The sequence below is a fragment of the Simochromis diagramma genome, unplaced genomic scaffold, assembly GCF_900408965.1.
Source record: "Simochromis diagramma unplaced genomic scaffold, fSimDia1.1 OVJJ01000596.1, whole genome shotgun sequence".
In the NCBI taxonomy this organism is placed as follows: Eukaryota; Metazoa; Chordata; class Actinopteri; order Cichliformes; family Cichlidae; genus Simochromis; species Simochromis diagramma.
Genome location: NW_024387245.1, coordinates 4057765 through 4201943, shown reverse-complemented (window position 1 = coordinate 4201943; position 144179 = coordinate 4057765). Strand labels below are relative to the sequence as shown.

The 144179-nt window shown below is 40.8% G+C and overlaps 1 protein-coding gene across 1 annotated transcript; it reads right to left on the bottom strand.

The window, feature by feature from the left end:
* Positions 1–42060: 42060 nt before the first annotated feature.
* On the bottom strand, positions 42061–118686 carry col5a1 (procollagen, type V, alpha 1). The gene is made up of 66 exons (XM_040000100.1): positions 118243–118686; positions 102884–103051; positions 96991–97204; positions 96486–96648; positions 84814–84945; positions 82637–82744; positions 82144–82524; positions 79112–79666; positions 78954–79010; positions 77191–77232; positions 76606–76668; positions 76430–76504; positions 73761–73853; positions 73244–73300; positions 73060–73113; positions 72812–72865; positions 72600–72653; positions 72417–72470; positions 72278–72331; positions 71750–71794; positions 70940–70993; positions 70427–70471; positions 69633–69686; positions 69496–69540; positions 68524–68577; positions 67488–67532; positions 67191–67244; positions 66513–66557; positions 66338–66391; positions 64532–64639; positions 63103–63156; positions 62075–62128; positions 61239–61283; positions 60997–61050; positions 60866–60910; positions 60716–60769; positions 60563–60616; positions 60411–60464; positions 59675–59782; positions 59471–59560; positions 58904–58957; positions 58506–58613; positions 58300–58407; positions 57177–57230; positions 56996–57049; positions 56788–56895; positions 56653–56706; positions 56427–56534; positions 54661–54714; positions 54357–54464; positions 54170–54223; positions 54012–54065; positions 53858–53911; positions 53717–53770; positions 53504–53611; positions 53273–53326; positions 53144–53197; positions 52877–52984; positions 52580–52633; positions 52458–52493; positions 52309–52362; positions 51925–52192; positions 50584–50696; positions 48992–49060; positions 44774–45007; positions 42061–44532 (listed from the first exon to the last, which is right to left on the bottom strand). Exons 1-66 carry the CDS (start codon positions 118340–118342, stop codon positions 44386–44388), a joined length of 6018 nt encoding a protein of 2005 aa, XP_039856034.1. The 5' UTR covers positions 118343–118686; the 3' UTR covers positions 42061–44385.
* Between the last annotated feature and the right edge of the window lie 25493 nt (positions 118687–144179).

The following is a 144179-nucleotide window of genomic DNA, read 5'->3' as shown; positions in this document are numbered from 1 at the left end:
GTTTCTCTGCCTATGAATAGGCTGCAGTGCTGTTCATGTGTGTTTTTGCTAGAGGGGGCTTATGTCAGTGAATGACTGCTGCAGCTACGATTTATGCTTTCTTTGTGTGTTTGTGTCCAAGTGTGTGCCTGACATAGCACTGTTCACATCCCCAGGGGGACCTTGCTGCCACAAGAATTCGTGCATCATAATACTTCAACAGTATACAAAATTGATGACCACAGGTTATGTGGGTCAGGCCAGAATGACGCAGCAGACATGCACAAGGGGGATGTTGACAGACAATGGCAGAGAGGGTTAGGCTGAACACACTGGAAGCTGTTGCAAACAGAGAAACATATTTAAAAAAAAAAAAAAGTCATATAAATGCTCCAATGTGATGAGTAAAACAAGACAGGAGAGAATAAAGGAGAAGGGGAGTACAGCGAGAGCTCTTGATGTTAGTATTTTTGTCATACAGTACCATCCTTTGTTTGCTCATCACACACTGCATCCGTGTGTGCTCCTTGTATTCATGTCAGAGCTAATTACAGGACGATGCTGCCAGTTGCCAGATCAGTAGTTAGAGGACAGAGCAGCATCTCAGCAATGTGCTTTCCACCCTACTGAGTTGCCAGATTTCTGAATGTCTTAATTACGCTGTATAGGCTTGCAGCAATGCCTCACCTTCTACATGTCCTCAAAAAACAATGTCACTATAGATTTCCAGAGTTGGCGTTCAACTTGGTGTGTTTAAACATTCATTTAAATGCTCGTAAATGTAGCTATGAAGAATACAGCCATTAAACACTGAAGTTTTGCCCAACATTTTTATTATTATTTCAATTACATTTTACAGATTTTCCGCTGTATTTTTCAATAACTTTTACCAAATTCTGCATTCAGGGAGCAAAACAAAGATGTGATCAAAAGTAGTAGGAAAAGTTATGGGTCTGAGAAGCGAAGGGCCTGAATTTAGAATGACTTAAGCATCGTGTTATGTATTATCTTATGCTGTGCTGGAGGACTGGTTGGTTAATAAACGGAGTGGTTAATATTTATTCACAAAGCTTTTGATTCTAGGACTCAGCGAGTGCATCAATATAGTCGTAGCTAAGAAGAAGTATTTCACAAAGAAGTTCATGCTGTATTGAATACATATTACAGCAAGTATTGATTACATAATTTACACAGTTCCCTTTAACACCCTCATTACTTCTTGTATGGTGATTAAAGCCCCTATAATCAATATTTAGTAGACCATTAAAGGATGTGAAGATTACCTATTTGTAAATCATTTTGCTTGAAGTGACAAATCCAGAGACAATAACTGCTTAACACTGCATACAAAAGATGGATGTGGTGTGCGGGTCTGAAAATGAAGTCAATATGGATGTGCCTTAAATCTGCATTCTTTCTAAAAGCCAACAGTTGGCAACTCTTATTGTAAAAGTAAAGCCCATTTGTATATAAGTCTATGTATGCTAGCTGTGCCCTCAGTAAATAATTTCACATTGCTCCCAAATGCTGGTTTGAGTGTAGTTTTGTCAGATTTCCCTACTCCTACTGAATACGACTTGATTTATAAGTTACAGTAGTTGGAAAAGATATAAAATCATGAAACTTTGAGCTGAGCCTTTTAGCCAAAACGTCTTGATTTTTTTCCAACCAGCTGAAGAGAGCGGTGGCTTGCTGCACTCTATGTGAAAGATGGATATTTCCACAGTGGTTTCTAAACTCTACATTTTGAAGCCTCATTGCTGGCCGAAAAGAACATATTTGGATAACAGCATGAGCCAAACATCAAGTTGCATTAGCTGATAGCATTAGCTAAGTTATCAGCTAATTAGTCATAAGTACCAGGCTAATAAAATACAAGAATTTCACTCACCAAAATTGCAGCGCAAAAGAGATCCAGGTAAATTTAAGCAGGGAACTACTGGCTAAATCAAAGTGGTCCTGTCACTAACTTGCCTCACCAAAGGCCAAACAGGTGAGCTATGAAGAAAAGAGCTCACAGTTCGTGTCAGGCTTTGATCATGTTAACTTTAACTAGATCTAACTGAGAAACCAAGACACACTGCAACCTCAAATCGTCAATCACAAGATAGGCCCACCTTAAAGCACACCACACTTTATTCTCCTTTTTATAGATTAGTTTGGTTATATATCAGCATTGAAACCGGCTGAACAGCAAAATGAGTGGAGAAGAAAAGCGATTTGGTGTTCAAGGTTGCTACGAGGAAACATTGTCAAGCCGGTTGCGGTGATTTATGAGTTTGAATATGTGTGATTTGTTCTTGAGACCAAAAACTGTGATATGAATGCGGCTCATGGTTTGTTCGTGAATGTTATATGCCAGCCCTATAGAGTTCAGTTAAACATTGTTTCAAAGCCCATTAAAGGAAGAATTTGGATTATAGTGATATATTCGCTACTCTGAGACATCACAGTGCGAGTGTTACAACTTCAAAGTGGTGACTGCAAGTTCCACTGGCTTGAACACTGGGGTGCCATAGAAACCAAAGCAAAAAGAAAAAAAATCCTTCTGTGTAAAAAAATAAAACCAGCCCATAAATCAGAGAGCACTGAACATCCTCAGTGAGTGTGTTGTCTGAGGATAATCTTTCTAACATCCAAAGAGCTCTGGCTTTTATCTGCATGCCCTTGTTCTTGGTTGTTGGCTTGTTTTTGACAAATGCCAGTTGCACCTGCAGGGGGTAGTTACAATCTTATGAAGACCTTTACAATGTTAATGCACCCCTGAGAAGCTTCTAATGTGCACTATTTTGTTGAGTCTGTGTCTGCGGTTTGTTGACAGCTCTGTTATAATTTGTTGAGGCAGTTCATGGTCTTATAATGGATTGCAGGGGGTTAAAAAGGGGCACCCAATATTTTGTCCACCTATCGTAATAGTCTTTAATCACACTTAAAGGCTATGCAGAAACTCTGCCATTTGCCTCATTTTTTTGTCTATGTGTACCTCTTTCTCTCTCTTTCTCTTCCTCTGTGTGTGTGTGTAATATAGTTTTCATCTTTTTGTGCTGTGTCTGGAGGGTGCCCAAGCAGGGAATTCATCATCCTAATACACCGTATATAAGCACTTGTTAAAACCCCAACACTGCATTTTTTCAATATTTGTTATAGTTGTAATATCACTGCTCCGGGTGCCTGAGGCATTTCTTCAGCCGGTCAAAGAGCATCATTGAAAAGCATGAAATCATGCAGAAGGCTATCTGGTGGAATTCCCAGATAGAGAGGTTGGGAGTTCAGGAATACCGTTTTGCCTTGAGGAGAATACCAGCGCGTGTGTATCAATGGATGAGTAACTGAATGGATTTTTATGCCAGTTTTGCAAGCACAAAACAGTGCATGCAAATCTTCATCAGTGTAACTGAGTCCATTATTACTGAGCTGAAAGCACTGTGCATAAATTCAGTGTATGTACCTTCATTCATTGTTAGGAAGTACACATTCATTACACAACTTCCAGATCACCTTGTAAGCCCATCTGGATAATGATCTCACACAAAGCTACAAAGCCAATAGCACGACTGTCTAAATGTTATTTCCTTTGATTTGTTTTTTGCCCTGTCTTGCCACACACACACACACACACAGAGAAAGACCCTCCACACATTACCAATGTAATGAGACTGCTCAGCTCTGTATGGTAATGATGTTGTTCACTTTGTCGATGCCTCCACAGACATTGTAGTTGTTTGTTTGGTTTTATGGATAATAACCATTAAAGGTCAGAAAAAATGTCATCCAAAACACTGACAAGCCTTTCATCTGGGAAACTAGGGTTCAACTCCCATGTGGTTTGCCAGGATGATGCGATCAAGTGCCTGAAAAAGAGATATAGGCATATAAAAAATGGCTAAGGTACATGGAATATAAAATTATATTTGGTATGCAGCAAACAAACAATCCAGAATAACTTGTGTTTCAATTGAAGCAACACTCGAAATATGGTTTCTTTGTATGTATATTTTTTTAGGGGAGGGAATGTGTACAGCGAGACATACCATATCAATAAACAGTCAAAATCTGACAAAACATGTCTATTTTCTTGTTAGTGTTCCATACTTTCAACTGGAAAAAATGAAAATTTATATATTACTCAGGATTTAAGAAAAAGAATTATTTGATTGGCTGATTTTGCTCCCTGACAACCATAGATTGGCTTTATATGTATACAGCACACCTGTTCAAAAGATCAGTTTCTTCCATTCCTACCTCTCCACCACCATGGGCAAGACAAAACAGCTGTCAGGGTCAAGATCTTAGACATGCACAAGGCAATGACTGTAGAAAAAATGGCCAACCTGGCTGGAATTCCTCCTGTTCCTCCAAAATCAATCCAAGATTTTCCATTTGTGGGAGTTGTCATGTTGCCCTTTTAGAGCCAAAGTCTGTGCACTAATGACTGTAAGTGCTGAACATGAACACGAACACGCCCCTCTGCACTTTTTCTGTAGCTTAGCTGCTCCAGTTTTGACAGTATCTGCCCATGGGCTTACTGTGACTGACAATTGGTTAAATTAAAAGGTAAGTATAACCATTTCTATATTATCAAAAAGACACACAACTTAACATCTTATAGTTCTACAACATCGAACATCGCTCTGTAGCTTCTGTTGTTAATTCTTTTTTTTCTCTTTTGCCTGTCCCGTTTGGTTCTTTAGCCGTCAGAATTGTTGTCTGAAAACCAACAAGGATACCCAATGGATTTACTTTGCCAAATGGATCATCGCGGCCTTGCCGTATTGGTCCATTTGATCGACCTTTGTTGTTATTATTTATTTTATTTTATTTTCAGTTGTTACAGATAGGACAGACATGACTGCGTTATAGGAAAGGGAGAAAGAAAGATGAAGGAAAAGAAAAACAGAAGGGAAGAGGGACAGTGAGAAAGGGCACTTAAAAAAATCTCCTGGATCACCTGTTGAGAGAAAAAGAAGAGAAAACAAGCAAAAAAAAAAAACAAAGCAACATACTAAACACAACACCATCACGTTAATCTAGCTAAGTGTAAACAGCAGTAAATACTAAATATTGAATGTTGTTGTGTAGCAAGCAGGACCGACAGTGCACAATGTGCTTTGAAGTAGCAGCCAATAAAGGTGTAGTTTATGTCTATGAACAGTGAACACCCGTGTGCACACCTGTGTGGATCAGCGCGCTTGTATTCAAAAGGTTTTCCCATGTAACGGTGTGCTAGAGGGTGTAGAGAGCCATAGCCCTGTCCCCCAGGGCATGAAGCAGGCATGGAGGAGATCCAGGCTCAAGACATCCAGAGGCCCCAGAGTGCGAGAGCCCAAGGAAGACCACCGGAGGGGCATCCGTGCCACCCTCCTGGGAAGAGCTGAGGAGAGCCCCAGACGCAGTAGCCACAGAGCAGAAGCCAGAGGGGGCTGCACTGGCGTGCCCACCGGCTCTGCCGGCAGCCAGCTGTGCCAGAGTGAACCGAGCCGCAGGCCCAGAGGCCCGAAGAGGCCCGAAGAGGCCTAACTGAGCAACAGGCGCCAGGCCCCGCCAAGTAGCCACCGGGAGTGAGCTGGTACATACCTGAGCGCCCAGCCCTGGACACCAAGAACCACCAACGCACCGACCTCTGAAGGCATCAGTCACCGGCAGGGAGTGTGGTGAGGGGAGATAGGCCTCCATACTTTGGAAGGCCTGGGAGTTCCCAGAGAGGTGGAGTCTAAGACCCGACCTGACATATAGACACAGGCAAACAAGCACACAAAGGCACAAACATGCATTCCCACCCTCATGCACACATACACAAATACTCAGCACTCACCCAACGTAAGTGGACATGTACACACAATCACACTCCCCAAACATACTCTATACCCCGGGTCCAGGTACCCTCGCCCCTAGAGGGGGAAACGGCACCTAGACCCAGGAGATGTTACCCTTTCCCCCGGGGTGGAGGCAAGCAGACCGCCCCAGGCTCCACAGCAGCAGGGAGGCCCCGCATCCCAGATCCCAATCAGACGGCCAACACCTCCTCCCAGCCCCCCTGCCCTGCTGGCCAGCAGAGAACGGGGGTGTGAAGACCCCATACCTCACTTCTCTTGCTCATATTTGGTGTTGCTGCGTGCTGTTCTAAAGTGCATTTAAAAATTAATGTTAATTCTTTAGTTAGATTAGCCATTAGCATAGGTACTGTGTTAGAGGCTTGTTGCTAGCTAGATAGCAAGGCTACACACCTGTTACTCTTGTAATCTATATGTTTGAATGATTTGCACGCCTTAGTTTGCACACTCCTCGGAAGCCTAGAGTTACTGTTAATATCAGAAATGTCTAGAAATGCAATGTTGTCCTTTGAGATTTTAACTTAAGACTGAGGATGAAATGAAACTGAAGATTTAAACAGTTTTACAGCCATTACGTTACCAGCTTTCTTAGGTCAAGAGGTTTAGAAAAACTAGAACCCTTCTTTTCATCACAGCTGTCCTGTGCCAGATGTTCTGTTGACCCACTGAGAGAAGTGTAATTTCAGAAACATCAGGAAGACTGAAGCTCATTGCAGTGCTCAAGCAAGACTCACAGTTTTCATCAGCAGTTCCCTCAAAGGGATCCCAAAGATGGACAAACCCAGCACTTCATCAACAGTGTGATAGTCACCTTTTCTTTCTGTAATGCTCAAAGCCCTCACATTATCTTCATATAATGCATCCTCTCTGGTTACTCTGTTACAAAAAGCTCTGAATGACTTTATGGCAAATAATACACTACTGGCAAAACACAGTGTGAACGAATTCCAGATAAAAGTTTTTAGTTCAACATACATGTGAAGACCTTTGATTTTAAATCAGGTTGTATTTAATACTGTCAGAGAAAACCATGTCCTCTTCATGTAGTTGACTACATTCAGTGTTAAAAGCAGAAGCTGTGCAGGTCTGAGATCAGCAGCTGTCTGAAACACCAAACTGAGTTGTTGTTTATGGTCTTATATAGTGACACTAGTTGCATGAATGATTAATCCCTTTGACTTTTTGTCTTTAACTTTATCAGTAAACCAGCTCTAGCTTTCACTGACAGTACATCATGTGGAACTTTAGCCTTTGTACTTTTTATATTAGTTCATTTTGGAGTTACTACAAATAGTGAACACATAAAATGATTTGTCTGTTGTCACTGGGTGGTGCGGAGGTCTGAAACTGAGGGCATCTCCTGTGATCACAAAGAGAAAAGAATCATGACGAATAGTTTTCCCCTTACATTTGAAATAAAGCTGATTGTATAGTTTCTTTGTAAACTTGGTACTGTGAGTGAGAACCTGAGTGGCTCTCTCCACTCCGTTACATATTCCATATTCCCTGTGAGGTGATGGTGCAGCCCACACCCAATCACAACAGTGTTGTCAAATGAACTATTTAAAAATATACATACATACATACATGCTGGCCGGGTCAGGGCCCTGTCACAACAAAGCAAGCTGCTATGGTCAAACTGCAAGATGCTAGGCCTTGGAGATAAAAGCTACTGCTGAGCACAAGCACCCGCTCCCCGAAAGAGGGGCTGGCTGCCACATTCAAGCAGCAAAACCTAGTGAAGATCAATCCAAATGACCATGTTGCTGCCACGCAAATGTCCCAGAGGGAGGCCCGCTTCTTAAGACCCATGAGGTGGCCACCCCCAGGTTGAGTGGGCCCACATTTCAGATGTGAGGGGAACCCCCAAAGAGACATACACCTGCGAAATGACCTGCACAAGCCAGTGGGACAGCCAGTACTTAGACAGGGTTCTGCCCAGGATCCCAGAGTGGAAGCTCACCAACAGCTGGTCTGTTCGGTTGGGTATGCCATAGGGCAGCCTGGTGCCAAGCCGCCTCCTATTCCAAGCCCTCAGTGGAAGCTGTTTGTAGCTCAGTCGACTGGGACAGTTGGAATTCGGACAGGACGAACAGAAGGAACCCTGGGTTGGGCCGGAGTACCACTCCTTTCCTGTCTTGCAACCACCTGCAGCAATCCATGTGGATTAACAGAGCATGGAGTTCACTGTGTCCTCCAGCGGTTCAAAAAGAGGATGCTGAAGGGTGCCAAGGACCAGGTTCAGCTCCCATGGGGAAACCAAGGGGCCAGTCTGTGAATTGAACGACCAACGCAAATGGCCTTGATTGCTGGCACTATGACATACATGGGATTGAAAGCAGGATTGATAACAAGCATGGACAAGCATGGATTTTTAAATCTCTTTGGGGCCAAAGAGGGGCCTCCAGGATCAGCCTCAGCATCTCAGTCTGGACCAGGCAGATGATCGACTGGAGGAGGAAGAAAGCAGAGAAGGCGTAGAGGAGAGGCTGGTCAATTGGCCGTTGACCCGTAGATCGCACCCCAATCTACTGGGGAGGCGTCTCTAAAGACTAACTGATGGCAAGTCTGGCCCTGCTCTAGGTTGGATGAGTCCCTCCACTGGTAGGACCTCTGCGGGCACAGACCCAGGCTCAGTAGGTGTCCTTGGACTGGTCTCATGTGTAGCAGCCATGAGGTCCATGAGATTAAGGCACAGCCCCCAGCTGATCTGCAAGTAAAGCCCAAATTGATCTAGGCACGCCTTAAAGGCTTGATGTGAGGGAACACGAAGGCCATGGACATGCCCAGAAACATTGTGACCTGGAGGGCTGAGACTTGTTTCCACAGTATCTGGGCATGCTGGGAGTCGCTCACTGAGGTAAAAGTCGGTATGTTCGTGATGGGGGATCAGCAGAGGACCTGTAGGCAGTAGCCCTGGGTAACAGTAAATACCACCCAAGGATCCGCCCCCAGAGCTGACCAAGCCATCCTGCGCTGGGCAGAAAGGTAAGGGGGCTGGCCTGACCCAAGGAAAAGTCAACAGGGAGGGGGACAGCTGTAGGACAGCCGAACCTTGACTGCACATCCTCTCCGTTTCTTCTGCGTGTTGGTGCTATGTCGGTGAAAGGCCTCTAGCTGAGGCCTGAGGTCCCCAGGGCCCCCATTCAGCAGATGATCCAATTATTATTTCCTCCACTGTATTGAAAATAAAAAGTAGGGTAGCTTAATGGTACTTCCATACTTTTCTAAGGGTTGCATCTGCTATGGGAGAAAACCCCTTTGGAAGAAAACTGTTCAGCCCCTGATGGCCACCCTATCAGCCATTATCATATATTAATGCTGGAAGCATGTGTTCAAAGATTCACGATCAGTTTGAGAGTAAAATCAATAGTAGCTCCGTCTCTTAGCTATTCCTGCTTAAATATTGGTAAGAGCAGGGGAAGAGAGATCAATGACCACCCAAGAGGCAGGTACATACTCTACTTACACCTGTGCAGCAGAACATATCCATCTTATTCGTTGACACAGGAGCATTAACTGCCAAATAAAACCCCCACAAACAACGTGGCAAAGAGAGATCCCAGTGTTCCAGTAGAGCTGAGACACCATCAGTCTTCGACCCTCCCCCACTCCCCTAGGCTACCACAGACAGCCCGCTCTGCTCTAAAAACACATTAAAAATACTAAGTGTTAAATGCCTGTATAACAATTTTCTATGTTAACTTGAGAGTCCATCTATTAATTTGCAGCACATCCAAACTACAGAATCTATTAGCATCAGTGAAACTATAAGTAATTTATTTTTGCCCTTTAGATAATCCTTGTGAAGTTTGACAAAATGATAATATATTAGTTAGCAAATAGGCAATGTAGATTTACACCAGTATATATTTTTTAAAGAGTGGACAGTAAAAAGTATGGCTGCATACATTTAAGCTAACCTGTACTTAAGCATTCTACTTTATGCTTCTTCATCCTCTCTGAAGTATTTGTACACTTTTCACTTAAAATGACTGGTATCAAATCTTTAGCCTGCATTAGTTGATTTTGCTAAATTAAATCAGTTTGTCAGTCCAGAGACTAGCATGGATTTTTAAATCTTTAAACAGGGATCTTAAGTCAGCATTAATATGGCATGCCATCAGATATCCTCTCATCTGGCTTGAGGCATCCAACAGTTAGTATTACTCTATAAAGCTACTGTCTCTTTATTATTTCAGGAGGCTGCACAGTGAGAAGAGTAAATCAACATAACCCCGCAGAGCTGCCTCCTGACAACACATATTTTTCTCATTTTACAGGAGGAAGTTGCGGGTCTCTTATTGACATCTTCATATATCAGCGCCGTCCTGTGAAGAGTGCTCGCCTGAGTTAGAGTTGTGTTGACAGATCCTCATCGCGCAAGCATGCACGAATATGCAGCTTGCAGGGAGAAGATTAATATTGGTAGTAAGCATGGTTCCAACTGGACACTGAGAAAATAATTTCTTCTTTATCTTGCCAAAAGCATCCGTTGTATTTTTTATAATTGTATATTTGATGCGTTCGAGAACAAGGCTGTGCAGAATTGTTTTTTTATTGCTCTCATTTTTATGTGCACTCACAAGCCTAACTTGATACCCAAAGCATGCAATATTAAACCACACCAGTACTTCTGAATGAATATGACACCATACGCTCAGCATCTTTAGCTCCATCCAATTGGTAGGGGTGGTAAATTGTCAGTGCGATGATGAGCAGGCCGGGCCCTGTGGACTCTTTATTTTGAAATAGAATTTCAAATGTAATTTGAACAAACATCCACAGGCTTTGATCAGATCCCTTTCTCTGTTTGATTTTGTTGCAATGGTGTAAGAGAAGATATTGTGTTTGCAAATGAATTTGAGCTTTATTGCAAAAACAGAGAATCCATCCAAACATCATTACGTCTGAGTCCCCCCCTCCCTTCGATCTATTCCAGGCGAAGCCAGGCAGCGGCTATGAATGAGTAATTTGCATCACACTGGTCATCATTAGCAGCCTTTACGGATCTTTAGACTGTGAGAGTGTTGCTCCTTTTTCCTGATGAGACAAAAACTCTTCCCTCTCAAACTCCGCAGGCTACAGAAGAAATAACAACTTCTATAACTATAAGGATGACGTATCTTTTCTTCCCATATCAATCTGTGAATAATTCATTAGTTCACAACAAGAGTCACTTCATGTGACTGACTCTTTCCTAAGACCCACTACTGTTTGCTAGTGTTGCTGCTCCTGGTAAGCTTTATAATCTTACATGGAGTGTATTTCAGTTTTAGCCTAGATAGTCAAGAAAAACCTCCATTACTAGCTGGTGATGATGCAGCTGGTTTGAACTGCAAACAGCTTTTGTGGTTCCTGTGATAGATTCTTTTTGTCACTGGTCTCGTCCCCCTTCTTTAGTGTCTTTTGGTCCCCTGTTTATCTCTCTCCATGTTTATTCAATTAAGTTAAATTCAGTTTTATTTATTTAGTACCAATCACAACACCTCAAGTCTTTTTATATTGTAAAGCAAATAACCCGCTATGCAATAATACATAGAAAACTACGTCAATCAGATGGCACAGTATGAGCAAGAAGTTGGCAATAGTGGGAAAGAAAACCTCACTTTTAGCAGGAGAACGAATAGAGTAGAATCCCTTTATTGTCACTATACAGATGTACAATAAGATACAAAATATACAATCTGATAAAAAAAAAAGGAAACAAATATGTAAATAAATAGTGTTATGTATATACAGTTTGGATTATTGCACAGGTGGTTTATAGAGGGAAATCCTTGGAATGGGGGGTGGAACTGTGTTTATCAGAGCATGTCTGAGTTCAGGGTGGTCATGGCTTTTGGGAGAAACTGTTCTTGAGTCTGTGGGTCTTTGTGCTGATGCACCTGTAGCGCTTCTCTGAGGAAAGCAGGCTGAACAAGTTAAAACCACGGTTGGAACTGTCCTCTCAATGGATGAGCAGTAGAAGGTCAGCAGCAGGTTGGAGTTCAACATGACAAACAAGAGCAGCTGTCTGTGGTTACTGGTAACTGCGGACAGAACAGGATGATAGACAGGACATAAGAACCCAAATTGGGAGCTGGATCCACAGAAGGGTACTGAAAGATGAAGGCTCTGTTTGCCATTCTACTTTTGGACGCGCCTGCGCGTCAAAATCCCATGACCAATTTAAGATGACACAGCTACAAGATGCAGCGAGTCAGAGTCTCCATTTCAACTCGGATCGAAAGTGCAGACTTCAAACTACATACCAGTTTTTGAATTGTGTCGATGGGCCACATAAAACCAGAGTTATGATAAAAAAAAATTCACGCGATGTTTTTTTCTGAACAAAACAGTGGTTTTTACAGCGGGAAGAACGGCAAAAACTGCGTTTTCTACGGACAATGCTAGCAAACACTCCGCTCACGAGTGAAATAAGTAACAAAAAAACACCACTTCCCTATTGGTGTTAGAGTTTACCATGTCAGCCAATCAAAAAAATGATATGGCAACATGTGGTACTTGCTTGTTTAGGGAGAAGGGGAAGTTTTTAGGAGTGACACCCGCAACGGAAAGCGGGCGAGCGAAAGAAAGAGAGAGAGCGCGCAAGTTTTCATATGTAAAACATTAGCGTGTTTTGGAGGCTGTAGTTAGTGTGTTGTGTAGTTATTGTTTTGTATTGTGTGTCAGTTAGACTGCTGAATTTCACATTTGCTCCAAAAAGGCCGTCAAAGGCAGATTCCAGTGTAAACGCTGTTCCCACATGGAAAACTGGACTGATGCACCTCCTGCTGTCAGACCTGCAGGGTTTAGGCCTGTGGTGTTCTCCTCTGTCTTATACTGAACACAAACTACATTTTTGGACTGGCACAAATAATTTGTGTGCCTTCTTATTTGATGCAGCACACCTGATTGTTCTGTAAATAGATTTAAATGGTTATATAAAAAACGCCTGAGGCCTTGGGTGCATATAACTTTATTGTTTGCAAAGCATGTGCAGAATTTTTAGAAATGTACAATTTCTATTTGCATTTCAAGTTATGAAAATGATTCATTAGACATGTTTGTGGGTTTTACAGTAAAAAATATAATTTTTTTTCTACTCAGATTTTGAATTTTCTGTCCGAATTTAGATCAATTGTGCTAATATAGTATGCCAAAATGAAATAATAACTCAAATTTCAGATATTTGAGGTTGTGCTGAAAAAAATGATACCAAACAAGGCAAGATAAACAGTTTTTAAAGGTGAAATATAGAGGTAAAATCAAAAGTAGTCAAAAACGGCCAATTATACCCTGGACCCCAGAGGGTTACACACCCCAAGGACAATACGTAAGCCTGCAGAGAGCAAAGGGCTCTACTGGGGTGATATGTTGCCACAGGGGTGATATGAAGAAAAAAAAAAAACTTCTTTTGAATCTGTCTGGTTTTGAGTCCAAACCCTTTGTTTATAACTCAGCTAGCTGTTCATGCAGCTCATTAACATTTTCGTTTGACTCATGGATGGTTCACTTCGTGAGTCAAATGATAATTCAGTGTCCAGCTGACCCACTTTCAGACAAGTACCCCATAGGATCTAACATAACCGTGTTCAGGGCTAAAAGACTGAGCTGCAAGCTGCAAATACAAAGCCAGCAAGCAGAGATGATTATCAATATTGAAACAGGTTTTAATCAGGTGGGTACAGTTGTTGTTGGTTTATTTCTTAGTTGCACTGCAGCAAAGTAGCCATTCATTTCACCTCTGTCCTTGAATCACTCCCTTCCTATATATATATCTATATATCTATATCTCTCTCTCTCTCTCTCTCTATATATATATCTATATATATATATATATTATATATCTTATATCTATATTATATGAATATATATGAAATATATATATATATATATATATATATATATGAAATTCTATTTCATGCAGCACGGTGGCACGGTGGTTAGCACTGTTGCCGCACAGCAAGAAGGTCCTGAGTTCAATTCCACCATCAGGCTGGGGTCTTTCTGTGTGGAGTTTGCATGTTCTCCCCGTGTTTGCGTGGGTTCCCTCCGGGTACTCCGGCTTCCTCCACCGTCCAAAGACATGCAGCTTGTGGGGATAGGTTAATTGGATAATCCAAATTGTCACTAGGTATGAATGTGAGTGCGAATGGTTGTTTGTCCCTGTGGTTAGCCTTGCGACAGACTGGCGACCTGTCCAGGGTGTACCCCGCCTCTCGCCCTATGACAGCTGGGATAGGCTCCAGCGCCCCCCGCGACCCTGAAAGATAAGATATATGATATATATATAGATTCTATATATTAGGGTCAACGATATTCGTAATCGATATTGAAACCGTCGATACAGTGCTTTCGGTTCGGTACGCATATGTATCGAACAATACAACATTTGTAATTTATTTTATCAACTTTCCTTCTGACGAATGCTGTCTGTGTTGAGCGCTCAGTGAATCTGCGTTCGACTACTCCGCCTAGGCCTGCACTGTCGAGCGCAGATCCACTGAGCGCCCAACACAGACAGCATAGTCAGAAGGAAGAGCGCAGGGCAAGCTAGCAAGACAGAAAGTTAAGATCTCCTTGCAACATGGACCTCCCCCACTCTCATTCAGATCTGGCGTTTGGAATTATTTTGGTTTTTCATGTGGTATGACACTGAAGGTAAGCGCGTCATGGACTAAAGTAAAACAGTATGTTGGATGTGCCACGCAATGCTCATTACATGGGTGGGAACTAGTGTGTTAGCGCAGTTAGCTCGCTAACGTGTTGGCCGTCTAGCCCCATGCACGGGGCGATCGGCGGTAGCTCGTTAACGGAGATTTGCCGTGTTGTGGCGTTAAGGTCATTTCAACGAGATTAACCTGAAAGCACTAGTGGGAACACAACGAATAATGACTGCACATTTACGCCGACATCATCCTAGTGCAAAGACAAAAACAACAAGCATGCTACTAACTTTAGCCGAGTCATTTAGACACATGATTCTCGTTTAGCACATGATTTTCCTTATGCTGCTGAGAATATAGCCCAGAAGAAGCGGATAGTATAGCTTTTATTTTGGAAAGAGCCATTTCTCTGTAATAAACTCTCTTTTCCAAAGATGAGAGATCATCACTCACAGATCAGTGCTGTCGCTCTCTATACACAGTTCGCACGATTGCAAAGTGGAAAGCAAAAAAACAAGCGCAAATTCAAACGCGATTTCAATATGTCACATATTGACAGTGGCTCACCGATGCCAATGACATAATTACCCAGCTACATTTCTGAAAGAATGCAAAAGCATTGACATGACATTGACAAATGACCTTAACGCCACAACACGGCAAATCTCCGTTAACGAGCTACCGCCGATCGCCCCGTGCATAGGGCTAGACGGCCAACACGTTAACGAGCTAACTGCGCTAACACACTAGTTCCCACCCATGTAATTGAGCATTGCATGGCACATCCAACATACTGTTTTACTTTAGTCCATGACTCGCTTACCTTCAGGGTCATACCACATGAAAACCAAAATAATTCCAAACGCCAGATCTGAATGAGAGTGGGGGAGGTCCATGTTGCAAGGAGAGCTTAACTTCTGTCTAGCTAGCTTGCCCTGCGCTCTTCCTTCTGACGATGCTGTCTGTGTTGAGCGCTCAGTGGATCTGCGCTCGACAGTGCAGCCTAGGCGGAGTAGTCGAACGCAGATTCACTGAGCGCTCAACACAGACAGCATCGTCAGAAGGAAAGTTGATAAAATAAATTACAAATGTTGTATTGTTCGATACATATGCGTACCGAACCGAAAGCACTGTATCGAACGGTTCAATATCGATACGAATATCGTTGCACCCCTAATATATATATACTAGTTGTTGCTGACAGAGGTGGCCAAACTCCAGACAGTCGGTACTTAAGTAGTAGTAAAGATGCTTGTGTTAAGAGACACTACAGTAAAAGTTATTATATTAGTACATGAGAAAATGCTGTGCAACAAAATGTACACAAACAGTTTGTGTGCGTGCTGATGTTTGTTGAGATGACAGAAATGTTGTAGGATGTTGTTGTATAATGTCCAGCTCACTTTGACCCCCGAGTATAAACACTTTAAAAGATATCGTTAAACCTAAAGTAATGAGTCTGCTTTGAAAATGTAAGGAGAAGAAAGAAGCGATATTTGTGTTAAAACATAGGGAGTAAAAGTAAAATATTGACAGAAATAAAATAGTCAAAAATAATACTCATTAAAATTTAAAAAGGTAGGGAAGCCCATATAGACAAGTGTGAAAGAAGAAGATCTTGTGATATGGGCCAGTGGGCAGGTTTAGAGTATGGTCCAATATACAGTCCCCAGCCACTTCATTAGGTATACCTTTATAGTAATGTGTTGTGCCCCTTTTGCCTTCTGAACTGTTTTAATTCCTTGGGGAACAGATTTAACAAGGTGCTGGGAACGTTCTTCAGAGGTTTTGATCCACATGGACATGATAAATCACACAGTTGCTGCTGATTTATTAGCTAAAGATCTATGACGATCTATGCTGCCTATGAAGCAAATTTCCCATTCCATCACATCCCAAAGATATTCTTCTAGACTAGAGTTATGTTTACTGTGGAAGCCATTTGAGTACATTGAACCCGCTTTCATACTCATGAAACCAGTTTGGATGATCTCATGATGGTGCATTATCCTTCTGGAAGCAGCCATTTATAACCACACTGTGGTTATAAACACAAGGCAGTATTTTTTCTAGTCTTCTATTGTTCACTTTTGGTCTGTGAGATCCGTAGCCTCAGTTCCCTGTATTTAGCTGGCAGGAATGGCACCTGGTGTGGTCTTCTGCTGCTGTAGCCCGTCTGCTTCAAGGTTTGATGTGTTGTGTTTTCAGAAATGCTTGCTTATTAGTTACTGGTTATTATCTCCTGGAGGCCTGATTCCTCCCTCCCACCTTCTGCTCTTACAGAATGCTTATCCAAATTTCGAACCACAAATCCTGGTTCAGCTCTAATTTTCTTAAGCTCAGTGAGGATGAAACTGAAATCTTTCTGTTGCTTTCCTATCAGCTCAGTACTCTGACCCTTCTCCTCTTCGCCCACTGGGTACTTTCTCTTATTCAGACCAGTCTGTCTAAATTCTAGAGATGGGCGTGATGAAAAATCACAGTGGATCAACAGTTTCTGGAATACTCAGTTCAGCAACCATGTCACATTCAAAATCACTTTAATCCCCCTTTTTCACCATTTTGATGCTAGATTTGCAGATCTTGAACTTCTCATCTCGACCATGTCTACTTGCCTAAATGCATTGAGTTGCTGCCATATGTTTAGCTGGCGAAAGATTTGCTGTTACAAGCAGCTTGAACAGTTGCATCTAATAATGTGAGCAGTGAGTGTTTGTAATTAGGCACGTGCACAAATGTTCCCCTATTATTACACATCATCCAAACAGAAATATCAGGGCTTTGCTTGACTGTATGGTTCTTGCCAAATACTGAACATGCACAACATTCACACCCCTCCCCCACCCACCCCCTACCCGCCTCCACCTAGCTAAAAAAACAGACACTCCTTAAGCCAGACAATTGGGCATCCAGTGAGAGGGAGAGAGGAGAGAAGATGATGATGATTTGCCTGCAGTGAGAGTGGACTGGCTCTATTCTCTCTCAGGGTAACTTGAGATTTCCCTAGATGTAGATGATGCAGCTTTTAGCCAAGTTGTCTGGGAAGCTATGTGAGGATGCACTGCCTTCATTAGGCTTTATCGACTGCTAATGCTGCTCTTAGCTTGCTAATAGATGAACAGTTCACGCTGCCAGAGAATGATCTAACTTACAGAGACTTTAAATAAAATAATGGAAGCTTGCGCTTTTTCAGTCCAAGGATCCGAGGGGTGTGTGTTGTTGAACTGCTGCACCTGCAGCTGGTAGAGCTGGAGTGCAGTAGAGTATAATAGGCTGACATCATCTCCATCACCGTCTTGGCCTGTCGTGCTCTCTTATCATATCCATCAACATAAAAAAGAAAGAAAGAAGGTAATCAAATTCTGAGATTTATTTGTCCTAAATCCTCTCCATAAGCTCTCAAAGTTACTGAGAGTGCTTTGCTGCAAGACGTGCTGGGCTATTTCAAAGATCGCTCGCTTCACGGCTCTCTAAAACTTTTATAACTCTTGACATTGGGTGTGAGAGGGTTTTGTCCAGAAGTAACTGTGTTTCAATTTTGTCCTGTGGAGAGAGAGTGAGAGAGTTGCTAAGTAACACCTCAAAAAGCCTTCACTAGGCCTTTTACCACCTCGGAGTTTATTCTTCGGGCTCAGCAAAGTATCTTCACAACATCAGCAGCTTGGCCAAGTTAACTTCAGAAACTCACAGAGTAGCTTCTTTTTGAGATGAAGCTGCCATCCCTTCCCAGGTCTCAAAGCCACATTTATTCCTACTCAGCTGTTTTGCTGTTTATTCAAAATGTATACAGTCTGTCCACTTGGTCCATGTGGTACACACTGCATTCCAATTAGTTAAAAACAACTAATGTTTAAATAAAAGAAAAGATCTTAGACAAAATTGCGCTTTCTTTGTTATCCCCTGCAGTGCCTCTTCCTCTTTTTCTTCTTGATCTCTATTCATGAACATCTTAGCTGCATCAGACAGCGAAAAAAAGCTGCTTGAGCTTACTTGCCTATTCAAAAGACAGAATAAAGGGGAACGATAATGTCCAACTGCACACACAGAGGAGAGGCGAGAGGCAGCAGAAAATCATAATGAGCGACTGAATATAAATGGCGAGTGTGAGAAAATTTGCAGTTGGTGTAGGGAAAGGCATATAAAAATTTAGAGGGAAGCAGAGAATATCCAGTGCAAGGGGAGAGAGGAGGATTTAAATTCAGCGGAGCAATAAATGTTCACTGGAAGACAAAATAGAAGAGCCACAGAGAGAGCGGGAGGTGGAGGGGGACGCGGTGACTGCACAAAGATAATGGGTAGAGAGCAATGAGTGACAGTAGTACAGAAGTCACTATGAGCATCGTTTCCCCCCCTTTTTCTCAAAATGTGATAAATACACACACATGCGAGCACACACAACTAAACAAAAACGCCACCTTCATGCAAAAGTCAGTCTGCAGGCAGTGATGAAATCAAGAGGGAAATGGTGGGAGCGAAAGCAAAACAATCCTCTGCCTATTAGCAGATTCATAAAATAACAGTAAAATACAAACAAGTGCCCTACTTACCCTGACATGTGATCCCACCCCTCACCATCTACCTCGCTGTACACTGAGCTTACATTTGCTGGATGCACATTGTTCTGATTTACTGCTGTCAGTTAAATATTCATTTATTCATACATAATTAGTTTATATCAAGGGTGAACAGGCTAGCCAATATTTATTCAGAAAGCATCATCCGGTCTGAGTTGTATTTTGTGGCCATCTCTCTCTCTCACTCCCTTTTTTTTCCTGTGTTTTGATAGTCACTAACACTTTGTTCATCATTTGATCCTGGGACATCTGGTAATATGGCCCAGGATCAAATGACTGTTCTGTTCTCTCTGAACAGAATTCTATTAACTAAACATCTTTTTTTTTCACCAGCCTTTTATTTTATTTTATTTTATTTTATTATTTTAATGTCAAGTATGGCGGCCTCACTGAAAAGTTCTCCATTATGGTGACTTTACTTTTTGGGTGAATCATATCATGTATAGCATTTTCAGAATGGCGGAAATCAAGAATGAGAATTGAAAATATAAAAGTTTGGGTCTTGAGTGTTGAAGTGCACCAAGAACACAAGGAAAATGAGCCAAAGTGTTAGCATACAGTACCTTTTAAACAAGTACAAATATGTTTACTGTGATGAATTACCCATTGCAAGCTGTTTTTAATTTTCTCCATAATTCATTGAACTTTCATGAAGACGTAGCTGGAAGCAACAAGCTGCCAGCAAGAGAAAAAAAATCAATCCAGTTTGACTTGGAAAAACACTTGATGGTAAATTCAAGTGCATGGTGTATAATGACTAATCTAACCACACAAAACCACCAGTATGGCCCATTATAGCTCAACAATCACACAAACCCCGTGGGTGTCTGTCGTTTTTGTTTTTTTTTTAAAACTTCGCTTGTTTTCTTGTTTTTGCTTGGTCCAAGATGGCATCTCTAATTAGAAGAGGGATTAGATGGTGAGGATAATGTGCCATCGCCAACTTCTGTCTGCCCGTGCTTTTATTAGCTCAGCTCATCATTTTGGATCATAGAACGCTGGGGAGACAGACAGATAAGTACTGATGGATTAACATGCCGCCCCCGAGAAACCAGGGGGCTTAAGCAGGGTACGGCTAATACCGCCACACAAACTTGGTCATGATGGGAAAGCCATTATGATCTTTAAAATACAGTAACGAGCTCCAGGATCCTCAGCTTGCACAAACACTTTCAGCACAGGAAGCCCTGACACCTCGGAGGTCTGTGACATTTGGGTAGGGGGAGGTTTCGGAACACGTGGGAGCAAAGTGTGATGGTCGCTGAATTTGAAAAATCTCTTCCCCGTCGTCGTGTCACAGTAACATAAATGGCCTGTGAAGAGGAGATGTGAGTCACTGCCGGTACTGTGACTAGCCCCCAACAGCTGTTTTGGCAATGTTTCATGATCCAATGTCTCATGTTCAGTCACAGGTTTCATAGAGAGACTTTAATCCTTATGAAACATTGAATTCCTTGGCCTCACGCCTAAGGGAGCACTGAGATATGGGTGTGTGTGCATGTGTGTGTGTCTGTGTGTGTGTGTGTGTGTGTGGTGTTCTACCTCTCCCTCTTCCTCTCCGTCTTTGTGTATGTTTGTGCCATCGTGCTGCAATCCTGCCATCTGTCCTAGCTGAGAATCAGGTGCTGAATGCTTTGTGACTTGGCTTCCAGCTAATTCCTTGTTCCCCAGCCTCGTTTGCTCTCTGAGGCCAGTTTATGCCTAAATGAGCCCAATTGTAATGACAAGGATACTGGCACTGAGCTGTACAGGTCCAATTTGCATACTGGAACTAAGAGTGTGTCAGAATGATAATACGCTATCACCACTTAACCATTTCCTGTTCTGTATTTGCTTCCTTTTTCCTTTAGTGAGGTGCATTTTTTTGTTCATTCTTCCCCTCATCCACAAAAGAAACGAATGCAGGACGGCGCTCAAACAGCTGTTCGTCTATGAAATAATTTACACAATAACATCAGTATTAATCTGTGATCATGAAGCCTGGATGCATGAGCAATCTCAGTGCCTTGCTATTTTTTTTTCCCTTTTGTGTCCTAGCCCATCTTGCACTGGACCCTTGCAGTGTTATTGGAGCACAACATAATTAATAATGCATTAACTGAGAGACATATGTGGGCCACAGTGCAAAAGCTATTTTTGTGTCAGAAAAAAACAACAACAAAAAACCCACAGATTTGACTTTTATTTACAGCAAAAATGGCGACCACACAGGCATTACCAGCCTCCAGAATTTTGTTTGCCTGGTGCTGCTGCTGCCTGTTATTACAGGGCTAGACAGACAACACAAACTGCAAACTGCTTTGATAATTCAGATGCAAGCAACAATATGAAGAGTGTCTTGCCTTTTGGAGTTTATCATTTGTGCAGACTTGTAGATATGGACAGGAAATCACGCCCACACACTGTACTGCTCAGTCAGTTTCTGCCACCTACATATTGAACAAGGCCGTGTTTGGGTTTACGGCTCCTGTAGCCAGTTGTCTTGTCGCACAAGCAGCTCAGCGGTGTGCACTGTTCTCTGTAATGAGTGATAACCCACCTCTCTCCACCAATCCGCTGTAATAAATGACATCATACGCCCCGCTCTCGTTCCCTCAAGATCCAATTTCCTTCCTGTGTAACCCCGGGGTATCTGACCACAACTAATTCCTCCAGTCCTGCCGAATCATTTCACTTTCTTCGCCTTCCTATTGACTTTGGCATTAATGTGTGTGCGCCAGCACGCGGCATCAGGCGCCGTGGCCATCATCGAGGAGAAATGGCGAATTAGGAGAGAACGGGAGGAATGAGAAGCGGATGTAAATGAAATGAGTCAACAGCCAACACAGATGGCTGTGAGACATCCAGACATCCTATTTCCACAGTCATGCATGAATTGCAGAACAGTCTTGTTCTGCCAATATTGTTGCCGTGTACTCTTAAGTGCAGAAGTGAATGAATCACCTGTGACCCTCCCTCCTTTATTTCAAGGTTTTTTTCCGAGACAGATTGTGTGCAAGCTGTTTAAATGCGCAGGCGTGCACATGAAAACAATGTAAAACAGATATGCGGCAGTCTGTCAGACTCAGTTCAAAGATGTACACTGATCAGACATTATGACCACCAAGAGGTGAAGTGAATAACACTGATTATCTCTTCATCACGCCACCTGTTAGTGGGTGGGAACTGTTAGTGTATTAGGGAACAAGTATACATTGTGTTCTGCTGGGAAACCTTGGATCCTGCTATCCATTAGTTCTCATGCAGCTCTTGTGGGTTATTCCTATTTTGCAGCGGTCAGTATCTATCAAAAGTGGTCCAAGGAAGTAAGAATGGTGAACAAACAAAGCTGATGGAAGCAGTCTAATACTTTGGGCATTGTTCTGCTGCCAAAACTCAGTTCCTGCTATCCAGGTGGATGCTACTTTGACACATACTACCTACCTACCTACCACCAAAGCATTGTTGTAGACCATATATACGCTTTAATGGAACCAGTACTCCCTGATGGCTGTGACCTCCCTCAGCAGGGTTATGCTCAGTGCCGTAACGCAAAAATAGTTCAGGAATGGTTTGAGTAGCACAACAATGAGTTTGAGTTGTTGTAGCTTCCAAATCAAGCACTAACCACTGTGCTGCCCTGCACAAGAGGTGAAACTCTTTTTTTTTCAATCTGTATATTGATTATATTTTGCACACTCCCACAAACAGACATACACACATACTTACCTGGCCTGTTTTCCTGTGGATGTGCTGTATCATAAATAATTCATTTTGAATTTTCTATCAGAAATTTCACATTATAAGTGTGCCAATCAGTGAAACCTAACATGGCCTTACAAGCAATGTTGCAATATAAGTCTTCAAAGGTGCTGCTACCTGCCTACAAAATGCAATCCACTTTCTAAATAACTGAACTGATTTTTACACCAGATGTTCTGCAGTTTCTCTCCGATTATTCCAACTCTCACACTCCTTTGAAAGTAAATGCTATGCAGGACACTTTGCTGAGGACAGACCTCGTGATAGACCCCTGTGATGTCTGAAAGCAAGCTGTAAAAATTTCTCATGGTCACGGCCTTCACTCTCACGGCTCAAACTAGGTTTAATTCTATCCTGTCAGCAGCTGTGCTGCAAGAGAAGGGCTGTAGCTACCAGCTACTGCAGGAGATGAGGCTCCCATAATGATCCCCCCTGACTGCTGCAGGGTTTTGCTCACATCAAAGCTAATACCCCCCCTCCGAAGATGGGCGCAAGGTACAGAGTAGGCCTGACAGCTGTGCGTAAGCACGATGCCAGGCTTAATATTCCGACTACTATCCATAACAATTCTCAGGCAGATGGAATCCTGTAGATTGGGATCAGCAAAGTGGAGGGTTGCCACTGCTTTCCAGGCATGTAGGTTAACATTTCATCCCCCAATTTTGCTTCCAAATTGGGCCAGAATATAATTAGCATTCAAAGTGCTTAGGTTTTGGAGGTTTTTTTGTCCTCCGAGGCTTCGCACCGCATTTCTCTTGTTCTAGAAACTTCCTTTTCTACTTATTATCAATAAACTTACTTCACCTTGTGCAGCTCGCACACGTCGGTGGTTAATGTGCACACTCTCTGAACACTGCATAATTATTAAAGAGGCTGTAGACTCAGGATTGTGTTTTGAAGAAGTTAGTGAGATGTCACACTGAGTTTTGAGCTGTCAGACACATTTCTGGATGAGGCTCCAGCTGCCAACAGCACACCTGTGCTGGCACTCAGACAGGCACGATTGCACCCTTCTCTGAAAAGCGCTTGAATCGAAGAGTTAGCGACAACAACAAATGGTAAGGAGGGTACAGAGGCATGAAAAAGCATCTGGATTTTGGTGACAACCTGCCACTTCATGACAAACGAACGACTCACTGGATTCCTAATTTATTGTTTAGCACTTTAATTAGTTAGGAAAAAGCATATGGTCATGAGATTCATCCCCTTTTGTTTGCTAAAAATACACTTAAATAATTAAAGCAGTGTAGAGAAATAGAGTTAGGATGTTTTTTCCTCTGTCCATATTTGATTTTTGTTTGTTCTAAAAAAAATGAGGAGAGAAATGTCTGTTCTTGATTTACTGAATGTATTCACCGAGAGTGAGAATTGTGACTTGTGTGTGTGTGCAAGGGAGTCAGAGAGTTGTAGAGAGCAAGGAGGGAAATAGACTTTCTTTAATTAATAAAACAAGATTAGGGAGCTTGTAGATTCAGGTAAATTTATTGTAAGCGCAGCAAAATGAACTAAAAGAGGAATGAAACAGCAAGAAACCCACGTACTGCGAAAAACTGCATTAATACTGAATTTGTCTGTGCAGAGCTGCTTTTAACTTATTACCAGCTGTGATAGTGTAGCTGTGACTGTTTTCACCTTGTAAACCTGACCGTGTGAGTGTGTCATCGCGAGTAAAATGAGGCCCTGGGGACGCCCACATGCGGGAATTAACACAAATGCCATTTTGAGTGCTTTTGACAGGTTTTTGCATGTTTGCAGTTTTTGTAAACACGACAATATTACAACTGTGAAAGTGAAGAAATATACTGTCGTGTGGTTGAGAATGGTTATGTTTATTAATTAGATCTGGTAATAAGAGTGCTGATTGGTCGGTAAAAATCAATACATTGACAGCTAGTGTGTTCCATTCATAAGGGGCTCTTTTGTTTTTTCTTTAAAGTCATCACATTGATGTCCAAAACACCAGTGCTCTGAATTTAGCCCAGCGAATACACGTATCAGGAGAAATTCAACACAATTCAGTTTTATTTATATAGAGCAAAATCACAACAGCAGTCACCTTAAGATGTTTCATATTGTAAGGTAGAGACCCAATAGTACAGAAAAAAATACTAATAACGAAACAACCCCCTTTTAACAAGCACTTTGTGACAGTGGGAAGGAAAAACTCACTTTTAATTGGAGAAAAACTGATATAATCAGGATCAGCCATCTGGCATGACTAGTTAGGGGTGAGGGAGACATTTTGAGAACCAATGAGTGATCTTTTTGTGATGACGCCTGTTAGTGGGTCAGATATATTAGGTGAGTGAACATTTTCTTTCTAAAAATTGATCTTAGAAGCAGGCAAAATGTGCAAGCATAAGGATCTGAGTGAGTTTGACAAGCGTGATGGCTAGATGACTGGTCCTGCCATCCATGTGATACTACTTTGACTTGTTTTCACCTACCTAAGCATTGTTGGAACCATGTACCCTACTTGCATTAAAAAACATTAGTCCCTGATGGCTGTGGCCCCTCTCAGCAGAATGATGCGCCCTGCCACAAAGTAAAAATGGTTCAGGAATAGTTGAATAGCACAACAATGAGTTAGAGTAGTTGACTTAGCCTCCAAAGTCCCCAATCCAATCGAGCATCTGGGGAAAGGATCTTGTGCTATAGCTATATATATATATCTATCCATATACATACACACACACACATTTTATTTATATATATATATATATATATATATATATATATATATATATATATATATATATATATATATATATATATTAGGGGTGCAACGATACACAAAATTCACGGTTCGGTTCGATACTTTGGTGTCACGGTTCGATATTTTTTCGATACAAAAAAATGTTCATGCATTTTTAATTTGTCATTTATTAAAATTATAAATATATATTTTAACTCAAAAGTACAGTTTTTAAATTTAACCCTAACCCTTGTGCGTGTTTTTTATTTTGACAGCGAATGCGCACCTGCAGACCACTTATGTGCAGCCCTGGTTATTTAGCTCATCATATTGCAGCCACAGAAATTATTTTGTCCATGAAACCATAAAGCTGCACTTTCTTTTTGCCTTATAGTCTGATTTGTCATAACTTCTCCGTTTTGTGGTAAGCTTTTCTTTGGCTGTCACTTCTTCACCCTGACCTGTCTTATTTGGCTCAGCAGAACTGAAATGCTTTTACACACGCACTCACATAAGATCAGCGATTCTCTGCACGATCAACCTCTCACATGTTTAAGCTGCGGGAGATTTCACTTGTCATGTTTGCATAGTAAGCTAACGATTAATAAGACGATGTCAGAGGAATTGGTGCACAAATTATCATCACTCACAGATCAGTGCTGTCGCTCTCTATACACAGTTCGCAGGATTGCAAAGTGAAAGCAAAAAAACAAGCGCAAATTCAAACGCGACTTCAATATGTCACATATTGACAGTGGCTCACCGATGCCAATGACATAATTACCCAGCTACATTTCTGACAGAATGCAAAAGCATTGACATATATTTTTCCTACAATAGCCCGACGGGCAGGGAAGAGATAGATTTTGGTAGCCCGACTGAAAAAATCGCTAGCTCCGGGACGTCGGGCTAGCGATATTGCAAGCCCTGTATCTGATTGAGGAATCACTCATCTTTGGAAAAGAGAGTTTATTACAGAGAAATGGCTCTTTCCAAAATAAAAGCTATACTATCCGCTTCTTCTGGGCTATATTCTCAGCAGCATAAGGAGAATCATGTGCTAACAGCTGTCTAAATGACTCGGCTAAAGTCAGTAGCATGCTTGCTTTTTTGTCTGCTTCCACTTGTCTTTGCACTAGGATGATGTCGGCGTAAATGTGCAGTCATATTCGTTGTGTTCCCACTAGTGCTTTCAGGTTAATCTCGTTGAAATGACCTTAACGCCACAACACGGCAAATCTCCGTTAACTGAGCTACCGCCGATCGCTCCGTGCATGGGGCTAGACGGCCAACACGTTAACGAGCTAACTGCGCTAACACACTAGTTCACACCAATGTAATTGAGCATTGCATGGCACATCCAACATACTGTTTTACTTTAGTCCATGACTCGCTTACCTTCAGGGTCATACGTCACATGAAAACCAAAATAATTCCAAACGCCAGATCTGAATGAGAGTGGGGGAGGTCCATGTTAAAAGGAGAGCTTAACTTCTGTCTCGCTAGCTTGCCCTGCGCTCTTCCTTCTGACTATGCTGTCTGTGTTGAGCGCTCAGTGGATCTGCGCTCGACAGTGCAGCCTAGGCGGAGTAGTCGAACGCAGATTCACTGAGCGCCCAACACAGACAGCATCGTCAGAAGGAAAATTGATAAAATAAATTACAAATGTTGTATTGTTCAATACATATGCGTACCGAACCGAAAGCACTGTATCGAACGGTTCAATATCGATACGAATATCGTTGCACCCCTAATATATATATATATATATATATATATATATATATATATATATATTTATTAGTGATGGAGCAGCAGCGTCCAGCTCCATCACCCTGTGAAATGCTAATTTAGTTAGTTTGTTTTTTTTTTCAACTAATAGTTGTCAGTACTGTTATAGTAATTGCATGCCAGTTTAGTGTTGTACCTGAATATATTCTGAACACAGTTGTTTCACCTGGACATTGTTCCTCTCAAAAGGAACCAAGTAAATTTGTTTCATGGAAACCTGGTGCTTCTTCAAAAGCCGGGCAATCGTTGGAAGGCTAATTGATGGGACATTGGCAAAGGTGTCATTGCTGTTCTCAATAACCTGTTTGATTTCAGACAGCCGTATGGCATTCCTTGCCCTGACCATTTCCACCACAGCCAACTCCTGCTGGTCAGTCAAAACACGTGGGCGACCACCACCAGGTTGTCTCCTGTTAATTCTGAGAACAATCATATACTGTCAATATTGAAGTATTACAAATTACATTACTGTAAACTGACAATTACATGTTGTTCATCTATATAATAGAGTACTATATTTTAGAACTGAAGTTGTTATAGCAGACATACCGGTTTTCTTGGCGAAAAGTTCTGATGATAGAGCTGACAGTTGGCCTTTGTAAATTAGGCTGTACCAACTGGCAGCCTCAGCCATGGTAAAGCCTCTATTAACCACATGGTCAACAATGATGGCCCGGACTTCATTAGAGATGATGGTGCGTTGTCTTCTGCCTACATTTCTCTGAAGACCACCTCTCTGTTGAGGAGCACCACCACGTCTTCGATGAAGGTTTCCTCTCCCTACGAGTCTATCCTGCTCCATATTTGAACAGTGCAAAGTCTCAAACACAGTTCTACTTATATGGTAACTAATTGTGATCATCAGGGGGAAACAATTAGCAATTAGTATTTCTAGATTGAAAGCTCTTGCAGCAATGTGTAACTTACAAATGACCAGACAACAATCAGTCAAGTTGAAAATCCATGGACATAATGAATGATTCATTGATTAAACATTAAGATCAGTTGAATTAAACAAAAGACAAATGTATTAAACTGAATAATAAGAGATGCAAATCAAAAAATTTTAGAGTGATAACATTATGAAAGGCAGTAACTGTGAATGAAACATTTATTTAGATGAAACACTTATTTTGTGTAGTGAAAAAGATATTTTGTCATTATGTGTATTGTACTAACACAATTGCAAATATGTTGAAATGTTTGAAAAAGGTGCACTTATGATGATCTGTTGTGATATAAGTACTAAGAGTTTTGAAAATGTACCAATTGCTTGTGAAAACTGCGCCAAACCAATAAAAAAAACCTGTAACCTGAAGCCATTTGAACAAGCACCTTCAAGTCAGGCGGTCTTGTTCATGAAAGTCAGAGAGATCAACAGTTCGACAGGGTGGTGCATCAGCAGTTAAGTAGGTAATGTACTGTACTGCTGTCTGAAAGCAAAATTTCTTTCTACTTTCCAAACCCTCATGTGTGGTCATAAACTTCAAGTGCAGACTAAAGGAATGAGAGTTCAGATACAAATGTCAGAACTGAGTTCTCTTTGTAGGATTTCTAGAAACAGCCTTAAAGATTTTAAAGAGAGAACTTTGAGTATAACTGTTGATCTTTCAGTGCAAGTTCAGTTGAGCTGGCTGAGGAATGTAATACAATCTGAAGAACAAAGAACTGAGAAGAATATCTTGGCTACCATGCTTACTTGGCTCCCTGTCTACCTGCATAAATGTAGCAGATGGATGCTTGATAAACAGTAGACATGAATGCAATAGGTAGCTGAACAAGAAACAGAATAAAAAGCATGACAATGATAATATATGCACACAGCATTGTGTGTGTACTAGTTTCCAAGCTTATTATATTTATATGTTACTATTCCCTCCTCTGAATAAAAGCATCTACACCCCTTGGGTTTGTTGAAAGCTATTCAGCTGCAGAGAAAAATCACAAAACACAGCAGGAGTCGAAGGTGGCTGATAGAGTGGCTGCACGGTGAAAGTCCCCTTACAGAGGGAGTGTCACAGATTGATGATAGCTAACAGTGTAAGAATACTTGAGGGTGGATTATTCCTTAAAAAGTTAATGCTTCCTGATACCTGCCTTGGCGCCATTAAAGATGCATCAAGCACGTGTATTTGATCCAGCTGAGTTATGATGATGAAACATCTTTGTTGTACTTCTAACGTGGTGTGCTCGGCATTTCCTAATCCAGCTGTCATTTCAGGTTTAATGACACCGCGAGCAGACAAAAGTCAGCCCTTAAACAGAATCACTTTGACTGATCAGCGTCATGCCGCACACATGAGTAGAGATATTTCTAGGCTGGGGTTGGAGACCAGTGAGAGGCTCTCTAGGTTTGAGGACCATTTACAGCGTATTTGTGTGTGTTTGCTGCAAAATAGTTCAGGAGGTGATGATCACAGTGAAGGTGAGTGGCAGAAAGAGCAAAAGCTGCTTTAGATGTACAGAAGCTGAGGTGCATCTGCCAGTCTGAACTTTGCTGTGCATACAGTACAGTGTGTGTGTGTGTGTGTGTGTGTGTGTGTGTGTGTGTGTGTGTGTGTGTGTGTGTGTGTGTGTGTGTGTGTGTGTGTGCGGGCAGAGAGGCAGCAGTAGGGTGATGTTGCTGCTGGTACCAAGGGAGATGAGTGATGACAGCAGTGAGCTGTGTCAACTTAATACCATTAGATGAATTATTCTCCCCATCAGTCAGTCTGGCTGTGGACACCAAGAAGCACAAGCTTGACAAGCTGCAGTCCAACTGGTCCTCACCAATCATCTGTGTCTCACTGATGTCATTCTGCTACAGGGAGCACAGCAAACCTCAGAGCTTTGCTTTGTTCCCAATTTCCCCATTTCAAGAAATCCTAAAAAAATTGTGCTTCCTCAGATTTGGTCACTTCTGTGTCTGTTTGACAAATATCAAGCTACAGCTATCAAATGGTTAGCATAGCTAAAACCTGTATAAGCACCTTTAGACTGTTGTTTGAACATGCTTTACCTTAGTGGTTTCATCACAAAATTGCTCACATTTCCTGGATTTTGGTTTTTGCTGTTACCTGCCACGCCAACAAATCAACCAATCAACATCATTCCTATATGCCATGTTTTTTTCAACAGTGACTTGCAAAAATTTTACTCAGAAAAATTGAAACTCACATGTAAACCTCCTTGGTCACTCTTAGTCTGTGTCTTCTTTCAAAGGAATGTCATGTGACATGAACACAGTCTTAATCATGATTCAGACTGTCTAACCCATATGCAATATTAACCATTTGCTGTACTTAATATGAATATTTAATGAGTGTTGTAGACACTAGTTATTAGTCAGCTGATATTAGTTGTTTGCTGATGTATCAGGCTCAGCAGATATGAAAAGTTAAAAAGTAAAGAACGGACGAGAGAAACACCCTTCATTCATGCTACGAGTGTTGATGGTGCATGGTTTGTCCACCAGGGGGCGATCTGAAACCTACCTGTATTCGGGACACTGTGTAGGCTATGTGAGTGGCCGAAACTGTTACCAGCAATCTACTTTTGGGCAGTGCTTTATGCGTTAATTACTTATTTGTTTTGGTTGTGTCCCACCCACTTTGTAATACTTCACATCCAATCCAGTAGCTTTGGCTATTTCCATCTACAAGACTTTATATTGAGGCGATAATTGTTATTCAGTCAAAAGCAGTATCAAAATATGCAAAGGAGGAATCAACAATGCTGAACAGGCAAATCACAATAGTTGTAGGTGGTGGTTGTAGAACCCTCTTTTTTATCAGGTGGAGTCTCTCATTCAAGTAAGGTGTGATTTTTGAGCATTACTTTATTGAATCGCTTCATATTGTAAAATCAGCACTGAGTGAAGGTAAGAATGGCACAAATAAATCATTTATAAAATTTCAGTCTTACTCTTTTTTAAGGCACTCAGGAAGCCAATGTTAAAATGCTACGAGCGGGATAACCTCATTAGGATTAAACGTTTCTCTTAGGACCGGTTAGTGATCTGTCTTGCTTAGCTGACTGCAAAAGAGTCTCCTGCAGGCCAAAGATGCTTCACTGGTTTTGATTTTGCTTGGCACCGCTGTCTCCTGCTGATGTTTAATCAAAGGTTTGGGAGGGTTTTTTTTACCTGCTGGGAAGGTGTTGATGTTGAAATGACAGTGATGAATTACCTTTATGCGCTGTGACCTCAGGTGGTACATTTGCACCCATCCTAATTTAATCTTCTCTTCTTTTTTTCGACCAACTTTGTTTTGGCAGGATGCAGTGAAGCTGGATGATTCTGGGTGACTTTAATCAACAGAGAATGACATTTGGGTAAGTTGGCAGAGGCAGTTCTAAGACTTGAAATAAGAAATTGGAACAAAAAAAGTAACATTAAGATGATTTTAGACACCAAAAGTTGCTCTGTCTGTCACACAAGGACGAACCTTGTATGTAGAAAGAAGATTACAAATCATGGAAATGGCCACTGGTATGACAGAGTGAAAAATCCCAGGCACTCAGTGTTGTCAAGGCTAGTCCAAGGACCCATCCAGTTATTTTAGGTCCATTAGGATCAGTGTGTGTGTGTCTGCTGGAAGATGCAGAGCAAGGTGTGGCGCTTTCTTTTGTATTTCTTACAAAAAATATCTCAAAATATGGCACGTTGATATATCACCGTGTCATTTTTACAACAGCGTACATGCACGTCTCTCCATGCTAACGCTTGCATATACCGTGTGTTTTATTGCAACTGAATTTGCATCCGCAAATCACCTAATCCCGATTCTACTTTGTCATTCGGCAAATGATTTAATAGCACGTAAAAGCAGGGCAGAGAAATGTGAGACGGCGTGGCCGATAGCTTCGGCATCATGAAATATTCAGTTGAGTGCACAGACTCTGAAATGATTTTATCAGCTGATTCATTTGAATCTGTTAGACATATGCTGCTAGAGACCTGAAAGATGTGGCCTCCCATCCGAGAAAACAAAGAGGAACTGATGACTGAATCAGACATGTCCTCCGCTAGATCTTCCCTCACATTGTTTAGAATGGCTAATAAATGGCGTGCAGTCTCCATAAAACAAACCGGGGGATTGTTAAGATCTCGTAATAATGGCTTCATAGTGATGCACATTCCTAATGTGACCCTGCTGCACGCTTGCATGTTAGACAACTGTACAATGATGCCACTGATCCCACCTGTGCTTACCCAGCATGCACCAGCAGAGATGTGGCTTATTTGTGAGAGGAGTAAAGGAAATAGAGTCAAAGAAATATTAGCAGAAGGTGTTTGTTGACAGATACCAGAGCCACAAATAAAAGTCTCCCAAGTGAATCTGAGCGCAAACAAAATTGGTTTCTGTGTCATCGCCTCCCACCCCACGCTTCCGTATATTCGCTATATGATATGCTTTTTTTTCTCCTTTGTGTCTCAAAATGTCAAGCCATAAGGCATCTCCATCTCCCCCCCTGACTCCAGCGGCAAACCTTTCTCTCTGCACACTGGACGGTCAGTCTCAGGAAAAACATATGATGAAAACAAAACAAAAAAAGCTGCCTCAAGTGCATTCATTCATTTCCACTGAATTTATTGTCCTGGCTTCTGGCTGGATGAATAAAAAAATGTGTTTGTTCCTGGTCTGTTTTCCTCATATGAACTATAAACCTTCAAGGTGTGTTTTTGTTGTTGTTGTTGTTGTTGTTTTGTGGGTATTTTACATGAGAGATGCCTGCAATTTTGTGCACCCAAAGGAACGGCATTTGAAGTGAAATTTGATGGGACTGTTTGTGCTTTGTTCCCAGCGCTCAGCTCAGTTTTAAGGCAGACGAGTATACAATACGAAACACAAGAACTCGGTTAAGTGAATTCATTAAGCGATTAATTCACTCTGTCCTTGTTTGTCTTTCTTGAATGACATCAAGGGGAGAAAAAAATCTGCTCGTATTGTGCCTGGGAGAAATAATTAATGCTTTTAATTTGGGCCTGTCCTTGGTTGCTGTTCGGGCCCTGTACCACACACAGGTTTCAATGACCCTGCCTCTCTACAGGGGAGCGCCGTAGTGTGGAGGAGAAGCCTGCAGCTTCAAAGCTGATACTCTAAGAGCCTGAAAATAGAACAGTGCTACTGTATGTGAGTGAAGAGCGGGGGGGAAGTGCAGGACCATATGCTCTTCCTTCTGGCTGTGAAACAAGATGATCTAATTAAATCAAGTGCTAAGTTTTACATGAGTGGGACAAAGCTTCTCCTGCTGAGAGAAGGTTCAAAGTCATATTGCTAACTGTTTCCGTTTGGCACCAAATTCAACAAATCACCTCGATACTTTAAGAATTTCTTCCCGAAAGTCGTCTGCACTGACACGCAATATGCCATTTATGTTTACGTTGCAGGCTTTAATATTTCTTACTTCAAACTTTAAACATTTTTCTTCATTCTTGAGCCATCTCAAGCTTTCTCAGTCCCCTCGAGAAATCTCATTTCTACTAGGAAACTGAATTTAACGACCTCCCAGATGCTGCCTTCCCTCATGACGACAGCTGAGAAGAACAAAGGAGATCCACGGGACAGCAACGCTAATTCATCCCCAGCATGCTAATGATAACCGCTGACAATTATTTGAATATTATTCTAAATCCGATCCAAACTCATGTGTTATTTACCTGCTTTTCTGCAGGGAAAACATCACCGGCTGTGTGCTGTGTATTTACACATCAAACATCTCCCTCGCTTCCCTGTCGCTGCTTTCCCTTTTTTGTCTTCTAGTTTTTTTTTGCAATCCATCTGCTCTTAGCATCGGCTTTGCCTCCTCTCTAATCCTTTTACGTGATGTTTCTCTTTCCCTTTTTTATTTTCTTGAAAACTTTGGCTCACTCCCTCTCTCGCAACACAAAGTACAGCATTGTGATTATTGTCTGGTAATAATCTTAAAATTAGACCATGGTAGAAATAATTAGTTGTGCAACATCTGCTGGAATACATAAAATGAGTTGAAAGCCAAAGTAAAGGAAATAACTGCATGAATGGCACTATGAAGCAATGAACATCCAGCCCTGCTCTGTGACATGCATTAAAATGCTGAGCAGGCTCAGCTTCTTCCATCCTGCAAAGAAGATTAGATCTAAGACAGTTTGAAAGAGGGTTCATTGTTGGGAAATCAATCATTGTTTACAAGTCGAGACAGAAGTACAGACATGCTGTTTGTCATCTTTATTCACTAAAATGATTTGGTTTCAAAAGTATAAAACTGATGTAAATCTTACGCTGTGGCCTTAATGGTCACCAGGTCTCAACCACTGTGGACACGTCCGGTAGATTTTGGACCAATGTGTCAGACAGCACTCTGTCTCACCAAAACACCAAATCTTGGAATATCTGTAGGGAGGATGGTGTTTCATTCATCCATTAGAGTTTCAGAGACCTTTCAGAAGCCAAAGAGTGCTGAAGTTTTTAAGGTGACATTTGATAGACCGCCGCATTGCCAACACACTTGTTTTATCCTTCAATTTGTCACCAGTCTTCAGCAGAATTACAGAACACAGATTTCTTGGCAAACCCAGATGCGATTCACAAACTTTGAATGTTTGCAGAATACTTAACACTAATCAGCAGAGCAGTGAAACAAATATATACGATTCTTCAGACTGCAGTGGCTCCTATTCTGCCTCTGCACGCCCACACAGGTGCTGGAGCGCCATGTGGGAGTGTGCAGACTATGTTTGAGTGACATGTTCCAGACTCCCCTGACATTTTTTTTCAAGATCCTGTTTTGATTGTTTGGGAATAAAATATGTGGTTTTAAATCCTGGCAGATTTGTGTCATATGTGCGCATAATTTTCAAATCCTCTTCTATCCTAGCATTCAATACAATTCTCATGGCCCCAGTCTGCCGGTAGGCAGCATTGAGTGTTTAGTTTGGGGTGTTTATCTGCTGCTCCGCTAAACTGCTGTTGAGGTTCTATTACAGCTACAATTATTGGCAAGGTGGTGGCAGAAGGAACGCTGGGAAGCAGCAATGGTCTTAAGTTGGAGAAACTGTATTTTGCTGCTATTGACAACACTAAGATGGTGTCACTTCCGTACGGTGGTACTAAAGGTGTTGGAGCATTGGTATTACAGCTAGATTAATTTTGCCACACATTTGACTGTTGTGTTGATTGTGGAATGCAAAGCCGCGGGACGTGACAAAACATCGGTACACTACGCCCCGGGAGTGAGAACGGGCTGAAAGTACTGTGCAAAAGCTGTGTGTCACCACTCATTTCTTGATTCTGCTAGAAAAATGGGGGAAAAGATGCAGCACATGCATGAGGCAAAAACAGGGTTTTTATTCTTCTAACAACCTTGAAAGTCAGTATTTGGTATGACCACCTTTATTCTTCAACACAGCCTGAACTCTCTTAGGCAAACTTTCTTCTAGTTTCTTTAGGTAGTCCTCAGAAATAGTTCCCCAGGCTTCTTGAAGGACATTTAAAGCTCCTCTTTGGTTGCTGACTGCCATTTGTTGTGTTCTCTGTCAAGATAATCCCATCATGCTCTGGGCTCTGGGCTTTATTATCATGCGTTTTTTTTCTCCAGGTATGTTTTTACTGTGTTAGAAGTGAGTTTGGGATTATTGACTTGGTGTAAAAGATCCCCAACACCACTGGCCGAAATGCAGAGCATCTACCATGTTTTACAGAATGTAGACACTCACCGGTTGCCACAGATTTTAAATCCAATTCTTGTATAAATTGGCATACCTGAGCCTTTCCTCCCTGCTTCCCTTTCTGAAGAATAGTTTCCTGACAGGAACCATTCCACATGCATGTCTCAGGTCCTGTGTCAGGATTTTGCTGGATTTTTTCCTATTTCTTATTTCAGTTCAATTCAATTCAATTTTTTTTATATAGCGCCAAATCACAAGAGCAGTCACCTCAAGGTGCTATATATTGTACAGTACATCGTACAATAATAGAAACAGAGAAAAACCCAACAATCACATGACCCCCTATGAGCAAGCACTTTGGCGACACTGGGAAGGAAAAACTCCTTTTTAACAGGAAGAAACCTCCGGCAGAACCAGGCTCAGGGAGTTTGGGGCGAGAGAAGAAAAACAGGATAAAGACATTCTGTGGAAGAGAGACAGAGGTTAATAACAGATATGATTCAATGCAGAGAGGTCTGTTAACACATAGTGAGTGAGAAAGGTGACTGGAAAGGGAAAACTCAATGCATCATGGGAATCCCCCGGCAGCCTACATCTATTGCAGCATAACTAAGGGAGGATTCAGGGTCACCTGGTCCAGCCCTAACTATATGCTTTAGCAAAAAGGAAAGTTTTAAGCCTAATCTTAAAAGTAGAGATAGTGTCTGTCTCCCGAATCCAAACTGGAAGCTGGTTCCACAGAAGAGGGGCCTGAAAACTGAAGGCTCTCCCTCCCATTCTACTTTTAAATACTCTAGGAACAACAAGTAGGCCTGCAGAGCGAGAGCGAAGTGCTCTAATAGGGTGATATGGTTCTACAAGGTCATTAAGATAAGATGGGGCCTGATTATTTAAGACCTTGTATGTGAGGAGCAGGATTTTGAATTCAATTCTGGATTTAACAGGAAGCCAATGAAGGGAAGCCAAAACAGGAGAAATATGCTCTCTCTTTCTAGTCCCTGTCAGTACTCTTGCTGCAGCATTTTGGATTAGCTGAAGGCTTTTCAGGGAGTTTTTTGGACATCCTGATAATAATGAATTACAGTAGTCCAGCCTGGAAGTAATAAATGCATGAACTAGTTTTTCAGCGTCACTCTGAGACAGGATATTTCTAACTTTAGAGATGTTGCGCAAATGGAAGAAAGCAGTCTTACATATTTGTTTAATATGTACATTGAAGGACATGTCCTGGTCAAAAATGACTCCAAGGTTCCTCACAGCGTTACTGGAGGCCAAGGTAATGCCATCCAGAGTAAGAATCTGGTTAGATACCATATTTCTAAGATTTTCAGGGCCGAGTACAATAACCTCAGTTTTATCTGAATTAAGAAGCAGAATGTTAGCGGCCATCCAGGTCTTTATATCTTTAAAACATTCCTGCAGTTTAACTAATTGGTGTGTGTTACCTGGCTTCATGGACAGACTTCTTAAGGACATGCTCTTCACTTGTAGAGTTTCTTCAAATTTTTTTAGGAGCACACTGCACACTGTGCTGAGATATGCCAAGTCTTTGGCTTATAGCTCTTTGGGAATAACTGTGTCGGTGCAAAAACATTATTTTATTCTTGTCAACCTGTCTTTAGCATTTTTGTACATTCTATTAAACTAAAGAAATTAGAAGAAATGATGTGTTACATTTTGGGCTTTTTTATGTTTCAGTGAACTATAGGTCTGTGTTTTTAAAAGGTTTAACAAACATTAAAAAAAAAACAATTATTTCTCTGAAGACAATCAGGTAGGAGGGCTGGATTGAAAATGAGTGACAAAGCCAATGTCCAAAGAAAAACAGAAAGACCTTCAGAAAGCCTGAAGAACTATTGTTCAAGACAACTTTGAGAAAATTCAAAGAAAGTCTGGCTCCGTGGAAGCAAAATAAAAAGATATAAGGGTAGTTCAAACTTTTTGCACGGTACTAGTCATAAGTAAAGCTGAGATAAAGTTGAAATCTATCACGTGTAAGGATTTAATTGAAAAGCAGACCCCAAAATGCTGGCAGGTGTAAAACAGAAGATGATTTTAATAGGACTCGTGGAAAAATGTGACAACAAAAGCCACTGCAAGCTGAACAGGATAAAAACCAAACTAGGGTACAGAGAAAAAATCCAATGAGTAAAAAAGGAGATTAATATTAAGGAAAAGTTAAAAATAAAATAAAATAAAAAAATAAAAATAAAAAAACACATAGGGCACACAAAGAGACAGGAGGCTGATAAGTTGATGAACTGCCAAAGACTAAATGAACAGACTAAATACACAGCAGGGAGAAGGATAATAAGGCACAAGTGAGCTCACAGGAAGACAGAAAGGGAAAAAGTATAACAAGCCAGATGAGGATATAATAAAGAAAAATGGAAATAAGAGAAAGAGTAACATACCACATTCACACAGTTACTAAAAATAGGGGAAGAGAGGAAGAACAAAATATTTGTTGTTTTTTTATTTTCAGATACAGAGACAAAATCTCACATTTTTCCCTCAATGTCTTCCTTAAATCTTTAAGAGAATCTTGATCCCTCTTAAACTGCGACAGGGTACAAACACGGCAGCGACAGCCGAGAACTGCAGCTCTGTGTAATGCTTGGGTGGCCGACGCTAATCACATTACAGCACGCACAACCTGAACTGTATGGCCATTCCTCAATCTCAAAGTCTATTAGAGCAGAACAGCCTGTTATTAATATTCCAATATGTCAGTGCCAGTGTTGTAACGCTATCTCATTCTAGCTCCTCTATCTGATTCGTATGTAAGTAGGTCAGCAGTGCAGGGTCGGGCGATGAATGGGCTCTGTTAGCTGAAAATCCACAGGCTCAAAGCAATTACACGTGAACACCGGGGTTTGGTCCCAAATTTCGCGTTTAACACCTGGCTTTTGACCCTTTAGCTCTTCCCCAACTTGCAGACCAAACATTTAACAATGAATAATTAGCCTTTAGAGTGTTACTGGATTTTTATTTTTTTTTTTGTATATATTAGGATCACTTATAAGAATCTAGAGGAAGTCCTATCCTCAACCTCACATCATCAGTGCTACACACACACACACACACACTCACAAGTTTCTTATTAAGCAAGCTATCAGAACAGAGGAAATGAAACTGGTTGACAAATAACTGCAGCTGGGAACAGTTTGCTAGCAAAACAATGAAACACATTTACAGTGTTCAGATTTAGAATGGTGTCCTATTCCTGTGGGATGCCTCAGAAATGACCTGCAGCAGTCCCAGACACAGGCGCTCTTTTGTCACTGAGTGAAGCACTAACATACAGAATGCCAATAAATCCTCAGCGTGCCAGTCGTTCCAGCCGGGCTCAGTTTTAGCGGCTATAGTTCGGTTTATCCAAAGCAGTGGTTTGTTTCCCATGAAATATGATTAGAACGTGGAGAATAAATATGAAATAGTTTGTACTCCATACATCTTATATAAGCGTCAGTTATTTATCAGATTCATACAAGACTCTAAATATGTTGTGCTGCATTACCACTACAGAGCATGGGCATCACGCATATTTTAAAGCTAAAATCTTTGTAATATTACTATTAGTTGCCCATATTTCTCCTAAAGAAAGGCAATATAAAGTATAAGCCTACGTCTCATGAGACGGAGGACAGGTTTTGAAACTAAAAGGCCTGATTTGGCAAAGCAAAAAGATCAAAAATGAAAATAAGACAATAGGAATGTATAATAAAACCAACTAAGAGGATGACATACACCAGGAATTCAAGAGCAGGATTAGACTATATATACATTTCCACGTCTGTCTGTCAGTGAGCCTGTGCAAACTGTGCCCGATGTGGACTTCTGCTGCTGTTGCCCATCTGCTTCAAGGTTTGATGTGTTGTGCATTCAAAGATGCTCTTCTGCATTGTGATTGTTTGAATTACCATTGTCTTGGATATTGTTTTCTTTGTTGGACCATTCTCTGTAAAGCCTAGAGATGGTTGTGCAGGAAAATCCCAGTAGCTCAGGAGTTTCTTAAATATTTAGAACAGTCCATCTGTCGTTAACAACGATTTGGCGTTCAGTCACTTAAATCACCTTTCTTTTCCATTCCGATGCTCACTTTGACAAAAAGTGAAAACAATAAACACAATCACAATAAACGGAAGAAAAACAACAGATGCTGAAGACTAGCCTAAACTCAATCACAGACAGTGAAGCACAGAAGGCATAAGCACACAAACACAACAGAGGGAAATCAGTTTGGACACAATGGGAAAACAGCAAAACAGAAAGAAGAATAATTTTACAATCAAAACAAGTCCAAAAATACCAAAATAACTGTACTAGAATAATAATTAAATCAAATATGAATTTAAAACTCAAAAGCCACAGAAAATCCTAGAACTGTGGTATCACTGTTTAACAGTGACAAGCTTGTGTCTTGCAACAAGCCAAGAGAAGAAACAATGGAAACTAAAACAGAGTGTAATTGGTTCAAATGTCAGTGAATTGCTTGAAGTTTCAGTAAAGCAGTTGTTCCCAAACTGTGAAGCTGACCCCCCTGGTGGGACAGAGAGCCATTGCAGGGACGGCGCTGACAGTCAGGGTAAATGTGTGGTGGAGCGAAGCGAGCACAAAGTGTGCAGGGGGGCAAAGAGTACGCTGATGGGTCTTTATTTTACTTACATTTCAGCTTTGATCCTTTAAACTACAAAAAAGAAGAAGCTTCCCTCTGAGTTTCTTGGACACAAGCTAACATGGCACAAAAAAGGTGAAATTACCTTTACCATGAAGTAAGTAGTTTTACTTTTAAGTTAGTATAGTTTATATTATTGCTTGAGTATCTTACCTACGTGGAAGACCCAAGTGTCAGAGTATTTCTTAAAATTTCTCTGAGCTGATTGACCTGAGCTGCTTGCATCTTAAACAGCACACCTCAACATTTGGTGTTACATTTCTTTCACTATGCACTTCCTGGTCTGCAGCATTGCTTCAAGCGCATCTGCATGTCCCAAATCCATCCTTGCATCCATTTCAAATCTCACCACATCCGGAATCCACCCCTACAAAGGTTTCACAGGGCCTGTCACCCTCGTGTTGCTGTTGCAGTCTTTGACATTTCACCTATTGCCATAATTGGAGGGATCTAAAGGCCCTATGTGTGGCCCTCTTATCCCCTCTATTATAAAAAGTTGGGAGCTTAAATGAGGAATGAACTTTTCGCTTTGGCTTTGCTGCTTTACTCACCCAGGATGCTGCCTCAGTGGAATCCATGCATTCTGATCGTCCCAAATCCATCCTGTAAACACTGCATTAAATATTGATCACGGGTATCATGCAGAACAACTTTTTATTTATTTATTTATTTATTTTTGCTGCGCTAAGGCTTAATGCGCACTGTGTGAGGTTTTCTTCCTAATGAGACATTTGAAGTGCTGCGAGTCATCCTCACCACCGCAGATTTGATCAAAGCTTTGGAGATTATTGAAATTAGTGGTGCATGACAGGCTTTGTAATAATGATCACCGAGGAAGGCTTACATAAAATACACACAGTGGTTAATGCACATATTCCTCCGCTTGTCCTGAAAAACCTGCAAGGCGAAGTAGAAAAATCTGCTGGAAGTGATAGATGTACACATTTTCGGTCCAAAAAAACCAACCAAACAAAAAAGCCTAGAAAGGAAGTCGGTTCTTTCTTTGAGGCCTCAGCAGGGAATAATCCACGGATGACCGTAGCTGTGATCACCAGCTGTGATCTTGCCTTTTGTGAAGCATCTGTAGAGCTACAACTGTTTACACTATTAAAAACATATTGTACTTTACCTGTTGTGTAGCTTAAACAGACATCCTTAAGGACACAATCTCTCACACACACACAGCCCACAGCTCGGTAAACAAGAAAGCATGGCTGCCTCAATGAATGTGTCAAAATGCTTTGTGCCTGGCTCCATTAAAAAGGTGCTCTCATATTGTGTAAAAATAGATAGCATGTGGAAAATAATAATAACCTTGCACGTAAAGAGGGCGCCTCTTACACTTACACTATGGTATCATTTAACATTTATTTTTTTATTTTAAATAATACAATAAATATACTACAAACGAACATTGGCTTTGGTAGAGTTACAAGTTCATCAGTTTCTCTCCACTTCACAATTGTGGACATGACCTTTTTTTTCTTCTTCTTCTTCTTTTTTTTTTCCATCTGTAGCAATGAAAAAAAAAAAAAAAAAAAAAGCTAACGTATCCTGATGAATAACACATGGACCGGAGATCATGCCACGCTACAAAAAAATCATAACAAGAGAAAAAACTTTACAATTTCATGCATACAGATAGGTTTTAATGCTTCAAAAGACATACAAGAGTGGATGGCCACAGTAAACTTGGATTTATTGACATAAAAACCAATATATCTTCTATCCTCTGATCCTTACACAGGTTTGACAAAACTGTGAAAAACAAACAAACAGAAAATCTACAAAATGAAACAAAGACAAAAAAAAAGAAAAAAAGAAAATAATGACAGCATCACTGCTGGTTCTGGAAATTTACAAAATAATTGTTTGTCCTTTTTGTAAAAAAAAAAAAAATCATTATAATTATTATTGAGAGCGGAGTGTTAAATTTGGATTTACTGCATCAAATGAAAAATAAAGCCAAAGATCTACAAGCATATTGAGTTATCTTAACAGAAAAGGTTCAAGTCACATATTTAAAGATTTTTTTTCTCTTTTTTTTAAAAAGGAAGCCAAAAAAAAAAAAAAAGAGCTGTAACAATTCTGTGGTAGATACTAGTGGTCATAAGCATAAAGAGTGCATAGTTTGAACAAAGAGCAATATTACAATAAGGGCAAAAAATAAAAAAAGAATTATAGACCGATAGGCAAGTTTTGACGCTGCATGAACAAACCGTTCCATCTGGCTAATCAACAAGTTTCTCGAGTTGTTTTCCCATAACAAAAAAAAAGAAAAGAAAAGAAAAACTTTGGTGGAAGGACCTTCTAATTTGCACTGTATCCATTTGGCCCAATTGCAACATGTCCATCTTTTAACCTAGTTTCATGTGGCACACATGATCAAAAAAAAAAAAAAATGCAGCGTCACAGAGCATTGATACGCAAAGCCAACAGCACCATCTTAGATCCCTCTCGTCATTTCCAACATTTTTTACAGACCCATTTCTTATCTGCGTGGTCCGCTGAAGCAGGAGATAACATACGGTACCATGCTGCACTGATCTCAGAGTGGCTATGTATGGGAAACAAACAAAAAAATAACAGCATGCATAAACCACCACTGGATGTTCAAGCGAGTCAAAGGGGCTGGCAGCGATGGAGTTACTCTCAGCACAAGTTTTCCATATTTCAAACACAAAACTAGAAAAAATACATAGCACCACAGAAGAGAGAGAAAATAGCACCTAGGTTTCGATTTCTTTGTGTTTTCGTTACAATGTGACATCATCACCATCATCATCTCCCGCTGCATAATCAAATTTCAGGAAACGTGAAGAAGGCTTTTATTAAGTTAAGAATATTGCCACCAATGCGGTTTGTTCTGTTCAGAGGACACAAAAAGGAGGAATGTATTTTTTTTGTTCTTTTCGTTTTCTGTCTGCAAATTAACTGTCACATAATAACAGAGCTTGTTTTCGTCCTTTATTTCCATTTTGTTCTTAAATTACAACAAAGGCGTGCTCCACAGTTGCAACAAGACAGGACTCACCACGGGGTTGGGGTTTGTTTTCTGGATTTTGATTTTACAAGTCGAATTCTCTCACTTTTCTACAATTTTGGATGTCGTCCACGCTCTCCTACCTCACAAATATAGAAAGTCACATGCATGTTTTGAAGCCAGAAGCAATAAAAGATACCCAGAAAAATATACAGAATGTACTTACAAACATAAAAAAAATCATTTATATATATTTATATATATATATATATATTTATATATATATATATGGCCCATCCCAAGAGAATGGGGAGACAATTATGCACAAACAAAGCTCCCGTAGTGAAATGAGCAAACAAACTGAGAAAAAAGCAAAGCCAGGGAGATGAAGGAAAACATGAGATCAAAACTAAAGCAAAGAAAAAAAAGAGCCAAATCAAATGGAGTCCAAGGCACATAGCGCGACCGTCTGGAACGGCTGCGGCTCTCAAGGTCGCCTTCGTTGTTTCGAACAAAAGTGTGGTGACATGGGGCTAGGTTTTTGTGTGTGAGTGAACTGTATAGGAAGGAGGATCTGACATCCAGTTTCAAAACTTGCATGTGATGGAGAAGGCACACTGAGGTTTCAAGGTTTTTTCCTCTGTTTCCTATAAAAAAAATTTCACCGCATTCTCAACTTGATTTCATTTTACTTTATACTTGTTGCTTTTTGGAAAAAAAAAGTAATGTTTTTCTTTTACAAATAGAATCGTCTTATTCTTTTTCATCAATTGTTTTTGAGAAAACAAAAATATGCTTTTTTTTTTTTCTTTCTCCATTTGCTCAGTTAAAAAGTCTTAGCCGATGAAACAGACGGGCCCCACTTCGAATCCGAACTTCTGCGTGGGGCCGCCAAAATCGTTGAACATGATGTCCACAAATGGCACCTGTTCCACCTTCGGTGTGTTGATCTCAAGTACTGTCTTTTCATAGCCCTTTTTCAGCTGTCAAAGAGAAAAGACACAGTGGGGTTGAAGAATCAGTGTGCGGAAAATATTCTTTTCAAAAAAAGAGAAAGAAACACCACACACACACACACACACACACACATTTGCTGGACTCCTGCTCACGCAACGACTACAAAGATACTCAAAGCATAACTTTCCAACAGTTTCCATCAAAGGAACCCAGCTTACCTCCCAAAAAACACACACCCACACATACGCACACACTTCCCTGACTTACCGCACAGCCATCAACTAAGGCGCGGATGTAGGGGTTGTTGTCATAAGACATCTCCTCATCGTTGGAGCCCAGGAAGCGGATGGCCTTGTCATAGTTGTCCTGCTCCTGGTCATGCCATGCCACCGATTGGTAGCAGTTGTATGTCATGTTCTGCCTGGCTGCTGCGCTCAACAGCCGCAAGAAAGTCATCTGGACCACACCGATGGGATTGCCCTCGGCATCCACATAGGAAAGCTGCAAAAAGAAGACATTTCCACGTTTACACCATGCAGTTTCCTCTGTCACCTGGAAGCATTTTTTATGTGTTGACTATTGAAAATAGTCAACCAGACAAAAAACTTGATGTGCCATTAATATATAATATGACTCAGCATATAGACCTAGCAGAGCAGTAAGGCTGGCATTCATCAAAATTAGTAATAAAGACCTAAACCAAACAATGCTAATGTCAGTCCAATACTAAAGACTTTTCATTGTTTATTACCTCCACCAAGAAAGTTTTGTTTTTTAGGCGTTCACAAATATGTCGTTCTTTCTGTCTGTAAACGTGATAGCTTGAGAACTCTTGAATGAATTCTCATTAACCTTTGTAGCGGTGTAGAGTGGACTAATGTTAACAGACCATTAATATTTGTCTTACATCCAGGTTGTCAAGGTCAGCTTCATGATTGATTGGTTGGAAATTGAGGAAATTTACTTGATTTAACTATGATTCTTTCAAGTTTGGTGTATATTATCAATATGCAGAAAGGACCAAGCTTTAAAATGTCACATCCGACCTCTGACCTTTCCTTCAAGTTCAATAGAGTGATCTGAAGGTCAATGTGATAATTATAATATATAGAGCAGTAAAACTATGTTTCTTACTGCCATTGTTTGTATTGATAACATCTAGGCATATAGGGATTCAAAATATCACATTACTTTGGATATCTAACCTCTTCTTCAAGTTCAAATAAGGTCAAACTTTCATTAAATGTCTTTTATCTTTAAAACTTTGCTAAAAAATTCTATTGCCTTTGTTTTTATTGCCAACATTTAAGAAATTACACTGTCATATGGGAATTATAAATACTATATTATAGTTTGCATCTCAATATCATGTCACATTTGACCTCTGACCTCACTTTTACATTTCACATCAGCCTTTCTTTGAAGCTGACTCCAAAATGTGGGATAAATTTAAAAAACAACTGTCAAGTTAGTCATAAGTATACTGCAGTATAACATTATATAATAAGCTCAAGTTATAAAAATATCTCCCCAAAATGCTGACTTTAACTAATTTAATTAAATGTAAATTTTCCTTGTAATTTTGTTACATAAGTACAATGCAAATTTAATGAAATCTGGTTCAATGAAATTCACTTGATTGGTACACATTCAGTTTGTACTGAGCACATTTTCCTTAATGATTAATTATTTGAATAATAAATAAAAAAATAAAACTTTGACTTGATATATTTCAGATACATTTTACTCAAAATTACTGCCTCGTGTGTTTCGAGAGTGAAGAAATCTTTTTTTTTAACTATTTCAGTTATTTACAAATCATGACCTAATCATACATATTGTTTGTGTAATCAAAGTAAGCATCTATCATGCTACCCTTACCTATTTTGTTACTGCACTACAAATTCATTAAAATATGTTTAAAAAGAACAAAGAAACAAAAAATGTAAAATGTGTAAAAAAAAAACAAAACCAAAACAGCAACAACATTAAACATGGAACCAATTGAAGAGCCTGTGCAATTAGTTTACTGACAGCGTCCTCTTACAATCAACAGGCTACTTATGTGAGACCTGCGGCACATCTTTCTATGAATAACAGACCTGACCTTAATTTAGATGTTAATTTGGCCCCACCAATGTATGAACGTCGCAAACACAAGTGCGAGAAGAACAATGGAGAACTAATCTGTCTCTCCTGTTCTATGCCTTTTGAAGGCTTGTTTTTTAAATGCTTTTCAGCAGCACTTGACAAGCTGACTGGGCAATACTCCAGGTGTGACAGAACAACATCAATCATAACAGAAGCAGGAACATACACGGAGCATTTCCTCAAAATAGCAATGCCCTTTCCCATTTTGGAGACGATGAAATATCAAACCAAGACAGGGGGTAATTTAGTTTTTAGTGACCTATTCAGCTGAAATCCCATCTTTGGACAGGTGAAGTGCCTTGACATTACCAAGAGCAACCTTACTACCGAATACCATATGTTTAAATCTTTGCAAAAACAGTCCCAAATACAGAGCTGTCGTTTTTACTTTAAGTTCTTAGAGCATCTGTGTTGTGTAGTTTTATAAGAAAAGATCAAAAAGCACATATTCAGCTGCAGTTCAATACACATTTAGTACAATTTTGAGTGTTTATAACAGCATCGCTATCAGGCATTAAACACACTGTGCTTATTAGTGCTGTAATTCATTGTTGGTTTGGGTCTTTAATGAAATCTGCTGACAACGAATAAAAAATTTAATTACCAGCCTTATCCTTAAGTAACGTACAAATATGTGTAAATTTTTAGAAGAGGAGGATAAGTGCAGAATATTTCCAAGGCCTTATGCCCGGGAGCTGCACTGATGTTCAAGGCTTAATGCGGAACAAATCTACCTTCAAAGTATAAAAAATAAGCATAACTAAAGAGCTCATTTAAATCGTAATTGTGTGATTATGTAAAATATATAAGCGATACGAGCAAATTATGGTAAAATCATGAAAATGTATTCTCGTAATAGGAACTATGTGGCAGTAATGATATGTTAATTGCTTGCTAATTAGCCTATAATTAACCCAGCATCCCTGCTTTTCAGGCTCATGTTACAAGAAGGAAAACAAAAAGTCGCATTAAGCTGATTATAGTAATCCTGACTGACTGACAAGACAGCAGATTTTGGAAACAGTTGTATTTCATTTTAATGTCCGTAAATGACTATTTGCATACCAACCAGCAGGAATCCATTAGATCCACATGGTCACTTTGTCTTTCAGACAAACAGGACTTACTGAAGATTCATGCACATGCGGATCCCTTCCATGCAGCCAGAGCAGCAAACTGTCTGTGTGTCTGTTCGTCTATTACCACTCATTCTTCCACGTAAGCGAAAGTCCATGCACACACACATGCATATACAGAGCCCAGAGTGCCGACACTTTGACTTGACGCAATCTCCAGCTAATAATGAGGATAATTGATCTAATTTGATTTTTTAATTATGAATATATTTTAAAAAATTAAGACTGTTTCTCTGTAATTTATGTCTGTGAGTGTCGGCACTGTGGCTCAAACTGTGGCTGAGCAGGTCCGTGCTTTTCTCATTTACCCCACCACTCGTCATCCCCTCCCTCCCGCCCTGACCCGTACAGCGTGTGGATCCAGCCTGGCATCATCATAGGCACATTACCTCTTTATCATCACAGTCGCAAGTCAACAGTGACTGAGTACCCAGAGGGCCCCTGGGTTGTGACTGAGTGCCTGACCCATTTGACTCAGAGGTACTCTCCAGCGTTTAAGGGAGAGAATGGGAATGTGAGTGCAAGCTGAGAGAGAATGACACTTGTGTTTCGCCATTTGTGGAGGACAGATGCCCTGCTGAGGCAAGAGCTTGTCGAGATCACAAAAAAACAACAACAAATGTGTAAGCGATGCATTCAGTCTGAGACGTTTTGTCCACACTAATAAATCAACTATCAGTGGATGAACTAATAGAGCCGTGGGATTGTCAAGGCACACAGTCACTCTTTAAAGATGCTCTCTTAATGTAGCAGAGGTATGACAAGAATTTTTACGCACATTGTTTTCCTTTTTTTTAGACTAAATATGTTTCTTCACCAGATTCCATTTCTTGCTTTGAATGGTCCACAAACCTCTCCTCCATTTCCGTGTAAGAGCATCCGACTATGTCGTTGGACTGAAGGTGAGTGCAGCTCATGCTGAATCATGCAACTCAATAACGAAACAACCAGCAAGCGAGGAGCCAGTCGATACATACTTCACAGAACCAGAACCATGCAGAGCCTCAGGCACACGGAGTCCAGACCTGAGCCAGGACTCCGGGACCGCGGGCAGCAACACTTACCAGGGAACCTCTCTTGTAGTGACTATACCATGTGCCTGGCGAGTCTTTGGGCCATTTTGCCATTTTGCTCTGTAAAATATAAGAGGCATTCAGGGAAGGGAAAGGGACTTGAGAAAGTCGGGGGTCTGGCTTACCAGTTTACCACGTTTGAATTCACTGAACCAGGAACCGGGATTCTCCTTTAGCCAGGAAGTGAGCCTAGCCTGGGGGCATGGATCGACAAAGAGGAAGAGGATGGAGGAGGAGGAAAAACAGCAGTGTTAAAAGAAAAGGAAACAAGATCTGACAGAAATCCCACATCCCCTCTCAGCTTTGTTCTCTCGCCTTCTGTTTGTCCTCTGAGGAGTCTTCCAAAAACCTGAAACAGTTTCGCAGTGAGACCGACCGACTGGACCAGGGAAGAAGATTTTTGTAAGCCATTATGCTATTTTGTACTGTACACACTGGAGCTGGCAGCTAATTGCTGCTGAAAAATTCATGAGTACACAGTGATTAATTAAGAAATGATCGCAGGCAAGGAGCTCTGATAGTGGGGGCCTCCATCCCTGCTGCTCGGTGTCAGCGCCGTGCAGCCATGGTGCACTAACTTTGTTACGCCATTAAAAGCTGCGAACTGGCCAACGGGGGCACAGCTCTAATGGTCTCAGCCATGACAATGATGAATTTCTCTATAATTAGAGAGCAGGGTCTGATACGGGGCTGTCATCAATGGCTTAATGCGTTAATGAATGATGGGCCGGAGATCGCTTATCGCTGGGAGATGGCACACATTAGACCCACGCTGCATCCAAGGTGACCTTCACTTTTTTTTTCCACGGTGCACAGAGTGGAGGAGAAAATTCAACCTTGAAGGCAACACGATCTCTTTGAGGATCTTACAAAGCGTGTGCTCTCGTGACCACTGCGCCCATCTCAAAACGCACATGGGAGTGTTTGGATGTCTGAAAGCAAAAAGACAGACAACGCGGGCTTTTCTTTCTCACAGCCCTGACACGAATGAGAAGAGCCCATCACCAGCGCGCTATAAAAAGTCTGCTTCATTATTCCGAGCTTAGGCAAACTCCCGCTCCTCTGAGGCTTGGTGAGTGGGATCATTAAAATGGCTGTAGCGCGCCGCTATTACACAACCCCCGACTCGTCAAAGACAGTGTTCCCAATGTTTCACCACTCCGCTGTGCTACACTCCTTCACGCACTCATGCATAATGAAGCAAAAATCTTCTCACCTGCCAAAGGCTTTTATGGGTGATAAAGTCCTTAATGTCATTCTATCTAAAAATGGTTCTGAAACAACAGAGTGAATGTGAGCGCTTGTCTCGCTGCAGGACTAAAAGGAGACTTTTGCACGCTAGCAAAATAACTCGGTGCCTCTCGTGGGATATGCAGGGGGAGTCCTGGTGAATCATCTCTCACATCTTCTTAGAAGCAACACACTGGCTAATCTCGTGGAGGCAAATTATATGGGTAAATAGATTTACTGTTGTATATAGTGTTGCTTTGGCATGCTCAGGTTAGTCCCAAATGTGAAGGGTAAAAAATTTTAAAAAGCTTATCGAGAGTGCTCGGCTCACATTACCCTTGCTGTCAATCTTATCACCAAACTAGACGATGAAAATAGCAAAGATTTTGTTTTTTGTTGTTTTTTTAAGGCCCAACCTTTCTGTTTACTGTGTTGTCATCTCATATTTGTGCGAGTGCATTGCTTGTATACACACAGCCAGACTTACCCCTCCAGACTTCTTATCTGGGAAGATGCAGCTCTCGCCGCTTGCTGTGAAGTTGCAGTAAACCTTGAAGGAGTCCCGAGAGCAGCCCTGGTTTGGATCAATCCAGTACTCACCTGGACAGATAAAGGAAGGGAGAAGACACACAAAAACACACCCACGCACACACACACGGATGGGAGAGGGAGAGAGAGAGAACACAGAATATATAATTCAATATCTGTGTTTCACCGAGGTCAAGGTAAGGCCAGACACTGGGTGCGTCGTGCCTCTGTGTTTACATCTTCAGTTCACATTAAACACATTCTAAACTGTGGGTGTTTTTCTTCTAAATTAGCATTGCTAATAAATGCATAACTCATTATTTAATTTCATTATTTGATCCTATTTTTTAAGGTTTTGGCTTCGTTTTAACAGCTGCCAAAGCAGACAGCGATCAGGAAACTGGAGCAATTAGAGGGAATTGAACCTTGGATGTTGTGGTTATGCGGTATGCACCTTACTCATTAGCACGCCAGACATCCCAGATGGTTTATCAAACATTCATTTTTGAAAAGTAAATCCTGCTGTTTGATAACATCATCACCTAGAGATGGATGACGCACCGAGAAGTGGAAAAGTACTTTGTTTACTAATTAATTAGTAATTAACTAGTCCGTATGTGAGCAATTGCAAGTGTCACGCTCCTGTGACGGATACACTGCAGATATAATACGCCTCTGTATTACAAAACAGAATTAAACAGTGATTTATATTTGGACGTATGTTTGTGACTAACAATTATTTTCATGATAAATAAATATTAGAAAAACACAGGAATGCAATGGCTTGTTTTGTCCAGTCAACACATTCAAATATGAATACAAAAATGTTTTTAATCTGCAGGCAGATTAAGAAAAAATTACTTAATTTAATGCATTATTATATTATTAATTTATTTTTGGTTTTTGTTTTGTTTTTAGTTGTAAGCATTTTTCGGATTTATTCATCATGACCCATTATTAGAGGCTGGGTTTAAGTTATGCTGGGCACATGACTCCCTGTACATGTTACAATATAGAAATAAGGGGTGACAAGTATATCCACCCCTGGAGCCCAGATGTGCATGTTGGGGTGGTGGAGGGGTTAAAAGCGCATGTAGTGAAACAGGAAATATTGAGTCAGGCTGTATTATTCTTTTTTTTGTTTGTTTCACCATTAACATTACATACCCGATTTGTGGCCAGTAACACTGACTTTCTACAAACATTTCTAGTTAGCTGTGTTTGATTTTGTTAAAGTTTAAAAGGCGTAAAGAAAGAGGATTAAACAGAAGCACCAATTTGGGCTAAATGTGACACGAACCATCAGGGAAATCAGGGTGGCAGAGCTGCAGGTCCTTGCAGGTACGCGCAGGGTTGCCCTGGGTGCCCAGTGGGTGCTTCATCTGCTCAATCTCCAATTTAAGAGAGTTAAGTGAGCCAAAGATTTCCTCCATGCCATCATCATAGTCTTTATAGTTGGCATCCATAGCTGCATCGTCCACCATCTGGCTGGCATCGATGTTCCTACGTGATCGGCCCTTAATAGAAGCCTGGATGGGGAGTGGGTGGATGACATCACCAGGAGGTCCCTTTTATGGAGAGATGACACGAGAGGAGATAAATGTCGGTTACTGTCAACCAAAATTATAATGACTGATTTCGTCATTTTGAATTTTACTGCTCAAAAAATAGAGCATCTACTTACAGGAGGGCCAGGAGGTCCAGGTGTACCAGTCTCTCCCTTTGGTCCAGTTTGACCCTGAGCAGGACAAAATGAAACCAGCGGTTAATCTTCGTAAATAAGTGTCATGATAAATGCTTGCGTTTTTTTGCAGCTTTTGGTTAATCACTTACCGATGAGCCTTTAGCTCCTTTAGGACCCGGGGGACCCTAAAAACACAGAGACAATCAAGTGATCAGTACTGGCTCAAACATTACATCATGAGTCTATAGTAAGACACACGTGCTAAGCTTACAGGTAATCCAGGGGGGCCAATGGGACCAAGTGGACCCGCAGGACCAGCAATACCCTGAAAGAAAAGAGAAATTGCAAATCCATAAATGTTGTGTGCCAAGAATAAAAAACCTTCTTTATTCCTAAAGCAACAGTATTGACTAGTATGAAAGATATTAACACCAGTGGTACCAATTTGCTCTTGCTAAATAAGGAAGATCAAACAAAAGTCTGTCAATAGCTAGCTAACTAATGGCACAAACTGAGCTGCTGTTCAAAAATGTAGGTCTTTAACTCCAGTGCAGTGTTGTTTACTCACATTGTCTCCTTTGGGACCAGCTGATCCGGAAGGACCAGGAAGGCCTCTGTCACCTTTCTCTCCCTGTTCACCTGGTGGTCCAATTAAACCAATAAGACCTGGATGGCCCTGAGCAAACAGAACAACACAAGCACATGTAATCAAAGCAACATTTAATGAGACACGTTCCAATCAGAGGAGTAAGAATTTGATGGTCAGTGGAAAACAAAAAAAATAAAAGGAAAAAACAACTCAGCAATCACTAAATTGGTTCCTGAAGTAGCTCACCTTTTCTCCTTTGACACCAGAGTCTCCTTTCAAACCAGGTAAGCCAGGTGGGCCCTGTGAGAAAATGTAAGTTGTCAGATCCAGTCGCACATTATATGAGGCATGGCAATACAAGTTATTTCTACTCACCATAGGTCCGGGAGGTCCATCTGGGCCTGGGGCACCAGGTAGACCTTGTTCTCCCTGCAAAAACATTTGTAGAGTTTTTTTTAACCCCACTTCACAAGAAAACCAGTTCCTTTTAATATTCTGGATTTATTTAGCAAATTAGCGAATCATATATGCTGTTTAAACAAAACCACACTACATAAAGGTATGACAGTGATGAATCGCTGCGAGGCTGAGAAATAAGATACTTACAACAGCACCAGGGATTCCCCTGAGACCTTCAGGACCTGGCTTTCCGGGTGATCCTTGAGGACCAACGGGACCTGTTTTCCCAGGGGGACCTTCTAACCCAGGCTCTCCCTTTCACACAGGAAAATGATTCACACGAAAATATTTGATGTTAGCTCATTTGTTAGGTTGTTTTACTTACACAAAAAAATGTTGCTTTGTTTTTGGATGAATTACCTTGCCTCCCTTCTCTCCTTGTCTTCCCTCAGGTCCTGCAGGTCCAGGAGGCCCCTATTTAAAAAATAAAATAAAATAAATTAAGCAACTTTTTAACATTTTCACAAGGATAGGAGTAAGACAGTACAGGGCAGCACTTACTCTCTTTCCTGGTGGTCCAGCAGGACCAGATTCTCCAGTTGGTCCAGGTGAACCCTGGTTTAAAAGGAAAAGGAAATAATTCAACATTGAAAAGACTATTTACATTTCTCAGTAATGACATGCAGCAGAGTGGAAAAGAAAAAATAACACTCACAGCCTGACCAGCCTCTCCATCATCGCCCTTGTCACCCGGTAAACCGTCTAAGCCCTGTATTGGAATTGAAGAGGGTCTCAGTCATGATGTTTTGCAATAAAAAGTGCATAAAGACTTAAGTTTGGATGGTTTATTCACAGAACAGCTGCCATACGTACAGCTGGACCAGGCTCTCCAGGGGGGCCGGGGTCACCAGGGAAACCACTTGGACCCTGAAAATGAATAAAGTTACATTTTTTGTTTGTTATTTTTTAGACATTTACTTTTAAGTAACTATGATCGTCCTCTGCTTAATGACTTATGTTGTGAAGTGTATTTTAATAAAAAACCTGGAACAGAACTTACTGGGCTGCCTTTTGGACCATCATCTCCTGGGGGTCCCTTAGGGCCTGGAGGTCCAGCAGCACCAGCCGGACCAGCCTCTCCCTTCTCTCCTCGTTCTCCTCTTGAACCCTACAATAATATGCAGCATGTTACCAGTGCAATTACTTGTATAAGCTAGAATTCAGAGTTGCTAGTGTACAACATGAGGAAAATGGCCTTTGGAAGATAAATACAATCTCTTTTTTACGTCATGGACATTATAGATAAACTCTTTGTTGTGTTTTTTTTTAATAAAAATGAAATGAAATAGACTGAGATAACTCACTGGTGGGCCAACTTCTCCCTGAGGGCCTGGCTCTCCCGTTTCACCGGTATCTCCCTGAAAGAGGTGGGCAACAAGGGGTATTAGTAGGTGAGAGAGAGACATACATTACAAGTAAAGTGATTTGTTGATCTACTGTGGTTCTAAAAATCCCATAATTTACTGCAGCCCCTCACTGTCCCAGTGTCCTTGTCACCAAAAATGGGAATAGAAAGAGATGGCACAAGAGATTTCAATTCATCAAGTGCAGGCAGACTGGGTGGCAGGAGCAAGGACGGCGCTGACCTCACTGTTCTCCCTGGACCCTGCCCATATATCTTGTCCTCTTCCTTTTGCCTTATTGGATAGTTGCCCTGTTGACTCACCTATATGCCAGGCACTATCGTTATTCACTGCCATATGAGACTACTGTCCTCCCTACTGAGGTCTACCACACACGTGTTTAGTGGAAACATATTAGCCCATGTCATGTTTGGGAAACAAGGATGTCAGTTGATGGCACAGCTCTGCAGAGCCAACGACAAGCTGCACGGTGACTCGTTATGATAAGCATATCCAGATTCCCTCTAGCATGAACAATGGCTCTGTGTTGTGAACATCAACTGATACTCTAAATTAGTGTCTGGCTGTTTTCCAAAATCTGCCTCCATGCTGTCAAGAAATTCCCTCTAAGCAGCTGGTATGGCTGTTTACAAGCCTCACTGATCCGCCTGTATTAGCGGCGTACGCTGCTGTTTTATGCAATGCTGCGCCTCCAAAGCCCTGCACAGGCCTTGACTCCATTCTTATGATGACCTTCACTAAGGACTGCTGAGAATAGGAAAACCAGGAAAAGGCAGCTGCTCATCACACACAGTGAGGGATGTGTTTACCAAAAAAAGGCCAGGACTCTGTCGCTTGGCAGCTCCCTGGGCTGGATAATAAAATGCCAGCTCAGCTGACGCCCGATTAGCCCAAAGACCGCTGTGTTTGCTTGCACAGAAGCAGGACAGGCTATCCTCGGGGAGATTAGAAAGGAGCAAGAGGTGATTCTATTGACCGAACCAGATAAAGCAAATTATACCATCACCCCGGACAGCAAGCGCTGAAAAACAACAAAAAAACAAAAAAACTGCACAGCGCTGCATTCCAGCGGCTGCAAAAACTACCAAAGGAGGCCTCGATGATGAAGCAGAAGCAACAAATGAAAGCTGTAGCCGCCTTTAATAATGCATTTATCTTCTTAGAATTGCAGTAAGATCTTTTTGACAATTTATTTATAATCTCTCCACCCCAGCAGCAGGCTACTGTCGGGAATGACACCCTGTCCATTCGATTTGGCGTGCATCTGTCACTCTCGAGTAGGAAAAAACATCCCAAATGGTATCATATAAATAGGCATGTGAAATATTAATAGCTGCAAAAGCCTTTCAAGAGGTATCAGTCTTTGTATAAAACACAACCCAAACAAACTGCTTAGCACAATGAATCTGACTTTTTTAAGTTCGCTTCTCCAAGTTAAAACTGTTTCTCTATGACAGGTGAGTCTGAAAACAAACATACCCAGCACCGCAAATATATCTATAACGGAGGAAAAGTTCGATCGTCAGGAGTCTAAACAGCTGATATGAATGTGTCATATCAGAATTTCAACTCATTAAATATTGATTATGTTATCAGCCTCAAAAGTCCCACTACTGATGGGACTAATCAAACTACATTATACACATGAATGGTTGAGTTTCCGGCTAAAATCATTCCATCCAAAAAAAAAAGAAAAAGAGTTTTACCTTTTCTCCAACAGCACCAGGGTTTCCAATACCACCGGGAGGTCCCTGAGAACCGTCGGCTCCCGGGGGTCCTGAGGGACCTCTGGGACCAGGGGGACCTGGTGGACCCTGTAGGCAACAAGCAGAGCCACCTCAGTTTAAGAAATGGAATTCATCTTCATGCTCCTTGTAGTGTAAATGTGCTCAATGATAACACAGTCAGAATGCGCACAAACTAAGCTCTTACCATTTGGCCAACATCTCCAGTTTCACCTTTCTCGCCAGGTGGACCAGGTAAGCCCTGAAAGGTTAAAAAAATTATTTAATCAGATCTTTCTAAATAAAACCATGGTTGAAGTTTGCTTAATACTCTAGTTCGCACCTGCAGACCAACTGGGCCTGGAGGTCCGGGGAATCCTCTGGATCCTTCATCTCCTTTCTGGCCAAACATACCCTGCTGACCTCTGGGACCAGGCTCACCATCTGCACCCTGCACAGCAGAAGAGATAATGAGATAATGAGAGTCAGTCTGCTAACATATAGATAAGGCACTGAATAATGTGAACACATAGCTCAAAATGGACACTTACAGCAGGACCCGGTGCTCCAACAGGTCCTTGAGGGCCAGTAGGACCGGGTGGACCCTGCAGTTGGGGACATGAAAAAGCGTAATTTTGTCTGTCACTCAGTATTTAAAATTCATGTATCAGCCTCAGAATTCTAGAAAGCAAAACAATGAATAAATGATGTGTTTTCTACAGACAAACTTACATGTTCTCCTTTGTCACCCTTACTTCCTTTCTGGCCCGGCTCTCCAATCTCTCCCTGTGAAGAGAGCATCAAAGCGTGAAACAAAAAAATAGCCAGTGGTATGCACATAAAAGGAAAATAAAACTTTGACAATGAATATTCTTAACAATCTCTAATTTGCCTGAACTGTCCTTCCTTTCAAAAGACATTGTTTTGTACCTTTAGATCTGCCTATAGATATCTCAATTACATCACTCCTTCTCTAAAAAATATAAGTCACTTCTGAAGGGGGCTTATCGTGATGGCTGACTCAGTGACAGAACAAGCAGCCACAACAGAATATATTATGACTCCCATCAGAACCTGTTTAAACCAGAATATACCAACTGAACCTTGTACTTTGTTCCCCCCAAATGCCTGTGTGGGTGTTAAAAATAATGCTAATAACCACCAAAAACCAAAGGCATTTACTTTGGTGTTTGAATCAGAAAAAGCTCTTTCTGTGGTGGCTTTAGTCTCCTAAATAAAGGCCATTCCCTGTGAGCTGGGCTTATAATGAGAAAGTGTCTGAATGTATGTAAACATTATCTGGCAAGATCGTTTTTTATCTGCATGGCAAATACCCTCTGTATTCTCTTTGTCCGTTTACACCACGGGGAATGTTGTAAGGCCAGTTAAGAACTGAGGCATTCTTCAAAGGATGAGAGATTATCCTCTGAGTATTTCCGCAGCTGATCTTCCTGCAAATGTTTTAGAAGGGATGAGCAGTTGCTTGGATCTGAATACTAAAGGGTCACTTTCACCCATCCTGTCGCTGCCTCTCTCTCTGTGTCTGTTTGTAAAGACGGGTACAAAGCAGCAACAAGGCCAGTTCTCCTTTTAAGGATCTGTTAATCGATGCAAACCCTGTCAGACAAATTCCCCTCACAGCGTTTTAAGGTCACAGAGAAAGAGACAAGAGGGTCTGGCTGGGAGCCCAATTGCAAAGTTTAGTGTCTAGTTTAGGTCTGTGCGTACACAGAGAGACACAGATTGTGAAACACAACTGCTCAAAAACCAAAAAAAGAAATTTAAGTGCAGCTTTATTAAATTGCATTATATTTTTCTTCACGTGGATACAAATAAACCAAAAATACTATCGTACCTTGTCTCCGTCCTCTCCAGGTGGGCCAGGAGGTCCTCCAGGTCCTGGCAGACCAACAGGTCCCTGAATACCATCTCTTCCAGCTGGACCTTGAGGTCCTTTCTCTCCCTAAAATAATGATTGTTGACATAGAGCAACATTGTGTTTGTCAGTGAGACAAAAATGTGCAGTGTAGCCATGCTATTCCTACAATGTGGTGCTCTTACCGGTCCACCTTTCTCTCCAGCAGGGCCTGGAGGTCCCTGGGGGCCAGAGCGTCCTGGGAGACCTGTAGGTCCTGCTGGCCCTGCAGGACCACGCTCACCAGGGGAACCCTACAGCAGTACCACACAATGTGTTATTAGCTAGCTGGTAGCTAGTTATCGAAATAAGACACCATTAATATCAAAGACATCCAACACAGGAAACTAAAGCATAATATCAGGCACATCAAATAGGTCAGACCTCCCTTATGTAAGTAGCAAACAGTGCATATCATTATATTATATAAGGGTCTGGAATAGCTGAGGGTAGGAACTTTACTATGAAGATATCAGAGATGCAGAGAGAGTACAGAAGGTGAGAGTGACAAAGTGGGGATACGGATGCGGTAAATTGTACTCACAGCAGGGCCAGGTGGGCCAGGAGGACCCTCATTCCCTTTCAGGCCATGAGCTCCCTGCAGATGAGAGTGAAATAAAGGCCTCAGAAAACAAACACATCTGTTGGGGAAGCACACATTCTACCTTACACTGCACTCCTTATCTGCAAAGAGGCTCAGCATGAGATGGAAAGCCTCCTATAGACTCCAAAGTGAAGGTTGAGAGTTGAAGGGGAAAACAGTTTGGCAAAACTGCAGCAAACACCCAAAGGAGCTAGTGCATCACATAAAGTCTGAATCCTAAGGTTAATGAAAAGGCTTTGTAATAAAATGGCATGAAGAAAACAGCATAAGTTGCGTAACTACCAGATCACGACTTTGTCAAGTTAGAATTATTTGAAAAAGATAGAAAAATCAGCCAAGAGCAGGCTGTTCCTTTACTGACGAGTGGATCTGATATCATCTCCATTTCTTGAGGTTTACCGCATTCTTACAGAAATTTAATAGTCCAGAACTATTATGCAATAACCAAGCTGTGAGTGATATTGATTTTGTCACGAGGCTTTAAACAAAGCAGAAGGCAATACTAACCACAGGACCAGGCAGACCTCTCTCTCCAGGGAAACCTCTTTGCCCAGGTGGGCCATCTTTACCAGACGGGCCAGCAGGGCCAGGATCACCCTGTAAGTGAAATGGGAAACAAATATGAGCTTTGTAGTTACATACATGTATTTTAATTAGCTGACAGTGTTAAAAAAAAAAAAGTTTACTAATAAATAGAACTTCAAGTTTCACCTTGGCTCCTTCTTTTCCTGCAGCTCCAGGCAGACCTTGCTCACCAGGTGGTCCCGGGGGTCCAGGGTGTCCACGTTCTCCCGTTTGTCCAGTCTCACCTGTTGGTCCCTAGAATTGAAAATAAATAAATATATCCCATTCAACACTAAAGTATAAAACCAAGTTACAGAGGAAGTGTGAAAAGAGGGACAAAGCAGAGAGCAAAATCAGCAAATTAACACAAAAATGACATAACAATTTTTCCATTTATTAGAAACGTGGCGAGGAAAAGCTGAACATTTGCTGTGTGGGAGGCTTACTAGTCATTAAAGCCACATAGAGCTTCATTATTATGAATGTCCTCAGCCGGCATTAGCAGAACGGCTGGGAGGAAAAGTCTGTTAAACATTTATGCATAATGGATGAAGAGCCCATTGCAAATATGAAAGAGGATAAACAACACTTAAGTCGTGGCTCTTGAGATATAGGTAAGAGGAGCTAAATCGATTTTCATTCACCGAGCAAAATGCTAAGAAAGCATTCCTAATGACAACTTATAGGTTTCTATTGTGCTTCTGTGTGTGAAAGGTTTGTAATTCTGCAAGAGCCTAATTTTTCGAAAAACAATGCAAATGCATATTTAATTATTTTTTGTAGGAAATTGATAGCTATTTGTTTGCGCACAAAGGAATACAGTGAACAAAAAGCTGTGCGTCAATGAAGCAACTAAGAGAAACACTCAATGGCTGTCACTCACCTGAGGTCCAACCACTCCTGGAGGACCAGGAGGGCCTGTTTTGCCTTGGAATCCCTGTGTATTATAAAAAGGAAATAAAAGTCATAAAGTTGCCTCAGTGGATATAGATATAAGATAAAGAGTTGAATAACCAAAGCACAGCACACACTCACAGTTTCTCCTCTCTGTCCAGGATGTCCTGGCAATCCGTCTTTCCCTGCAGGTCCCTGAGAATTTCAAACAAATTAAAGAATTTATATTAAAGGTCACACAGAATGGAAAGACAAAGGGCAAAGGTCATATTTCAGTAGAGTGTCTGGACTTACAGGGGGGCCCTTTGGTCCTGGGAAACCTGTTGGTCCCTGAGGTCCAGGCAATCCCTATAAAAATTTAAAAAGCACATAATTGAGTTAATAACTGAGTTATGCACGTCCCGAGAATAAAATGACTCCTGGCGATGCTGTTACGGTACGTACCCTCTCACCGGGAGGTCCCGGTGGGCCGTCATTCCCTGAGTTACCCTGGACACAAAAAATAAGGAATCAAATGTGAACATGTATAATGACATATTTCAGAAAGTGGCATTAAAATAAATACTAATACTCACCTTTGGACCAGCTTTTCCTGTCGGTCCTCTTGGTCCTCTCTCTCCTCGAGGCCCCTTAAGAAAGAAAAAAAAAAGCTTTTTAACAAAAAAAAAGTTTGTAAAGGATGCATGTGATCTGAAAAGCTTGGTTATTGTCTCAGTGTGGATTCCCCTTCGAGCACGCTCAGGTCGAACGGCCACTTTTACTCAGGTGCCAAGTTCGCCATCTGCATGGAAGCACGAGTCTGCTGAGTAAGACTAACCGTTGGTCCTCTCTGTCCGCGTGGGCCCGGCTTTCCTGCTGTTCCCTGTGGACACGAAGAACACACACAACGATCAAAGGAATGCCACTCACATTATTAAGATCCTGCATCCTCTGGAAGAATGACTCTAATGCCAGGAGACAGACATGTTTGCAAGCACAATTGAGCCATTTATGAGCTCAGAAATAGTCTTTTTATAATAAAATAGGATTTACTGTAAAAAAAAAAAGACCATTAACATTTATCTTCACTTACATGTGAAGTCATTGCCACCTTGGAAAATGATATTTTAATAATCAATTATGCATGATATAGCAATTTTGCAGCAGTGTTACAATGACACTGGCTACATACAAATTTAATGAGGAAAACTATTAAATCTTTTATGTAGCTTTTTAAGTTTCAAACAAGTGTTGTGAAACTATCTTAATAGCTCTATTATCCCTTTCTGTCTCGGAGCTGGGTCTCATAAACTTTACAAATGTTTTGTGAAGATGAAAAAGCTTAATGCGCCTTGCTCCACTCGTGTTGACAAACCATTACTCTTGCAGGCGAGCTAATGACCCATCCCTTCGACAAAAGAAAATGAAGCATTGCTCAAGAGCCACAAAGTGATAAACAAAGCTTTTGGGGTATCCAAATGAATTGTGCAAGTGGTAATGAAAAGCAATTGCGATGGTGAGCAATTGTGTCTCTGTTGCTTTGTGTTAGAGCCATGCAACTTCCACTAGGTTGATAAATCTGGAGCTGGGACGGGAGCCTGTCTCTGGCGGTACGCCTGTATCCAACCCTTGAGGGAATGAGAAGAATATCAAGAAGTCTATCTACATACATACCCGAGTTCCTTTCTCTCCATTGGCACCAGGGAAACCTTGGAAACCCTGGGATCCCTGTGTGTGAGCAAGAGAGCAATTAATCATTTGAGAAGCAAACACAGTCACTATATTCCTTGTTTATACCCCTAGCTTAATACATTTAACAGAAGACTGCATGCACAGCATTCCTTTATTGCTATTGTATCAGCAACTGAAGGCTGACACCAAATAGCATATTCAAATCCCCAGCTCTTTGATCAGGAAGCTTCAAGCATGTCCGCTTGTCAGACTGCAGCTTTGCCTCAGAGAGGCTAAACGATGAGCCATCAAAAAGTTCAGCAAAAGCAGCCTGCACATGCACGTGTGTGTATTTTTTATTTTCCCCGTTCTCTTTCAAATACACACAGAAAAGCACATTTTGGTCAGGTTAACTGTGTCTCTGTGAGTTCTAACATTAGCTTAAATTAAATTGTCAAGTAAGTTTAATAACAAGCAATGTTGGCCAAAGCAAGGAAATAAGACATAATTTAAATTATTACACTGAATTAAAAGAAAGATAAAGTCACATTAAAGCACAATTAAAAAAAACTGTTTAAAAAAAAGAAAGGCAATTATTTGAGAATAATTTGGGATTATTAACACCATACACTAAACAACTTACACGTAAGTAGACATAACCTGAAAAGGCTTATGAATGGAGGTATATTTTCAGCCACGAAAAAACTATTGGAGAGCTAGATGATCAGCAATTAAACCAACCTGACAGGCTCTGCAAATATGGAACTTAATAAAATAGTAAAAAGCAGCAGTCGACTGACCCTAACAAGTGTCACACAAGTTCATGTGTCCATGAACACAGAAAGCTCTAACAGATAACACAGAGCTAACCCAGGGACTGGTGGTGAAATACTGTATGTTCATCTAGCGGTATCATTGGTTTCATTGGTGCCTCGCCCAAATTAACATACAGTAGTTACTGTAACCGAGCACGGATATGGTAAAATCAGTAAATTAATAACAATGCTCTTTAGCAGTATAAATGCAATTACCTTTGGTCCTTGTCTTCCTGGGTATCCTGGCAATCCAGGAACTCCGAGTTTACCCTGTAAAAGAGAAAGATTAGTAAGTATACTGTTATATACGGTCCTGACAGGAACTTATAAGAGTTTATCAAAAAGTATTTACAAAAATTCATTTACTACTTTTAACAAAAAGAACGACAAGGTTGAGCTCCATGAAACGATTCATCAAATTAAGAGACATAATAAGGTTCCTGCTCTATGTAAAAATGTAAAAACTGAACATTTAACGCAGCATTTACTTAATCCACTGATCTTCTCCTGCCTCAAACCAAACTCCTTATTAGAGCCGTACCAAATTATTCCTCTTAATCCGTGACACCTGATAACCAGTGATAACCTCTTCTCATATTAAAAAGACAAGATGTTTCAGACTTTGAGAGAAATGTGTGCTTTTGGCATCTGCCAAATGCATGGCGATGATGGGATTATTTCAAATAAAATCCTGTAAAAAAAATGTAAATAAATGTTTTTAATTAAGCATTCTCAAGCCAACAGAGGATTTAAATTGGCATCAAATTAAAACTTATAATTACAACGTCTAGTAAGTCTGTTGATTTATAATTTAATATTAACACTGTCTTTGCTATAGTACCTATAATCTACACATACATTATACTGTATATGAACCTTCTCTGTACCCAGCTGAACTACTACACTCATCTGAAGGGCAGCAGGACACTACAGCCATTACACAGAGGCTGCCAACTGTGTTTACTGTGATTAGCCAGGTTGCTACAGAGTAGCCGCAAACAGCTCTATATACATGAAGCACTCTGCTTATAAATCTCATCAATCCCGTATTCCACAGCCTCTATTTCAGCTATGTCTGTAGCAAAAGCAGTGTCTTAATTTTTTTTGATTCTTGCAATGCAAGAAGTATTTATAATGTTGAACACAAGATATTTTCATGAACTACATAAACCAAAATAGCAGCACTTGTGAAGATGCCCACACAGTCTAAATAGGGTTTACGAGTTATCTACAGACTTTCTTTACCTCGCTGATCTCCTAATTCCATGTACATTCCTAACTTAATGCAAGGAAAGAAGGCTGGCTCTCTCCCACAGTATGCTGTAAGCTCTTTGCATCTGTGAGTTTAAGTAATAAAAACTCTGTTATTCTAGCGAGTAACATCTCCATTAAAACGTGCAGAAACACTACAGTGGTATTTTTAGAACCGGATCAGTGTGTAGGGAAAAGCTGGTGTGAAGGCTATAATTAGGCATGAAAGAGACTGCTGTTAGCTAATGTGTGACCAAGATTCGGATGGACATCTGCTTTTTAAATTACACTGTGAATAACAAACACAAGTTTCGTCTGTCCTCACTGGATAAGGATTGGACCAGTCAAGCAATTACTCTGCCTCTGTTTAAGTCAGTTTTTTTAAGAAGCTCACCTTCTCACCACTTGGGCCAAGAGGACCAGCATCTCCTGGAAGCCCGGAACGACCCTTTGGCCCCTCGGGGCCATCTTCACCTCTGGGTCCTGCTGGTCCAAGTTCTCCCTGGAAAGCACAAGATGTAAAAAATACAAATGCCATTAGCCTGTATGGTAAACAAACAAACAAACAAAAACAAGGTACTTGAGCTCATCTTTCCCCTCAAGTTTTGCAAAGATTATTCTATTGACTGTGCATTCACAAATTAGTAGCATCAGTGGGAATATTTTTCCACTCATATAGCTTTCTAAGGTGATTACAATAAATCTGGGTACTATAAGAGAGATCTGAAACAAGTATTTTGCTATGACTGGTATAAAAAAACAGTTTTGCTCTCTATAGTCTATAGCTTGTTGCCTTAATAAGCAAGATGCTTGCCTTTAAAGTATTTTACTTCCTCTGAGGGAGTATATCAACTTGTATGTTTACTCATAGTCGCCATAGTTTATCTCATTTACATAATGTTTAGTAGGCTATTCAATCACTTGAGCGAAATGTCCTACAAGACTGTGGTAAGCGGTCACGTGCCTGCAAAACATCTATTAGCACTAATTAGCTGGTTGCTAACCAAGCTAGCTTGCACTTTTGACAACTTAGACCTCCATCCTCTTGCACAAATATGGTCACTTTTTGCTCTATAACTTAAGAATGCTTTGCTTTTATTATTCATCGAAGAAATCAATCAATTCTTTGTTTATATTTCAAAACTGTTGTGAGTAAAAAGGTGCTTAAGGATGCTAATTTCTGTTCCTTCATCATTAAAGAAATTAGCTATTTTAATATTGCTTCTCTTTTTAAGTGTGCTTTCCTTCAAGCGGGACACATATTAAGTGACAGACTACAAACTCACTCTGACAGCCAGTCACTGTTGCATGAGACCTGGTGGTGTGTAAAAAGATATCTAGCTAAAGGCTTGCGCAGAGTTGAAGGCAAAGCCAGTGTGCTCACACACCAGCACTTAAAACGGCATCAGACAAACTGTACTTGACTCACACTTGCAAGCTCATCAAACAGAACACTTTAAATTGAGCACACTCACACACTTTTCATAGGCACGCTTCAAAATGAGTCATTTAGATTCCGGTCTATGTGCATCTCCAAAGCAGAGGGCCTCCTCAAATCTTTGCTTTCATCTGGATCTGCTGCATCTCCAGAGGAAAATAAGCCGGAGCCCCATGTCTCTCTCCCGGGTTTAAAGGGGTTTAAAGTGCCATTGATTTCTCCTTCCTTTCTATGCTCAGCTAGAGACAGCCTGGTCAGGGATTGGAGGGTTGATGTTTGAAGTATTAGCTTGTGCAAGTTATGTTTCTTACTGTAGAAAGCATTTTTTTCTTAAGACTTGACAGTGTAAATCCCTGAAGCACTTTGGAGAAAGAGGCTGTAGTCGGGAAAACCTGTCAAAGTCGCGCTTTTCTCCTAAAGTTGTCGAGGTTAGGACTGACTGGAAAGAGGCAATGGGGATGGAAAAGAAATTGGAAACTGCTCACATTAAAACAAACGCACGCACACAAACCGCTTGTCAACTGGAACAACACCTTATGTTTGCTCATTAGCCACAATTCCACGGTAGTCACAGAGGCTTAGGCAATGAAAGTGGATAAAGTGACAGGAGTGGTTGCTCCTTTCACTTACTGTGGATAAAGGTCACCCTCACCCCCCCAATAAAACAAAGCTAGTTCTGAGTGCAGCACTTAAGAGTTGTTTCATTAATGTGATCATTTGAGTGATTCATCCAGCAGTCAAGTTTAAACAAACAAGCCTTACCCTGTCGCCTTTGATACCCATATCTCCCTTGAAGCCGGGGAAGCCGTCTTCTCCCTAGCAGAAGGATAAAGAAAACGATGTTGAAACCATTTGATTGGTATGCATGCAGAGATGATCAAATAAGTCCACACAACTTTCTTAGACGTTTTTTAGCCGGCTGTTTGAATTCCTTTACCTTTTCACCCTTGTGTCCTTTAAGGCCACGCACACCGTCAGCTCCCTGTGATACAAGAACAGGCAGAAATTACAAACCAGTGGGGAGGATAACGGACGGCTACACTTTTTTTAAAACTTACAAGTAAATTGTGCAAAAGAGGATACTCTTTAGGATGGATTCATTTTCATTGTTTTGGTGTATAAATTAGCATACAAAGTTTCTTCCTTCTTGACCAATCTTTTCATCTTCCCTGAGAGCAGACTTCAGCCATGTAACAGGGGGACTATTAGCTACGAGTCGAGCCACTTGTGTGATCCCCCTAGCTCAGTAGCAGCTTTAATGATTGGATCAGTCACACTTTCTTTCCAATAATTATTTGATGGGAATTCTTTTGTCTCGGTTTCATCAGATACTAATGGCATAGAGGAAGGAGAGGGCTGTGCACCTTGAACTGTTATCAGCCCCTTTGCCATCTCAGTCTTTCTGACAAACACGGACAGAAGCCTATACAAAACATTTTTAAGGGGATTTTTATTTATTTATTTGCAAAATCACACTAGTCTGGTTGGCCAAACACCAAAAAAACAACAACAACAACAACACTCAAATGAGATATTGGGGAACTATTAACACATTAAATGCAAAGTACAAAAAAATACATAAAATTAATTTCTTAGTGGTTGATAATCAACTCACCTTCACGCCTCGAGGCCCAGGATAACCAATAGGTCCTTGAGGGCCAGGAGGGCCCTAGAAAGACAAATATTTAATAAGAGTTTGCAGCACGTAGTTTTTAACAATCCAAGCATGCACACACACACACACACACACACACACATTTTGCTAATCTTATCTTCGTGAATGCAAACACATTTTATGCAAATGTTTCTGAACAAGGACAACAGGAGGGGAAACGAAAAAGCGAGAAAAGCGTAAATAAAGGAAGGAAGAAATGAAAGCTAGCTCATGGGAAGCAAATGTAATAAAACTCACCATGTGGCCTTTCTCTCCAGAAGGCCCCTCTTTTCCAGGGTGACCCTGTGAATTATTAAGAGCAATATTATGGCATTTCATTTGAGGATAATTACTACCATAAATACCACAAGGCCCCTTAAACAGAGAAATTAGGTTATTAAAACTGTTGGAGGGACGTATCAAAGTGGAAAACTGCAAAAAAAAAAAAAAATAGAGCCATTGCAGTCTAATTGCATTTGAGATTTGTATTAAAGAGGCCCTACTAACTATCACTGAGCTCGAAAAGCACAGACTGTCATTTTCTTAATTTTGTACAAGCAATATAGCAAACAGCATCGTGCATGTATGACACAAAACTCCACCTCATCAAAAAACGCGCACATCCACACACATGCATGGATGCTCATCTGAAAGGACTAAGAGGAAAATGATTGCATTCTCATTAACAAAAGGAGCTGTGCAAACCCTCTGATGGGCTATTAGTGATATGAGGATGGAGAGAGAAACAGATACAAGGGAAGAGGCAGAAAGGGAGCACTAAGGTTTGGAATATTGTGCTTGCTTTATATGCAACAAAACAGATTTAACAGGAACAGCCTGGCTGTGTAACTCAGGGAGAACTACCCTCAAAAGAAATTATTAAAAGGCTGAGAGATATTGTGTGTCGTGGGGCTCTACTTTATCTCCTTTTTCTGTTTTGCTTTTTTTTAACATCTTTTTCTTGCCCTGTAGTTATTCAAATCTTGGCCCTATCTCTCTTAGGTGCCACCTGGTACCTTCCAAGAAACATCTGCCATTATAGCAGGTGTACTGTCTGTGCAGGGATGTCAGAGGGACTGTTTGCCTATATAAAGTGCGCCTCAGTGTGCGTGTGTTGTTCGTCTGTTGTGATGTGTTTTATCCTGTGAAGCAAAAGGCTGTATAAAATAAAATTAGAGATATGGCTTTAAAATTGTGAGTTCTCACAGCTACCTATAAAAAACTCTTTATAAACAGACAGAGGGGAGGGAAAAGAGGAAATACGGCTCTTTGGAAACGTGGCCTAAAAACTCACCGGTGGGCCATCGGCTCCTGGCATTCCTGGCAAGCCTGGCTTTCCGGTCGGGCCCTGGGTAGATGATAGAAGGTCAGAGTAAACATGACAAGATAACAAGAGCACACGGAGCCATCACAGGATATAGATGTCTATCGGTATAACAACAACGTGAGGTTTAGCTGATATAACACTGACTATTGTTACATAATCCATTCAAATGCTGGCGAGACATATCCCAGAAACCCACACATGACACCAGAACCCAGGGGATCACAAAATCCTGTAGCTGTCATCCTTTGGTGATGATGAGTGTGCGTAAAATTTCATTTATTGTCATTATAATTCATTTTAACCTCCGTGGCCAAAAGACAAACAGTAGGATTCTTAGACAAGCAAAGGTAACGAACACATAAAATTAATCATGATGATAATAGGATGCAGATTTCTTTTCTCTTTGTTATGCTCATTAGCTCTAGTCCCAAAAATTATGTACATGGTGTTTTGGGGTGGCAAAGTCTTGCATATGTATTGAATGTGCTGTATTAAATTCAAGCTCTTAAGACAAAGATCTACGATTTAAGTCTACTGCTTCGCTTTATTACACTTAGCAAATATCATGATGGCTTTAATGTCTTTTAAAATCAGGGCACACGCGGTACCTACATTACCAAATCCCAAATGCTCAATAATAAAGTGAGTGTGCTCCATATAAGTTAGCCAATGTAATTTAGCTGAAATGAAATTAAAATGTATCAGGATTCAAATCTGTCTGTACCGTCTACAAGGCAACATTTAGTCCTGCATTGGGGATGAGGAGGCATTTGCATAATTGTGTGATAAGCATTTCTGAATAAGATAGCAACTTGGCTTTCCGCTCATGAAAATGAATGCGACCAGCTATTTTATACATTCTGATTCTTTTTGTTTTTAAAGCATCTTAGAGTTTTTTTTAGTGGAGTTACAGGATTTTAGAGTCACGTGGTATGTTACCTTCTCTCCTGGAGGTCCAATGGGTCCTTGAGGCCCTGCAAGTCCCTGTGGGGAGGATACAAAAATGATCAGCAAGCTTTCATTTCACACTTCCGAGAAAGAAAGATCTAAAATCACACTACATTTTCATCACTCACCTGGGCTCCTGGGTTGCCTTGCTGTCCGGGAGGTCCTGGCTCTCCTTGGGGTCCCTGAAAAAGAAAAATTGTTTTAGAAATCTCCCCATGTAGAAAAGACTAAATAATTTATTGATTTTCAACCAGGCTGTGTGAATATGAAACTGATTTGGTGACCAGTATTGTCCAGCAAAGGGGAAAATTTCCTCTGAAAAAATATAAATGAGAAGCAGTAGCACACTTCTGCATGATTACCTCATAACAACACAATAAGCCACAACTTTTGGACTGATGGAGTAGCATCTTTCCACGGCTCGAGGTAAGAGACACGCACACAGTGCACATTACCGCAACTGCTTTCCTAATGAAAGAAACTGCTGAGGCACAAACACAACAACACCTTTCCCAATGAGATAACTGGCAATCAATTATATTTCCTCAGGCCAAGAGTCGGGGAACGCTCCTGGTCGTTCATCTCTACCTCGTTGGATCGTTCCCAACAGAACAAAGGAGCTGCTTCAGTTAGGCATTCTCTCATTACAGCCGGGCGCTGCCTGAAATTGAGCTGGAATGGTACAAGCGGCCGAGGTGGACTGCTCAAATAGACCTAAACACAGGCAGCCTATTCTTCATTATGTCTTAATGTCTGATTGAACTGGTGTGTGTGTGCTTGTGTGTGTTTGCCCATGAGGGCACATCATGGGCTTTTTTGAGGGTGAAATTAAGCAAACGTTGATTGAAATTGAAATTGTGCGTGTTGGTTTATCTGAGAGTTTGCACATATAGGCACTTTAGTTCATTCAAGCTTCACTTACTATGTTTCCCTTGGGTCCAGGGTGGCCATCCATTCCAGTAACGCCCTACAGCAGGTGACAAAAGAACATTAAGAACAAAAAATGAAAAGGGAAAGGCAGCAAATCTATAAAAGACTAAAATGGACAGAATCGACTGTGTGAATGAATTTTAAAGTCTGATGTATTTGAATCGCTAACTCCTACAGAGAGATATCAGTTTCAAAAATGTGCAGTGTCCACGTTAAATTAAATCCGCTGGAACAAATTAGATTGAAGCCTCACTGCACTGTAGACATCTATCAGAGAAGCTGAAGTTAAACTCAATAACATATGCTACTCTTTTGTATATTGTGTCTGAGAGATATTGAGTTTTGTATTTCCCCGTGGTTGTTGTTTGCCCTTCCCTTTTCTCTCGCCGCTTATGAGATGCTAAAAAATTGATTCCGCTCTCTAAACTGTAAATCTATTGCTAGATATGAAAAGTTGAGAAGTTGAAGGAGAGATGAGAGGGTTGGGTGGGGGGTGGGCACTCACAGGTGGTCCAGGAGGTCCCTGAGGTCCTTTTGGTCCCAGCAAACCCCGAGGCCCCTGTGGTAAAAATGAAGGGAAATGAGATTGAGAGTGATATCACACCTGTGAAAAAGGACTGATGCATTATTAAACACGTTCAGCTAAATCAAGTTTCAAAATTATACTGCTGGAAATAACCTCACTTTCCAAATGTCCTTGAGGATTTTCTACAGAGTGAGATGTGAGGGAAAGCTGAAGCCCGCTCTCCTTTTTTTCCTTCTTTCTTTCTTTCTCTCTCTCTTTTTTTTTACTACTCTTGCATTTCCCTCAGCCGTACCCATGAAACAGTGCTGTGATTTTTTTTCTGTGTGCCATGCCTCACAGCTACAGTTACCCAAGTAGATGGATTGTCCTGACTGTGTGAATTCAAACCAATGTAGCGCACCCTGGTGGATAAAAAAGATCATAACATGCAATATCAAGGGCTTTCTGATGGTTTCTCCTTTTCCTGTCTTTTCCACCCTCCGCAGGGAGTATCCTGCATGGGTGAGGCGGGGTGTGGGAGGCTATTAAAAGAAGCTTGATGTGTTCTGCTTGCTTTTCTCACCACTAGAGATTCCCCTGTACACATGAGTTCTGATCAACATTCACTTTGCACCACAATAGCACTAAAAAATAAAAAATTCCAAGTCTATATGACTATGAAAATGTGATATATGATACCAGCCGACAGTATGATTGTTCAGTAACACAATAACATGATGACAGCAGGCCTGCAGCTCTTATACATTTCCCTGAGTGTAAGACTGAATGGTAATATATGTGATCACTCACTGGTTCACCAGGAAGTCCCCTGGGTCCGATCTCTCCATCATCTCCCTGGGAAAGAGAAGAGCAGGTCAGGCTGTGGAACAGACAGTGAATTATAATGGAGGAGAAAGTGAGGATGTGCAAGTGTGTGTGTGTGTGTGTGTGTGTGTGTGTGTGTGTGTGTGTGTGTGTGTGTGTGTGTGTGTGTGTAATGTGAAAACATAATGAAGAAACAGAGGAAGTGGGGGATCAAGTTGCATCAGTTGTGTTTAATGGAGAAGGTGAGGGAAATTGGGAAAAGGTATTTTTGCAAAAAGAAAAAACTGAACGTATTATAAGGAACGAAATCGACGAGAAGGAGAAAGTAGGAAGAGGAAGTGCAAGTGCAATTCAAATAATGACAGAACGGTGCGTTTGGGAAGAATCCTGCAAAGAAGTCATTTGTGCAAGAGCAGAACAAATTCAGATAGTGCGACTTCGTGTGCACAGCACTTGAGGTTGATAAGAAAATGAAGGGGCAGGAGTGAAGTTCTTTTCTTTTTTTTGTTTTACCCTCTCTCCATCCTCTCCAGGACCACCAGGAGGTCCATGGGGGCCGGGTTCACCCTGTGAAAACAAATATGAACATGTTTAACTGTTGTCCAAATTCCAACAGGCACACACCTCTCAGGTTAAAGGTTAAAATGCTTACTCTGTGTCCTTTTTCACCAGGAAGTCCAGCCAGACCATCAAATCCTCTGTCTCCCTTAAAAGTGGGGAAAAAAGAACATTTAATGATATAGATCACCACCTCAGCTTAAAAATTAACTTCAAAAAAATCTTTTTATCAAAAGTGGCACATTTAAGTGCATCGTGAATGGAAAAGACGACATACCTTTGGTCCAGTCTGTCCTGGCATGCCCCTGGCACCATCAGCTCCAGAGCGACCCTGTAAAAGCAACAGCACATGTTCTACCTCCAGATCAAGACAATCACAGAGCATTTACTATTTGCAATCGCAAACAAACACTGTGAAGTGCATAAAAACTATCATGCTTAGTCTTAATATTACTTCTTTGCTGCTGAATAGCTTGGTTGACAACTTACTCGTCTACCAGGCTTTCCAGGAGGTCCAGGGGTTCCCAAAGGTCCACGTGGTCCCTAAAACAAAGGTGCTGTAAATCACTGAGCCATCTTTTTCATTTCCAATCTATCCACCTAAATTAGGCTTTTCAGCTGATTTGCTAGTAACGGAATATTACAAAGGCTCAGCATTAGTGAACACATTTCCACATTTGCTTAGACTGATATGATCAGAAACAGATCCTGAAAACAGAATGTAGCATGGTGATTACCTGAGGTCCTGCCTCTCCAGACTCCCCCTTCAGTCCTGGTACACCAGGAGGACCCTTAAAAAGAAAAATACTGACTAAAAATTCATATAACAATTGAGCAAGACCATCCTGTGTGCCACAGAATCTGCAGATCAGAGTATTTGTGCTTCAGTGTTTTTGCTGGGAGGTGATTTGCCATACATACCAGCGGTCCAGGTCTGCCAGTCAAACCCATTGGCCCTGTAGGACCGCGCATAGCCAGCTGACCAAAGAAAGGAGAAATAACATAGAAATGAAATCAAATGAAACATATGGAAAAGAAGGAAAGAGGACAATTTAGCTCATGTGTGAATAGAACTGCAGCAGATTTAGCAATTCATATTTGTCTCTGCTGTATACTGTGTCTATACTTGTGCTCTGCATGTTAATGTTAAACTTAATTCACAAAATGCAGCATCTATTAATAATAAATGAGGAAGAACATTGTAGGAAATGTGCCACAAATACAGTAAAAGTCATGTGATAAGCAGTAACAAAATGTTAAAAACGAAACAAAAATAAAAAAAAATATGACATTTGAGGAGAAGTGAGGGAAAAAAGTTAAAAGTATAGAATGAAATCATCTGAAATAAGATATTTTCCACATGAGAATCTTATAGTTCGCAGAGTTTAGCAACAAAGAGCAGTAAAAATAGCATAAATGTGAAGGTGTAAACTGTTACCCTAGCCTGCTGCATGATGGCTTGCATCTGGGCCTCCTGTGCTGATACAGCAGGTCCCTTCTGCCCAGAGTCACCTCCGGCGCTGAGTCTGAACTATGGAAGGAATGATAGCTTGGTGAGACCTCAGTCCCATAAAAAGGAATACACAAGAAACAAAAAAATGAGAGCCAAGAGAAGCATGTGTAAGGACTAAAGTGCTGGCCTGTGGCAAAATTAATCTTTTAAGTTTATACAGCCACACACTGTTACCAACAATAGCTCTAATATTTCTTTAATACAGTCTGTCCATTTAAGAAAAACAACAACAAAAAAAACAACAACAACTATGCTACAGCCTCCAGCTGTCAAATCAGCTCCATCCATGGCTGCTTGCAGGCCATAATGTTCACATTCGACTGCCATCTGGTGGTGATAAGCCAGCATTACACCCTAACATGAATATTCATGCCTATGGTGCAACTCTTGACTTTGTTTGGGCCAGACATCTTGGTTTGGATTACACGGCACAGTCCTCAGGAGACTGACTGTCAGTTGAGCTACAGATGCAGAGGCAACACAGCAGTGAAATGCTGTGCAGGATTTCAAAGTCACAGAGAGGGTTGTTGCCACGAAGCAAAATACAAACCGTTGATCTAGAACATCAGGGATGAGTCAGATGTACTGCAGCTGAATAAAAACAATATTTTTTCATATTTTCCCACAAATCCCGCAGTTTTTCTTCGTCCACTTGATTCGATCTCTGCCATCCAAACGAGATGTTCTGATTTATCAAGAAATGGCTAAAAAAAAAAAAGCCAGACGTCCACAGAGGACAAAGAGAAGCTGCTTCACCAGTGTCTAGATTTGCCACCTAACCCTGCCGTGCTGCTCATGTTGACTCCATCATTTCAAGACAGAACGTCTTGAAATGATGGAGAAGGCGTGTTTCTCATTAGACTTGGAGCTCAAGGATCGCCGGCTTTCTGCCAGTGGATACACCAGAACACCTTGTCCAGACAGAGCTTGCCACATGACTCCGCCAGACAGTTTTTGAGGAAACCTGAAACCACAACTCTGTATCTGCACAACTAATCAGTTACAACCGCAGCAGCAGCATTTTCCCAGCACCTAATAAAGAAAGCGGAGGAGGTAGACATCACAGGAAGCTATTAGGATGTCTGAGCAACTGTTGCGGTCAAGTCTGACATAGAAAAAAAAAAGATGCTCAGTAGCATTAACTTTGCTGACTTGGCTAGGATTTGTGTTTGTGAACTTAAAGCAGCTGACATTACAGCTGTTATTTAAGAATCTCACTCAACATGTTGAAGCACATATTTATGCAACAAAACGCTCGTTAGTAGGGCTGAGTATCGTTACTGATTTCTAGAATCGATTCGATTCCGATTCACAAGGTCCCGAAACGATTCGATCCACGATTCGATTCAATTCAATTTGTATCTGGGAAATTTTGCCTCAGACAGTCAGAAATATTCTAATTCAGATCAGTACATTTACATATTTTTGTATCTATAAAAAGGAAGCTGACACTCGCAAGACTTCATCAAAGGTGTGAGCATCACAGCAGATGCTTCTGTGTCAAAGTAGCTGAAGATAAAACACAGAAAAACATGAAGGTGATTTTCCTGGCCTGGGATTTTATAAAAATATTCTGCAGTACATCAAAAACGAAAGAAAACCATTAATCAACACATGAACATTACCTCTGAAGTTACAGCAATTTTATTAGAGACACGGTTGAGCGTTTTGCATTTTGCATAATTTTAAAAAGTTTCAATTTGTTCAGTATTGAACAGCAGAAATTAGTTTTTCTTTTCGGAAGTAAGTGAAAGGAAAAAAACAGCGGCCGACAGCGCTGTAAACAATGGTAGACTTGTGCGTAACAAGCAAGCGAATAATGAAGAAAACAGATTTTTAGACGGGAAACTGTTCTTGAAGTACAGAGAGAGAGAGAGAGAGAGAGAGCTGTGCATGAAGTGTGGTGGAAGCAAAACAGCAAAAGTCAGAGGGAATCCATGATGATGTTTATGTGAAGCATAGTTTGGATCTTCTCTTGCTGCTGGTTCGGTCAATATTGTTTGGAGAGAGATCAAACTAACAGCTTTAGAATCAGTGCAAAAAGGGCGTAAACACAAAGCGCGGACCCGCCGAAACATCGGAATCAGTGAGCTGTTGGCTTTCAGGCCCGACCGTGTCCGTGCCCTCGGGTGAGAAAGGCGACATCTCACTGATTCTGATGTGTCGGCGGGTCCGCGCTTTGTGTTTACATTTATGTGCAGAATCCGTGTTCCTGCTCTCATTCACTGTTTTAGCTGTTTGGTGGTTGTTGAAATTTTGTGAGGTTTCACCTGAGATTCTGGCATTTCGGGCAAAATAAATTTATATTAAAAAATCGATTCAGGGTTTTAATGAATCGATATCACGTTATCCAAGCCAGAATCGATTTTAATCGATAAATCGATTATCAAAACCCACCCCTACTCGTAAGGGTTAAGCTCATCATAAATGGCTTGATGGGAAACCCCCTTTATTCCACTTCATTGTATAAGTTATCGCTAAAACACGGTGTCAGTAATAACAATTGGTCTTAAAGGAGGTTAAACAAGGATTAAAGCACTAAGTTAGAATTTCTGACTTTGGAAGAAGAAGAAGAAGAATTGTATTTTACTTACAGGCAGCATCAGGACAGTTCCAGGAGGTCCTGGCAGGCCATCAGCACCAGGAAGACCAGGACGACCTGGAAGACCCTTAGATGGGAAATTACAAACACAAGTGAGTGTTTTATTATTTGTATTTGTAAACCTCTGGTGATGTTTAGGACATTTAAAAAAAAACAAAAAACCCTTACCCTCTCTCCAGAATCTCCAGGACTGCCTGGTGGGCCGGAAGCACCTGGGGGTCCAGGGAGACCCTATTTTAAACAGAAGACCTCATTTAACTTCTATATATACACACAATACAACACAAGGTTTTGCCTTCATCTTGCAAAATGGTCACATACAGCAGAACGGAATGTGCATGTGGCAATATTTTATAAGAGAGGCTGTGAAGCTGTAAATCTTTGTGGGGTATTCTTATTTGTTTATATTGTAGTGCAACGCTTCAGTGGCTGGACTCCATCTGCAGGGTGTCAAAGCAAATCTGTATTAAAGGAATCTTCCTAAATAAATGACGACGTTCCTTCGACATCTAATCAAGTCCAAAAACCGCTTTGGGGGAACTGCTCGGGCCACTCCTTTTTGCATCGGGAGCCAGCAAAGCATTAAAACTCGAATTTTCTGGTAGTGCAGACAAACAATGAATGCGTGAAAGGAAGCTCTATTGGCTTTTCTTTACCAAGCGGCTGCCAAGAAAAACGGCAGCGATTACGATGCGAGGGGGGGAAAAAAAAAAGGAAAACACAGGAAGTTAAGAGACAGGAAGATTGACTTACTGTTGGCCCTTCAGGCCCAGCCGGACCTTCCACTAACATTCCCTGAAACACACAAGCACAAATCATTAGGCCTCATTCATAAGCACGTGGCTGCAAACAACACTGTCACACTTGAGTACAATACACAGGAAAACGTTCACTTGTAAACTTGTCCCTTCATCATGTTCCCATCTTTGCTGACTCATGTGCATGCATGCCTGTCACTGCAGCTGTGTTTGCAGTCGATCCACAGAGAACGAGAGAGTGGCTGCAAACAACAGGCAAAGCCATCCTGAGGTGCTTCCCCTACCCGGACAAGTTCAGTTAAGGGCTAATCAGATCAGTGGGGATGTTAAACTTATTCACACATGCAAACTGAAACATAAAGCCAGTTTAGCCATGCCTATGAACATTTTGGAATTAGTTCAGTCTAAGTGTAGGGTTAGTGTTTGGGTTAGGGTTAGGCCTGATCAGTAACACTGCAAAGGCAATAATAGCAGTTCATCTCATTTCAATGTCTCAAAGACTCAAGGATCTGACTTAACAGATGCATCAGTGCAGCTCTGCAGCTACATAAATACCGCCTTGTTTGCTCTTGTGGTAGCAATTTGGCTTTTTGTTTTCTGAGATTAAAATTCTGCCCACTCTCCAAAGTTCAAGCTGCCTTCAGAACATTTTTATTTTAAACACTTCCTTCAGACTTGTTTTTTTTTTTTTCTTCAATCCCTGCAGTTATTCCTGTGTGTCACCTGCATTGTGGCTACTGATTGAGGGGCTGGGTCTGTACATGTATTTATTTTTCATTGAAGTTAGCACTTCATAATACAGCCCACACTTGTACTTGTAGCATAATTTCTGTCAAAATTCCTGCAAAATATCCAGACGTTGTGCTACTTAAAATTACTTACTGACCAAATAAATGTATTTACAGAAGCGTCTTTCCTGTAAAAAACGGACTTGTTAGGTCCTTATTTTAGTGTACCTATCATTAAGTATTTGTAGGTAAATCTTATTGCATACTTTTTTAAAAAAAATACATAGAAAGTCCACTCAGTTACAGGGGAATTACACCCTCAGTCAAGGGCTGTACTATAACATGTTGCCCTTTTGTAATTTTTTAGCTTTCTTAGTTTTCTACCTCACAGTTTTTTGCATGTTGCAAAGGGACAAAAGCACACTGGGAGGTTGCGTATGTGTGTTCCAGCATGCTTATACGTGTGCATACACAAAAGGTCATTAAGGAAGTGGACTCAAAAAACATGAACTCCTTTTGTAAACACTGAAGGCACTCAGTCACAGAGTGGTGGAGCTCCATGACTTCTGTTTGAAGTAAAACAGCTGGTGCTGTATTAGATACATGCAAACCTTTTGTGACATATATATCCATATAAGAAGACATTTTCACAGTGTTACCTGCATATATATATGAGTGTCTGTTTTAGGTTTTTTAATTGAACAATTCCTTTCATACTTCCTATTGTTCTTCCTGGTTTTACTTCCCTTGTGATTACACGCTCCCTACACCGTGTGTAGAGCTTATTAACAATTGCCGCATGGCTCTACAACAAATGTTTATGCTTTAGCCACGATGAACAGCCAGGAGCAAGGCCTCGTCCGAGGATGCTAACAGAAAACTGTGGTGAGCTTGTGTGGCTTATGGAGCCTTATTCAGGAAGTAAGGGATAGTTTGTGTTTAGATGTGGATTACACATATGTCCTCCCCATGAGCCCAAACGGAGCCTTCGTCTGCTGCTTGTGTATGTTGTTCAAACAGTCATACTCACAGGCTCAATAACAGCAGGCTCTCCCTTCTGTCCTTTCTCACCATGAGCTCCGTAACCCTACACAGCACAGACACAAAAACAAAGTCAGCCCACCCTCACTTATCTTCATCACCTTTATGATTTATTTTTATTCTGCAGTGTATCCTGTTTAATTTCACCTGCCCATAATCCTGAGTGTTAGCAGGCAGCCCTATGTTAGGCAGCTCTGTGCCGTAATCGTAGGTTTCATCTAGCTCTCCGTCATAGTTTTTCAGGTCCTCCTGATTGAACCCTTCCGTGTAATCATAGGCATCCACATCCAGGCCAGTGCCGGTGGCGATGGACCCTTGGTTTCCGGTGCCTGCGCTGGCTGAGCCGCCTCCCACTGACACGGAACTTCCTCCACCCCCGAGGGTGATGGTGGAACTGCTGCTGCTGCTACCACCACCTCCACCACTGACGTGGACAGTAGTGCTACTGCTGCTGCTGCTGCCTCCACCTCCAATGTTCAGAGTACTGCTGCTGCTGCTGCCACCACCTCCACCACTGACGTGCACAGTAGTGCTTCTGCTGCTGCCTCCACCTCCAATGTTCAGAGTACTGCTGCTGCTGCTGCCTCCACCTCCAATGTTTATTGTACTGCTGCTGCTGCCATCTCCATCAATGGTGTGGGTCCTGTCAAAGTCATAGTCGTCATATCCGTAGGATCCGTAGTCATCGTGGGAGGCTCCTGCCTGTTGGAACAATTAACAGGACAGAATAATTGAGGATAACTGTCAATGTGGCCTTTTGAATACCATTCCATCCATAAACATGATAGCTCGAAAAGTTTTGAATGAATTCTGATCAAATTTTGTAGGGGTGTAGAGTGGGGTGGTGTTAACAATCCATTAACATTGGGCCTACATCCACCAACATTTTCAAGATAAACGTATTGATTTGACAATCTAATTATAATTGACTTACCATTGTGGTGTGTCAGCGTATAAAAGTATTGGATAGAGATTTAAAATATCATGACAAGTTTGACCTCTGACCTATCCTTCAAGGTCAATAGATTTAATGCTGATAATAATGCTACATAGAGCTATTTAAAACCATGTTTCTTACTGCTATTGTTTACACACATAAATATCACTTAACTTTGAATCTCAAATCAAGGTCAAATAAGGTCAAACTTTCATGAAACATCTTTTATCTTTAAAACTATGCTTTCAATTCTACTGCCTTCATTTGTATTGGCAGCATGTAGGAAATGATACTGGTACATGGAGATTCTAAACATCACACTATAGTTTGCATCCAATCTATGCTTCATTTTTACTTTTCTTTGTTTTTAATCACTGTTGCACATGTACATTTTCTCAGACCCTTACTAGGCACCTGTGCACTTTTACATTAACTTTTTTGTTTATTTATTGTAGACTTTACTATCTATCTAGTCACATTTGACCTCTGACCTTATTTTTACATTCTTTACATTTCTTTCAAGAAGGCCCCAAAAAGGTTTTATGTCAACTGAATGAGAATGAGCCGCCTAATTAGTTAGAAATAAACTGTAATATAATATTACATAATAAGCCCAATTTACATTTATGTCCCATTATTCACAAATCAGTAGTTATTATCTATGAGCTATTCCTACTAGAGATGGCACGATACCACTTTTTTATGTCCGATACCGATACCGATATCATAAATTTGGATATCTGCCGATACCGATATGAATCCGATATAGTGTTTTTTAATCAACAAAACTGTTTTTTTTAAATATCTTGCTGCATTTTGTATAAGTTCATACTCAAGTTTAAAACAACAACTACACTAAAGCTATTCTGTTATACCTGTATGCAAAAAAAAAAAATTTTCATAGTTCAGTAATACTGATCAATCTAATAAACTTAAACCTACACCATCCTCCCTATTCTGGTATTTTAAAGAGTACTTAGCGTAAATATTAAGCAACCTAACTAATAGGGTTCCAACTCCCAGCAACAACAAAAATAAATAAATAAAAAATAGGGAACCACCCCTCACGCTCCACCTCATGATGCTTAATCGACGTAATCAACCTTAATTTGATGCAGTGTGAAAAAAAAATGCACAGAAATCAATTATTTTTCAAGAAATATTAAATAGATTCAACATCTTTCTTCAACAAAATTGCAGACTGCACAGATGGTACCTTCCCAAAGGAAAAAGTACTATAGCTTACTAGGGTATATATATTAGACTTAATAGTCACTATATACAGTAATTGACTTCTATCCATTTTACATCAAATTAAAACTTTGGGTGTAAGATTCGGATAATTATTTATTAAAAGCTAGACATTTTAAATGAGAATAAGAAAGAAAAGTATGTCTTTGTGCCCCCTTTTCCCTGTTAATGCCCTATCGGCCCCCCTGGCTAAACTTTGCTAGATCCGCCCCTGCACAGTTACCAGCCGTCAGCTACGTAGAAAAAGATCCTCGAGTAGAAAGTAATATTAAATAAATTCTAACAACAGCTTATCAAGCTTAAACGTGCTGCTGTTGTTCAGCCGCTGGTTTCCTCTTTCTGGTGCAAAGTGGGCCAAAAACAAACCAGAGAGATGGACTCGTGACAGAAAAGCCGATCAGCTGATCATTAAGCAGTTTCATGATTGAAGTAGCAGCAAGAAGAGGCAGTCGCTTGTTAAGCTTAACGCAGGAATGCTTTACAAACATTCAGAGATGGACTTACACACTTGCTTTACTTCTCTCGGGGATAACTTTGTTGGAGATGAAATGCTGGGTTGCTAGCGAAGCTCCAAATGCTATCCGACAGGTCCCTCATGCCACAGCCGCTCTATCACGTGATGCATACTGCTCCGAGTGCTAACGTTCTGAGGTGAGTTACGGCGTGTTGCAAGTTTTGTGAGGTGCTTTCGTGATATTTAATGGATCGGATTACATTTTTTATTTTTCTCCGATATCCGATCCAGTAATTTAGGTCAGTATCGGACCGATACCGATACGTAATATCGGATCGGTCCATCTCTAATTCCTACATACATGTTTGTGTATTCTGTCACCCTACCTTTGTCTGATTTTGCCTGCGCTACAAACTTCTTAAAGTTTTTTTAAAAGAACAAAGAAAATAAAATGAATATATACAAAGTACAATACCATTCATAAAGGTGTACAGTAATACTGACAACAATTAACTCCCATGATTAATGTCCACCTACTGATGTTTTGTTGCTGGAGATTGTGACTGTAGTCCTTTCACCAGTGGTGATGACCCTCGTTCCAGTCCCGGCATCCAAATCAACCCTTCCCCCTGCTCCCAGGTCCACCTCGCCCCCAGTGCCGATGCCGGTGATGGTGACACTTCGAGAGGTATCAACGCCACCAGGTGCAGACGTGGAGTCATAGTAGTCGTCATAGCCCTCATAGGTGCCGTACGTGACCCCCAATGCGTAATCATCTTCTCCTCCTCCAGTGTCAGTACTTGAAGAGCTACTGGATGAGCGAGAGGATGAGCCGGTGGAGATGGAGGTCCAGTCGGTGCCAGTAGAACTGCCTTTCAAAATCTCACCCCCTGTGATCAGACTGTCCCCTTCTGTCTCCTGTAAAGATATTTGGAGGGGGACGTTGGCATTGGATGCTTTACTGTAGTAACATAGAAACAATACAGTTATGTATAAGATGCGGGCATTTAGAGCAAACATGAAATGGTACCTCTTTTGTGGTTGTCTCAGTTGTCTCAGAATCAAGAGTTGAGTCATAAGGCTTTTCCAAATCATCGTAGTAAGGGTATTCATAATAGTAGCTGTCCTCCTCTTTCTTCTAAAGGGAGAAAAACATTCCACCAGCATTAAGAGAGTGTATGACTGAGAGAGAAAGATTGGCAATCAATTATTGGCAACATGATTTTTAAATATGTTGCACTGCGCTATTGCCTCTGGCTGGCTGATGTTTGTACAACCGGTCGACCATCGATCAGAAGCACACAGGAGTTCCTCCTCCTTGTGGAAAGCTCACACTGTGTCTGCCTGTTGTAAACTGCTATGACTGAATGACACATTGCTCTTACATAGTTTTCCTAATGACTCCAGCACCTATCTTTAGAAAAAAGGAAAACAGAGGGGCAAGATTTTGTGTAACAAACAGGGCCCTGGGCAAATCAAAAAGTCAAAAGGAAGAGCTTCCTGTTCATCCTGTAACACTTCTTTGACATCCCGTTAATTAGCACACACTGAGTATATTGGTATTCAGTGGGAAAAATGACACAGTGCATGAATGCAAGCTTAGGCAGGCACCACATCATTCCTAAACATGATTAAGTAAATGCATAGACTGATAACTTGGTTCTTCCCAGTCAGCACTTTTCCTCTGGCACATTGCAGGTTTCTTACACAATGCCAAGAGGCTCTTTTCAGCACAGGATCTAAGAAAGATCTGATTTGAGTATTAGAGACAATTATGGTTTAAGGGAAATCATTTCCATGAGTAAGACCAGCAAGAAAATACTAAGTGGTTCTTTTGTTGGATTCTATAATGTGTAGTTTCATTCTGTATGCAAAGAATCTACAAAAACTGCTTCTAGTAAGCGGTAGCCTACAAAGCTGCACTTACACTTATGCACTGGTTAACAAGTAAAAAAAAAACTTGGAAGAAACTTGTGATTTATTTATTTTTTTGTCATTTATGTATAATTAGATGCATAGCTTTTTGTACACTAACATCTTCATGGGAAACACAGCGTTTGTTGACATCCAGCAGTTCTAGACTTTCGCACATTTTGATTACTGGCTTTAAAATACATTGTGGGATTGTACGGAGGCAAAATTACAAAAACCACATCATTGTTATCTCTGGCTCTGCATTACATTTCTTTCTTTCTCATGGACGAGCATTTTCTCTTCTAACACTGCTTCTTTAAGCTGTGGGGTTCCACAAGGTTCAGTACTGGGTACATTACATTTTTTTTCTACTTCCTTTCTTTTGCTATCACAATTCAAGCACCATTCAAGCTTTTTCTGTGACGATGATGCTCACCTATATATGTCTTTTAAGCCTCACCAGCTGTGCAGGCTGCTCACTTTAGTCCATGGTTTAACCAAGGTTATTGGTTGGCTCTTTAATAATTACCTTATTTTAAATGTCAACAAGACTAAGACATGATTATATCTCCTTGTGATTTATATTCTCAAATCAGTCGGGCTCTTACTTCATTTTGTTCATATCAGTCAGAGCTACAAACCTTGGTGTAATATTTGAATCCTCTCTAGGTTTCAACTCACATGTAAAATTCATGTCTTGTTCCTGCTATTCTCATTTAAGGAACATTTCTAAATTGCAACTTATGGTCTCTTTTGGAACTGGAGAAAATTATTCATGCATTTTTTTCATCGTCCTTAGATTATTGTAATGCTTTGCTTACTGGCTTAGATAAATGATCTCTTTCACGTCTTCAAGCAATAAAGAATGCTGCGGCCAGATTATTAACGGGTTCCCACAATCGAGCAAGCATCACTCCCATTTTATATTCTTTACACTGGCTTCCAGTAGGTTTTAGAATTTGTTTTAAAATTCTCGTTTTCACATACTGAGCTCTAAACACACTGTTTATCCCAGCTCCTTACAGAGCACACTGCTGCTCATAGGCTTGGATCACAGGATCAGAATCTGCTGGTTGTTCTGCGTATGAGACTGAAGACTGGGAAGCCGATTCTGTGTACACTTTAAAAACCAGCTAAATACCTTTTTGTTTAACCAGGCTTTTTTTGATACTTTTACTGATTTGAATTCATTGTGTATCTTCCAGCCAACCACAAAAAAATAATTTAGAGGAGTGCCAGAATAAAACATGGAGCCAGAGATGATTTGAAAAGCAGAAAAGTAATGTTACTCACAGTGTTGTCTGTGCCGGGGTCCTGGTTCTGTGGCTGGTCAGGGGATGGCACTTCACAATCAGGGCTGTAGTGCTCACAGTAGTCATAGGCAGCACGATGGTCTGCTACAATCATTAGCTGCTGGATGTCTCCCTAGAAACCCAAACATACATGCATGCTAATAAGTAAACAAATGAAAATGACAGAAGCAATGCCTGACACTGTGTGACCTGCGAGGTGAAAAAGGGAAAGCATCTACATCTGCAAATGTGACATTGCTGCAGAACAGGCAGTCAAGAAACTAGGTCAAGCCAGGGGAATCTCAGGGTGACTAAATGATGAAGAACGTTGTCAAGGGTCCAAGAATGCCATTTTGCATCAGAGTTAAGAGTGTCAGGCGAACAGAGTTACAGCAACACAATAAACAAGATCAAATGTTTGGAGCACAACATGTAAGCCTGACCTCAGTCTGTGTGAATCGTAAGTGATTTTACCTTCAAACTGATTGTGTAAGGCATGTGCATGAGCAGACCTGCAGCTAGGACTAGATCAGAAGAGATAAGAGCTCTGTGTATATCTATGTATACACTGAGTGGACATGCAGTTGTGGAACAGAAGAAGAGGAAGATAGATTTAAGACAGAGAGAAGTTAAAAAAGAGACAGAACAGAGAAGGCTGCTAGAAAATTACTGAGAGAGAACAAGGGAGAGAAAGGCTCAGAAGGATCCCCAGGCTACATAGGGAGCTGGGTGTGTTTCCCACATGTTTCTGAAAAGAATTCATATGGCACCGAAACCTTGTATTGCATTTATCCAAACATGTCCTGATCGCAATTCCAAATTCAGTGATGTCATTCCACATCAATCAAACACGATGTCAGCGTAGCTGAAACAAATATATTTCCAGGAGGCAGGAGGATCGTGAAGCGACGCAGCTATGGGAACGGACCGCCACGGAGGATGAAGTGTTTTTAATTATGTTCAATTGCCAAAAGTTGAAAAAGAAAAAACCCTCAACATGTCTTTCCAGCTGAAATGAGCTTTCTTTACTGACATGCATAAATGGATTGCATTTGTGGTCTAACCAGTGAGAGTTCAATGAAGTGCACCAATCCCACTGCTTTGCTTGAACATACCACTCAGTACCCCTTGCCTCAGATCCTTTAATAACCCTTGCAAAACACTTCACTAGAAGTTGTTTCCTGCTCCATCCTTGGTTTATGTTATAGCTGGACTTTATAGTGGATGCGGGGAAATCAGTCTCTTCCTCCAAAACAGAAGGACTAGAGGAGCCATTACACAGCACTCCCAGCTATGGACTTTGAAGATTTCAAATGGCCACCTCTGAAGCCACAATCTACAGGAGGGTAGACTTGGTATCACTGTAGCGCAATGCCCCCTCTTATTTCAGCGGAGCAGTGTGCCGCAGCTGCGCTGACAGGGGACGATGGGAATTCAGTGTTTGAAATGAGGTCACACTCAATAAGAAATAAACCCACTCTACAGCAAAATAGCCCCCTCCGTTTGGAGCATTGCACCGCTTTCCTATTCACATGCCATTCTTGCACTTCTCTGTTTTCTTTTTTCCCCCCTCCATCTCCCACAGCAGCCAAAGGAATGTCAGGGTACATTATGGCCACAAGTGGTATTGCATGAACCTAAGTTTTCCAAGACGAGACTATTAATCATACACCAAAGCTTTAATTAGCACATCCTCGCAGCACGTAGAGCACCGTGGCAGAAGGCGCTTAATGATCTGTGACATGTACACAGAAAGAAGAAAGAAAGAGGTCCTTGCTTGCCTATGTAGAAAAGTATACTGTTGCACAGGCCCTGCTGGGGATAGAAGTAAAAAAAGGCTGACATCCATCAACCTCCACTAGAGTTTATAATGAGGCTCTCACTATGACTTCAGCTGTTTTATGAGTTGCATATCTGTATAAGACCTCCTTTAACTTTTAGCCTCAATTGCCAGGCATATGATAATAGTAAGTCCACCGCTTTCTTGTGTGTTTTGTTTTCTACACCGACATTGAAAGCTGCACACCTTCACAGTAAAACTACTGTCGAAGTCTCGAGGCGGCATGGCAACCACTAAAGCTGGTTCTGATTTCCTGTCTTTGAGCCTCTTTTCACCACAAGTCACTCCACGGATTCTGAAGCCAAATGTTGCATAAGCTACTATTTTACAGTTAGAGGGGAGGAGCTAAATGTTCCCTATACTATACCGCAGACGTATGCTGATGCTTAAATTTCTCATTTTGAATTCTGGCCCTGAATGCCCAGCTTAGTCCAGCAACCCATTAGAGCATGAGGAATTTACTCCATTAGTGCAAATGGGTTGGGCTGTGTCACCATAATTTTGACGAGGGGAAACGGCAGTGCAACTGCAGAGTCAGACATTCAGCGTGTAATAAGGCTGATTGGTTAACAGGAAATTATAGATTATTCTTCACCTCACGAGTCACATCGCAAGGAGCCGATATGTGACCCCGAGAAATGAGGTGATTGACATCCGAGACAAAGGGTTAAAAAAACAACCAAAAAACCCTGGTATTATAGCATAACACCCAAACGCTGGGTGAAACCATAGAACACATGCAATCAGCTCTCCTGTTAGAGGAGGGACAGTGATATTTTTCAGCATCATGTGGCACATCAGAGCAGTGCTTAAGGCAGAGTTCTCAGACAATAACAGGGCTGCAGTTGTCAGCATCTCCCCAGACTCTGCTGAAATACGACTCTGCTCCTCGCCAGAGCTCGCCTGATGTCGAGCTCTGGTGTTAAAGCCATCGCCTGTGGCTGTGAGTGACAGCCAGCCTCACTTGGACACCATTCACGCTGAAAGACACCTGCACGCACATAACATGTTAAGCCCGCAGAGCGCAAGGCCACAGCTCGCGGCAAGAATGTGGAATGGGAGCAAATCCGTACAGATCAATGCCATTGAAAAATTCATCTTTTCAGCGTTTTCCTAAATAAAATATCACACAGTCTTTTAAGCTTTTATTCCCCAGCTCACCCTTTTTTCTTTTTTTTCTTTTTTCCCGAAACACAACACTGCTAGATTTTTCTGCTTATGTCCAGATGGGGGCAGGAGAGTGCTCTGGTGAGTACAATGCCAAACATCTGTCTCCATTTGTATCTGACCCACAATCATGCAGGGTGGACCAAGTTCATTGTGTTCCGTCTTCTGAATTACAAAATGCGATGGATAGGACGAAAAGCAATATTGGTGACCTTTCAAAATCATCACATCGCATAATGAACGGGAGTAAACGTGGCTATGTTTGGAGGTTAAAAGTGGACACATATTCTTCTTCCGTCTTTTTCATTTTACTTGCACACACAGAGACATACTTAAAGCATTAGGTGAGCATAGACCAAAAGAGGTGCATTTTGATTAGAGGAAGGTCCTAAGGCAACTCCCCCCGCCCTGCTGGTGGAGGGGCAGGCACTGTGTCCCATGAAATCTGCACCTTCTCGAGCTTAGAGCAGTGTACCACAAAATACACAGCACAAACCAACGCTCATTATGTTCACATATCCACGGGGACATCTGATAATGGTTCTTTTTACCTTCTAAACCTCACAGGAGACAAAGGCAGCAGTCAAAAGAAGAAAAACTCTAGGTGAGTTTTCATCATTTTTACGATCAGATGTCAGCATAGGAAAATGAGTAGGTGGCCCCCAAAGAGCAGAATGTAACTCTTGGAGGTCTTGCTGCAGTTTAAGGAGCGCTACTTTCCCAACATATTTACACAGTCACCCCCGAGCTCCGAGCCAAGTGTTGGTGTCACTGCCAGCCCACACCGGCGCACTCACATGCAGCCCCAGCGTCTGGGCATTGTCCAACCTGACCACAAAAACCAAACAACAAGCTGCAGAGGTCAGCTCGCTGCGTAGGGGAAATAAATCAGAAAGGACACATGCATAGAAAGTCACATAACCACGCACATGTAGGTATAGAAGTATATGTGTAGACACACGCACGTGCAGAAAACTAAAGCAAAATGCATAAATGTAAACCGTCGTCAGACATCAATTGAATTTTCATCCACTTTCCCCTCCAGACTCTAGTCCAATCTCAGTCCTCAGAGCTGCTGCCAACAGCAACATGTCTGTCTGCCGGCCCCACTTATCCACAACACAGCCCCCTACAGTAACCATTCCCCCACCTCATTGTCGCTGCCCAGTTTTTTGATTCCCTCTGGATGTCCCGTGTCACTCTAACCCTTAGTTTCCCAGCCCCTGCGACACTCACTGCACATAAGACTTTAATCCCACATCTCTATGGACTGCGGGAAGGCATATTCCCATTTCCTGTTCTTTTGGGATAGCTGAAACCGCTTCACTCACCTAGGAGGGCGTTTGGCTTGGGTATTTGCTGAAATCTACATTAAAAAGTGCTGAGGGCACACTTCACGGTTTGCTGACACAGTAAAGGAATAACACGGAGAAAAAAAGGGAGTGAAATATCAACTTTTGACATGAGTTAAGGAAAATCTTAATTATCCGTGGAAATTCCATCTATCCCAAGGATAGTGATGTCTGGCCTAGAATGTACAGAGTAGTGTGCTTTTTCAGTGAAGCAGGATGTATACCTTGGGCAAGATAATGCAAAGAAGCACGTGAAGACACAAGTATGTGGAGCAAGTGGCTACTAGGATCCAGGTCCATATCCTAACCACAACCCTTTTCCACAGTAAAGGCAAAGACAGCTGTGGGTTAAGGAGTATAGCTGTCTACTAATTAGAAGGTTGGTGGTTCAATCCACAGTTGCCATCACAGTGTAATGTTAGGTATATAAGTACTTGTGTGATTGGGTAAATTAAACTTTCAGTAAGGACTTTCAGCATCATACACTGAGTTCTTTATTAGCTAAAGTTTTCTGCTGGAACTTTTTTCAAGTGCTGATTAAACTTTATCATATATTTAGGGGCTGGGTTTTGTGCATTTCATTGCATTTCACTGGAGTTTGCATGATATATGTGCCCTCTCCATTTATGCCCACCCCTCACCCAAACTGGTTGCATCTGCCACAACTGGTTGCATCTGCCGTAACCAGTTTGGGAAATCTATAGCCTGCTTCCAAGACTATAGGTTTAAAACCTGGGAAAGTTTAAACAAAAAGAGGTTTTGCTGGAGGTTTCTTCCTGTTAAAAGGGAGTTCCTCCTTCCCACTGTCACCAAGTGTGCGCTCATAGGGGGTCATCTGATTGTTGGGGATTTCTCTGTATTATTCCAGGGTCTTTACTTACAGTATAAAGTACCTTGCAGTGACTTTTGGTGTGATTTGGCGCTATATAAATAAAATTTAATCTAATTGAATTGAAATGCCATTAGAAAGATGTAAATGTAAAAAAAAGACTGACAGCGCCACTAGCTTCTGACTTGTAAATGATCATGATGATCAGTCAGCATCTCATAGAAATAGTTTCAATATAAACTGAACATCATGGCGTCTTTGGATTAAGGATTTATACTGTGGCAGAATGCATTTGAATTCAGAAAGCAGAGTGTAAGATGAGTGAATTGGATGAAGGAATGTAGTTACAGAACTTTCTCTGAGCTATATGTTGATCAGCCATGTTTGTGGCCTTCTCAGTGTCTGCGCTCAAGGGCTAATTTGCCATCACACTTCTGAACAGGGGATTTGAGGGCTCCCTACATTGCAATTCAGGGTTATTTGAGACCTTGAGATCATTTGAGATGATCCATCCAGAAACACTGGTCCCTGGATCACATGGTGAAACACGCCATACAATCCCTCATCCCTCATTTGGAGTTCTGTAGAGTAAAGACAGCCCGGGGCGAAACTCTGCATTAAATTCTGACTGTGTTACAGTCAACCTAACAGAAAAAATGACCCAGCACACACTATACTAGTGAATTATATTGAGTAGGGGGAAAAATGCATACACACATACACACACAAGATTGGGGCTACTTTTTTTTTTTTTTAAGTTTCTATAACATTGGTAAATTAGGAAGTCCTGTATAATATATGAGCAGTGTAAATGAGAGACACACTTTTGTAATGCTTTGATTAATTACTATGTGTACCACTTTTATTGTCCACTTGAAGCCGGATCTCCTTTTCCCCCCCTTTCTTTTCTTTGTGGAAGAACCTAAATTTCCACTTATAATTTTTTTTATACAAAGCAGTCATGGAGACCCAAGCAGGGCATCAAATTTCTTGGCCTCCTCTAATGGGGCAAAAGAAGAGAGGCCATTATCCACGCATTAGAAAAACTGAACAAACTGCTACTGCTTTCTGACACCCAATGGAAATCTGAGGTCACGTACATTTTTAACAGTAGAGCCACAGACTGAAATGCTTTTACTAAAGCTACTGAAACTATTAACTGAGAAAAAAATTAATAACACAGGAGCCAAGCCAAGGTCTGGCAAAGTCACTCAAACCGACCGATGAAAACTGAGTGACAAAGGGTTCAAAGTGTATTGGGAGATTGCAAAGTCTGCTGCAAATATCACTCATTCTGTCAAATCTTTACCTTAGATGACTGAAACATGTGAACAATAAAGATGTTGGCGGGAAAAAATGGAGGAAAGTCCTGAGGTGAAGATGGGAAAACAGGATGTGTAAAAACCCATTAGGCCATGACAATATTAAAGCTCATTATGAGCATCAAGCTCATGTGTTGCATTTTTTTATTAGTTTTTCCTGGCTCTATCTGCTCTACAGGGGCCCCGCAACTTGCTTCTTTCCACTCCGACTGAAGGCTTCCAGACCCATTCCCCTGCTCCCTTAGTCTTACCCTATTACTTTTAACCCTCCCTATTCATTTCATCATTAATCCTTTATTTCTGTATATCTAAAGCGTAATCATCTTCTGTTTTGTTACCTATCCTACCAAACTTATCACTCACCCTCCCATTCGCTCTTGGGACAGCCTATCAGCGGATACCAAGGAAACCTCTGGATGATGTCATGTGGTGCGGCTCCTGTTCCAAGACTGACATCAGCTGGGGAGAGAACTCCTCATTCTTTCCAGCGAATGACCCAACATTTTTGGCTCCTGTACCCACACCTCCTGTTCTGACCTCCCCCCTCTCCTCCAGCCCTTCTCATTTCAGAACATTATTTTGTTTTCTGTACACTCAAAACTTCCCTCTGATGTCTTCCCCTATAACTGTCGAACAGGCCGAATATGTCTTTCTGTGATAAAGACTCCACCTTATCATTGTCCACATTCATGGAAGCTGCTGTCTGTGCTTTTGGCCAGACAAGAAGTGCTGTGTTTGCACATCTCCACCTCAGTTGCTTCAATTCAACCGCTTTCCCCTGTGGATTAACTCTGAGTGGGGCCAAGTGGTTCATCTGTCCCACTTAGGTTACCTCAGACCAACCACAGGTCGCCATTTCACTGAATGCTACTTACAACTAAGGGATGGGTATTAAATTATCTCTGATTGTTCTTGGCAAACTCAGTTTGAAACAACATTAAACAAGGAAATCAGGGGTACATTTAGAATCTGGAGTCTTTCATGCAGAGATAAAGAGACACTAGAAATACATCCAAACAGAGAAACAATAATATCTAATCTGTACCCACAGGTATATCTGTCAGAGAAGTACCCTTTAAGGTGATTTAGCTACTCTTTATATTGCATTTTTGTTATGCTAATGTTAATTTGATAGTTTTCAAAACACCTTAATCTAATGTTGGTTGATGACACGCTTATTCTCGTCAGAATGACCAGTCTACCACTTTTGTGTAGATTTTGCAAAGACCAGCAGGGGTCAGCATTCCAGGTTGCATTCCCAAACATAAAACGGCGCCTTGCTTTAACTGTTGTGTGAATATTTTCCGGAGCTAAACATATAACAGAAAATAAGTGAAGGTTTAATCGAAATTAAAAAATATGAGGAAGAGAATGTAAGGGTATGAGAGTAAACAACTTTCTAAAAGACCTCATGTTAGCTAGCTATGTCAACCAAGCTAAATGCTACACAGGCTACACTCTCATTTGCTTTTTCATGGAGTTTGTTCATTGAATCAAAGAACTGTTAATCCTAATGAGAAGACCATAGCTGTGGAAAGCACTCTTAAGCAGATTTAAACCACAAAATGATGATCTCAGGGGTGACACTGGTCAGCGTAACCAATATTTCAACAATCAAGGCGATCTTTGACTTGCTTTCAAATTAATGGATAAAATGAGTATAGTCATTTTTATTACATTCATTTTACATTAAATCTGCTTTAAACACACATAGCTTTATGCTTGCACTTCCGCATTTCAGTGTATGAGGAGTAGCTCTACTGATCCATGGTCATCATCTCAAAACAAGTGAAAACTTCAAGAAGATATTTCACACATGGCCGGCCCTCCCTGAGCCTGGTTCTCCAGGAGGTTTCTTCCTGTTAAAAGAGAGTTTTTCCTTCTCACTGTTGCCAAGTGCTTGCTCATAGGAGGGTCATGTGATTGTTAGGGTTTTCCCATTAATATTGTAGGGTCTTTAACCTATGATATAAAGCAGCTTATACTGAATAATGGCGGCAATTGATAGCATTCAAACAACAATCATAGAGAAAAAGGGAAAAAACAAAAGATTACAATTAGTTTGCAATTAGTCTGCAATAGCACCGATTACTGTACCTGGTTCCAAAAAAAGTTTGCTTACTTGCACATCTAAAAATCTTTTTAATTCCCTTCACACTTTTTATTGGCACAAGCGCAAACACTATGGAAGCCCGTTTCCGCCACTAAAAAAAAAAAGGATCCATAACTCAAAATTTCGAGTTATTTTCTCGAAATTCTGAGTTACTTTCTCGAAATTTCAACATATTAACTCGAAATTTCGATTTATTAACTCAAAATTTTGAGAAAAGCAACTCGCAATTTCGAGTTAGCGCTGCCAATCCGTAATCTACATGAATGACGTCATTTCCTTGTTACCCGGAAGCTGAAGCCCTCAGCTACAAATGCTACAGCTAAGCTACCGGTATTACATCCAGTCGTGAATGCACAGATTGCTGAGTGTTTTCAGCCTGGCTTCACAAATGATGAAATCCCTGTGTTATTAGCTGAATCACATGGTGTTACTATCAGCAAACGTACTCGCGAAAGCGCCAATTTGTTGGGATACGTTTTTGAGTGCACGTTCCTCTGCGCCATATGCTTCCAGGTGTATATTTTTGATTGGCAAAGCTAACTCGAAATTTAACTCGAAATTTCGAGTTAATAAGTTGAAATTTCGAGAAAATAACTCGAAATTTCGAGTTATGGATACTAGCTTTTTTTTTTCATTTAGTGGCGGAAACGGGCTTCCATACAAACACAGCACCCTTAACCAAGCAACTAAAATAGAGTGGTGCAAGAGGACAGACACTCTCTTTGTGACCACAAAAACCTTGTCAGAAACCAAACCACAAACCACCTAAGCATAGTACTGCTTTTCTTCTTACTACTGTATGCAAAGGAAAGGCTCCACTAAAAAAAGAAGTATAGCACCAATCACCAATCACTCTGATTTAACAGTGTGATAAATCCTAATCTTTTCACTTCATGTTTTTCTCTCCAAAACAAGTGAAATGGATTAAGAGGCAATACAGGCAAGAAGGAAAATATGTAAATGTGATTCGGGGTTGTACTTTCCCTTTAGGACCCATTAAGTATGTCATTTTTAAAATCTCTTATAAATCAGCAATTACCAGCAATTATGTTTTCTTTTTAAGTATCGTGCAAAAAATAAAAATAAAGGTTTGCAGTTTTCTGAAGAAATTGACCTGGAAATCCCCAGACTCTAATGTAAAAGGTCCGACAGTGAAATCACATATGTTATTTTGTGTTTTCACACTTACCAGCTCTCGGGGGTAACCAGCTCTGGCAAAAGTCAACACGGGATCAGACTAAACTACAAAGAGAGTAATGGGAGGAAAAGGAGTGCAACCTGAGCATAATTTGGAAACTATGTGGCATATTTTCCATTTTCTGCAGCACTGGAGCCTGTCCTGTCTCCTAACTGGCAGACGCACAGCAGGGGGGGCTTTAAACATCTCCCACAAAATATCTGTCCGTTCCCACGGTAACTACTGAACTGTTACCGCCGCTATAATAGCTGGCTAAGATTTAATTGTTCCACTATCACCCCAATCTCCTGATTTGTATGCTAGGGGCAAATAATAGAAGTAGAGCAGAGTTACAAACGTATAAATGCCGTCATCTTTTTGGCAGCTGTGAGCTAATAGGCTGAAGAGGGGAAATAATGGCTGTAACACAGAATGCAGACATATAAACAGATGGCATGATATCTTTATTTGTGCTCCAATAAAATTGGCATCCTTCCCTTTTTCCCTCATGAACCACATTTTCCCCACAACACTGGATAAAAAGCTTCATATGTAGAGTTCATTTTGCAGATAAGTCTCTTACTTAGAAACTCGATTTTGTTTACAAGGCTATAATTTTGTCCATGGCTTTCAGGGAAACTTTAGCGACAGTGGCTAGGGAAGTGATGTCATATTTCTTTCTCTTCATCTGATATGGCTGAGTAACAGTAAGGTTAAAGGTCAGCTGGCTAAGGATCAGTCACATCAGTCAGCCTCTGTTACTAATTATTATTGAGGGCTTTGGCCTCGCAGACTAATCCCCTCTTTTAAACAAGCACAACTCCAAAGGGACAAAGACAACACTATTCTTTGTGCCTCTCAGAATATTTTGGTGTGTCTGTGTGTGTGTCTGTGTTCCTCACAAACACAGGGGTCAGGTTTAAGAGACACACATATTCAGACAAAAACTTGTTACAGGAACCCAACAAAAGCTCTCTTACAGGAACTGTCCAAATGAATTCATAGTGCACAAACACTTTTTTAAGCCATATCAGAGACTTGCAGGTATTATAAAGCACAAAAAGCTTCTTCTCACCAGTCAGATTATCATAATCTTTTGACTCCCTATCTTTATTAAGCATAAACGGAAGAGAAGGGGTGGAAGGAATAAAGCTCTTATTCTAATAACTGAAACAAGTAGCTGCCTGTGGAAAAACCTCTGTAAAGCAAAGTGTCATAGCCCTTTTAAACAAAGAATCCAGACGTGAAGCCGCAAAGAGAACTATAACAGCTTGATTATAGATTTAGCTACAATAAGGCAACACTTTAAAACAGCAAAAGAGGATGAACTGAGCAGCAAGAAAATGCAGCACAGCTGGCAGCAGAAGGGAACTGCAGGACACAAAGTTCTTTTGCGGACGATGTGGGATATGTGGTACCTTAAATTAAGTCTGATTTACGATTGTGTGCGTGTGAAAGAGTGGGTGGCAGGAGGATCAGATGCTGGTGGACTAGGGCAAGCCAAATATCTCTATAGAGGATGCGGCCTCTCCCACAGTCCCCAATTTCGAGCAGTATTTCAAAATAATTTGGGACTGGGGATGACCACCATTGGCACCACAGCCACATGTGTCTGTGCTGTAATTAAAAAGGACGATTCTGATTATATAGAAATGGGCCTAAATCATCTGTTTAAAGGCACTGTTTGTTTGTTTTGTTTTTTCATTTTCATACAGCCTTTCAACATGAAAACAGCAAAAGATGTAGCTAATTTGAACCTGGAATAAATGGCAAGCCAGCAGTCCATGAAGCAAACAGTCCCAAATGACCCATCAAATTTGCCAAATTATACTATATACAAAGCTCGGATTAAAAGTTAGAGTTTAACGCCTACCTCAAAGACTTCTTCATCAAGTATTCTTGTTCCAAACACTATAATTCCTTTGGTATCAATGACTGGTTGGGGACTTCGGAGTAACTTCTGTGTGGTCTTCTTTTTACAGTCCAGAATGAGGGTGATGGTCTGCTTGTGCACGCTGATGGCCACTCGATGCCACCTGGAATGGGAGGTACAGTCAATTCACACACTTACTGGATTACAGGCCTCTTTTTGTGTTTGTCCATTTGAATTCAAATCTATCCATCTCTGTCTTCCAAAGTGAAATACAATCTCTAATCCTAGTTGTTAGTAGCGTAGTGAGGTTACGCAGTCAATGACACTTAAGGTTGAGAGTGACAAAAAGTTGCTTCCAAACTTCTAAAATTAAACAAAACTGCTGTCAAAGCCTACCATCATCGTGAGGGTCCACTCTAATAGAATGATTTAAAATTGTTTTAAAAGTAGAGCCTGACACTCTTTTTAAGCGTTTTGTACAAGTGAGGTGAAAGACTGCACTTACTTTCCGTCGGCTAGGTTGACTCCTCTGAAGAGGGGGTAGTCCTCAGGGCTGGGTCTGCCTGTGTGGTCCTCATACAGGAAGACTGGAGAGCGGCCCACTTCTAGACCAAGCTGCTGGATGCCCTGTTCATTGTACAGAGACAACAGGAAGGACTGGCTGCCCTTCTTAGGCTTCACTGTGGCCATGATGGAAAAGTCCTCAGGGAAGACATCACCTGGCAGGACAAATGGTGGGTTGGATAGAAAGAGAAAAGCATTTTTTTTTTTTTGGAGACTTATAAGCAGCCGTAACCATTCATCATCGTAAGAGGAATGAAGTATGAGGTTTGCTTTTGCAAGGTTGTAGTCGTTGTGTTATTTTAGGAGACTGACTGCGTTCTTTGATGTCTAACGGGAGTGTGGTTATTTTTTACTGATGCTTCTAATGGAAATCGAACAAAAACTAACAAATATCATTTAAATTGGTGGAATCAAAGATTTGGTTTTGCGCACCAAACGGAAACACCAGAAATTTTTGAGTGCCCAAAATATAACCGGATAGGATTCATCTGAACGGGTTGGCCGGTAAAACGAAAGTTAGCGGGAGGGAAAAAAGTGGATCGATTCCAGCGCAGCGCAGAATGAAAAGCATTAATGACAAAAGCATGTGATCCCCAGAGACTTCGTCAAACTATCCTTCAAACTCCTCCTCTCCGCTTCTCTCCTCTGCCACAGCTGATGGGTCTAGCAGACGCCGAGACACCAATGAAGGGCTGGAGAGGAGCAACACATTTTTACAGCAGAAATAATGAAAGACACATTGCCTGGAAATGGAAATACCAGCAGTATAGTGGTATTTAAACACAGAAAAAAATATAAAGAGGATGTGTTGGCCTCCGTCTGCTCGGCTCCTTTGAGAAGCCTCACAAGTTCCTGCATTTTGCTTCAGTGTGGAAAACATCTGCCAGACAAATTCCTGTAGTGGGGTGTTCTTAGGACCTCCAAAAAGGAGGAGGCTTGCCAACTGTCTGTGCAGACTGTTGCTTCCCAGATAGTGCTAATGCAGAGGTCTGACTACATTTGGGAACACAGATGACCTTTCAGAACAGGAGGCAACCAGAGTGTATTAAAGCCACCACTGTTATCTGGATTATACTGAACATAAGCAAAGAAACCACTTGAATTCCAGTTGTAATCTCCAGTCTTTAGCATGTGTGGAGCAGAGATTTCCAGACAACCGGAAAAGAAAGGCAGGGTTTGTGGCTACAGTGGCTACGCTGGTAAAGCCCCTTACCCAGCCACCATATTCAGAATATGAAGACACTGCTAAACTAAACTGGGGAAACTTTGGTAATACTAGCCAATCAGACAATGTGGAGAAAAAAAAGAGGACCTCAGTCGGGTTAGAGACGAGACGAGACGAGACGAGACGAGAAGAGACGAGAAGAGAAGAGAAGAGAAGCCAATTTTTTAGTCTAACCTTCAACTGCAAAGCAGTTTTCATGGGTTTTAAGAAGTCGCTGTTTACACAGGCGACCTCTGGTGGTCACATGAGCACACAGCAAACACGAAAATGAATAGCTTATTTAAGGACGAAGCAGTCTGCCTTGTAGTGTCCTTCAGATCCCCACCGCCACCTTAGCTCAGAATATTTGTTTCAGCAAATACTCGTATACGTATGTCATTTCTACTTGGTAGTCAACCGATTCTGAATTTTGCTACCGCCACTCGTTCGCTTTCTTCTTTTTTTTCATCGGCCTTCAGCCTTGTCAGCATCTGGACGTCTGTTTGCCTTCCTGTCTTGTCTTCCTGCCTTTTTCTATCATTCCTTCATTAAACGCTAGGCATCAGATCGCATCATGCGGAGAGCACATGCCTTGGCAGTGAGCTCCCTCAGGAATTCTGCTTGGCATCATATGAAAAACATTGCTTTAATTGACAGATGCTTCAGCGGGACGGTGTAAAGCAGAGAAAAAGGAGAGACAGAACACAGACAAGCAACAGGAAGGCAGCTCTTCAAAAAAAAGCTCCTGAGATGTTAGCGTTTTGTAAGGAAGACAGATCCACAAATCTTTGGCTGGTTGCATAGTGAACATGAAATTAAAGCACTATGATATAAACAATGCAAGTGGGAAATACCAGAACAAAGAAACACAATTAAGGAAATTTAGTGCTGCATCTGTCTTGCACAATAGCCACGTCAGACACTCAGGCAGTGATTCAGCAGTGGTTTGGTGAAGGCTGTTTGTTCAGAAGTGAAGGGTCAACTAAGGGGTGAAAGGGAAACCAGAGCACACGGGAAAATGAGTGGGTGTTCTGTGAAGTGTAAGCAGCAAATTGCAAAGCATCGTCCTACAGTATCTGCCCTGCTGGGACGATAACGACCCAACCCCAGCATGAGAAAATCTAACCCCCCCCCAGAATGTGTTTCTCAACCTGCTGCTCCAGGCCACCAGATGAGAGATACCTCATACCTCGTGTGTGTTCGTGTTGTCAGTGTGTGTCTGTGCCAACATGGTAGGAATGGAAAGGCTGGGGTGCCAACAGTCCCGAGAGTTTACTCTGGCATCTCAGCCACCAGTGTCAGGCCAAAAAAGGTCACGGGAAAGACGCCTCCAGCTAGCCAGACTAAATCCAGCATTTTACTCCAGATTTTGCTGAAGAGTTTGTAGCTATCTTTTATTCGTCACGTTGGAAAGGGCAGAGGGAATGTCTTGTCCTGTGATATCATGCTACAGGTATGTGACGTGTACGCCTGAGTATTCTTCCTCAACAAAACTTACAGAGCCTCAGAGAATGCACAAAACGTCAGCATGGGACCCGGTTATGGCGGCACTTTCTCTGATGATGTCTGCCATCTGTTAGAGTGCATACACGCAGGTAATGGGGTAGAAAGCTTTGTGTCCTGTAATTGGTCATTCAGTCATCACTGTGTCCAACTCTCTTCTTCTGTATGAGACAAGCTGCATTCCTGTGGGACTGCATATTGCTGCAGAGACAACAACTGCCTTGCAAAGCTGTCTGTTTGCAAAGGAGTGCACCTAGCAATAGGAAGAAACAGTGAAGTGACTTAACATAACAGTAAGTGGCTCTAATGTAAACAGCTCCCACTGTACAACTTAAGAAAACACTAATAATAAAAGAAACATTTTAGCTGTGATATGACATGTTATTACTGTCTTACTCTGGAGTCATTGAGCTTGCCCTCAAAGATCATGTCGTACATCTAAGTCTGAGATAGGCAATTTTCCCAAGGGCCCACATGAGAAACTATGACTGTTGTGGACGGCCACACCAATGAGCTTGGAGTTATTCTATAAACTCTTTATAGGCTTATTTTTGCAGCTCTCCACAGCAGACTCCCTGTTTCTCATGGAGAATTAATTGTCCATCCATGAATTCTACAAAATCTTCCAAATAAATAGTAGTAAACACGATTACAACCTAGTTTTGCTTGAAATTAAATGCCACTATATATGTAGCATGTGGCACTGAATGCAACATATCACTCTTGAGGGATGCTGGCACACAACAGAACCATGATTGCTTTTACAGCTTGTGAGTTAAGCTGTAGCAGAAGCCCCTGGCCATCTGTGGTCGGTGCCGTCTAGCTAAAGCAGTTGTGACCACAGGTTTGCAGGCTAAGTTACAGCTAACCCCATTCAGAGAACCCAGGATTTGCTGAGTCTTTCTTCCTTTGGTGTTTGATGGCTATTGTTTATGATGGCGCACAACATACGCAGAAGGTAAAGAAAAAAATGTTCCAAATGGACAAAATTAAAATGCCCAGATTGGGATTTACTGCAATTTCCATTGCAATGAATTCTCAGATGCTTATTTGTTCTTGATGGGTTGTAGTTTAAGAGAGAGGCAGTTTTATTACCCAGTTTCTTCCCAGCTCCTTCACTTAATAAAGGTAAGAAAGGTCTCTTCTGTTCAGAGTGCCTCAGAAGTTTCAAATGAATCATCTCTTCCACATGTTTGCCTAATGAGTGCATGTCTGCACTTGCTCTTTTCCAACACATCATCACAAGCTGTCTGTGGCTATGGGGTCACAAGGCGGTGTGATCTTAGCCGGTGCTACTGTGCTTTTGTTTCAATACCATTATTGTAAAGCAAAACAATTGTATTTGTATGCCTTTATTTTCTATATGTGACTTTTTTGTACCTTTTCAATAATTAAAGCAAACTGTACCTCCAGACTGAAGTCATAACTCAAACTGTACCTCCAGACTAAAGTAGCAAACTTAGTTAAAGAGGGGAAAAAGAACCGGATAAAATGACCTCAACTGCCTTCTGGAATATATTAGCTCTATGTTCTTGTACCATAAAGGCAAGAGAGGGCCACATCACAAACACTGCGAGTGAATTTTAAAGCCTTCAAGCCAAAGACAGCTAGTTAGTCTGTTTGCACCTTAAGACTGTGCGGTGCCTGTTGTGAATTCCTCCAGTTGGTTTGTTTTATATAGACTGTTATTTTGGATGATCCAGCGTAGCATGTGTGTAATTACAGCATGTGTGTCTAAACAGAGACTCATATGGGGACATGCTGTCATAAAGCATCAAAGTGAACAGTATTTGTTTGATTGGAGGGCATGTAAGAGCATGCAGCCCACAGGAGCCTTGCAGCTCTACATTAAGCCCCTAGGACGAGTTATGCCACGGATCAAAGATCCACCAAGGCCAATGTAGCATCTTAGAAGACCGCGAATGGAGTTGCCATCCAATCTAAACTTTGTGGAAGCTTAGCGCACAGGAAGGGATATTATTTCTCTCTTGTTGCTATATCTAGACCTCACCGGCTTTTTATATCTGTAAGCCAAAGGAAAGGCAACAATCACAATCATTTTCAGAAATTGGTTGTCTGGGTCATGAAACTGTGGGTTTTTTAATTTATGTTTTATGGGGAAAAAAAATACAGCAAAGACAAAGGAAGAAAACACTGCGAGGCAGAAGCAGTCTAGGAGAAATGATAGAGGGAGAAGCGATGACGCTTGAGGGAAAAAATGAGAGAAGGAGGGAGAAGAGCAAGGAAAGAGCGCTGGAGAGGGAGGGGAGAAAGGAAAGAAGCACTGCAGCACAGTATATAGCAGTAACTCAAAGCCACGTCAGCATGATAGAACACAGAAAAGTGGAACCCCAGGCTTCCCTCCCATCCACCAACCATATTTTCGCTGCTTTTTCATCACCCAGCTCCTCCTGCTGCGACATTAAATATTACAGGGCAATGCATCTGATGTGCACTTTCATTATCGTTCTTTTACCAACATTTGCTAAAAGTGTCCACATGTGGTAGGCAATTTGTTTCAGTAAAAAATACAGATGCACTTGGACATGCATTAGCAAGATGTCAACATGTTTGCAGGGGACTTAAAGATTAAACAGCAGGCACAGCCATTTTAAAACCTAGAAGTTAAAGGTAGAGTCGAGATAAATTATCAGCTTATGCTAACGGACAAAACTGCGAACCTGGAGGGGGAGAAAGGAACAGGCTAGACGGGAGCAAATGCAAAATGCTATCCAGCCAAGTTAAGACGTTATATTTGGAGTTTAATGTGAAGTAGGATTAAAGGTCACGAAAGCCAAACAGATGGCAAGACTTTAACTTTAAAACCTGGGAAAATGTCTTTAAGCAGAAAAAGGTTTCTTCCTGCTAAAAAGGAGTTTTTCCTTCTCACTGTCACCGAGTGTTTGCTCATAGGGGGTTGTCTGATTCTAGGGGTTTTCTCTCTATAATTGTACGGTGTTTGCGTTACGATATAGAGCACCTTGAGGTGATTGCTGACGTGATTTGGCGTTATTATATTGTGATGTGTTTCATGTTTGAAAGAGGAGAAATTCTTCATTGCAAGTTCTTAAATTACTTCTTAGTTGAACATGTGCAGCATGAAAAGTTCCTTGAGTCATATACTCACCTGGGTACAGCTGTTTGGTGGGGGCACTGAGCTGGGCATCTTTGGATACTCTGTAAGCCACATCGGGTCCTTGTGATGACCTTCTATGTGAGCACAATCCCGTTGTTTTCGTAACACCTTCGGGTAAACTGTGAAAATCTAAAATCTTCAAGAGGTCTGCTGGTTCCACTGCAGAGAAGAGAGAGAGAAACACACAAAAAGGACATTAGATTCATATTCAACAAACTTAACTTCGGAGCATTTGGCTAGTCTCTATGAAGGCCAGCGCATTGCTAAAACAATGCCACTGCAGAGTTTGTGCAACTCCAAACTTCTGCATATTAAGCAAGCCTTAATTATGGCACATTCAATCTATTTTCTGTCCTTTGCTGACTTAGAAGCACTAGTTACTCAGCAGGAGACTCCACTGTTGTGGTTCAGTGAAGATTTCTGTTATCCATTTAGGCGCTAAACAGAGACATGCCCATTTATAGATCACCCATGATCACTGGTTTCAGCTGCACCAAAACCCATCCTTCCATCTCTTTCCCTGCTATGTTAAATCTACCGCTGCCTCCCTTAGACCACAACCATGCAATTAGCACACTCTCAAGCCGGTCGTCCAAGCTGTAACCAGGCCACCACAGAAGTACACTAGGTCAGAACAATGTGACACGAGGTTTGACCCTGGACCGCACTGTCACATGCCAAAACCACCCAGGACAAACAGCTGTTCCTGCAGCCAGATGCACAGATAGCAAGCTACCCAATGACACACATTAGTACCAAGCATTGCCCAAGAAAGGTTCTGGACAATAGCACACAGGGTCACGACTATAGGGACGGTCACATAATGACTGAGGATCAAGGGCTGTCCTCATTTTTGAAAAGACAATCTAAAAAAAGGACAACAGGGGGGGTTTATGGCAGTAGAGTTAGGAAAGAAAAAAAGAAAGCATTTTTGTATTGTTATGTGAATACCAAGGGCCAACCCACTAGACAAGATTAAAAACACGCCCACACACAGGTAAAGCTGTGTCTTTTTCGATCTACAAAGACCACACACACTGTTTAAAAAAATGTTCAATGGTCCCATCCATCTAAGAGTGAAAGGGCTGCTAAGAAAGGTGAACAGGCATCTCTAAATAGTCTTTGAGTGCATTCTCCATTGCCCTGCAGCAACCTCCAGCTGGATGTCATTACACATGACTCACGTTCAGAGCAGATCAATTAAAAAGAAAAAAGGGGGGGAGGGGGGCGTCCTAAACAGAGGTTTTCAGTTAAGAGTACTTTGGATGCACGTGTTCCTCTGCAGCTGTGCAGGCTTTGTAAAAGAAAAACTTCCTCCTCATCCTCGAAGATTTGATTGCATGTTTCCAACATTATCTTATACAAAGAACTAGCTAAAGAGGGCTGCTGATGTCTAAGGCTACAATTAGTAAAATAAAAATCATACTGTTTTTATTTGTTTGCTTGTTTTACTAAAACATCAGGTTGGCAATGAACACAAAGCAAAAATGCTGAAGCATCTGTTTCCAGTTCAGATATTACTTTGTAAAGGCAAGAAAATTGTACGATTCGAGACGTGTCCGAGTTACACTGTGCTGTTGTGCTGGGGTCATATTAGGCAAAAGTGGTTAAGGGATTTGTGATAGCAGCTCTTTTACACCCACTGCACCCATCTGTTTAAAACCCCAACAAGTCAAGCCTGTGAGTATGTCAAAAAGATAACTACTCTTATATTCCTGTCAGTCCAAACCCACAGGATGACAGAGCCTCTGCGCGGGTGAAGGGTCTAAACACAAAGGGCTTCGTCTGTCATCAGCTCACAATGAAGCAGCAGCTCACGCAGCAGCCAGAAAATGTCTATCATTCAGTCATGATGACAGAGGTTCACCTAATGAGGCTTACTTTCAGAGCTCAGCAGCAGAGTAATGATATATCACACTAATGGAAATGTGCTTCTTGTACAAATTTCCTCATTGATAGATTACTAATCCGCATTCGTGTTCTACATCATTATTGCTTCATGAACAAAAGGTCAGAAGAGCCTATTCCTACTGAAGGAGTCACGCGGCACAAGGCGAACGAAGCCTGTGAAAACTTGGTCCACCTATCATCATATAGACTGATTTTTAAGGCCAATATGTTTCAAAATATCCACTGATTTTATTTTTTCAAACACGTGAACAGATTTCCATAAAATTCATTATGTGTAGATATTGATTTACCCTTTGTGTTACTCGACTCTGTTCAGGTTAGCTGCTTGTTGTGTTTGTGGCAGAGTTTTGCAATACAAACAGGGAGGGTGCAGTGCCCTCTGGTGGACAAACTATGCAACGCTAACACTCATAACATGGTTGAAGGGTGTTTCTCCTATCTCTTGATTTCATTTTTATTTTTCATTTAGCAACTGTTATAAAAACAGATACCAACAGACTGGCAATTAGATAATATCAGCCTGCTGATACATTGGTCACCCTCCAGAGTTGAAAAAGTTTAGAATACTTTAACTCATTTAAAGTATGCATTTGCTTTTAATATCTGTGTCATTCCTCAATTGATAATGTGAGAAATGTTTGGCCGAAAAAACAACTTACCCTGTATCTTCACACTTCTTAAATGGTATTAGCAAGCACAATCTATTCATCAAAATATCCATCTGAAGCCTCTCTAATCCATTATTAACCACACAGGAAGATTATTTATAAGGCTGATGCATTAAGCATAGAATCACAGAAACATTTTTGTTATTTGCTACAATTTTTGAGAGGGACCACAAAATGCAAATATCTCTGCTTTTGCTCTTTCTTAAAACAACCCCAAAAGTTCCCCAGCAGACTTCTTTGCCCCAACAGTCATTCCCTTTAACCTGCCAACATCTAACAGCGCTCACTGGGAGACAGATCAATTGATAACTGCACAGAGGCGGTCCATACAAGGGATGGAAATAACTATCTCACAGCTGACACAGTGACCACTGTCTAAATGATGCAGCTTAGTAGTGTGGTCATAAAGTCAGTACACAGTGTTGCAATCCAATAGTAATGCTCAGGTGGTGGCGTACTGTGGTGTCTTTGATTCTCAGACTGTTTCAACCAGCAAGCCACAACCTCCCTTTTCCATCTCACCTCCTCATACATCTTCATGTAATCTCCTTCTATCACACACTGTCCCCGTTTCCTTATTTGGACACAACCTTGCTATTCCCCACTGCTGCAGACTCTGGTGGTGACAGGTAAAAACACTAAGTTCAACTTTAACTCACTGATAAAAAAAAAAAAAGCCTGATTTTTTAGTCTGTGCTTCTAGACCGTAGGGGTAATTTAACACAACCCCTTTTTATCATTTTGTATGAAGTATGAACACAAACAGATACACTACCTCCACTTATGAGATGTTTCCAACAAGCCATTTTATTAAGTCACAGACAAATACTGACAAGTTAGAGCAAATATTTTTGTGCTACAGCCACTTAAACTCAGATTAATACTCAATAACAAGTTAGTAATAACATCCAGGTCAGTACTAAGGGGAGAAAAAAAGGAGGATGTTTGTAAGGAGCACCCAGCGACCCTTTCCAAGGAGTGTTGCTTTTGCTAATCCACACTGACATGATCAAATGTCAGCGTGGATTAGCAAATTGGAAGGGAGCATCAGGACAGCATTCTTTCATATCCACTTCAGAGCATCCATAAGTCAATTTCTTATATTATTCTTTTATCCTCATATAAAATCCTTTTGGTTTTCAGGTGAGGTTATGGATGCGCCTGGTCCTTAAAGCAACCTCAGGGATCGGTCACCTGGAGGTGAGCCAAGGTGGAGCCTGCCAATAGGATTAAAAGAGAAGGGGGTAGACTAAAGGAAAGCATAATATATCAGCTATAAAATAAAAGCCCTATTGAAAAACCCATTTGAGAATCAGCCAAAAGCGCGTCCCTTTCAATAAAGCAATCTTTTCGGGCACTTCAGAGCACAAACACCAACATTATCGCCTATGTTTCCATCATCCGTTAACACATACGCACTTTCATTTACAGATTTCTGTCACAGGCAGTCGACCTTTCTGACCACATCCTAAACCACAGGTATGGCTCTCAATCCCACCTTGTTAACCTGAGATGTTTACCCACTTAGCATGGCAGATCCCTCAAGAGACCAACACCTGAGGTGCTGGATGCTAAAAATAATTTTCTCCCAGACCACAGCCCCTCACGTCCAAGACGCTGGCTCTCCATACATACACAGAAAACTGTTTACATGACACGGTCTTGTGTACATTTGCTCACCCAATGGATCTGCTGTAGCACTTTTGTTGTTGTTTTTACTGCTTTCATGCAAGTGGATGTGACACAAATATGGTAAATGGCATTCCTTAAGCTCTAGTACTCTACAGGAACTCCTTCAGTGTAAATAAAAACATTATACTTCTCATGTTACCTGCGCATGCTTCCATTAAATACTGAAGCACCATTCAAGATGTGAAATAAGCAATGCCACATGAATCCTGCATGAAAAGTAAACCTGCACTGCCACCACTCAGAACATCGGGTGGTATTAGCAAGACTGTGAAATTAATGGATCTTTTCTCAGTAATGAAAACTACGACCTGAACACAAAATTTTTCTTTCTGTTGGTTTTTGAGAGTGGCTGTAATCCTACAGTTAGTGCGTCCCCATCCATGTACAAAGAAAAAACCCTGTACATTACATATATTAGCCACCAAATTACTTTGATCTTTGATGTGACATGCTAAAAAAAGCAGTTTATGGTTTTGTTTGTCAAGCACAGGTCGTCACAGTGGAATAAAGTGTAATGAATTCATAAAGTCTGAGTTAATTTGAAAGGTGTGGTGAAACATTACATTGCAACAAACTGTTATACAAAGAAGTTGGCAGAAAGCTCTTTTATAAATCTTCCCCTCCCTACCTAACTACTCCTTTTTTATTTCAGATTTTCTCTCTTTATGTGAACAGTAGCTCGAGTGCCACATTCTTAATCCACATTCGGCTCCGTGCCAGGACTGTGGTGGATCCCATTCCCCTAAACATCCATCTACCGTCTACTTCCACTAACGCACACATACGTGTACACACACAGAGTCTCTGTGACAACACTCAGCGACTCCAGACAGCAGCATTTCATTTGACAGGAGGAGGGGTGCCGGACCACTGAATTAGGACTTTTTCATGGTGGTGGGGTGGATTAACATTCTTCCCTCTTTCACTGCCTCCTCCTCCAGCCCTTCCTGAAGTGAGGCCTAACTCTCCAGGCACATGCTTGACCTGGCGCTGAGGACAAGGAGTAATTAGCAGTCATAAAGAGGACCCTGGCTCCTCTTGGAAATCAGCACAGTCAAAAACAAGAATGCCCAAAGAGAGACTTCCCCCTCCTAGTGCGCATCACAGATGGGGAGGGTCTGGGAGTCTTTTTTTATTTCACCTGATTCTGTTATAAAACTTGAAGCCAAGTGTTGTGAAGCTGGAGCCACACTGTGAGTACAGCAGGTTACAATTAGGGTCCTGGCTTTAATTACTTAAAGCAAGACTATGTAACTTTAAAAATAGGGCGATGTAAGGCATTCCTACAGTTCAAAATTGAAAGCAGAATTCATAACCAACAAAACACACAACCAAGTAGCCTCAGGGGTTTTACACATAAGATATATTTGGACTGGCATGACTCATGCGGGTGGATATTATCTAGTTCACCAACTTACTTTTGTAACTTACCCTTCTGCAACACCTCATTTAAACATTTATTGTTATTATTCCATATTTGTCCTTCAGCAAAACACTTTGCTTTACAATCTGAAGCGGAAAGATTTATCTTAAAACTGGCTTAGATCCTGACAGAAAATGCCTAATCAGTACAAATTATTTGAGATTTTTTGCCATCCTTTTTCTTTCCCCGTTAATGGTTCACATTTAATCCCATAAAAGTAACAAACCTTTTATTAAGTTTGCAGATGTTGTCTTAAGATATGAACTCCTGCAAATGTACAGCATATTAGATCCAGAGCATGAAGGAAAAAAAAGAACACACCTCCATCAGCGCTGACCTTCAGTTGTTGCTTCTGGGTTTCATGTGATCAGAAATGAGAATCATACTGTAGGCATTATGCTCATGCTAGACTGAGCACATTATACACACTGCATGGGCACATGTTACTGCAGATGCATGTGTAAACTAATGCAAGCACATACCGGAATGGGATGCCAGTACCCAAGATGGTAATCATCTCCACAACTTTAATTAACTCGTAAACTATAACTAGACTGGTTTCTTGCCAATCACACTTCTCTACATGCGCTGCAGTGAGGCTCAGACAAAGTTTTAAGTTGTGGCAAAGCATTGAAATCACCTTAAAAAAACACCTACACTGAATACCAAGTGAATGTGAAAGTCCCTGTTAGCGTAAACTATATAAAGAGAATCACAGGGCCACAACACATTACACCGACAGGAACTTTTCAGCCATACAAACTCACGTCATGAAGCTCCCAGCATACAGTATTGTTGATGAAGTTAATGCCAGAGGTCTCGGACTTTGCAAGTACTGAGTCAGCGGAGTGTTGGTGACTATTATACACCATGTGGGTCAGCACTACGTGACCCAACTTTATATGGTCTGCCACTTTGTGGTTGAACTACTGTGGTTTCTAAACACTTCCACTTTGCAATAATACCACTTAAGTTGTTCATCGAATATCAAGGAGGTAAGAAATCTCACAAACGGACAGTGTCATAAAAAATGTCACCCATTTGTGACATTTTGGTCTCGAGTTTCTGGTAATTGCTAGAGTAAAAGTGACAACAAAGAGGTATTTGGTGCTGCACCAAAAACCTCTATGCTTTGATTGTTAGCAGGTTGCTGCAGTTGCCAACTGATTACATGGAAGACAGTGACTTTTCTGCAAACACTGGCAAACTACTCAGCAACTGGTCATGAAACTGTAAGAAGAGTGAAACAAACTGGAAACCTATACCATTTTCCTTGGAAAAACCTATACCATGGTAAAAGTAAACATTTTACCATTTGAAATGTGTCTGCTGCATTTCAGCTCAAGTTACAAGTCTAGATGCCTTTGCTACTGTTAGCATTAGCAATAGCAACCATCATGTCCTCAGCAGGGTTGTACTTTACAAAGATCCAAGTAGGGATGAACCAAAGTATGAACCCAATATTGGCATCAACTGATATTTGCGCTGCTGACAAAAAAGAAAAGAAAAGAAAAGAAAGAGAAAGATGGAATTTATTCATGTCATTGGTGGAAGTTTATTTGTTGTATTGCATTACCTTTGCACAAACTAAATGAGCTGGAAAAACTTTAAAACATGTCCAGAGAGAGAGAGAGAATAAATGAGCACAAAAACAAAAGCTTGAGAAAAGAAAAAAAATTAATTGGTTTCAGGTATCACCCACATTGCTCGTTTAAACACTGGCATCGGTATTGAATTTAACAATCAGTGCAACCCAAGTAGCAATACACAGTACATCTAGTTAATGACTAGATCATAAGAAAATGTTTTCTTAGGCAACAACTTCCAAAGGCAACAAAGGCCAGTGTTTAGTCTGTAAATGACTTCACATGCCAGTATCAGTTTCATTTTATCCGCCAGCTTCAGTCCCAGACATTTCAGGACACTGACCCAGTGACCAGCTGAAAAAGCTGCACAAGGATAAAGCAGCAGGGAAGATAGGAGGAGAGGAGGAGATGAGAAGCCCGGGATCGTTTTGTTTACATATCCACTGCATTTGTTCCTGTGGTTTTGATCAAATAAATCTGACATTCATTTAAAATATGAAACATTAGCTCAAGCCTAGTTGCAAAATGACAAGACACTAAAAAAAAGACAAGCAGGTAGGATTCACACACAGCCACACACCTGAAAGATGATCCAGACAACAGAGTTTTCCTGACCTGAGCTTCCTCAATGCAGTCTGATGCTCTGTACTTTAGCTGCACTCTTATTGCTTTAACAGTGTAAATGCCATATGGTTTACTTCACTGTCTCCACGCTGCAGCTCACAGCGCTGAAGATAAATCATTGTCTGCCGTCCACCACAGAGTCAAGATTCCACTGTGCACCTCTCATTTTACAGCAAAAACTACAGAATTGGTTCTTTTGAAGCGCATATGTGATCCATGTTATCTCTCACTTATTAAGTCTTTTCTCATTCCGCCCACTGTGGTTTTGTCTTTTTCAGCAGCTTCTGTTTTATTTTTTAATCTCTCTGTGCAACCTTCTTCCACACACAGACTGCCTGTTTTATCTTTTTCCTTTTTTCTGCACTGAAGCCTTCCCCTCATTCTGCCTCTCCCACAAGCAGATATGGTTTTAATAGCTGACTGCTGAGAAATTCATGATAAAGGAGAGCCTTGCAGCACTGACATTATGGAACCATTTCCTCTCGGAAAGCCTCACAAATAACAGCTCCAGCACCAACACACTGGGACAGCGCAATGAAACAGAATAATAAATACGAAATCCTGCACAATAATGATGCTTTTGTCTTCGTTGAGGACTATCCAGCACTGCCTATCAAACCTATTTGCCTCGACTGAGCTGCTGTGCCTCACAGCTAATGATGGGAATCAAATGTGCAATGTTTTCTCACCAAGAAGGTGTTTCATCATCTTTAGTGAACTCATTGACCCATAATGAAATAGTCCCACTCAGCCCACATAATCAATAATATAGTGGTTAAACATATGTGTGGTGGAACATGGGTTATATTTTGTGTGTGCAAAAAAAATCCAATTATATTTCTAAATTGGGAATGTTTACATTCATAGGCATGGCTAAGGAGAAGTAAATGAAAGCATAATTTCAAGGCGCACATCAAGCTTGTCAGTGATGAGAATGGAAATCACAGAGAAAAGAATGAGAAAAGTTTTTTTTTCTTTTAAAAGCAAGCCAATGAAGTGTGAAAAGGCATGAAAACAACAGGAATATATAAGCTATCAGTCATATTTCTCATTATACAGTCTTTATATGAAACTTGCAGAAAAACAAAACCTTGCCATCTCATCGCAGTGCCAGATAACATGCAACGAGCTGCACTGACAGCCAAGTCAACCATCAATTCATCTCCTGCTGACACTTTAACCAGTGTCACAGTTGAGCAACATCAAGCCTGTGGGTGAACAGAAGTTAAAGCATGAGTAAATCTCAGGAATGACAGACAGCTGCAGTATAAGTGATCAAAATCAGCTGCTAACTATGGTAAGATGCACAGTCTTGAAGTCTTGAAGAAATGATCCTTCAGGTTAATTTCATTGAGGAAGATCTGTTCCCTGACAGTTTGCTTTTGTTCCTCTATGTGTCAGAGTGTTGCTGTAGTCCCGTTCTGTTGCTCTATTTTTCATCATTTTTGCTTTCCCACTTTGTCAAACTCACTCCTTTAACAATTTTGACATAACTGTGTTCTGAAAACCAATCACTTCCTGTTCTTGAAGTAGCCTTTACTTTTTAAGAATTCTGCCTTCCACGTAAAATGCAGCCCTCCTTTCCCTACGCATCACGGCCTCGTCCTCCTGGGTTTCCTTTTACTAACTCTACATTATCTCCACTAGCATCTTGACTCTGGAGGTCCTGCACTAGCTCCGAACTTCATTTAGAGCATCACTGTATGAAATTGCTTCTTATCATGAGTCTGTTCACAAAACTGTAACTCAAAACTCTAAATTACACAATTTTTTGTTGTTTTTTTACTTTCATTGGAAACATTTTCTGGGTTTTTCATGCAAACAGAGTACATGACATCAATGCCACAGGCCATAGTTTGTATTCTGAGTACAACTTGTGGTTGAGTTTGCATAACAAAAAAGAGTTTTGGCCTAGGATAGGGAAAGATTGCGGTTTTGGTTACCATATCAGTGCAACCAAAAAACTTTTTGTCTCAGTTTTTAGCTTTATAATGTGTAGCTTTTCAATATCTAATGCGAACAATAGTCATTCACTAAACCGCGTACTGTACGTGTAAAAGTTTTATCATGTTTTAAATTATGCTATTTTGTTGCAAGATGTTTTGACAGTGAACATTTTCCTCTTATATTGTCACCATTTTGCAACTGGGAAGATAATAAGAAACAGGGTTTCCTTTCCAGGACCTTTAGCCTTCATTGAGCTTGCTTTGGCAAATTAGTGAAACTCAAGCTTGTTCCTTTGTTGCCCCCTTGTAAGTTCATTGAGGCTGGTTTCATGACAAAACACTGCTAAATAAGCAAAACCTTACTTTTACTGTGTTATTATTTCAACTCCTTCTAAATTTGTCAGCCAATAAATTAAAGAGTACATGGGGCTACAGTAAAGTTTTTAGAGTGACCAAAAAGCCATTGTATTTCCCCCTAGAAGGAAAAAAAATGCTTACACTCAGTATTTCTGCTGCCCAGGCTGTGGCTTAGCTCGGGCTGGGGAAGGGGGAATGGGGTTGGAAAGGATGAGTCATACATTGCTTTCCATGCTCAATGATTATAATACCCCATTACAGAGAGAAGCACTGTTTCCCAGCTAAAGTGAATACTCGGCTTGTGAGCCTGGACCAGAATTCACTTTTCACTCTGCCATGCACTACACGCTGCAACAAAGCATACGGTTGAAATCAAAAACAGGCGTGGGGGGTTGCATCATTAGGTAGAGCATCCAACTTTTACATCACTCGTAGGGTCATGTTGACATTTCCAACACCACTGTCTCCATTCTGAGAGTGTAAGGAACACATCGTCCCCGTTTGCTTGTAGTTTGGAGCTGGAATGATCCATCTATGTCTGTGTGCTTTTAGCAATAAGCTAATTTGGAGAAAAATCTACCACTGGCTTCAAATCAAGCACACTGTGTCATGAGTACAGAGGACCATTGAGCGGTTCAACACAATTATTTGAACCTTAATTAGTCTGGAAAGGACTAGACGATATACTTTCCAAGATATGGCAAATAACGAACTATTTGTGCAGCACAAAGGATCTCCTTAACTCTGACACGGGGTCAAAAACTTGTCCTGCATATTTTGTTTTATCTTCCATGCTATTATCAGGCATTAGGGCTGATTTACAGAGTCGTTTCCACAAAGCCTGTATTTACAGGGCTGAAGTGGCACATGCAGTTGCAGGGTCACTGCTTCTCCCCACAGAACAGCTAACTCGGATTCCTTCCTCAGCGCCATGGCAATAGGCACACACAAGAAGCCACTTTTTCTCATCGCCATTTATCTGATTGAGTTTGACGTGACCTCAGGATTGCCACTTCAAGGTAAGTAAGAAAAGCCCTTCAGAAATTACAGTTACATTCTCACTGGAAGATTGAAGCTAAGGCAGATGGGTGATGGTAACATAAATCTGAATATCCCTCTTAAGGTTAAAACCCAATGTTGTAAATGAAACATTGGCATTGTTGCCTTTAATTTATATAAACTGATATGCAATTACCAATTAGGAAGTAATGTCATTGGTTAAAATCTCTCTGGTCACAGTATCTTCTATGATTTTTTTCTTACTGGGCTCATGAAAAACGGTATATGGAAAAAAAAAAGTCAAAATCAGAGTAAGCCACATAAATTCCTTTTGAAAACGAGTTGTCCAGATATGAGACTATAAATAAAAAACAGCTGTGGACCAGCTGTAGTCGACCTTTAACCCTGCCATAAACCTGGCGTGCTTAAACAGAAAGAACCTTTTAACAGCCCTCAATGTGTATGTGGAAACCTTGCTGAAATGCAAGGCGTAGCATCATTATTTTTTATAAAATCTGCTCTAAGACTGCAGATGTTATTTGATTAGAAATCTTCTCTAAAACTAGCACAGAATGTATTTTCACTTGAAAAAAAATGCAGCAGTATTTTTTTTTCATGGTCCCCTGTTCCACATAGAATGGGAAGAAAACATCTGGAAGCCATTTTTTCTGGCTTTTTGAAGGGCTTAGCAGACAGCACAATGGAACTTATCAAGTCCAGATGGGAAGGAACTCAGAGAAACAGCGAGGCCTTCTTCTCTATATTTCTTTAAAACTTATGTAGAGAATCAACACATATCAGTTCTTACTGTATAGGGTATTTCTCAAGTCGTTACCATATTTTGTGATCTATTAGCCTGTCAGCCTTTTCTTCCAATATTTTCAATGCCCTTGGTGACTTTGGCCAAAACCCATTCATGTTTTCATTTGCACAAGGTATTCAAAGAATGTTATTTCAGCATTTTCGATGACTAAAATACACTCGACAAGTAGGATCTGAACTGGTTTAAATGTCTGGTATTAACAAGGGCGATCCAAAAAAAACCTTTTACTTAATTAAACAACAACAAACCAAAGAAAAAAAGAGTCAAAGCAGATTATCTAATACTTGTGAAAAGAGTCCATTGATTGAGGAGGCCAGATTAAAAAATGCAAGTCAGCAGAAACACAAAGGAAACCATTTGTAAAATAAGCTAGATTTAGTCTATAGCAGTTATACTGTGTCCCACGTGTGAAAACATCAGTAAGCTAAAAAGTCGAGACTACACATATCAATCAATCCTAATTTGAATTCTGCATTTCAGGGTTTATATTGGCTCGGGAACTTCAAACTGTTGCAAAGGTTCTTTGAAAAGCTCACATCTTACCCTGCTGCCTCCAAGACACAGAGAAGAATTATGGGAAACAAAGATGAGAGGAGCTACACTATAAAGAATGCCTCTCTTCAGGCAGTGAAACTGTAAACCTGACAGCAGTCCTGACCTTCACCTTTGAACTCTGACCCCTCTTCAAATTCTTGTCCAGGGCCTTCTGTTATTACCACTTTTCACATAGCTTAAACTGAGTTTTTCCTCTCTAATACCAAGACAAGGTCGTTCTAAACTTAAGTCTACTGAAAGACAAACTGACCGCAAAATATTAAAATATATACACTGTGATACAAGTATATAACTTAATCACAGTATAAATTCAATGCATATTTCTGTATTTGTCTTTATAAAATAATGAGTAAGGAGCTTATTCCACATAATTCAATTCTGGTCAGCATCAAATAAGCTAAGCTACATTTAACAGCAGACACACAGCATTAAGACTGTCTTTTATACTTTAAGAGAGACTGTAATAAAGCTGCAACAAATTAGCTTAGCTCTACATAGCAGGCTATTTTAACATCGTTTTCCCAACTGCGTTAGTTTACAGATTGTGGCGTTTTAGTATTTGTTTATTAACTCATTTCTGTGTTTCAAAATGTATCACATGCCAACAGTTCACCGTGAAAAAGGCTCTGAATCAAATGTAGTGAAAATGTAGTTATGTTTCATGGGTAAGTAACCCGTTGTGTAAAGAATATGCTAACTGCTAATAGGTTAGGCCTTGCTGTATTGTTTGCTTGTCTTTTTATTGAGCTCTATATGCATTTTAGTTATAGGAAATACATTAATTATAGATTTATGAACATATTATATATCATTTGATAAGAAATTTGTGAGGCTATGATCTTGACAGGGTATTGTATTCAAAACAAAAACCATTGTGGAATTAGCATCATACTACCTAAACAGCTGGTGATAAAACATGAATACGACATTAATTCTTTAGTAAATGGTATTTGCTCAACTGTCCTTTTTTGATTTCAGTGTTAAACAAAAACAAAACAAAAAAGCATACTTAAATTTTTGGTTTTTAATTTAACCATAGCTGACAAGCCCTAAAACAATTAGTATTGTATGCCTGGGCAGGTCTCTACTAGTCTTCAGCTTGATGCATTTTGGTCCTCCCTCAGGCTAAGAGGTGATGAGGCTTAGGTCAGCAATAAGCTTTCACTTGTGATAAACTTGCTAGTTGTCAGTAATTATTTGTAGACTATTTGTCTTATCTGATTGTAAGAGGTCTAGAAAAGCCATTTAGCAAAAAAAAAGAAAGAAAAGTTTTTATTAATAGCTAAACTGGATTTAATTTTTGCATTGCACAGTGTTTAACTGAAAGCAGCTAATTTTAAAAAAATGAATGTAAAAATCTAAAAGATATTTGATGGACAGAATAATTAGCTCACAAAAAAAAAGCTTTCATGGAGTTGGCATGTTTCTTGCAATCAGTCATGAAGTGCTTCCTGTCTGGCATGTGTCAAGTTTCAGAAAATGTACCAGAACCCTTAGGGATTTCTTACAAAACTCTTGTTCCTCTCTGTCAGTTTCAAGAGATGACTAAATCCAGCCACCACCATCAAAATGACCTCAGGCCCACGCTCTTTAATGTCCCACCAAAAATTCAACTCCTCCTCAGTCATCACAAATGACCCAGATTTGAGTCCAGCCAGCATACAGTGACCAAGGTTTTGTCCAGTTAATAACCAGTGTTTATAGGAAACACGAAAATAAACACTTTGCAGTAATTTTCTTAGTGTATATTCAACGACATGAGCCTATAAAACCACTTCAGCTTCATATGTTATTATCATGCCTTTCTAAACCGGAGTGCATTTTGAACTCCATAATGGGCTGTAATCAGGCATCACAACAAATTTACACCATCAGCACAATCATGGAAGTTTTTTAACTGCCCCGAGCAGACAGAAGAAGCTATCTGTTCATCTCAATGTCCTGTGTCAGACCTTCACAGCACACAGCAGCCCGCCACCCATGCCAGGCAGTCTTAAGGTGCTAATAATACATATAGGCCAAGCATAAACCCAACTGCATGCCCTCTCACCACTGAGACAAAGAGGTGGTCACTTCTCCAATTAAAATAAGCGGGCCTATAACTGGCATACCAAACTATTATTTGTTCATGTTTTTGGACTAGACTCATATAACTGTCAGTGAGAAACATCGGGAGAATTTATAGAATGCATTTAGTGAAAGATGTGTTTGCTTGAGCCTCAGTGCAGGGCCCCAGCGCTGTCCCCTGATGTGGAGTCCTTAAGGCGGCTCCACCCTACCACTTCAGAGAAGCTTCAGCCCCTCCTTCTTATGAAAATTATACTCATCCTTCTCATCTGCTGAAAAAGGAGCACTGTTAAAAGAGTATTTAGACTTTAAGATGCACCACAGCAATTACTCCTACATAATAAGTATGCCAGAAAAAAACTAGTTACTTATGATGGTTACTAATTAATGCATATATTTCCTATTTTTTATGCATTAAAATAAATAAATGCACTTCAGCTATACTGCTTTGGCAAACAAAGAAACAAAAAAAAACCTATGCACAACTTGCAGATGAAACCTCCAAAAGCAGTCTTTTAATTCTTTTTGACAAGTTCCCATAGTTTCGGGGCACACCACCAAGATGAATACATTAAAGAGGAGGGGCAGACATCTGTGGTCCACTATGAGCGAAAAGGCAAAAAACTTTTCAGTGCAACGCTCCTCCAAAGTGCATCCACAAAAAAAGAAAGAAAAAAGCCCCACACAGCTGCATCTCACCTGAGCTCGCTTGCGACGTGATAAAAAGGAGAATCACGGATAAAGTGATTTGGACGTCCCTTATCCTCCGTTTAACTTTCCATCTTATATGGGTATCCATGACCGCCAGAGACGTCCACGGCAAAGTGGATTCACTTTTTCAACAGCTAATTAGACTTGCAAAAACTTCTGGTCAGGACAATAAAAAAAAAAAACTAAAAGCCAAAAAAGTCCCAGAGAAAAAAAGGGGGGGGGGGGGGTATATCGTTATTTCTCAAGCAGCCATAAGGGTTTGTTAGTGTGTGTTTTCCCCCAGCTGGTTGACGGACGGCCACCGTCTCTCCCGTACTCCTCTCCTCTCTGCGCTTCTGAACTGTCCTGCACCGCTGCGCCTCCGATCTGAAGTGCTGGCCCCTCTCTTTCAGTCACGTAGAGCCCCTTCAACTCAACAGGGCAACACACACACGCACAGAAGAGGAAAAAGTCTTCCCCCCCAGGCTGTCACTCACTTTGCGGACAGGAGACTCGGGCAAATCAGAGGAGCCCGTATATTAGGGCCAGCCCTGTTATTGGCCGAGGGTGGGAGGAAAAGTTGAGGTGAAAGTTTCACGCCTCCAGCTCTTGCGCTCGGAATTCTTTTACATGGAGTCCGCTATTTCCAGAGAAGTGGTTCAGAGCGGGAAAAGCAAAACTGCTTTTTTATAGGTGGAAAGGCGAGGTGTTTTATCTGCAAGAGCTGATTTATCTGGAGCTGATTGTCATGGGACTGCGAGAAAAATCGTGCTGTGCAATCCACAGGTGGACCCCCAGTGCTAGTTGATATAACAGTATACTGAGCCTAGATGATCAGATATATAGTGAAGATATACATCTATTTATGACTTTTTGTAATGTTCTGCCTTTTAAATGAATCAGATATTTACTCTAAGGAATAATCCACTCAAAGCTCATATCTTTTTCATGTTAATCGGTGATGTACGGGCTTTAAACCTGTTGAATGTATGATGAAATAATGTGCTTGCAGATTTTATTACCCTCGGAAGTTTTTTCATTAGTACCACAAAACTTTAATGTTTAAGAGTTAATAAAAGTAAATATGTAAAAGAATTTCCACCTTTTATGTGGTTTCTTTATCTAGAGCAGAGACGTGAATTCATTTAATATCATTCCCACATACAGCCCACTTTGATCTTATGCAGGCCAGACCAGTGAAACTACCCTTTATGTCAGTGTAGAGAAATTTAACTACACATTTAATCAATGCAAGATCTCAATATGAGAAAAAGAAGCTCAAATTCAACAGTATGTCTCACTCTCTCTACATGGCAAAGTAATGCCTCTGTAGTAAATTAAAGAAATCTCTCAGCATGACTCATTGGGCTTGAATTGTAAGAAGTAAATGTGTAAAACACAGAAATCTATTGCTTAATTGCTTTGGTGTTGTATGAACGGCCATAGGGGAAGTCTTTATCAGTAGGAAAAGCTGTAAAGCTTGTGAAAATACAGTTAAAAATGCCCAATTTTCCTAAATTTCCAAAGCCATCCAATGGGCTCGAATGGAGTTTTTGCTTATGTTTGACAACCCAAATCTAGAGGAGCAGAGGTGGGTGGTGATCGATGATAAGAATTTATATGGCAGTGAAAGGGAAAAAAAAATAACAGCTGAGGGTTAAAAAGAGAAACATCTCCAGGAGGACCAGGCCCAGGGAGGGTGGCCATGTGCCGCAAAGCTGGTTTGAAGGGGGGGGGAAAGGAAATGGAAAAGATGAGGATAGAGAGGCAACAAACAATGCAACACACAAGAAAACAACACTTAGTGCCATATAGTCACCAAATAACACTTTTTTAGAACTGAATGTAGCATGAGATTAAAACTTTCTGTTGTTTCAAGAACTGCCAAAAATGGCAGCTGTCTTTTATAAGCTGTCACATGCCTCCTCCAGTGGGGGGCAGACTTCTATTAATTGCCCAGTAAAAGTTGGTTCTAAGCAAAGTAAACAAGCAGCAACATTGGAAACCGTGCCATGATGTCACATTGTGAAGTGGGATAGGATAGGAAAGGATGAGTCTGAACATGGTCCCTCTAACTTCAGACCTCTAAATTCAGACTAAGAGGTGTTTTATGTTACACGCTGTAGGATTTTTAAGAGCAACAGCTTTACTTGAAGGCTGTTAAGCTTGTTAGATTAATTCAGCACCTTTGAAAGATCTCTCCGATGGCCTCTCTCAGGTCCTCAGGTGACCTCTTTGACCACATGGAAAAACTCCTTGGTTTTAAAGACATTCATTTTTTCCCCTCTGTTGTTTGAAACGAAAAGCTTGTTCTCAAAAGCGGGGTAAAATTTACATTAAGTATAAAGTAGCATTTCTAAACTGACCACTTAGCCATATACTGTAACCGTTACGTGGTAACATGGGTCAAATTATGGCCCGAGCCCTATATTTAGGGTGGGTTCATGCCTACACCACACTTGCCCACACTGTGTTAATCTCAGAGACTCCAAACTACTCCTGAACAAGGCCGTCACGTGCTTACTTAATTTGCCTTCTAACAAAAAGGATGTTGATACGCTGATGCTGGCACACTGCTGGTTAACTTTTATTTTCATTTTGACTTTCATCATTTGCTAAAAAAAACAGTTCCTGTGAGACGTAAGATAGGATATAGTGACTAAAACAGGAAATTATGATTTACTCCTCAAGTGTTTCTATCAGTTTCTCCACGTTTTGTTTTCCACACACACACCAAATGTCAGACAAGCTATGACAGTCTGGCAGTCTGTCTGGCAAGCTATTACTATTAATATTATTATTACTATTATTATCCAGCTTTTGCTCTCTTTTCTAATTCTTGTCTGCTGCTAGTGACACCTAAGGATGGTGAGATTGTGGCTGAAAAAAAGAAAAGTAGCTGAGAAATTCCACATCCTTGCTTGACAGTTTCCTCAGTAAATATATACTATGAGCAGAGTGCACCAGCTGTTCGCAGGCTCAAGCTTAGCCAAGTTATAATATTAGCAAAGTAAAGATTTATATAGCACTAAATCAAAGCATGCAGCACTGCATAATCTGCAGTCACATGTTGAGATTAGTTACAGTACCTGCCAGGTGGGCCCATAAATATATATTTGACTGGCGCACATTAATTTGACCTTTAATTAAATATTATTTAAAAAAATTAAGTTTGGAGGTTAAAAGGATTACATAGGTCAGAGCTAAGCATTTAAAACTGCGTATGACACATGAACATGAGCTTTTAAACTGTTAACACCTGATTGCAGCAAATTGCATGTAATTTGTGCTTTTTCTCAGCGGGTTGGCGTTGATTGTATTATGGCTCCAAGATGGGCAAACATTAGAATACACTAGTCACAAAAGTAGAATGGAGGGAAGTAAAGTCTGATTCCAGACTGTGTTCAGTGCCCCTAACCAGTCACGTTTTATGATGCCCAACCTGACCGCAACATTAACCCTAAGCAGTAATCTCCATCTAAGGTGTGCTGGAATGATATGTTTACATTTCTATTACAGCTAAGTACATTTGAAGCAGAAAATATTTTTGAATTTTAGAATACACCCATAAATCTCCTTCACAGTTTTACAGTGATAATTATCAGTGCAGCTGAAATACATATAGCATGATGCCTCAACTAATGGCAAATCAACTCTTTGGGGGGGAAAATAGCACTGCCAATTCTGAAACTGGTAGTGCTGTTGGTGGGCCAAAGTGACTTTCTTGTCGCTACGAAATATAGGAGCAAAATTGTTCTTTGATTGTTCCTACTGTAAGCCGTTTTAATGAAATAGCATATTAGTTTTAATAAAGCAATATAACCTAAGTCTTGTTCCCATTTATCCAGTGTTGGGACTAACGCGTTATTAAGTAACGCGTTACAGTAACTACCTTATTATTGTGGTAACGAGCACGGTAACTAGTTATTATGCCAAAATCAGGAACGCGTTACTCGTTACTGGGGTTTAGATAGGGTCGTTACTCGTTACTTCGTGTGGTGGCTATCGCGGAGCTTCCACAGATTCAGTAACATTAGCAAGTGGTGGAGGCCAGCAGGTGGATGAAGGAAAAGGGACGCAGAAGGAAAAGAGACCCGAGGCGGCCGCCGGTCCAAGTGTGAACTGAACTTCAGGTAAGAAGTTATGACCTGCAGTCTCTCTGGGTCAGATATGAACCAAGTTTAGATGGAGTTTATTTTCGTTATTCTGACTTTTTCCATACTGCGTGCTAGCTAGCATGACGGAGTTTCTATACAGCTGGGTGGTGCTATGAAGTTAATGATGTTGAACTTTATTTTGTTCATAAGTTATTAGAGTTGCCAACCGTCCCGTCTGGTATTCAGAGAAAATATTACGCGTTTCTTATTGAGGTGAAAAGGAACAGTTTGTCCCGTAATTCAGCTACAATGAAAAAGGCACAAAGCTGGAGTTACTCTGTGTCTTTGCTGCACAGCTGCCTCTTCTTCTTTCATTCTCCCCCCTCCCTCTCCCGTTTCTACTTCAATCATGAAACTGATCAATGATCAGCTGATCGGCTCTCTTGTTTGTTTATCGCCCACTTTGCGCCAGAAAGAGGAAACCAGCGGATGTCGCGGTAAACAACAGCAGCACGTTTAAGCTTGATCAGCTGTTGTTAGAATTTATTTAATATTAATTTCTAGTATCAGCTGATGTTTGCTGGAGCCACAGCTGCAAAAAAGCTGCTGGTCATGATGTCGGTTTGGTTATCTGGTGAGAGGGAAACATGAAGATGAAACCAGGAGATGTCCTTACTGGATCATCAGAGCTGTGATGGAGAAACAGGTTTACCTTTTAGGTGACATGAATGAGTTGAAGGGAAGTTATGAACTGTTTCTGAGAGACAAATAACACCAGGATCCTTTTTTAGGTAGCTGACAGCTGGTAACTGTGCAGGTGCGGATCTAGCAAAGTGTGGCCAGGGGGGCATGTAGGGCATTAACAGGGAATACTTTTCTTTCTTATTATCATTTAAAATGTCTAGCTTTTAAAAAATAATTATCTGAATCTTACAACAAACAATTGATAGATTGATGCATATATACCATCAAAACAGTGTACATCACTGTCACAACAGTGTTTATTTTCATTCAAAGGCTTTATGATATTTGCTATAATGGTGGGCCAGTCTCTAGTCAAAATGCCCGGGCCAGTTTTCTTTCCCAGTCCAGCCCTGTATGCAGCTCATCTGCAGTCTGGTGTTACCTACATCTTCCTATTCAGAAGGCAGAATTTCAGAGTTCTGAGTACAATCGAAAGCACCACGACTGCAGTTTTTGTGTTGGATGTAAAAGGCGCACATGACACTGTGACGTAGGCTAGAATCATGGCAGCAGTCAACGACGGTCCAGGCGTGGGATTTCTCTCATGGAAATATGCACATTATCTTTTCCTTTCTATTGGTCGGTGGCACAGTGCAGTTGTGGCAAGTAAGCAAGCTAGAAGACTGGCAAAGTTATGGAAGCAACACATTAACAAGAGAATTCTGAGTAAAACCAAAGTTACTTTCCCTAGTAACTAGTTACTTTGAAAGTAACGAGTAACTTGAAGTAACTGAGTTACTTTTGAGAGAAGTAACTAGTAATGTAACTAAGTTACTATTTTAAAGTAACTTACCCAACACTGCATTTATCTAATAGAAAATCTGTGAGTATGCAACCTTGAACTGGATAAGGAGAACTGGATGAATGGATAGATGGATGGAAAAAAAGCCCAATTGCAACTTATAAATTTGAGTGCATAAATTTGTCTTCCCCATTGTCAAACATGAAAATCAAGTGTTACACCTCTGAAATTGATCCGGCAGTTGAAATTATGAGGTAAAATAATAGTTTTGTCAGAAATGATGTCTAACTTGGAAAATGGTGGCCATTGTGAAACCCCAAGTGGCTAGTGGGATGTTTAAGATTACTAAATATGAAGGGACAGTTACAAGGTTTGATGTTTTTGTTGACATTACAGTTATGTGCGTCACTAAAACATGTGTCTCGATCGCTTGGAAAGGAAGGAAAGTATAGAAAGCCACTTCTAAATATGGAAGATATAATAATAATAATAATGTACGCAGAGGGAAAGTACTCTCTGCATTTAGCCCATTCACTGTAACGAAGCAGTAGGCAGCCAATGTAGTGCATGGGAAGCAGTATGTAGGGACGGTACCTTGCTCAGGGGTACCTCAGGATAGCCGTTCAGTGGATTCGAACCCCCACCTTCCAATCATGGGGTGACCACTCGACCTACTGAGCTATCCCTGCCCCTTGCCCCCTTGATATAATAAAGATATTTTTGAGATATTTAGATATATCGATATTTTTAAGGTTAAGTTTGTTTAAAAAAATTCAGCTCTATGTTAGCTAGCTCCTCAGGTTTCCCATAAACAAACACATTTAATTCATCAAGAACTTGTAAACTGTGCAAGCTGACTTACATATACATCAAACCTACATCCCGGAGCTTTATAGTCATTTCAAGCAAAGGCAATAATTTTTCACAGACCCTCCATCAAAACATTGCCCTTCAGCACTGTGACCTAGAGACAAATCACAGAATGGAGCCCATGCTGTGGTTACACTTTAATCATAGTTTCTTTAGGAGGTAGAAGCAGGAAAGTCACATACAGAACGCCAAAAGACCAGATAAATTGTAGATCCTGTCACCGAGTTCTTCATAGCTCCAAACACAGAAAGGATTTTTACACAATATTGGATGCTGCACTCCAGATCAAGGATGTGGAAATAACAAAAAGATCAGAGGTACGACATAAGTGCTTGTCTGCTTGCATGTTTTGCTCTCTGATCTGTGAGCTCAATGGCACATCAGCCTCCTTCAGGAGGTGCTTCAGCACAAGCAGCAAGAGGGAGATAGGAGAACAAAGAAAGAGAGGAAAAGCCTAAAAAAAAAGAAAGATGCATCTATCATCTCAAACACAACTGATATCTCTGGGTCAAATCACAATTTTTTAAATCAAGACTCCACAAAACAAGCTGGTAGCATTTTTTTTATATATATTTAAATTATATTTGATCTTTTTTTAAATCTATGTATAAAATGAACCAAGTGCCTTCTCTTTCAGTTGCAGGCTGTGTTTGTTATGCTTTGTTAAAGCCTGTTTGGCACGATGCACTACAGCGGCACACCATATTTTCCATTCCACAATGTGTGACTCCTTCCGTGCCAGATTTTATCATGGTAAATCTCCCCGTGCACACTGTGGGGAAATTTTGCAGAAGTCTAGAGAGAAAGAAGGCTTATACTTACACACCCATAAAGACAAAACGACATCTGTCATCAGAGAGGAAAAGCACTGGTGTTTAATGAGTCAGTCTTACCTATCTGCTCGTTTCCTTCAATATGCTGTATTGGAAAACATTTTGGAAGCACAGATTTTTCTCTTGCAAAAGAAGTAGGCCAAACATATTGTTGTCAACCATGAATCAGTCAGCGGCATTAACTATAATAACTACAATAAGAAACAGACGCGTGGGTGTATTATAACTTGCAATTACATGCCAAAGAGTGTGAAACAGGTAGGCTCAAAGGACAATGTAATGTTGGCACTGTGATCACAGACGAGATGTGGATTTCTTTAGTTTATCAGCCGTGACAGAGATATTGTGGAGCACAAGAGTTCCCTGTGATCCTTGGGCTGCAACCTTCCTGTTTTAACAATACTGAACTTGATCCAGCTTGTGCTATTCAAGAAATGCAAAACATCTGCTTACACTCTTCGAAAGCGTGTGCTCATAAATGCTGTTGTCAGCTTATTTATCAATTCAATTCTATTTAGTTTGATCTATATAGCAACAACAATCACCTCAAGGTGCTATAGATTGTATGGTAAGGACTCTACTATATTAGAGAAACCTAAAAAAAAATCTGAGGAGTCCCTGTGAGCAAGCACTTGGCAAAGGTGGGACAGAAAAACTCCCCTTTAACAGGAAGAAACCTCCAGCAGAAAAACACAGGGTCAGGGAACGGTTGAGACATTTGGGGAGAGAAGAGAAAACAGAACACAGAGAGACATGCCTTATCCTTGTTAATGTGGTGCGTAGTAGAGTTCATTACAATTTGGGGGGGGGGGGGGGGGGTCTGTGTGGTAATGGGCAAATTAGACTTGCACTTGCTTTAACGTAAATACAAGTTGAAGTTGCTTGTCATCATAAACATACTGCTGTGAGGTGCATTATGTCTTGGCTCACTAAATTATAGTTGTTAAGACTATGTAATAAGCGCAATTTCAGCTATAATTTGCAAAATTAACCAAATTACAGAAGAACATTTTTAAGGTGAAGCAATTTTTCTTTTTGTAAACTATCGTATTCAACATGTCTTTGGATTTCAGTGCTCTGAGTGAAGAGATCTAACACCGCCTTAAATAAAACCTTTCGGCCAGAGCAGCAAAAATTAAAGTGCCAAAGTCGTCGCCTGTCGTCTAAGAAATTAACTACCCGTGTCTCCTTCCCCAACCCTGCGAGCCCATCTCCGCCCTGTCGGCTGTTTGTAGTGGTCACTGTAATTATGAAAGGCAGCTCATAACTATGTGTTTTAACGAGACCCATTTGTTATGTTCTTCTCTCCCTGCTGAAGGCGGCTTGTCACATAATTGCAAGGATCTGAGGAGAGACATGGTGCAGGCAAGTTACTAGTCTGTCCAACAGAAGGAGGACTTAAATACTGATACAGTATTATGGTAAATACATTAATGCTTTGTGATGTAATCTTTGGGTCAAACAGTTTTCTCACGAAGATGCTCAAATTATCTTGTCTTCAAATAAGCTTCGTTAGCATAGCCTTCCTTGAATGTGTGATTATTTGGCATGACATTTTGACATATTTATGACATAAGTTATTGTTAATGTCAGGCTCTCTTGCACAGTGTGTCTTTTGTTCTGCCTTCCTTCCCTCACCCGTTGCAACTGCTTGCAGCAGATGGCTGTGCCTCCCTCAGCCTAGTCTGCTGGAAGTTTCTTCCTCTTAAAAGGGAGTTTTTCCTTCCCACTATTCCCTTGCTCACAGGGGGTCGTCTGATTGCTCGGGTTCTCATGCTATTATTGCAGGGTTTTACCTTTCAATAAAAAGCGCTCTGAGGATACTGTTGTTGGCCATTACATAAATAAAACTGAACTGAACTGATTTGAATATAGGGAAACTTTTTTGGGTAAGTCCTCTATAACCTGACTCTCTCTGGGCAAACTGCAAGATTCTCCAAGCTGAAACGGAGTACCCACATTTTTAAAGTGGAAATAAGCATATTTCTGTTTTAAGAGCCAAAGTCAACCCAGGAGAATCTTAAAAATGCAGACCAGTTTATATTTCACTTGCTTCTTCAGACCATTTTCCAATTTATTGAACTCAAAAGGGGGGAGGCCTGGCAGCTGATTGGTGACTCACTGTAGTCTTGCATCAGTGTTTAGTACTGCCATTACTAATAAATGATAAAAAGCAATGATTTATGACATCTCATTGCTGTGGTTAAGCTTTAATTGGTTTTAGAAAAAAAGACTATAATGTGTCAACCTGTCAAACTTACGGACCTTCCACCATAAAGACACATTCTCAAATTCAACCAGAAACAGCTCCACAAGTCTACAATAAATAGCCTTGGGCCATGTGAATAAAAGGCATTTCTTTTAATTTAACCAGGTAAAAAGTCTCATTTGGTTTGAAAATCTCTTTTTCTGCACATTTGTACAATGCCCCTTCATCCCAGCTAACCACAATGGACTCTAAATAGTCTGTCACAGACTCCACCATGATGCAGGACTATGTGTCTTCGCGCTACTTTCTGCTTACTCTCCAGAATAAAGTTTCCAAACACTCACTGTGTTGTCTGTGGTTATGTCAGGACCCACCTCCTGTCAGTCATAGCCGACAGACAAACCAAACCTCTTCTTCATGTTTCTACATAATTAGGCACCCTTTACTGAGTTTCAATAACATTTACTTTTTCACGCAAATATGGGAAGCGGGAAATAGCAAGTGCCAACGCAGGAATTTGGCCGAATCTGTCTAGTTTGTGTTTCTAAGCCGGCACTTTTGCTGGATGCTTGAAGGCACCTACGCAGACAAAAAAATAAACTCACGTGGTGCACCCTCGTCTTTTGCTGTTTGTTTTGATCACGATGATGTGAACGCCCAAAGTGCCCAAAACACAGAGAGTTTCCACTGGCCTTTGGTTGGAACCGAGCTCATATAAATATTATCATGAGTGCATAATACTTGTGCACCTGTTAATGTGTTTTGCAGCTGCCCGCAGGAGAGCAATGCATCAGATTAAACTAGAAAAGCATGAATGCACACAGACACACACACACACACACACACACTCGCATACTTTTAACAAACACTAATACATCTTTCCTCCAGATTTACACAACTGACACGTTGTCATGAACTCACCAAATGCATGTTATCAACTGAGTGCAAATCCCTTCCTGGCAGTGTACAACGGCCTGCATGGTTGTGCTCTAGAGAAATGCCTTTCCCCTGAGTATGAAGGGTAATCCCCCGAGGAAGACCTTTCAGGGTATTCAGTTTTTGTAGAATGAAATCAGAAGGATAAAATGTTGCCTAATTGTGAAATACTGTTTGTGTGTCTACCTCAGTAGGCTAAGTACACACACTGAGTTTAAAATCACAAGGTGCGTGTGCATGTTTTGTTTTACCTGGACCCTACAGAGGTTGCACAGGTGGTCCAGCTCCTCCAGGATGGCACATCAATACGTGCCATTGTGAGAAAATTTGCTGTGTCTCCCAGGACAGTCTCAAGAGCATGGAGGAGATTCCAGGAGACAGGCAGTTACTCTAAGGGAGTTGGACAGGGCCGTAGAAGGTCGTTATCCCATCAGCAGGACCACTGTCTGCTCCCTCTTTCAAGGAGGAACAGGATAGCAACATCATCTAGTGGACCCTATGCTCACTGTGGAGCCCGATTATGATTTGCCAGAGAATACCAGAGTTGGCACGTCCACCAGTGGTGCCCTGTGCTTTTCACAGATGACAGCAGGCTCACCTTGACATGTGACAGACATGAAAGGGTCTGGAAAAGCCATGGAGCATTTTATGCTGCCTGTAACATTGTTTACATGACCAATTTGGTGGTGGGACAGTGATGGTCTGAGGAGCTATATCCAAGGTTTGCATGATCCCCAGTACGCTGGGCTATAAGAAGTATTCAGGGCAACTTTGAGTTGCTGAAATGAAATGTATTTTATTACCCAGTCCATATCATTATAGATATTCAGCATGATTTTTATTCCCACTGAGATCTGCATTCCTTTAGTTTCTTTGAGCAGTGTATTTAGCACCAAACATCCATGTAAAAAATATCAGATGTGGTTGGAGAGGGAGGCAGCGAATCGAGCAGAAAGGGGATCAAACTGAAGATGGCCCCTTGCTACAAATTTATGCTTTATGATTGTTTACAAAGGTGTTTCAGAAATTGTCTCCTTTTATTGGTGGATTTTGTTGCACTAAGGGATCGAGCACTGAATCCTTTGACTTGATACCTAAGAAGTCTGTTTCATTATCTCTGCAGAGTTTTGACAAGCTCAGCCTCATTCTTGTGTAAACAGGCAGCAAGTCAGAGAACAGAGGCAAGGATCGCCTCAGAAGGGAGTTGTAGGTGGCGTCCTTAGTCAACAGCATGCTAAGCATTATCTGATGCAATTGGGAGATGTTTATGTGGAAATAAATATCATGCTTTTCTGACAGTGATCATTTATGCACTCCCAGTTAAGTTTATTACATGAAGGCAGAGTGCACCAATCACTGGGGCACCGCAGTTTCCCACCTGGTAGCTTGTTTGTAGATTGACTCATTATTTCAGCAAGCTGGCTTTGATTCAGCGCCAGCTCTTTGCTGCATGCATGTAATGTGTATAGCTCTCTTCCACTCTCTTTCCAGTACTGGTAAAAAAATACTTATATTTTAATGAAATGCTTTTCTTCTGATGAGATTCTTGAGGCATGAGGTTTGAGACAGCCGTACAAATATATATATATGCATATATATATATAAAAGGAAATGATCTCGTTAATGATTACAAGTTTAGGTTGAATCAGATGAAAGTTTTTCCATCTATTCTATATAACTTGAATGACCCCAGTGACTCTGTCAGCAGCTGAGGAACACTTTGGATCGCTCCTTGCCCCAGGCTGGCTGTATACTCTGCAGGCAAGCAAGCACTCAGATGCACTACCTTAGTCTCCCATATGGCATGCAGCCCCTCTTGGCTCACACTGGTCCTGCTGTTCTCTGTCACACTCTGTTTTGATTTTTAATTTTTTTTTGTTCTCTTTGGAGAAGTGATGTCATAAATTAAACATCACATACATGCTGTAATAATTAAGAGCCAGCAGGATATGCTAATCAGAGACGCTACACTCTGCGCTAGAAGGGGAGTTTGAGAGATAAAACGCACGCCAGCTGCAGTCCGGGTGGCTGTACCTCACTTGAGAAAAAAATGTCCACATTGAATAAGCTGAAGTGGTGTGGTTGAATCATTAGTGATGTCACTGAAGGGGTAAGAAGGGGTAGTCCCGAAATCTGGATCAAATCTTCTTTTTTGTAAATCGTGTCTCATTTTATGTTGCTTTGTTTGCCAGCTTATAAAGCAGAGGCAGTCCCAGAGTGCAAAGTTGGAAGGAAAAAAGCTTGTGGTAAAGCTCATTTTCCTTTTATTGCCAAAAGCTTTTAACCCTTTGGCAACATCACAAACACCAAATACTCTAACTTCCACATTTAAATGAACTGTATGTATATAATATAAAGGGATATTACTAGATATGTGTTCTGTATTTGCTTTCTATTCCCATTCATCACAATCTGGTTTTATGCCAAAGAACGTATATTATATATTTTTTTGCAGTTTTTGGTCCACTGAGCATTAATTCTTCAGACTTTACATCTAGTGAAATGTCCTGGCAGCTACTGGATGACATGCTTTAAATTTTGGTGCATGGTCCTGAAGGATGTCTACTAGTAATTCTAGTAATCCTCTGTCTTGTTGTCTCTTCACAGCTGGCACTTTCTGTATTGGGTCATGTTGACTCTGATCATCCATTTTTTCACTGGTGCCTTCATGAGATTAATGACATTAATGATCTTGAGTAAAATCTCTACAAAACTATTGGATTTACTGTCATTTTATTTGCTACATATTCCAAGGATACATCAGGATTAGTAAAAATTAATTCTATTAAGATCACAGACAGTATAATTGATGAATGTAGCCACCCTGAAGGCTTGTCTTGTGTAAATGGTTAGCCATTTACCCAGTGAAGCACTCTGATTTTCTTCTTCTTCCTTCCATCTCTATCTTCTTTATGAATGCACATGTGTGTGTGTTGTTTGGCCCCAATCTGCCAATGACACATATGGTTTCCCCAGTGTATTGTGATTCATTATTGTGTTCTTATTGGTTTGTTTGTGGATGTTTGTCAGTGATGCAGACACGCTGTAAGAACCCAACCCTGACATTGTCCTAATTTTGTGGAAAACTAGCTTCAGTCGCTGAACTTCAAACTGCCCATGGTAAATGGACTAGTTCTTATATAGTGCTTTTCATCTCGAGAACTCACTTTAAACAACATGTCTCCTATTTCACCTATTCACACAAACACTTTTTCCCCCTAAATTTAAGTGCTTTCTATCTAACATTCACACACTGACAATCTGATCACATGAGAAGCAATTTGGGAGTCAGTATCTTGCCCAAGGCTACAGCCAGGGACCCACGAACCTTTAGTTTAGTAGATGGTGATTCTATGTTACCTAATTTTGCCAGCCCACTCATATTGTTTGTACTTATTTTAGGGAGGTATTAGACTTTGAATATGGCTTTGTAAAGAAATGAGAAGAGATGCACCCAAATTTAATGAGATTCAGTTAGCCATAGTGAAAGGTGATGTAAGATGTCCCATTTTGTTTAGATACATTGTTTTGGTGGTGAGTTGATTGTTGAGGACCCAAAGAGCCAAACAAAGAAGGAATAGAATTCCAACTGAAACCAAGAAATCTAAATGTTCATTAGAAATGTAAAAGGTAGACCACAATCCAAACGTTACAGGGCACAAGGGAAAAGAGAAGAACCAGAAACATTACCAGCATATTAACAGACAAAATAAAAAAGACTAGGAAAGGACTATTTATACACTGTGGGATGTGTATAAATAGTACTAAAAATAGAATGAGAGGTAACTCATGACAGGAGGGGAACAAGAGCTAGCTGAACACAATTAACTCATGCGTCAACAATTATGGAAGTAAAAATACCACAGAGTACAACTGATAACTAACCTTTAAAGTAAAACAGGAATTAGCCAAAAGACTAATCATAAACAGAGACAAGAAAACTCACATTAAAGCTGAAAAAAGACAGGACAATGGCGCAACCACAGAAGAATGAAATGGGGAGAAACAGGAAACACTGAGGGAACTAAACACAAAGGCATCCAAAAGTCTATAAATACTAAATGGAACTTAAATAATACAATAAACACTGAGGCCCAGCATTAGTAGACTAAAAAGATAACAAAACTCAACCTACAAAAAAAATAATCAGAACTTCAAACACTAAAATGACAGAATATATTAAAAAAGGATTCATAATTCAGAGACATCAAGTGGCCTGCAACTCATTAATGTTTTAGGCTGCTTGTTTACATATAAATATTATATTAAACAGTCTTTTACCAATCATTTCCTGCCTTAGGATATACAATATATGCTGCTGTTGATGCAGTTTTGGTTTTCATAGTGCCTTTATTCTAAAATCCTTTTCACACATCGTCTCCCTGCTTTCAGATGTGATCCAATCATTGTCTGAAGTTGCACTTTCTCACATGCAGCACATAACTGTAGTTTGTCCACATCACACATGCTCTCACTTCTGTTAGTGCTCTGTTTGGTTCAGTCACCGGGTGGGACTTGCTCACTGAAAATTCTCCAGGACATTTACCTGCTCTTGGTTTCATTAGACATTTCTAAGACATGCAAGTTGTTTACAGTACAATTATTTTATATATATGAAAACAGATTAACTAATTTGGACTGGTGCAAGTGAATGTTCTGAACTTTATACAAAAACATCCAAGTACTACGTGTCCCTCTTAAACTAACAGTGTTCTTGTTTCTCGTTCCAAACGTTTCTTAAAATTCTTCTTTTTACTGAGCTTCATAAGACCTTTTGTGCATGAAGCATTGCAAGATGTTCAGGAAATGCTGGAAACAGTGAGATGTGCTGAGTCAAGCAGCCTGTGGTCATCTTTTTTTCCCCTTTATTGCTCATGATGCCATTGGCTCCACTGCCTCGCTGACTAAATGCAATTTGAGGGTTTGGATTCCAACTCATATTAACCTTTTAGAGAAGAGGCACTTTGTGTCTTTGTCATATTTCTTGATGGTGAAAGTCTTGGCCATATGACTGACTCCAGAATGGAGGAAACATTACAGTTAATATAATGTTAAACTAGTAAAGAGGAAAATAAGTCCATTGATGTATATAGTTTACAAAAGTAAGGACTGAAAACTGCCTGACAGTCCCTAGACTATTCTCCATCGCACTTCCATTCTCATATCTGCCCAGCAGATGTTCTTACACATAGTCAGATCTACGCAAAAAGCAGTACCAAATGTAATACGGTTATGTCCTTGTGCATTAAATAGGCCTCTCTGAATTCCAGGAGCACCCATCTCAGATATTCGAACTATTTCCCTGTTGTGTTTTATGCCTAAGGGAGCAATCCTTCTCACCTCTGTCCTTTATGCCACTTAAGAAAATACCATGTTTATTCTATGCATGAAGAGAAGTATTAAAAGCCAGGTGGAAGCATACTTATACAAACACTCCAAGTCGTGCAGCATGAACACGGATATACAATCCATACATGCGCATTTCTTTTCCATCACTCGTCTTTTTACTGCTCCTGTCTGATACACTTTCCATCTAAAATGATTCATCAAAACATTTAATTGAGGTTTGGCAGCACTCCTATGGAAAATCTTAACTTTTCAGCTTGTGCCCAACGGCTATTGGTCTTGATAAACACAATGTCTGGAAACGAGACTCGCAGCATAGTAGTGGGAACTTCTTGTGAACTTACTCCTTCAGTATATTTAAAAATCAACTGGTTTTTTTTTAATCAAAGCGTACATGAAAGAAACATAAGGGCACAATTTACCCATTCATAACATGCTGTAATACCACTCCTTGGATGTCTGTTGTTTTATGGCTGCTACTTGCCACTTCTCTTGCTAAGATCATAAAAGCTGAAGCTGTTACCATGTAATGGTTTGCACTGGAAATCCAGATGTCTTCTGGTGAAAGCACGGTTGGGGGGAAAAAAAGAGAATAGGAGGAGGGTCTTTTCAGTGGAAAGAGGAGGGCGGGAACAGAGGACATGAGAGTTGAAGAGTGTGGGGTTACTAGGAGATGCACGTGATGAAGATGGACTGGGTTCAGTGGGAAAACCTGAGAGGTTTAAACGTTTCTGTGTCTTTGTTAAAAGACATATGGCCACAAGTGATGCCTAAAATATGTAGACAGCCACAGGACATGGCAGTCTGGTTGTGAAAGGCTGGTAGCAAGGAAGAGGGGGCAACATGTCAGAAATTGTGGTCTGTTGGTTGCTTCATGTGGTTGATGACGCACTCACATGAATACACCACAAATCTCTGAATGAGTAAAAACATTTGTGAAAATTTTCCTCTCATATAAGTCCAGACTACAACAGTGCGGCTCAGACTTAGGTAATGTACTCCATAGACTGGGCATAAAATGTAAATGGTGAAATATTGATGGAGCTATAACTGGGACAAAATCATCCAGAATTAGGACGGTGGGTGTTAGTGGAATATTCCACCTAGTTAAACGCCATCATTTTGTTCAGTCCAGTTCAGTCACAATCAGACCAAGACTGGAACTACTGGTGAGGGAGGAAGAGAAGAACACGGGAATTTTTCTGCTACTCCCTGGGAGCGACTCATTCACACTGTGTAGGTTTCACTCCCTATTCCTTGCTTAGCCTTTTTCCGTTTCTCATTATAGCACCATGTATAATGTTTGATTCTCCTTTAAAATCCTTTCAGCAGTATGGGTTTATGTGATCAGCAATCCAACACTTGGGTCCAGATCGGTTCTGATCTGAGTTCATACACAGTACACACAGTCATTGGTCCTTGAGGGTGACTCCGCCCAGTAATGGTGTTGGCTTTCACATTTGATTTTTGGCAGTAATATGTGACAACAAATTTTTGTAGATTATCCTTAGATTTGGTTTGTGCCTGTGTCCTGTCACCCCTTGCCTGCTTGGCCTTTTATCTCATTCCTGCACATCTACATTTTTATAAAAGATATAAAACACTATACCTGTTCCTGTTTAGGTGTTAGCATTTAGCAGAAAAGCCTCACAAAACTGCTACTGTGGCTAAAAAGCAGCTATTATTTCTCCACCAGTTTATTTACATGATCTCAAAAAGACCATGAATGAAAAACAGTCACTGTTGCCAAAAAAAGCAACATCCAGAGGGAGACACCTTGATGGAAAAAACAACACAAAAAACACAGAACTTGAAGTGGAGAGAGGCCAAAATGAACAGAGGGGTATTGGATGGTGTGATGGGAAGAGCGTGTCTAGACTGTTCCTGGCCTGCCTGAGCTCTGCCCTTTGAAGTGCGCGTTCATGATGCGTGCTGAACTCTTAGGGCATTTGTGCAGGGCTCTGATGAGGCTTACACCAGATCTTCTGATTTTAGACCGTCATCTCCGGGTTTATAGTCCCTGGGCACCATCATACTGCTCGCTGTCTACTTTCCCACTTCCATTCATATTTTTTCCACTGATCTCTTTCCCTTTCATGCACCCCCTTCTCCTTCCTGCATGCCCTCACGCCATTTTCAGTCCTTTTTTTGCAGTGCTGGCCCCCGCCAAATTCCAAGCAGATGTGTACGTGCGTGCACATGTGCATGTGCGTAAAAGAGAAAGAGTGCTCTTTTTATCAGATGTAGAGAAAGATCTCACACTCAAATGCTGATTTTCTTTTTGATCACTTGTGAGACCTTAATTAAAGAGACACTTCTGCACAAAAGGCATAGAAAAAAGGCCAAAAAAATGTGGCAGAGGTAATGACTCTGCCACAAACACAGAAGACATTTTCAACATTTGTGTCAAAAGTGGGCTGTAGTGTAGTGTAGCTGAACAAATGGACATGGTGGAGTCTTTAACAATGTAGTTTCAGCAGAGGTGGAAACACTTCAGCAACTCACACGTAAAGAGTTGCTCAAGGTTTATTTTAGACGGGTTTATAGAAAGGATGAGGTAGCACTTTCCAGAATCTTCCAAAAATTACAAGAAGGGTGGGTGGGCAGTGGGGAGGAGGGGACTTTGTCTTCTCAAAGACTATTAAGCTATACAACCCAATGAGGAAAAAAAGTGCACTGAGAAAGCTGTTAAAAAGCCTACTGTGGCAGGCAAAGTGTGTTTGTAATATGCTCTTTCACAGAGAAGTGTGGTGAATTAATGAGCTGAGTAAATTAAATAAGATGACTTAACATTTTCTACAGTTAGTCGTGTGCTAGTTTGGCACACAGCTGGGGGATTTAATATGATGTCAGAACACACTAAAGAGATGAGTTCTGGAGAACTTGGGAACTAATATACAGACTGAAGCATCATTACAGAGAATTCATTCAGATAAATAAAATGTGGAAAGACAGCCTCAGTGCCACCTCACTCCCTTCAGTCATGTGGTTGGACCTGATATATTAACTGACTATCCAATACTGCAGCATACAGAGTCGATGCTTTGAATGTCCATCCATCCATCCATTTGCTTCCGCTTATCCTTTTCAGGGTCGCGGGGGGCGCTGGAGCCTATCCCAGCTGTCATAGGGCGAGAGGCAGGGTACACCCTGGACAGGTCGCCAGTCTGTCGCAGGGTCAACACCCAAGGACAGACAACCATTCACACTCACATTCACACCTAGTGGCAATTTGGATTATCCAATTAACCTATCCCCACAACTGCATATCTTTGGACGGTGGGAGGAAGCCGGAGTACCCGGAGAGAACCCACGCAAACACGGGGAGAACATGCAAACTCCACACAGAAAGACCCCGGCCTGATGGTGGAATTGAACTCAGGACCTTCTTGCTGTGCGGCAACAGTGCTAACCACCGTGCCTGCTGCTGTGCCATTTTCAAACCCAAACTAAGTAGTTTTGATAGCTACACACTGATAGCAAGCCATTGTGGCAACCAAGCAGTTGCAGCAACCAAATTGTTGCCCAGAGCTTGAGTGTGAAACACCTTCAAACTCTCAGCAATCACTTTCAATCTCAAGGCAGTTGCAGACCTCACCTGGTAGAAGGGGAGCCTGTCTCTGCACAACTGACAAAGGTTTGCAAATAATTGCAGCTAAACTTATGAAATTAGATAATTTGCCGACAGTCTGCCTGCATCTGCGATGTGTCTCTTTACAGTAGGGGAGTCTGCTCAACTGGTTTCCAGCTAGTTGTATTCTCATCTGGTTATATTCTCTGCAAAGCGCGTATGTCATTCTGTAGTTAAATTTCCAACCTGCAGCAACTCTATTGCTACTTGTGGAAGAATTTATTATCTTTTTCAAAACTATGAGTTTCTAGTTGGCCTACGAATGTAAGTAGTTAATGTGAATTTCTGTCTAACTGAATTTCTGTTTATGTAGACAGAAACAGATGCCAACAGACAGTTAATTAGGATATTATCTCAAATAGATTGTGTGCAATTGCCAAGTGATTTCAAACTAAAAGGAGATTGACTCTGTTTCATCAGTGTCTTGATGCACCGAAGTTGCTTTGAAGGTAGTAGCTGATTGCAATTGTTTACTGACCTGGTCCTCATCTTCAAAACAACCATTTCAAAGGTAACAAGATTAGAAGTTCCTTGCACAGTTTTGTCGGCAAAGTTTGGAAAGTTTTGTTCTGCCTCCTAAATGAATTCTTGATCGCTTTACAATTTGCAACCAGTATTACGTCACTGTGTCATCGGCAAAGTATGTCCTTGAGACACCATCAGTATTAACAAAACAGCAGCGTTTCAAGCCCTCAGAAGAGTATGAGACAAAAAAGTAGTTCTAGTGGAATAGTAATCAGATTTAGCAGGATTGTAAATAGTTATGTAGACATATAGAAAGACAGACAAATATTCCTATGTGGCACAAATCACTGCTTCGGGCGCTCCTTGGCACACCTTAGTGGAATTATCTGGTAACGGAATGATCGACACTGACAGCATGGCATGAAGGAGGAGGTCACTGAGTTTAATATGGCACATAGTTTGCTGACATCCTTTTCCCCACCATTACCTCCAGCGCTTCGAAGTTAAACCCCGCAAAGGAATTTTTCTCACCAGCATTTCATCAGTTTGTCAAATGCTTAAATTAGTACAGCATGAAAAGTTGGTTTCACATGTACACTGAGCAAACAGAAAGTTCCAAGTATCCTTAAGAGGAAGTTAGCTCATCTACCATTTCATGTCTAAATCATCAGTGTTAGAAAGTGCAACCCATTTTTTACCCAGAGTAGCAATATTTTAGTGTAAAAGGCAGCACACAGGCCAAATATCACTGTGTAGATGGCTTGATGTGAACCACAACAAAAAAGAACCGCACTGATGGTACATTCTGAGCCTGAGCGATCTCAAAAATGTATTCAAAATACAACATGAAAACAGATCATACAAGCTGGGCTTTATTACCCTTATGATAAGTTATTGCCAAATTTAGTAGTCTGGTGGTTTTGGTATAAAGTACTCTGGGACTGCATAACATAAAATAAAACAAAACAAAATGTTTTGTTCCACCCGTAGCCAGCACGCTAAGCATTTTCATATGTCATATGTGCATGCTGGGTACACTGTGGTGAGAAAGTTGGACCTGGTGTTTGGATTCTGAGAGTTCTCACTGCCGGTCAAGTTCACTATTCACAGCATGTCCAACCCACCCTCAGTCTACCAGTTCTATTCAAACAAGAGATACTGTTCTCAGCAAATAAGTAATAATTATAATCAAACATTAACCAAAATGTTGTCTTCCTGGCCTCTGAGTATTTCAGAAGCTGCTGATTTACTGGGATTTTCCCCAATAACTAACTCTAGGGTTTACAGAGAATGATTCAGCAGGAGAAAAGACCCAGTGAGCATCAGTTCTCTGGCTAAAAATGCCTTGTTTATGCCATAGTTCATGGGAGAGTGGCCAGACTGCTTTGAAATAATAGAAAGCCAAAGATAAATGAAATTATTTTTTATTTATCTAGCACCAGATCACAGCAGTCACTTCAAGGCACCTTATAATATAAGGTAAAGACCCTACAATAACAGAGAGAAACCCCCCTAAAATCAGCCAATCCCTTATGAGCATTTGGTGACAGTGGGGAGGGAAAATTCCCTTTTAACCCGAAGAAACCTTCGGGTTAAAAGAAACCAGCAGGGGAAGCCTATTGCTGCAACAAATTGGAGAAGAGGGGATGGAAACGGGACGAAAGACAAACTGTGGAAGAGAGCCAGAGATTAATAATAATAAAAGATTAAATGCAAAGTGGTGTATAAACACCAGTGAAAAGAGTGAAAAGAGTTGAGTGAAGATGTAGTGCTCAGTAATGGGAGGCCCCAGCAGCCTAGACATATTGCAGTGTACCTGAGGAAGGATCCAACCCTACAAGTTTTAACAAAAAGGAAATTTTTAAACCTAACCTTAAAAGTAATCTTAAACCTAATCAGACAGTAGGGCGTCTCTCTTCACCAAAGAGGGGCCTCAAAGCTGAAGGCTCTGCCACTCATTCTGCTTCTAAATATCGTAGGAAGCACAACTAACCCAGCAGCCTGAGAGCGAAGTACTCTAGTTGGGGTAATATGGTAATACAAGGTCTTTAAGATAAGATGGGGCATACTTATTCAAGACATTGTACCTCAGATAAATGTTTTAAATCCAATTCTTTAATAGGGAGCCAATGAAGAGAAAATAATATGAAAGAAATATGGCCTCTCTTACTACTCCCTGTCACTAGTCTTGCTACAGCATTTTAGATCAACTGAAGATTTCTCAGGGAATTTTTAGAACAATGAATTACAATTCTCTAGCCTAGAAGTAATAAATGCATGAACTAGTGTTTCAGTATCAATTTATGCACAAATTCAAGAAAGCATTTTTGTTTAATATGCACATTGATGTACATATCCTTGTCAAAAACAACTCCTTGATTCCTTGATTCTTTGAAGACATTCTTGTAGTTTAACTAATTAGTGTGCGTTATCTGACTTCAGATAAAGCTGAGTATCATCTGCATAGCAATGAAAATGTATGCTGTCTTCTATCAGCACTGCCTAAGGGAAGAATGTATAACATAAACAGAACTGGTCCAAGTACAGAACCCTGTGGACCTCCATTATTAGCGCTGGAGTGTGAAGGAGACATGATAAAGTTGGAGTCTATTAGATGATATGATTCAAACCACTCAGACAACTACTCAGATACTCAAATAACCACACAAATAATGGTCATTACAAACATGATATACAGAAGAGCATCTTTGAACACACAACAAAGTAACCCTTGAAGTAGATGGGTTACAGCAGCAGAAGACCACACACAGTCTGCTTAGAGAAGGAAGGCAGGAAGGTTGATGGTTCCTTTCAGAAGGATAACTATCTCATTCTTTTGTGATCAACCAAGGAGTGGTTGTCACACCTAATGTGTAACTTAATGTCATCTTTTCTACGATGCAAGAACAGCTCAGGCAAAAAGAGTTCTCAGCTTCAGCTGGCCTGACCCAGATAAAAGTAGTCGTCCCACATTTGTGGATGTTATTTTCTGTATTCTTCACATCCACTGGACAAAAACTGGAGTTTATAAAGGTGTTTGTTGTGCAGTGAACTAGAACCACTCAAAATGTGGGACATCGAAGTCATGATTGCATCATTTAAAAAGCCTCTACATTCGTATGCGGTTTATTACGTTTTTTCGGAAATAACTAACAAAGTTGCAGTGAAATCTTTACTTTTTTCAGTGGAGCAAGGCTGGACAATAGGGATGCTGTACTAAACTCAGATCAAGCTCTGGGCTTCTACAATATTTTCTCTAAGCACACACAAACAGCCATTAAAAGACAGTGAACCACAAAAGTAAATATGTGTTAATAGAACTGTGAGCTACTGTAACTGCCAGAAACCTGCAGCACACGCTTGCATTGATGTTGCAGCCATATGGAACCGCACTGAAAGAATACTCAACTCATTCTTCCACAGGATATGGCATCATTTTGGTTATCCTTTATAGGAACACAAACTACAGGGTCAGTTTCCACTCCAGTAGTGTTGGTTTGAAGAGGCTTACAAACACTATGTAATAGCAATCAGCTATCTGTGAAAGCAATAGGATAGCAAAGCCAAAATCTCTAGCAGAGGCAGATGGGAACAGCAGGAGATAAAGCGAGCCTAGCTGAAAATCGATAAAGGCATCAACAGAGTGTCATTAAGAGCAGCAAGGAATTACAATGCAATGGCCAACTGGCTTATTCTCTGTCTCCTGCTCCAGCATTTTTATATAGAAAGCCATATGTCTGGCGTGAGAGTCCTAACTCCTCACTTTTCAGCCCCTTTTATCTGTCTCGTATTCAGTTAAAAGATTTAACATAAATCTGAATGTTGTATCAATATATCATTCTGGGATCAAAACTCTTGGTGCTTAGCCAGGGCCAGAGGGCTGGGGCTTTGAAAATAGTTTACATTTTTAATCCTTATGGGTAGCATTGGAGTCCAAGTCAGAATGAAACACCGTGTGATGATCTGTCTTGTGAAGATCATTAAAAATCAACAGCAAAATTCAAACGCCATAGAAGAAAAGTGATACTTTTACATTCCAAAAAGTCACGGATTGCCCCGAGTGGCAAGCATAGAGACAGAAATTATTTTTGGATATACAAATTTTTTCAGTGGAAACATTTGATTTTAAAAGTGTTAAGGTTAAACACAAAAGCATCAACAGAATGAATTAGGATTAGACTTAGATTAGGAAATTAGAAATTAATTTGATTCTTGGAAATACTGCAGGTGTTTTAAAGAAAGATCTGCAGACAGGGTGTGTCTTATCACTAAAAGAAACTTAAAAGAAGCTACCCTGAAGATGGCAGCGAAGTTAGCTTTGTTTTTACACTTAATTCTTCCAATAACACACTCTCATCCCACACAATCAGATACTGCTATTTGGGCAGGCAACACAAAGACATGCTCAAGGTGTCCTTTGATACACTGACTATGGCAATATCAGATGGTGAGAGATAACGGCTCCTTCTTTGAGAGAAAAATAATGCTTGTATTGGGAAACTGAAGGACTGAGAAGTTTTCTTTGTGGTTTGTATGTAGACTGTGTCTTCCTTTGTTTCTTGTCCAGTGCATGTAAATGCAGTGCTAAGGGATCTTCAATGGCTTATATGAGACAAGTTAAGAATAAGAGACCCGTTTTAAGCCCACTAACCAAAACAGACACCCAAAGCACACTTTGTACTTATTTGCCATCTCTTACACCTAAACGATTATGATTATGCTGAAGAAAATGGTGACAGCCGTAAACACAGAAGTCAACGAGTTCAAAACCATAGTCTACAAACTGCTGGCTGATATCACGGTGGCTGTCTATCTTTTATGCAAAGCATGCTAATGAGCTATGCTAAAACAAGAGTATGCAGATCCCCGAAGGAGGACATGGACCCCCTCCATTTTTTTAAGTCTTTCAGCCAGTCCAAAACTCTTCTCCAGTTCCCAAAATCAAGCCAGCACTGTGGCATCACTGAAAGTTACATCTTTCATCTCCAATAAAGTGATTAGTGTGGCTGTTCTCCCAGGTGTTAAAAAAGAGTTTAATATCCAGGCATGTGTGAAATAAGTTAGAAATTAGCAGGAAGCTATTTTGCTACTTTTCATATAAAGGTGATAAAACATGAGAACACACATTTCTGCTTCCCCTTTAGACATGAATAAAGAAACAAAAAGTAGCAATGTTTGTAGAATTCTTGAAGTTGAGCTGACATATAATGATGGTACCTGGTGGCTACCTACAGAACTATGGATAGGATCATTTAAATAATTAGTAGAGTAAACATAGAAGATTGAAGATGAAGGTTACATTTTTTCCCCTCAATAAAGGTTAATCTGTGGATCCCTGATGGACAGAGACAAATGCAACTGTGGGGAATGAAGAAAATGCCACGAAACTTCAATCAAGAGAACATCTGAAATGAGCCATCCGCAAGTCATTAAAATGCTGCTGCGTGGTTTGGATGACTCTATGAACAATTCCTGATCCTAAGCTTCATGTACCCTTTGAAATCTTAGTCATCCTTAGAGTTCTTTTCTGAAGCGTTCAAATATTTGGTGTCTGGCAATTTATGAGCAAATGGGACGTAGTTACATCATAAACTTTATAAAACTGAGCTTCAAGTTGCAATGCACATGAACAGTGCTAATAAAAAGCCAGAAAGGATGACGACAATCACCGGTTAATCTTATGGATAAGATTGATGAATTACAACATGTTAAAAAGGTTCAATGAACACAGTAGGACTTGGACCCAAAACAGGATTTATATGTAATCACTTAACAAGCAGATTTCATATAAAATTGCCACAGAAACACAATAAGGATCAATGGATTTCATGGATGGCAACCCAAAAATGATAATATTACAGGACTATGTGAAGTTAGTTGTGGACTGGCTGTTTAGAGATGGCCTGCTATTGAATGATAATAATGTGTCTAAACTATGACTTTATTTAACTGATAAATACAGAAGACTCACCATGCAGGGACCTGTGACATCCCTGGTAACAACTACAAATCAGACAAGTCCTGAAAGAGAACCAAAGAAAGAAGAGTCTCGGATTTATTTAGGATGGTGTGT

Bases quoted from the DNA above. Each gene is read 5' to 3' on its own strand.
- col5a1 (XM_040000100.1), bottom strand. From the start codon at position 118,342: ATGGATACCCATATAAGATGGAAAGTTAAACGGAGGATAAGGGACGTC. The intron at 57,231-58,299 runs GTACGATAGTAT...CTCTCTTCACAG, and splicing joins CTGGAGAGGACGGAGACAAG to GGAGAGATTGGAGAGCCGGG. The intron at 56,535-56,652 runs GTAAGAGCTTAG...TGTTGCCTACAG, and splicing joins CTGGAGATGTTGGCCAAATG to GGTCCACCAGGTCCCCCTGG.